This window comes from Podarcis vaucheri, assembly GCF_965113315.1.
Source record: "Podarcis vaucheri genome assembly, chromosome: 11".
NCBI classification, from domain to species: domain Eukaryota; kingdom Metazoa; phylum Chordata; class Lepidosauria; order Squamata; family Lacertidae; genus Podarcis; species Podarcis vaucheri.
This window is the reverse complement of record NC_138749.1, coordinates 43,166,527-43,310,705: the sequence shown is the minus strand read 5'-3', so window position 1 is coordinate 43,310,705 and position 144,179 is coordinate 43,166,527. Positions and strand designations below refer to the sequence as shown.

The 144,179-nt window shown below is 43.0% G+C and overlaps 1 protein-coding gene across 1 annotated transcript; it reads right to left on the bottom strand.

The window, feature by feature from the left end:
• Window positions 1–86,254: 86,254 nt before the first annotated feature.
• Window positions 86,255–142,551, bottom strand: MAN2A1 (mannosidase alpha class 2A member 1). The gene is made up of 22 exons (XM_082191413.1): window positions 142,371–142,551; window positions 132,037–132,297; window positions 128,587–128,731; window positions 126,884–127,055; window positions 122,853–122,980; window positions 121,395–121,568; window positions 118,013–118,199; window positions 115,619–115,796; window positions 114,743–114,945; window positions 113,515–113,700; window positions 113,169–113,283; window positions 111,478–111,545; window positions 99,468–99,633; window positions 97,887–98,120; window positions 97,657–97,779; window positions 96,029–96,143; window positions 94,687–94,820; window positions 93,450–93,591; window positions 92,927–93,060; window positions 91,401–91,595; window positions 89,513–89,623; window positions 86,255–88,366 (listed from the first exon to the last, which is right to left on the bottom strand). Exons 1-22 carry the CDS (start codon window positions 142,503–142,505, stop codon window positions 88,214–88,216), a joined length of 3,459 nt encoding a protein of 1,152 aa, XP_082047539.1. The 5' UTR covers window positions 142,506–142,551; the 3' UTR covers window positions 86,255–88,213.
• Between the last annotated feature and the right edge of the window lie 1,628 nt (window positions 142,552–144,179).

The window sequence follows — 144,179 nt, the reverse complement described above, 5'->3', positions numbered from 1 at the left end:
GCCCCAAATACAGATCAATACATATAGTAAACCAGAAGCGACTCAACATAATGCCAACCTCTCCTTGAAAAAAAATCAATTAAAACAAAGCCAGTGCTCAAGCCACAGATCCATGAAGGGGAGACATACTCATTGTTCATTACCTTGTAGAGAAAGATCTGACGTGAACGGCATTAACAAAAAAACAAAAGAAGGGGGGGAGGGAACATAGGCAGAAGTTGCTGGACTCCAAGTTCCACAATTCCTGACCATTGGCTACACTTCCTGAGGCTGATGGGAGCTGGAGTCTAACAACATTTAAAGGTAAAGGGACCCCTGACCATTAGGTCCAGTCATGGCCGACTCTGGGGTTGCGGCGCTCATCTCGCTTTATTGGCCGAGGGAGCTGGCGTACAGCTTCCGGGTCATGTGGCCAGCATGGCTTTGCCACTTCTGGCGAACCAGAGCTGCGCACAGAAATGCCGTTTACCTTCCCGCTGGAGTGGTACCTATTTATCTACTTGCACTTTGACGTCCTTTCGAACTGCTAGGTTGGCAGGAGCAGGGACCGAGCAACGGGAGCTCACCCCGTCGCGGGGATTCGAACCGCCAACCTTCTGATCGGCAAGTCCTAGGCTCTTTAGTTTAACCCACAGCGCCACCCGCATCCCTAACAACAGTTGGAGGGCACCATAATGGCTGCTTACCGTCTTGCTGGTGAGTGGTGGTTGCAGCCCAACGCAGCACCTCCTCTCTTGCCCAGACACAGGGCACCATTTTAAGATGTTTTCCCTCTCCCTCTGGCCACCACAGAGGCTCATGGGTTCCCTCCAAACCTGTCCTTCGAATGAGCCAATCCACGGTGGCCCTGGGGGCAGGGCATGGCCATGTACTTAGCCTGGCCGGCTACTCTGCACAGCATAATAACTATCCCTACTCTAAATTCTGGTGCTATTTCATGAGAATGAGAGCAACTGATGCTCAGACACATCTGTGTGACCACAAAAACCATAAATGTATTCCTTTTTCTGTTTCTGGACATACTTCTGAATAGCTGCTGCTTGATGATTCGGTGGTATAAATGTAAATCCAGTTAGTTAAATAGCCCACCCACTTGTTTTTCTTAGTTGCAGCAAATTTAGCAAATGCAGAATGGTTACAGATCTGAATATGTTTTGTTTTGTGTAGCTGCCCCTATCTACTGAGCACTGTCAAGAGAATAACCCAAAATGAGATGTTGGACGATACTCGGTACATTACACATATGTATAGGTTTATGCTTTATTTAGAAAGCTACACCTGACATTTAATGAGCGTTCTGTTTGCAAATATGAATTCCAGCAGAATCTGATTTATCTAGATTTTTGATGCCACTTGCCTTCCCTTGATGCCTACCTGGAGCGTAACAGAAATGTCAACAGACACTGCTCAACTTAAAGGGGGATTCGGGAAAGAACAGCGTCTGCATAAGAAATCAAGCAACAATAAAAGTCTGTGAATCCCCACCCACACTGCAAATGCCCACACTTGCTGCACAACAGCTATAGAAAGCTTTTCAGTAGATGTAAGAAGTTATTATATTTTGAGCCTCTATGTTGCACTCCTTGTATCAGATCTACCTCCCACCAAATAGCCTCTGCTTTGCACTTTCCCCAAAAACCTTCACTAAGATGCTCCTTAGATTTTTTAAAAAATCTTTCCTGCACGCAGTTTAATATATAATTTTTCCTTATAATAAACCTACAAAACAACAGCAACAACACAAAACTCTCCCTCCAAAATGGTGGGACAATGACTGCTAGTTGATTTCTCCATTTCCTTGGAGTCTACTGCGGAGGAGGAGAAAATGGAGGTGGCTGGGAGCTTGCAAGAGGTACTGCTAATCAATCTTTCTACTTCCTGGGTGCTGGCTGTGGGAAAAGAGGTGTGGGAGGAGAAGGGCTGGCTAGCCGAGCTGCTTCTGATTGACCCCTGGAAGCCTACTGTGGAAGAGGAGGAAATGGAGGTGCCTGAGAACCTGCCAGAGGAACCACCTCTTTCTGGAGGTGCCAGAAGGAAGGGAGCAGATGGGTCCTTCTGATTTGGAAACTGTTCCTGAGGAGCTGGGGGAGCAGTTTCCTGTTCGAGCCCCACGTTGGGCAAAAGATTCCTGTGTTGCATCTAGACTAGATGACCCTCCTGTTTCCTTCCAACTTTACAATCCTATAATTCCACTATGATTCTATGTGTCATAAAAAATTGATGGGCTGTAGGTAACTGGTTGCTGAGTGCCGAAGAATTGATGCTTTTGAATTATGGTGCTGGAGGAGACTCTTGAGAGTCCCATGGACTGCAAGAAGATCAAACCGATCAATTCTGAAGGAAATCAGTCCTGAGTGCTCACTGGAAGGACAGATCGTGAAGCTGAGACTCCAATACTTTGGCCATCTCATGAGAAGAGAAGACTCCCTGGAAAAGACCCTGATGTTGGGAAAGATGGAGGGCACAAGGAGAAGGGGATGACAGAGGACGAGATGGTTAGACAGTGTTCTCGAAGCTACAAACATGAGTCTCGCCAAACTGTGGGAGGCAGCGGAAGACAGGAGTGCCTGGCGTGCTCTGGTCCATGGGGTCACGAAGAGTCGGACACGACTAAACGACTAAACAACAACAACAAGGTAACTGGTTGACCCAGTGCTGATTGTGGCTCATTTCTGTTTGCCCCCACATCATTCTTGACCCTTTGACCCAAGGCCTGTTGAGCATGGCTGGCTTTGCATCCTTCATTAGTCTGAGCAGCATCAGTTGCTAGATATGCACCTGAGTGCCATCCCAGGGTGGGAATTAGAAGAATGCTGATGTCACAAAGGTAGTGATATTTTTTTAAAACAGCCTTCCCAACCTGTTGTCCACCATATGTTGTTTCACTGTGATTCCCATAAGACCCAGGCAGCACTGGCTTCCGTCATGGTGTTCGGTTGCGGCAGAAGTGGTTTAGTCATGCTGACCACATGACCTGCAAAGCTATCTGCGGACAAATGCTGGCTCCCTTGGCCTGAAAGCAAGATGAGCACCACAACCCCATAGTCACCTTTGACTGGACTTAACTTTTAGCCAGTGGCCAGGGGTAAAATGCTTCTGTTCCTCAGTGCAGTTTCCTTGGAGGCAATGGAGTGGGGAAGCACAGGAAGGCCTCTCTCCCAAATAAAAGGTTGCAAAATGTAAAGAAAAAGAAGGTACCTTTTATCATATCACATTACATATGTAATGTGATTACGTATCACATTACACATCACATACACCTTGGGACTTGCCCCAAGGTGAAAGACTTCTAGGAGAAGATTTATAATGAATTGGAAAGAAATGTTGAAATATACATTTATTAAGAAACCAGAGGCCTTTCTTCTTGGAATTGCCCAAGAAAGATGTTAAATTATTTTTGTATGCCACAACTGCTGTTCGAATTTTATTAGCTAAGAACTGGAAAACACAAGAAATACCAACAGTGGAAGACTGGCAGATGAAAATGATGGACTTCTCGGAGCTAGCCGACCTGACTGGAAGAGTCTGTGATCAGAAGGAGGAGGACTACCAGGAAGAATGGACGAAAATTGATGAATATCTAGTTAAATATGTTAAGTTAAATTAATTGGAAAAGCTTGCAAATAGGCTTAGGATTTAAATATGTAATGTGATAAATTAATATGATGAAATTGAGATTAGGAAAAAAAAGAAAGATGTTAAGTGACCAAGTTAATTTTATGAGAATATAGGTTTTGGAAAACTGGTAAAATGATATGCATTGAAATTCAACCAAGGGGATACGAGGAAGTTGCTTAACAATGTTAATAAGATTGGTTTTAATAAGGTTAGGAGTTATGTGTGTTTGTTTATTTGTTTGTGTGTTTAAAATTTGTGAAACTAATAAAAAATGGGGGGGGAGGTTGCAAAGGTTGCAATCCATCCTCCCTTCTCCACCACCAGCTTTGGTGTGGAATATTTCTTGCCAACACTGGCAAAAAGCACTTCAGCCGAAGATGATGCAGGCAGAACTGCAAAGTTACAGAACAATGTTTGCTTTTTTAAAAAAGCACATCAGTGGAGAATTTCTCTTAATCACAGAAACAAAAATCAACTCAAAATGTAACTCTTTTTGTCGATAGCATGTAACTGATTGTAATCACATAATCAAAAGTGTTGTGACTCTGGCTGGCTAAATCACTGAGAATGAGCAATCCAGGCCGTAACAAAAAGATATTAGTATTTCTTAATGAGTGTGGAATATCGCCTGAATGGCCATTGCATCTACACAGCTAGGGTGTGAAAGAAAATGTATTCTCTGAGTTGTGTTGTCTGTTTTAATGCTGTACATGACCCTAATTTGATACTGCAGAAATGCTTTTTGAAATAAAGAAATAGGATGTACCTTACGCAGCCAAGGACCCTTCGAATGAATAGCATGTGGTGTTAGGTCACCACAGATAGGCAGTTTGTGGATGAGAGCCCCTTAGCGATCGAAGTCAAGTGAATGTCTGTGGCAGGCTAGAGGGGGGCATCATTTCCTACTCCCACCCCATGTATCTTCCTTAGGATATCTGTTGAGAGCCCCTGCGCATAGAGCTGTGCGCCTGGGCAGTGCTCAGTAAGAGCAGAGTTGCCAGTGTGGAGAGCTCCATAGATACATACAAGCACATGCAACGTCTTTAGAGATCGCACACGCGTACTGTCAGGGACTGGGCAGAGGAGGAATGGTGGAGACCTCCTCCCCAGCCTGACCCTTCCAGAGAAGAGGAAGATGGTATAGATTTGCAACAGGGGTTTGTGGGAGGTCACAGCTCAGAGGCAGATGAGGAGAGAAGTTGGGAAATATTGGGAGAGGAGGAGGAGGAAGAGGCAGAGCCGGAGCAGCTGAGTGACACGTTATCACAGAAAGCATTCCAGACCCACCATCTCCCAGAACCCGGCGAGCATTGAAAGTAAGAGAGCAAAGGGCTCAAAGACAAATGGCCCTAAGTGGCCACGGTAAGGTGGATGGTGCTGTTGACGAATGAGGAAATGGGAGAAAAGGGGGGGTGGAGATTTACTTGGAGCAATGCTCCCAGAGGCTGCATATCGAAGCCTCTCTCTGTGAATATTGAATAAACAACACTGGTAAGAACTTTCCTTGTCTTATCCATTCCTGTCAACCTACCAGTGGGGCTTGTTGGATCCCCTGGTGCCTGACACGTACACGATTACCTAGATCCATTTCAGTCTGATTTCAGGCCTGGTTTTGGCACCAAAACAGCCTTGGTTGCCCTGATTGATGCCCTCTGTTTGAGAGAGACATGTTTTTAAACCGCTTTTAGTTGTTATCGTTTTTTTAAAAAGTTTTTATCATTGCTGTGCCTGCTGCCCTGGGCTCTTGCAGGAGGAAGGTTGGGATATAAATCAAAGAAACAAACAACATTTTTAAAATTAAATTGTTTTTACTTGTTCTTTTTTTTAAAAAAAAAGTTTTATCATTGTTGTGTCGGGCCCCCTGGGTTCTTTCAAGAGGAATAAAGTGAAATCATCATCATCCCCCCAAGTTTACAAGGGGGGTGGGGATACAAGATTACTAGGGGTCCTGCATGGGAATAGCTAAATGCATGGAGACTCTTTCCCATTGTTATAATGGGTATGTGGCAGAGTCTGTCACTGATGACTCTACCCCCCCCCACATGCAGTCATTTTATCACTTTTCAATGAAGAGCTTACAGAGATGAAATGTATTATTATTATTAAGGTATTTGTAATTAAAGATTTCTTGGTTTACAAAAGTATGTGCAATCTCTCTTTTTTCAAGTTACATTGGGAAGAAAAGGGGGAAAGAGGTGGAGGGGGCATGTTGGGTGGGGGTGGAGTCAGGTGATGATGTTTCTATTTTACTTAATGTATGTAAGTAACATACTTAGTTACATACATTATTGTGTCAGCATCGTTTGTGCGGGCTCTCTTTATGATTCGCTTGTGTTCCTTTGGTGGTGAGAGAGGTTGGGGTTGGCTTAGGGTGCGGTTGTTTGTTTGTGATTGACTGTGGTGAACTTTGTTTCCATGTGTGAGTGGGGTGGGTATTATTTTAAAAAGCTGGTTTAGAAGAGTGGCAACAAAGCTGAGCTATGAATCAAGAAGTCCCTAGTTTGAATCCCACCCCTGCCACAAACTCATGTGGTGGTCTTAAAGGTAAAGGTAAAGGGACCCCTGACCATTAGGTCCAGTCGTGACCGACTCTGGGGTTGCAGCACTCATCTCGCTTTATTGGCCGAGGGAGCCAGCGTACAGCTTCCGGGTCATGTGGCCAGCATGACTAAGCCACTTCTGGCGAACCAGAGCAGTGCACAGAAATGCTGTTTACCTTCGCACCGGAGCGGTACCTATTTATCTACTTGCACTTTGACATGGTTTCGATCTGCTAAGTTGGCAGGAGCTGGGACTGAGCAATGGGAGCTCACCCCGTTGCGGGGATTCGAACTGCTGACTTTCTGATCAGCAACTCCTAGGCTCTGTGGTTTAACCCACAGCGCCATCCGCGTCCCTTAGGAACCCATTATTTCTCTGTCTCCATCTGCTATATGGAAGACAATAGTACTGTCTTGGTTTCCAGAGTTGTTGTAAGTGAACACTTTAAAGTGTTCATGCTAAGTATTCTTATAGATTTTCTCATAGTAATGCTACATAGCCAAAAACACTAGGTACAAAGGTCGAAAATGATGCTATGACTGCAATTGCAGAGCTCTTATTTTAAAACAAATTCTGGTTTCACTTCAGAAACTGTGAAGATGGCACACGAATGAAGATAGTGCGATTATTTAGGGACTGCATATTATTTTGTTCCTTTTGCTACCAATTCCACCCACTCGTCAGATCCCTAATTGTTATTTGCCGTACACTGTAACAGGTAACAATTGCTAAACAAGATAATGTTAGTGAAGTGGAATTGATTAAGTATTTAAACAGAGACACTTTAATGAGTTGGTGGATTTGCATCAGAGTCACATTTCAAGAGAAAGAAGAGAAAAACACAAAGGCCATCTATATGTAGCAGGACGGCTGGGATAGATTTGAGATTTTGGACGATTGCATCACGCGAAAGAAGAGCCGAAAGCACTATCCACAGAACTCTGTGAGGAGAGTCCCAAATGCAGTCCTCTCACAGTATGTTCTAACCTACATTCAGTTTCTCTTCCAGGTTTTCTTTACACATATATACAACCTGAGTCTATGATGGAAAGGTTCAAAGCACTACACTCCAAGAGGGTCCTGCCTTTCCCATTGCTGCAGCCTCAGATTCAAAGCAGGCAGCCCACATTGTGCTCTGGTTTCCCTCTCCAGCTTGCTTCATTTAACAGACTGGCCTTTCTTTCAAAAAAAAATTAACATGATGCAGTAACCTTGGAGAGCAGCAGATCTGGGTTTCATCAGTGCTTGTCCCAGTGCCTGGGACATGGGTTAAATCCCATGATGGAAGAAAATCAGATGATAAACAAACAAATTAATTAATTACTTAATAATAATAATAATAATATTTTTTATACTCCACCCTTCCCGGTTCAAAAACTGGGCTCAGGGCAGCTAACAACAAATTTAAAACACTTAATTATAAAAGCAGCATAAAATACAGTATAAAAACATTAATAACAATAAAATTCAAAAATCAGTTTAGGAGAAATAAGCATTAGATAATCCCCAGGGCTAGCTGGCTGAATTGGTCCTACTTGGGCCCGCGTGGAGGCCAGGGGAGAATTAGCTGTGGGGTCTCAGAGCGGGTGATCTTCATAAAAGGGGAGGGAAAGGGAAGGGAAGGGAAGGGGAAATTAAAGACCAGGCTGAATTCAAATTAAAGGCCAGGCGGAATAGCTCTGTCTTACAGGCCCGACGGAAGGAGGTTAAATCCTGAAGGGCCCTAGTCTCATGGGACAGAGCATTCCACCAGGAATAACCCTACCCCACCCCCACCCCTATTTTATCTTCACAACAACTCCATGAAATAGGTTTCACTAGGGGAGATTGGCTGCTCCAAACTCACCCAGTAAATTTCATAGCTGAACAGGAATTTCGAGTCTGGGATCTCTTAACCTGAGGCTGCACATACACACCATATCTCTAAAGCACATTATCCCCCCCCCCAAAAAAAAGAAAAGAAACCTGGGCACTGTAGTTTGTTAAGGGTGCTAGGAATTGTAGCTCTGCACAGGATAAACGACAGTGCCCAAGAGTATTGGGGATAAATCATGTGCTTTAAATGTCCTGTGTGTAGAAAGCCTTAATCTAGCTCTCCAACCAATCCACCACACTGTCTCTCTCAGATAAATTCTCATGCACCCGTCGCGTGGGCCACACTATGCCTTAGCTATTGCTGTGCCATACACATCAATATGTTTTCCTATCTCATCAGCCCCAACACAGAGAGACTTATAGATCAGGAACGTTTCAATTTGATTTGGGAATGATTTATGCTTTAGAAGCCTTTTCTGTTTCTATCATTCTTGGAAGCATAGAGTGTTTGGATTATCTGTGTTTACTGGGCTGCAGGTGACTGAGTGGGACAAATAGATGTTTGCACGGCAGTGCGATAAGAGAAGGAAGGAAGAAATAAAAGGACGGATAAGAATGGGAATAAAACAAAATGTTCCAGCTGCACTGGGAATGGGAGCACACACACACACACATGCACTCAATCTTCATTTTTATCAAGTGTTACTCAGGTGCCCTTGCTCCTGTATGCAGTCTGCTCAACCATACTCATTATATGATACACATCTACCAGATAAGGATGTGTATTAGAATAATATGAAAAAGGAATACCAGGGGCTCTCATTGTCCTAAGCCAAGGGCAAGCAACATGGTGCTTGCCGAACTACAACTCCCATCATCCCTGTCCGTTGGCCATGCTGGCTGGTGCTGATGGGAGTTTCAGTCCAACATCTGAAGGGCATGGCATGAGCTGCCCTGTCCTAAACTCAGTGTGGTGTAGTGGTTAAGAGCGATAGACTCGTAATCTGGGGAACTGGGTTCGCGTCTCCGCTCCTCCACATGCAGCTGCTGGGTGACCTTGGGCCAGTCACACTTCTCTGAAGTCTCTCAGCCCCACTCACCTCACAGAGTGTTTGTTGTGGGGGAGGAAGGGAAAGGAGAATGTTAGCCGCTTTGAGACTCCTTAAGGAGAGTGATAAAGCGGGATATCAAATCCAAACTCTTCTTATTATTATTCATAGCACAAAATAAAAGGACTCCCAAAAGGAACTAAAATAAAGGAGAGAGAGTCTTTCTCTCTGAAAATCCTACCACAGTGTCAGGGACTGGACTGAGGAGGAATGGAGGAGACAGCCCTCCCCCTTCCTCCTGAACCTTCCTGAGAAGAGAAGGACAGTATAGATTTACAACAGTGGTTTGCAGAAGGTCATAGTTCAGAAGCTGCAGAGGAGAGAAGCTGGGGAATATTGGGGCAGGAGGAAGAATAAGCACTGGGGGAGAGACAGCTGACAGACTCAGTGTCTTTAGAGAGCATTCCTGACCCCCTCTCTCCCAGGACCAGGCGGGCATTGAGAGGAGTAGAACAGAAAGCTCAGAGGCAGAAAGCACAGATAAGCTGACACAGGGATGACATATGATAGGAGAGATGGAGAGGGTGGGACTTTACTCGGAGCAACGCCATTATCCGAAAGGCGGCATCATATGTCTTGAGAGCCAGCGTGGTGTAGTGGTTAAGAGCGGTGGACTCGTAATCTGGAGAACCGGGTTCGCTTCCCTGCTCCTCCACTTGCAGCTGCTGGGTGACCTTGGGCTAGTCACACTTCTCTGAAGTCTCTCAGCCTCACTCACCTCACAGACTGTTTGTTGTGAGGGAGAAAGGGAAAGGAGAATGTTAGGTGCTTTGAGACTTCTTAGCGTCTTATAAAGCAGGATATCAAATCCAAACTCCTCCTCCTCCTCCTCTTCTTCTTCTTCTTCTTCTTCTTCTTCTTCTTCTTCTTCTCCTCCTCCTCCTCCTCCTCCTCTGTGAATATTGAATAAAATATCATGGTAAGAACTTCTTCTTTTCCACTTTCTGGCTGCCGGCCGTGAGGGAGGGTGATCAGATTCCTTGAGCCTGACACAGACGGGTAGGATTTAGAACTTTGTGGTAGAACATCTTCTCTAATAACCACTGCAATCCGACGTATGCTTCTTAGGTGTAAGCCCCATTAAACTCAAAGGGATTTATTTCTCAGTAAATATGACTGGGATTGCTTCACAAACATGTATGGATGAGTTGTTGGTGACAGAGGCGCCATCTTGCGAGGGTGATTGGGGAGAGCCAATGTCGTGTATGTGACATCACAGTGTCACGTGTGTGATGTCAAGACATTGGGAGGAGTCAGGGGCAGAGCTGAACCTGGTGGCCATGTGATGTCAATGGCTGGTGGCTCCTCCTCTGTCTCCTCTTGGCAGCAGTGGTGGCAAGTGGCTGTTTTGATCTTCCACAGCAGCAGCAGGAGAAGAAGGAGCCGGCCACTGAAGCCACACTGCGGACAGTTCCACACTTCACCTCTGCACTTTTTGGACATGGGGGTGACCCCTACCCCCCAAATACAGGGGGCCCCCAAAAGGGCTCGGTCCCCAGGAACTGTCGCCGCTGGTTGGTGTCCATAATAGTTGCATTCAAGGCTTTCAATTTTGTAGTTATGTGAACATATTTTTAAAATATAGATCAACTACTGGTTTAAGAAATTATTTTTTCCTCAAATATTAATTTCTAGATAAAATCTGAAAGGGGAGAGATAGAAAGACCAATTGTAAACTGAGAGTAAAGCCCTGAAGAGGAAGAAAATGTAGTAATAGAAAGAGGATAGCAAAAACAGATAAAGAAACGAGAATGATGGTTAACGGTATTACGAAAACGACATTTGAGGCCAAGGCGAGTTCTTGCAGCAGAGGATCTTTACTTCACATGAAAAGGGGTAGGAGCAATGCACAAATTAAAAACCTCAAACCAGAAAATATTCCAACACAGATAAGCATCCAGCACTCTTTGATGTGTTATTGCTAATCCAAGAACAGGCCTTGTTTGCGCAGCATAAATCCATCTATGCTCAGGAAGACTGACCATTTTCCCTGCACTGGAAACTAACTTACCCATGCATCCAGCAGTTCCAGATGTCATGAGAGCAACATCACATGCAATTGGATCTCAAACACAACAGGTATATTCTAGGGTCGCAAGAGGACTGCAGATCTTCACACTTGATTCTGAGATACCCTTGAGCTTTTCAGAAGCATCTCTGTCCTTCTCTTACCTGATCTTTCTTCCTGGCTCACCTCTCCTTCCTATTCCTGCTTCCTGCCTTGCCAGCTACTCCTCTAGGAGCAAACTGACAAAATCAGTGTCTCCAAAGCATCCTTTGATCATGAGCAGAATATAGAGATAATAGTGTTATACTCAAGTGCTATATGCATGCCTATTATTATTAAGTTTGTATTACGTATTAGGTTTTTTAAATTAATTCTATGCTGCTCTGGTCCTGTTTTATGCTACCTTCCATATCATTTACATTTCGTTTTTTTTAATTGTATTTGTGTATTCTGTTGATTTTTTTTTTTTTTTGTAACATGCCTGGAGGATTTTGGTAGATATGCTGTCAGGTAACGGAATGCATACAAATACATTAATAATAATATTAGTAACAGCAATAATAAATATGACGAAAGTGTCTCCCACTGTGAACTGTAAAAAAGTAGTTACAAATTGAAATTGGAGACAATAGATGTATCTTTCCCTCTTTGTCTGTTTGTTTTTTAACACAAAAAACTTTAATACAAACTAATTTTTAAAAAACAACAATAATAAATCATGATTACTGCAGGCATGTACTATTCCAGAGTCCTGGATTCTCAATCTCCCACCACATGCATTTGGTAACTACATCCAGAACCTGAGTGCAGCCTTAACATGCACAATGGCAGGTGTCATCATTGTAAAAGAGGGATAGCTAATGTGGTTCCTTCAGGATATTGCAGGACTACAACTCCCATATCCCTGACTATTAGTCATGTTGGCTGAGGCTGATAGAAGCAGGAGTACAACATCTGAAGGGCAACATGTTGGCTACCTTCACTATAAAACAAATACACTTTTAATTACAGAGAGTGATTAATTTTTTCCCCAGACTGAATTGACCTTCTGGTTGAAAACACAGCCAGCAAGAAAAAAATGCATAGTTCCTAGGGTGGAAGAGAAAGAAAACGAGCGCTGAAAATGGAGCGTTGCATGTTCGCAACCAAGGAGGTTTTCCTGCTTTCAGCAAAAGGAAAAACACACACACAAAATCGAGTAGGAGAGACAGAAATGATGGGGGAACGTTTCAGTGTCCTTCTGGGCTTGGTGGTGAACAGAGTCAGTTATATGAGGATGGACGGCAAGAATAGATCTGGATTCAAGCTTGCTCACTGGTGTGGACTGTTATCTGGCTATGATAGCATTTCTGATACAGTTCTGAGACTTTGTTTGCTTCATTTGTCTAGGATGGGCATTTCAGAGCACAGTTTGATTTTTTAAAATGAGAGAAGGGAAAGAACCAAGGAGGTCAACTAGTTACACATTATTGCAGGAAGCGCAGCATGAGTTTGGCATATTTTCTCTATGCAGTATAAAGTATAAAACCTGAGGGTGGAAGGAATCTTTTGCAGAGTCCTACCCTTCTCCATTTAGTGATATAATAATAGGTATTATTAAGCAGCTAGAATAACTGGGTTCTGTAAAAAGTACACACACACACACTATCAACAAACAAACAAATGCCCAGCCAAATCGGTTCCTACCTGCAAGCAAACGATCTAAAGCACACCATTTTTATCAGATGATGTTTATTTGCTTGTTTTAACTTGGGGAAGCTAAAGGGGAAAAGCTGGAAGGCGAAAATAGTAAAAGTCAGCTAGAAGTCCACCAAAGGCCATTGTTTTCAAAGAGCTGTGATGACATATAGCAGGGACTCTGTTAATGATTGCTCCCACCAATAAATCTCTGTTGCAGTGCCCATTTTTGTATATTTATTGCCTGTGCCAACATTTCCTTGGCCTTCAAAGTGTAGCCTTAACTCTCATTATAGGCCTGGGGCTAGGGAGAAAAACTGTTTCTTCTTTAAAATACAAAAGGTATTTGTCCACACAATCAACATTTGATCAAACAACATTTCTTTTTGCTCAGGGGTGAGAGCCGTAGCATGATGGATATAGATGGGTTGTTTAGTTGTAGACAATAAACAGCCCATTATAATATGAATGGTCCCGAGTTTAAACATTTGAAACTGAGCAATAACTGAATAAGTGACCTCACCCTTCTAGGCTTGTTTTAGAAATCCATTTACATATTCCACACATTTTGGAATCTTGACGAAATTGTTCCAAGCTTGTGTTACAGCTTCTTTCATGCAAGTGCATTCTCTCTCCAGCCCTTAATTTGAGAACTAACTGATCTGTGGAAGGTTTTGCACCTACCAAGGCAATGGCTATGTAAGGTAGCCTAGAACCTGGTCCCCAACATTCTACTTCATACAGAAAATGGCGGCACTCCTGGCCACTTAGACCACCTGAGCCTCAAGCAACAATATTTCCACCTCTCAGGCTCCAGAACATATAATACTTCTGTCTGATCAGAATTCAGCTTGATTTATTGGCCCACATCCAGCCCATCCATGCCTTTGAGCAGCAGTCTAGAACTTCAATCTCCTCTCCTGATTCAGATGGAACAGAGAGGCAGAGCTGGGTACCACCTGCATATCGGTGACATGTCACTCTAGATCTTCTGATGACCACTCCCAGCAGTTTCAGACAGATGTTAAATAGCACAAGGGGGACAAAATGCAACTATGCAGGATGCCATAGAACAACTCCCATGGCACCAAACAACGATCCCCCATAACTACTTTCTGGAAATAGCCCTAGAGGTAGGAGGGGAACTGCTGAAGAACAGTTCCCAACGCCCAGCAGCCAGAACGGCTTCCGAAGGATACTGTGATTAATGTTATCAAAGCCAAGTAGAGTGACCCATCCTTCTGATAAATGTCACCAACCAGGGCAATTGAGGCATTTTCAGTGCTGTAACTGGACCTGAAGCTGGACTGAAATGGAACCACATGCTCAATTTCCTCCAAACATGCCAGAAGCTGGGCTGCTACCACCTTCTCAAGCACTTTGCCCTCAGAAGGGATATTCTGCACTGGATGATATTTGTTAAGAGGATCTCTTTGGACACAGGATCACTTAAGGAGGGGATGTGTCACAACCTCCTTCAAGGCGAGTGGTACTTCTCACTCATCTAATGAAGCATTAATCACTCATTGGACCCACCCAATCAGACTCCTTTGGCTATTTCTAAGAAACCAAGATGGACAATGGTGAACAGGGCAAGGGGTGAGCATAGCTCATAATAAAATAACAACTAAAAATAACAACAGTAGCAGCAGATAAAAAGCAAACACAATCTGTTTAAAATGCCTGGGCGAAGAAGGCAATCTTAATCTTGAGCTCAAAAGATCTTACCCTCAAGCCAACTGTTGAAAACAGTTCACTTTTCTAGGAAAGGTATTCGAAAGTGGAGACAATACCACAGAAGAAAAAAACCTCTCCTCATGCTTGCCCTTTGAATGTTTTATTTGAATGCTCTGAACACCTCAAGTGAGAGTTTTGGAACAAATGCTTTTGAGTGTTAGAACAAAAGCTTGAGGAAGCACGATTCCCTCTATTGTCCGCTACCAAGAGAGCAGGCAATGGAGGCATCTTCCTGATAGATGGGGAAAGCTCACTTCACTTCTCTCTCTCGCGCGCGCGCCTTCTGAATGTCCACTGCATGCTTTCTGGGGCAGAGATCTTGTCATTTTGGTATTATACAGCTTCTAGCATTCTGTTAATACTATATAAATGTTCATATTAAATTTCTGAACAATCTAACAAGGAGTGATGTGAGTTTTGCTCCAATCGTTTTTATGTTGCATGGCTCCCTAACAGTAAAAGGTGGATGTGGGTGAAATGTTTTGGGAAGGCTCCATAATGTTTTGACGTCCTTCCATTACTTTCACTACCACTAACAAGCTTTTCTGAAGTTCCATATCCTCTGGAGAAGTTGTTTTGCTGCTGATGTTTGTTCACTCGGTACCTTATTTATTTAAGAAGCCACAACTTTATTGGCAAGACAGCTGGAACCTAGGACAGCGAGGGTTAAGCAAAGGGGCTGTCTAAACAAGGGTGCAGTCCTCGCTGAATTGGAGAAAAAGTTTCCTGACCACAGCTGACATGACACAAGCACAAACCTTGTCAAACGTGACAATAATTCACTTGTCACAGGAGAAAGAGCACGAAATGTTTAATGCAAGCGGAGGTGTCGGTGATTGATATGCAGCCCGGATTGCAGCCAAGAAATACAGTGAATAGGCAAACAATGCGAAGTTTGCTAACTCCGGCGGGGAGAATATGTCTCCTGCTACTATGAATGAGGCAATTTGACTATCTGTTGAGCACACATTGGTGAATAGTGTCCCTTTACATACCCGGGCAAAATTAATGTGGTCTTTAGAATAACAGAGCTATTCCCTCTTGTCAAAGCAGGACAGCCAGCATATTTTCAACATTAATTATTTGAACATTTACAGCTGCCTCTTATTTATTGTCAATTGCTTTTCTCTCCAGCTTATTCACAAACAAATAACAAAGAGAACCCCGGAAGATTTATTACGGAGCTGCTCAGCAATATAATGACAAGCAGGTCAAAGAAGCAAACAAAAGGAAAGTGTAGAATACCGGCGAACGGTTTTGCTTCTGGGCTCAGTTGGAAGTGCCAGCGTTGACCTTCAAAGCCTGAATCACATCCCTCTTATGAGCATCCCCAGGACCTTCCGTCAGCTACAGAGGTCCTTCTTCTGATGGGTGGGAAATGGACTTTTTAGCTATTCTATACTCTCCCTTATAACCCAGCACTCTAAGCTTACCTGTCTTGACTCATCAGTACACTGTCTCCCTCCGCATGTCTCTAACATGTCGTATCCTATAGCACAGGGACATCCATCTCCCAATAGACTGATCTACTCACAGTATTAAAAAACTGGCAGTGATCTACCCATTGTCGTTGAGTGGACCAAAGTTGTTGAGCTTTTTTAGGAAGCCAAAGAAGCCAAAGCTGTTGTTTTCCTCTTTTTTGGGTGGGGGAAGGAGATCACTGAGGGGCCATAGATCTACCAGAATCTACCAGGAACACCCTGCGATCTACCAGTAGATCGGGATCTACCTGTTGGACATGCCTGCTAGTACACTCATACCTCTGGTTGTGTTCGCTTCATGTTGCAGATTTTCGGGTTGCCAATGCAGCAAGCTGGAAGTGTTTTGCCATGCGTGCATGTGCAGAAACGATCTGCGCATTTCACGCATGCGCAGCAGCACTCTATCATGCTTCACGCACACTCAGTAGTGGCACTCTACTTACGGACTTTTCGGGGTGCAAACGGCACCCCGAAACGGATCAGGTTCCTAAGTAGCGGTAACACTCTATAGCACTTTGACATTTTGGGATTGCTGTTCTGTCCCTCTGCATTTTCACTGTGTGGTTCTACCCTTCTCTCATTAGAACAATTCTATTGAAACACAACCCTTGGGAATTATTTATCCTGAACTGGGAGATTCTCAGGTCCTGCAGGCTTTCTCCCAGAGTTGGAGAGAAAACCCTTCGCCCCCTTCTCACCACATATGACTATTTTGCAGCTGAGTGCACATCTTAGAGTAGGCTTCCCTCAACTGGTTGAGGAGCATAGGATAAGCCAAAAAAGATATTCCTCAGGCAACTTGGCACAGGTTCATAGGATGCTACCTTATACCATGCCAAACCATTCGTCCATCTAGCAGTGGCTCTCAGACAGGGGCCTCTGCAAAGCCCTACCAGGAAATATTGGGTACTGCACCTGGAACCATCTTCACACAAGGCAGATGCTCTAACACTGAGTGATGGCCCTTCCCCAACAGGCATAGGCTGATAGAAAATGAAACTGTTTCCTGTCTCTATATTCAAGAGAACTTGCTCAGCTGAAAGGTGAAGACCCTTTCCTCCCAACTGACCATTAAAGCTGGCAGAATATGGCAGAATACAGTAGGTCATTGTCTACTAAAATCTCATAGGATCCTTTGAGACATTTTAAAGGGTATGTTTGTTGTATATTTCCTACTTTAATTCTTTCAGTACCGGGTGTTGTTATTGTTATTTTCTTTTTAGGGAAGATGAGATTCTAAAGTTTTGGCTAATTTTCTAGACCAAATGGCCCGAATTCTGCAAACCATTATTCTTCAGCGTGAACTCAATGGTGCAGTTCCATAGACTGTCTAGTTCTACAGGCTGCCTGTACGGTTTCTTGCTTCTGTTCTTCCTTGTCTGCTTTGTTACAATAGTTTACAAATTCTTTGAGTCAGGGACAATGTGTCCTCGCCTGTCTGCAGAGAGCAAGCGCCTGAAATAAATAACATTAATGCCCTTGCCTATTTCATTGTCTTTACAAAAGTGATTAATTCCATTTCCAAAAGCCCAACAGATGCTATACATTAGTCTGGATGATCAATCTGGATGATTTTAGACTAGTAAAAGGATACCCTGCACCTGCCAGCAAACCTCTCAAATATCTCTCACTTTCGCTGGTCTGCATCTATTATTTAAGCTGTGCCCTCTGTTGCAAATTCCTACAAATGCTTACATCTTTCCTGTTTTAGATTTCTATGTAACTCTGGGTCATTTTGCAATTTATGAACACTACTAGATAGATAGAAGTATTTTTGGTGTTAATTTTTTTAACCCTATGCATACAAATGTAATATGTAAAGCGTATGTTATGAACTCTGTTTTCATACTAATGTCAATATCTAGCATAACAGTGATATAGTAACACTTTACAGCAAAACTGAAAACAGTGCATAATTAAAAGAAGGAATAGAGAGGGTTTGCCTTTCTTATGTCAGGCCTAGTATTTTAGGGCTGCCATACGTTCAGATTATCCTTGACATTAAGGTAAAGGTAAAGGTAAAGGTAAAGGGACCCCTGACCATTAGGTCCAGTCATGGCCGACTCTGGGGTTGCGATGCTCATCTTGCTTTATTGGCCGAGGGAGCCAGCATACAGCTTCCGGGTCATGTGGCCAGCATGACTAAGCCACTTCTGGCAAAACCAGAGCAGCGCACGGAAACACCGTTTACCTTCCCGCCGGAGCCGTACCTATTTATCTACTTGCACTTTGACGTGCTTTCGAACTGCTAGGTTGGCAGGAGCAGGGACCGAGCAACGGGAGCTCACCCCGTGGCGGGGATTCAAACTGCCGACCTTCTGATCGGCAAGTCCTAGGTTCTGTGGTTTAACCCACAGCGTCACCCATGTCCCATCCTGGACATTACTGGGATTTCAAAGGCAGAATTCATGTCGGAGCGGATTTTCTAAAGGCAGTGCTTTGTCCTAAATGTTCAACCTTATTGTACATAGCAGAGGAATATTCATTCACAATATACAGAGGTAAACTCCCTCAGAACCACATAGTCAAGCAGAGCACATGGTACCTCAAAGAAAATCATGCCACTCTTCTTGGTTGCTAACCTGTCCCTATCTTGGCTATTTGACATTAATCTACATACTGTTGCACACTGAGTGATCCCTGGGTGATTGACACACAGGTGTTGCTGTGGTCTAAGCCACCGAGTCTCTTGGGTTTGCCGATCGTAAGTTCAAATCTGCATGACGAGGTAAGCTCCCATTGCTCTGTCCCAGCTCCTGCCAACCTAGTAGTTTGAAAGCATACCCACACAAGTAGGAAAATAGGTACTGCTGTGATGGGAACATAAATGGCGTTTCCGTGAGCTCTCATCACGGTGTCCCATTGTGCCAGAAGTGGTTTAGTCATGTTGGCCACATAACCCAGAAAGCTGTCTGCGGACAAGCGCCAGCTCCCTCGGCCTGAAAGCAGAGATGAGCGCTGCACCCCATAATCTAATTTGACTGGAGTTAATGGTCCAGGGGTCCTTTCACTTTCAACACATGGAACAGGGCTGGTGGAGGTGTTACCTGGAGAGAGGATCATGGCCTGGGGAGAGTCTTAAGGGCCAGATAGAGACGTCTGGAGGACCACATGACTCCAGGACCTGAGGTTCCTCACTCCTCCATTAGCATTATGTAAATATCCCATCAAGAAGAGCCATGTGGGTTGAAATCTTTTCACAAAGTTGGATGGGTGTGAAAGGATGTGGAAGGGCAGCAGCAACCATGTCTATGGAAATATGCATGTGTAAGCGGGTCTCTCTCTTTTTAGTTGAAACCAGCATGCAACAACTACAATTAATTATATTTATCTGTATGAAAATACCTGCCTTCCCATAAAGTGATAGCAGCCTATTCCTGAGAGAACGTTATTTTCCCACCTTCAGCCTCTATCCATCATTAAAGAAATGGGCTCCATGGTAGAGTGAAGAGGCAATGCTTTTACTTTTTCAGGGGTAAAATTGTTAAGAGCCAAGCCTTGCCTGTGGCGTGCTGGCATTTTTATAGACAAATTCTTAAGAGCCATCTCTCTCTCTCTCTCTCTCTCTCTCTCTCTCTCTCTCACACACACACACACACACACAGGGGGGGGGGGGATAAAACATTTCTCTCCTTCATACTACTACAGAAACTTGGGGAGGAGGCCACAAGTTAGCTGAAATGTTGTTTGATGTCTAGAGACTGTCAATCCAGTCCATAATGAAACACTTTAGCAAGGTGTTACAAAGGTTTAAATTGCTGCTATTTGTGCTGTATTTCTTTGGGGGAAAGAGAGAGAGAGAATGCGTCTTTGGTCTTCAGTGGATCGAAGCTTTTTTTTTCCTTTTCTTTTTTACAAAAGGTACATTGATTTTTATTTTTTTAACTTGGCTGAGAGAGCTTGATCATGGAAGAAATCCCTGCAAGGCTAAGAAAATCAAGGAAGCACACAAAAATATAGACATAAAAATTAGATCCTAGCGTGCAATGCATTTTTCTGCCATTCAACAAAATGAGAACAAGTTTCGTGATATGCAAATATTCTGGTCAGTAGTGTGATTATATAAAGTGATATAATCTGAAACGAAGTAACAAATTCTGACCATTACAAGGGGCTGCCAGAGGAATCCAAACGAGGTGGACAATGATCCAAAACAGGATTATTATTCTTCCTAAAGTGGATTCGCCATGAGATGGCATTTTTCACTTATCTCATTATCTGATTTACAAATAATTAGATGAAGCTAAATGTCCTACAACTATTAGGCTTCTGAGTCACTGTGTATATCAGAGTACTTTAAAAATTGGATTTGCTAGCTGTGGTCTTCTGATGGAACACATGTTGCATCCTTTAAACAATTCACTTTCTTACAAGATCTGATTATGTGAATAGTAGGAATCACCTTGGAGAGAGAAGCAGTCCTATGAATTCCACTGCATGTGCCAAGAAACACTTTGTCTTAGCTCCATCAAATTACGGTGCTTGAGATAATCCACATCACACAGAGCATCAGCATGATCTCTCAAATTACCATTAAGATAAAATTCCAGATGTTGGCCATCTTCCTGATTCTTTAGATGACAAGGAAGTGGCCTGGCAGATGGGCAGAAGAAGGGGAAAAGACATAGATGGCCTGGGGAAAAAATAAATTTCATTTCCCCTTTCTGGTACATTCTCCGCATAATGTCAAAACTCTGAGAATGGCTAAACATAAACGATGCCTTCTCGCTCAATAGATTTCACCCCAGAGTACAGGTTAATTACTGCTTCCTAAAAACAGCACTTTTAAATCCCAGCTTCCATACAGACTGGAACAATGGATCTGATTCCATTCTGTGTTTCCTCTTTTGAAATGCCCACTCCAGAAAAGGCCACAGGTGTTACTGGGTCTGCATGAATGTCATTGAGCATAGTCCTGGTGGACAATGAGCTGCTGCGAATATAATTTGCCCTGTAAGATGTGTATATTGCTCGTGATAATGGGTAAGAAATCCATCCACAATTTCCAACACCAAGATGAATGTTCAGACTTGTCAGTAGGGGGAAAAGAGATATAATTTCGGTTTAGACATTACCGCAACACAAACATGAAGTCCTGCGGTGACATTTTTACAGTCACTTTTCAGCTCAGAACGACACTTCAATATATGAATTATGTATGCAATTTTACTACACAATCCTTGTGCCACCAACTTAAATTTCACATTATAAACTAGATCCTGTCCCCGTAAAACATGATGCCATATTAAATGTTATGCTCTCCACCTCTTGTAGAACTAAGAGCTGAATATTCATCATGTCAGACATTTCATGTATCGGGGGGAGGGGGCGGAAACACCTCAGCCTGTTGTTATTTCTGATGAGTGTGGCATCTCCCATCTGCTCTGTGCTGTTCCCTGCCCCCTCTTTTAATTTAGGTACTTGCTCTAAAGATGCAGAAGGTTTCAAAACAGGATGAACTTTTAAAGTGTGAGCACTAAATATCAAATCAGTCACCCTTTTCTGAATTACTGTATATGCCCTAGTTACTGAATCAAAGTTATCACCTTTTAAATCATATCAGTATCAAGTCAATGTCAGGTACAGAGCACGCTTGAATAGATATATCACCTGGTAAATTAAAAGACTGATACAGTACAGCTGCTAACATTTATAAAAGCAATTACACCCGGAACTAAACTCCATAGCACGACTTGAGATATTCTTGATATATTAACTTCATAAGAGGTCTTATGACCATAGAAGTGATGGTGAGAGTAGTCAGCTGTTCATGTATGCAGATAGATTTTTGCTTAGCTTTAAAAACAATTCTTGATAACTAAATCTGAGTGACTTTTGCTTCCTCAGTAAGTTTCTTCCCAGAAGCTGGCATTCAGTTGCTGTAGGTTATAACACTTAGGTTCCGAATGGCATGGGTTTTCTAGAATCATATCTCTCCAGTGTCGAATGGACTGCTGTAGCAACATAGGCACAGTTCTAGGCTGTAGCGACTGGCTGGTGTCAAAGCCGGTTGTGGGAAACCTGTGGCCCATCAGATCTTGTTGGACTCCAACACCCATCACCTGCAGTCAGTATGGCCTAATCAGGGACTTTGAAATAAATGGGTTGTTTAAAAAGAAATGGAAATCTAGGATATGGTTTGGCCTGGCAATAATGGGGTTAATTTGCTTGCTGGAGCCAACCCTTTCTCTCAGGTAAACACTTCAGTGGGTGCTATAAATGAATGTGGGTGGCGCTGCAGTCTAAACCACTGAGCCTCTTGGGCTTGCTGATCAAAAGGTCAGTGGTTCGAATCCCCGCAACGGGGTGAGCTCCCGTTGCTCTGTCCCAGCTCCTGCCAACCTAGCAGTATGAAAGGACACCTGTGCAAGTAGATAAACAGTTACCGCTGTGGCGGGAAGGTAAACAGCATTTCCGTGCACTCTGGTTTCCGTCACGGTGTCCCAATCCACCAGAAGCGGTTTAGTCTTGCTGGTCACATGACCCAGAAAGCTGTCTGTGGACAAACGCCAGCTCTCTTGGCTTGAAAGTGAGATGTGTGCTGCAACCCTATAGTCGCCTTTGACTAGACTTAACCATCCAGGGTCCTTTACCTTTTTACCTATAAATGAATGAGAAAAGACTGGGCTGGACAGAAAGTAATCTGCAGATGGGATCAAGGCGATAGATGGGCTGGTTTGTTTGTGGGTTGTTAATTATGATTGAAGGTAGCTAAAGGGTATAATTGGGCCACTACCAGCAATAGAAAGTCTTCTGAGGTCCAAGGGAAGAATTAAAGATGAAGATTCACTAGCCAGAGGAGCTGCTACCTAATAAAAGAGCTCAAGGATTTTGCCCATAAAACTTTTGCCCAACAGAATCTTAGGGTAAGAGACAGTTTAATTAGGGTTAGCTGGGTTCATTTATCCTGTTTTGTTTTATGAGCCCCATTGAATTGACCCTCAATCCAGTGATTTTGTGTGCGTTTCTTGTGGTTTTAATTCATAGTTTTAATGAACTGTATATTGTTTTAAATTGTGATGTTGTATGTAACCTGCCCTGGAAGCTTTCAGTAAAGAGTAGTCTCTAGGTAAAAAATAAATGAATTAACAAACAGGATAATCCAATGCATGTTTACTTTGAAGTAAGACCAGCTGGTATTCTTCTGTTGGGCTTAGTCCCTAGGAAATATACTTATAATTTTACCCCCAGATCAACCTAACAAGGTCCGTAGTTGAATGTTTTTTGGTTGTTGTTGTACAAAAAAGAAAGAAAGAAAATTAATGACAGGTGAAACTAGGTACTTAAATTACTCAACAGTATGTTAGTTGTATAAAATGTGGGGTAATTTGTTTATACTGTAGTTTATTTCTGGGATTTGGTGCATTTTTCGCTTAAATGGAATGATTAACTGTCTTTGTATTTTGTGTGTGTGCTTGATTACTTTTTGCTGTGAGCACTCTGGGTAAGTGCAGCAAAAGTTATTCTTTGCTAATAGCAATAAAGTTAAACAAATAGACTGATGTAAGAACTTCATGAGGACACAAAACGGAAATATTCTGTGTCCTATCATCCATTACCAGCAGTTAAGATTTATGAGTGATTCAAGCACAAAGTGTAATTTAAAGTTTTGAATATTCATATTAACAGCTCTTTATTAGTTACCATAACTAATAAAAGTCTCTTTTACCTATGATTGGTTCAGTGCACCTTTCATGGACGTGAGTAAGGATTATCAGAGTTTTCCAAGTAACAGAGCAACCAAAGGTGCCATAACTGATTTAATGAGCCATCTTCAGTTGCATTGTAATGCATGGCTGTGCATAGCCGTGCAGGGCTTAATCTCTGAGACAAGCATATGCTTCCAGATGCAGCTGCCTTGGGCAACGGAAACCCAGGAGTAGGCGCCGCCTGCCCTGCCACCTCCGCTTCACAAGACATCGCCAAAATCTCATGAGATCGCATGGAGCACACAAGTTCTCGTGAGATCTCACCAGAATGCATCGTCGCTTCACGGGCGCTGCCATGCAACCCAGGTAAAGGAGGCTTTCAGTAATGTGGCGCAGCAATGGTGCAGCACATTCTTATTATGCCTCAGACCGCAAGAAGAAGAAAAGAAAAAAAAGGATGTGTTGCACCTGCTGGCAGGATATGTCAGACAGCTGCGCCAAAGGTGAGGGGCAAGACCAGCATTGCTGGGCTCAGAATCCTGGCCTCAATTTCCATGGAGACAGAGTTGTCCCAACAGCTTAGGGAAGTTTTAGATGTTTGATGTTTTGCCGTGTTTTTAATACAGTGGTACCTTGGGTTAGGGACGCGGGTGGTGCTGTGAGTTAAACCACAGAGCCTAGGACTTGCCGGTCAGAAGGTTGGCAGTTTGAATCCTTGTGACGGAGTGAGCTCCCATTTCTCGGTCCCTGCTTCTGCCAACCTAGCAGTTTGAAAGCACAAAGTGCAAGTAGATAAATAGGTACCACTCCGGCAGGAAGGTAAACAGCATTTCCATGCGCTGCTCTGGTTCCCCAGAAGCGGCTTAGTCCTAGGTTTTGGAAAAAAAAAATATCAGTCATGGAAAAGGAAAGGTTCCAGAATGAAACAGGTTTGACGGTGGTTAAGAAGGTGAAATATTTAGGGGTTCATATGACATCTAAGAATTTGAATTTATTTAAAGACAATTATGAGAAATGTTGGTCAGAAGTTAAAAAGGATTTGGAAACATGGTCAAATTTGAAGCTTTCAACGTTGGGCCGAATTGCAGCTATAAAGATGAATGTATTGCCTAGAATGTTATTTTTATTTCAAACATTGCAAATTCTTGACAAGATGGACTGTTTCAAGAGGTGGCAGAAAGATATTTCGAAATTTGTCTGGCAGGGCAAAAAACCCAGAATAAAATTTAAGATATTAACAGATGCAAAGGAAAGAGGGGGATTTGCCCTGCCGGACTTAAAACTGTACTATGAAGCAGCAGCGTTTTGCTGGATGACAGAGTGGATGCTCCTCGAGAACACAGACATCTTGGATTTAGAAGGTTTTAATAATGCATTTGGATGGCATGTATATTTATGGTATGACAAAGTTAAAGTGCATAAGGCCTTTAAAAATCATATTGTCAGAAAAGCACTATATAATGTTTGGACTAGATATAAGGATTTGTTGGAAAACTCCTAGATGGTTGTCACCTTTGGAAGCTAAAGTGGTGAAAAAACTCAATATGGAGGCCAAGTGGCCAAAGTATTGGGAAATTTTGGAACAAGAAGGAGATAAACTGAAATTACAGAGTCATGGGAAACTAAAAACAAAAGTACGAGATTGGCTCCATTATTTCCAAATAATGGAGGTATATAAACAAGACAGGAAAATTGGCTTCCAGGTGGAGAAATCAAAATTAGAAACAGAACTGTTAGAACCCAATGTTAAGAATTTGTCAAGAATGTATAACTTGTTGCTGAAGTGGAATACACAAGACGAAACAGTTAAATCAGCTATGATTAAGTGGGCACAGGACATCGGTCATAACATTATGTTTGCTGACTGGGAATGGTTGTGGAACACCGGTATAAAATTTACGGCATGTAATGCCTTAAAGGAAAATATTATGAAAATGATGTATAGGTGGTACATGACCCCAGTCAAGTTTGCAAAAATCTATCATTTGCCCGACAATAAGTGCTGGAAGTGTAAAGAAACTGAAGGTACTTTCTACCACCTTTGGTGGACGTGCCCGAAGATCAAGGCTTTCTGGGAAATGATATATAATGAAATGAAAAAGGTACTAAAATGTACTTTCCCTAAGAAACCAGAGGCCTTCCTCTTGGGCATTGCTAACCAATTGGTGCCAAAGAAAGATAGAACTTTTTTTATGTACACTACTACAGCAGCAAGAATACTTATCGCAAAACATTGGAAGACTCAAGATCTACCCACTCTGGAAGAATGGCAGATGAAGGTGATGGACTATATGACATTGGCTGAAATGACCGACAGAATCCATGAACAGGGGAAAGAGACGGCGGATGAAGATTGGAAGAAATTTAAAACGTATCTTAAGAAATATTATAAAATTAATGAATGCTAAAATGTTGAGGTTTTTAGTAAGAAAAGGAGATTACAGCGACCAAAGATTAAGTAAAAGAAAAGAACAAATAAGGAACAAATTTGATAAAATTAAGTTTAGGATTTGCTGGAATAATTTTGGAAATTGGGATGTAGAAAGGGGAGGTTTGGGGGAGTCAGAGAAGTGAGGTTTATGAAAAAAAGGAGATGAAACTATACATGTTTGTTTTGTCTTTTTATTTGTTTGTATTGTTTATAAAAATGTTGTAAAATCAATAAAAAAATTTATAAAAAAAAACAGAAGCGGCTTAGTCCTGCTGGCCACATGACCCGGCAGCTGTACGCCGGCTCCCTCGGCCAATAAAGTGAGATGAGCGCCGCAACCCTAGAGTCAGCCACGACTGGACCTAATGGTCAGGGGTCCCTTTACCTTTTTACCTTGGGTTAAGAACTTAATTCGTTCTGGAGGTCCGTTTTTAACCTGAAACTGTTCTTTACCTGAAGCACCACTTTAGCTAATGGGGCCTCCCGCTGCTGCTGCACTGCCACCGCACGATTTCTGTTCTCAAAATGAAGCAAAGTTCTTAACCTGAGGTACTATTTTTGGGTTAGCGGAGTCTGTAACCTGAAGCATCTGTAACCTGAAGCGTCTGTAACCCGAGGCACCACTGTATTCTGTTGGGAGCCACCCAGAGTGGCTAAGGAAACCCAGCCAGATGGGCAGGGTATTAATATGTTGTTGTTGTTGTTGTTGTTGTTGTTGTTGTTGTTGTTGTTGTTGTTAATTATTATTATGCGCCAGAAGGGTGGGGCTCATGTTATAGCAGTGCTGGGCACTGGGCTGTTCCAGGTGAGAAGGAGCTCAAACTCAGAAGCTAAGAAGGAAGCACCCATGAACTACCCACATTCTGAGACAAGAATAATCTCTTTATGCCAAGGAAATACCCAACATGAAAGGCAGAAGCAGAACCTACGTTTCTTCTGAAATCTGTAGCCATTCACTCTAGGATTCAATTAAAATGCCCCTGCCCCGCAAAAACAATCAAACTATTTGTGAGTAGGTGGATATGGAGTCAAGAGGGTCATCTTCCTGGCTCAGATTATTAAATCTCCAAATAAACCTTTAGAATATTAAGTCCACATTTGTGCTTTAAAATGACCTAATGTAGACAGAGTATCTTTTCCCTCCAGGGAGAGTTTGTACATTAGTTTATACATTAGTACAAATTTTCTGGAAGTCTGTTCGTAAATTGAAATATTAAAGTTTAATAAGCTTTGAGAAACCTAGACTATTTTTATCTAAGGCCTGGATAAAACCAACCTTCTCCCTGCCCTGCCACCCTTAAAATTTGTTGTATAGCCCCTAAATGGAAAGGTGCAAACGTCTGGAAATTGAGTTTACTAACATACGTTGGTAACTTATTTTTCAACCCATCTGTTGAGAAAAGGCAGCAGGCACAGTAAAAACTATTTCTCTGGAAGTAATCCAAACATTAGTGTGGTGGGGCAGAGCCACAGAGCCACCCTCCTGGGAGGCACTACCTGGAGACATTTTCCATTAGTGCACAAAATACAGTGCCACAAATGACCATTATAGGGGGCCAGTTTGCACCTATTCCTAGACTCACTGTTGCATAAATGAAATTGCCTTTTAATTAAAATATTATTTTACAAAAGAGAAATGGAAGCATAATATGCCTTGATTATTTCCGTTTTTGTTTTTAAAAAGCAAAACAAATAGTAAACATATAAACATATGTTTGCATCTTAGTTTTTGTTCCATGAACAGAATTCATGGGATTTCTGGGAACAAGTTGTGTTGTTTTTTAATGGAACAAAATCTACACTAAGATGGAAAACATTGTTTCTTTTGGTATACTTCCACTTTATTTATATTGGGGGGGGGGGAATTCTCCTACTTTTTCTAATTGAAAAGTCTTTGATCAGATCGTCAAAACTAATATTTTAGTTACACATCTGATTCTTTTCCAAGTACGTTTCCGAACACAATTCAAAGTGTCTCCACCCCCATCATTCAGCCTGAGGTCCAGCTTCTGGCGGTTCCCTCACTGTGAGAAGTGAGGTTACAGGGAACCATGCAGAGAGCCTTCTTGGTAGTGGCGCCTGCCCTGTGGAACGCCCTCCCATCAGATGTCAAGGAAATAAACAACTATTGGACTTTTAGAAGACATCTGAAGGCAGCCCTGTTTAGGGAAGTTTTTAATGACTGATGTTTAATCTTTTGTTGGCAGCTGCCCAGAGTGGCTGGGGAAACCCAGTCAGATGGGCAGGGTATAAATATTATTATTATTATTATTATTATTATTATTATTATTATTATTATTATTATTATTTACTTAGTAGAGATAAGGCATCCAGCCTGCCTTGTTGCATAGTTGTTCTGTTGGGATTTTTTAATATACTTCAACTGAGAAAATGAATGCTCCGCTGAGGAATTTGTGACCACTAATGTTAAAAATCTGGCAATGGAAAATTTCCGTGGTGCCCCCCTTCCCTTGATGTCCTAAAGGTAAAGGTAAAGGACCCCTGACAGTTAAGTCCAGTCGCAGACGACTCTGGGGTTGTGGCGTTCATCTTGCTTTACAGTCCAAGGGAGCCGGCGTTTGTCTGCAGACAGTTTTTCCGGGTCAGTGGCCAGCATGACTAAACCGATTCTGGTGAAAGCAGAGCAGCACACGGAAACGCCGTTTACCTTCCCACTAGAGCGGTACCTATTTATCTACTTGCACTGGCATGCTTTCGAACTGTTAGGTTGGCAGGAACTGGGACTGAACAACGGGAGTTCACACCGTCGCGGGGATTTGAACCGCTTACCTTCTGATCGGCAAGCCCAAGGGGCTCAGTGGCACAGTGCCACCCATGTCCCATTGATGCCCTAGGAACATGCTTATTTTGCTTAATGGCTAATACAGCCCTGCTCAGCACTATCTATGTAGGTAAGCTGCAATGATGTCCCATCACACTGGCTGCAACAAATCAAAACCTTGTTTTTCAGGAATACTAAGTTTCTCAGTGTTCCCCGAGATAAATAAATGTGGTATAAGTGAGGGAATTATTTCTACATCAAAAGATGTAATGCACATGCTAAATGCACTGATCAAGAAATCTGTGAGAACCTATCTGTCGTTTTATGATGGTGCAAACTGACAGACCCGAAGCCACGAGAGCAGTAATATTCTGAGAACCGGCTGAGGAATCTTTTAGATCTGAAGCACCATTTATATGATTCAATAAAAAGGCTTTTTTTAAAAAAAGAAAGAAAGAAAAAGAATTCTGACGTGCTAATGTTGATAAAAGGGTTTTGGCAAACCAGGATCATAATTGTAGAATTAAGACAGAAATATTGAGCCAAGAAATGAGGCAGAACTTTTCAAACAAAAAGGCTGCAAGAAAAGGTTCCCTGTAATTGGATTTTAAGCTGCAACACTAAGCAATTTTGGAGCAAACAGTAATAAAGGGCAATATAGTGAGAAAGCGTGAAAGTAGGTTTGAGATCAATCACCCAGGATGGCATGCAGGCCCAAATTTCTTCCTCATGCATTTTTTATGCTCATATATATTATAAATACACAAGGATCACAGCCCATATGCTCCACATCATAAACAATACGAAAATAACATGGTTAGGTTTCTGTATATTTTCTGAACAATTTCATTTGGAGGAATGCGTTTAAGTGTACAATTCAGCACCTGTAAGATCCAGATGCTAAATTATTTATTTCAAGTCCAAGCAAGTTTGTGATTCTTTTTCGAAAGAAAAATAAGCTAAAAACAAGCATCTGACTCTTGAAATGAAATGAAATTTAGTATATAAATATCTATATCTGTGTTTGTTTGTTTGTTTGTTTGTTTGTGTCTGTGTGTGTGTGTTTGTGTGTAGAGGAGGGGAGTTTGAGAGGAGATGCAAGCAAGGAATTGCTTGCTGAATCAGACTGATATAATGACCAATTTGTTGCAAGCTATTAAGACCTGTTTCAGACTCTCCAAGTTCCCCTATTTTCCAGGAACAGTTGTGGATTTACAGAAGCTCTCCTGGTTTCCGATTTGATCGGTGCTCATCTCGCTTTATTGGCCAAGGGAGCCAGCGTACAGCTTCCGGGCCATGTGGTCAGCATGACTAAGCGGCTTCTAGCAAACCAGAGCAGCACACGGAAACACTGTTTACCTTCCCGCCAGAGCGGTACCTATTTATCTACTAGCACTTGACGTGCTTTCGAACTGCTAGGTTGGCAGGAGCAGGGACCGAGCAATGGGAGCTCACCCCATCACGGGGATTCGAACCGCCGACCTTCTGATCAGCAAGTCCTAGGCTCTGTGCTTTAACCCACAGTGCCACCTGCATCCCTTTTCCTTAGGACATCCTTATTTTCATCAGAGAATGTTGGATGGTATGATACAGTAAAAGGTAAAGGTAAAGGACCCCTGGACGGTTAAGTCCAGTCATAGAAAACTATGGGGTTATGACGCTCATCTCATTTGCACTGGCATGCTTTTGAACTGCTAGGTTGGCAGGAGCTGGGACACAGCAATGGGAACTTACCCTGTCACGGGGATTCGAACTGCCAACCTTCTGATCGGCCAGCCCACAAGGCTCAGTGGTTCAGACCACAGTGCCACCCGACCCTGAGCCAAGGAGATCCATGCTTTAGAAGACATCTGATTGGCAGTCCTGCAGTTTTATTATGTTCATATATATGTTGGAGGGGATGCAGGTGGCGCTGTGGGTAAAACCTCAGTGCCTAGGACTTGCCGATCGCATGGTCGGCGGTTCGAATCCCCGCGGCGGGGTGCGCTTCCGTCGTTCGGTCCCAGCGCCTGCCAACCTAGCAGTTCGAAAGCACCCCCGGGTGCAAGTAGATAAATAGGGACCGCTTACCAGCGGGAAGGTAAACGGCGTTCCGTGTGCTGCGCTGGCTTGCCAGATGCAGCTTGTCACGCTGGCCACGTGACCCGGAAGTGTCTGCGGACAGTGCTGGCTCCCGGCCTATAGAGTGAGATGAGCGCACAACCCTAGAGTCTGGCAAGACTGGCCCGTACGGGCAGGGGTACCTTTACCTTTACCTTATATATGTTGGAAGCCACCTAGAGTGTCTGGGCAAACCCAGTCAGATGGGCGGTGTATAAATAACAGAATAATAATAATAATAATAATAATAATAATAATAATAATAATTAATAATAATAAATAATCAAACAGGGTGTCCCTATTTTCATCAGAGAAATGTTGGAGGGTATGCTTTTTGGACAAACCCTGAAGACTTCAGAGAGAGATGCCTATGTCATACAAATATATGCATGTAGCATCATTTCAGATGTAGAAATAATGGAACACATGTAGGTTGGGTATGAAGTCTGCCGCTGCCCCCTTTCCCATACACTATTCTGCTGTAGAAGTAGCCAATGTGATGCCCACAGCTATTGAACTATGACTCCCATCATTCCTGACTACTGGCTACATCAGCTGGAACTGATGGACATTGTGGTCCCAAGAACATGTGGAGGTGACCCTGTTGGCTACCCCAGTCTATTGGATTAGTATTGTCATCGTTCAGTTCCCACCCCAGAGTCTCTAGTCTAGACAGTCATTTTTTGAGCATTTATCTCTTTTGCACATATACGCTGGCACATGAACACCACTGCACCATGCAATGCGCATTCTGCCATTTCACACACACTGCAGTTGAAAAATGTATAACCTTGCACTGTTGTCAATATATTAAATAAAAATTAGGTATGCTACTGCATCTTTAACCAAAAGAACAAAGAGCCTCTTGGTTTTTTAGTTCAATGAAAGAGAAAGAGGAGTAATTGTAGAGAAAATAAAGCACAGCATCAAGCAGTAGAACTTCTGTTTATGTGAAATTGTGTGCCTGCAATGGGGAACGTCTCCTTGGGATGAGAATTGAGGTATTATAAATGTGTCCCCATTTTTGTAAAAAAAGGTAAAGGTAAAGGTACCCCTGCCCGTACGGGCCAGTCTTGCCAGACTCTAGGGTTGTGCACTCATCTCACTCTATAGGCCGGGAGCCAGCGCTGTCTGCAGACACTTCCGGGTCACGTGGCCAGCGTGACAAGCTGCATCTGGCGAGCCAGCACAGCACACGGAATGCCGTTTACCTTCCCGCTGGTAAACGGTCACCGAACGACGGGAGCGCACCCCGCCGCGGGGATTCGAACCGCCGACCATGTGATCGGCAAGTCCTAGGCGCTGAGGTTTTACCCACAGCGCCACCCACGTCCCACCCCATTTTTGTATGGGAAATTAATTTTTTATAGTACCGTATTTTTTGCTCTATAAGACTCACTTTTTCTCTCCTAAAAAGTAAGGGGAAATGTTTGTGCGTCTTATGGAGTGAATGCAGGCTGCGCAGCTATCCCAGAAGCCAGAACAGCAAGGGGGATTGCTGCTTTCACTGCACAGCGATCCCTCTTGCTGTTCTGGCTTCTGAGATTTAGAATATTTTTTTCCTTGTTTTCCTCCTCCAAAAACTAGGTGCGTCTTGTGGTCTGGTGCGTCTTATAGAGCGAAAAATACGGTATTTGTACGCAGCCTGCTTAATGATATCTTCTGGGTGGTTAACGTATTAAAATTAATAAAATACAATTGACACTTAACTGAAACAATCAATATAGAAGCCACACAATCAATAGTGAAATGTTGTGACAAATCTTTCTCCTTTCAAATGGAAAGTACTTTCTACATCATTACTACTTTCCAGTACCTCATGGCAGAGGTGGGAGAAGGATAGGCTGAGTTAGGATACACCGATATCAATAGCAGCAATTTTCTTGGATGACTTTTTAATCAAGAAGAGTAAAATAGAACATAACAATGCTCCAAGGTGATTTGCTTTAAGGTCCTCTTCCTCTCCCCACCCCCACCCCAAAAACAGGAAATGGGTAAATGTCCAGGGAAATTTGGACATACAGTATGAGAGCCCATGGAGGCAGTGCCGTTTTTGCTGTTCTACCATAAAAATAACTCAAAAACTTTGCACAAAACTAAAAAGAGCTCAACAACTTTTCTGTCCAGATTTTCACTGTTTGAAGTATGGCAACCCTAATAGTACTAAAGTGTTATTATTAAGGATCTCAGTTCTTTGTTCATATCAAAGCAGAACAGCTGTTCTCTCACATCCAGTTTTGAATAGAATACTCCCTTGCTAAATTTCGGTGAATATATGGAATAGGAGATTTGTCTTTCACTAGCAAGTAGGCTCATTTGGCAATTAATTCAGTTCATTTCCCGGTATATTTGTTTCAGTAAATGTTATATTAACTATGACATGTGCACATTTGATCTATCAGGTGATAAAGTTGTTCTAATATCAATTTCATTTTATACTGAATATTGCTATGATTTAGTAGGCACTATTTTGTATTGGGGGAGCCACAAAAGTGTTCTTTGCAGACATAAAACGACTCTAATTTATTGCTTTTATACACTCTTATTTCACTATTGTGGGTTCTTTTTTCAACTTTTCTGCCATAAAGTTGGCAATTCACCACCAGCTTCTCAACTTAACTTCTTAGTACAGCTGGTCTGCACACATTTCTTTACCTATAAGAGAGAAGAGGAGAATCTAACTGCAGCTGTTCCACCTGTATTTTAGCAACATACTTTCTTTACTTGGGCAAAAATGTAAAAGTCCACAAACTAGCCATTTTTTCTGCTAAAGTGCAATCATAGGGACCAGGTCATAAAGGTTGGCATTGTTGCTTCTGCCCCCTATTTTATCACAGCCTGCCATGGCCAGGTTTCGTAACTAAACATTTTGGTGGTTCCTCCTCCTGCCCCACTCCCCAGAAAAAAAAACAAAGGAAGCTGTTTCAGTTGTTCCATGCAGAAACACACAAAATGGCAGCCATCGATAATAAAGAACTATGGCAAAGAACAACACAACACAGAGAATGAGCAGTTGGGGAACTTACGACGTGGGAGTGAAGAAAACACATGGCCTGATGGATGGAGGTGGCAAATGAGGCAGATTTGAGATGGAGAGAATGAAACAGAACCAGAATGGAAAGGAAGTGGACTGAAGTCTAAGAGAGAGGAATGAAGGAGGTGCAGGCACCAGCCCAGAGATGGAAAGAAGAAAGAGTCCCTACCAGAGAGGAATGGCAAACTAAGCTGTCAGAATATGCTGAAATAGCAAAACTGACTGGAAAACTCGGAGACCAAGAAGACAAGAAATTCAAGAAAGAATGGGAAAAGTTCATAATTTATTTAGGAGACCCCTGTAAGCAGTTTAAAACATTAGCAGGATTTTAATCTCACTTGTAATGTACAAATACTGTGGACAATATGGATAGATACAAAACATTGACTATGAAATAATATGCAGTTGGAAATGTTGACAATAGGATCCATGGAGGGAATGGGGGGCGGGGAGTCTCAAGATTCAGAGATATCTCATTTTATGGCTATGTATTTGGTATTGTGATTAATTTGCATTTGTAAAATCAAATAAAAAATATTATTTTTTAAAAAAAGGAGGAGGTACAGGCACTGATGTGGAGAGAGATGGACCACGCTCTGTGCAGGGGTACTCAAATTGGATGGAACACCCAAAAGAAATAGAAAGGACTGAGGGATGTGGTTCCAGGAGGGACACAGAGAGGAAGCCAACCATAGGTGCCAACTCTAAGGGGCCCAGGCCCCTTCATCCCCCTTCACGAAATATTTGGGGCAGCCAATATTGAGAACAATAAATTGTGGAGGAGGCTGATTGCAGAGCCGAGCGTGGCATGGTGTAGCTTCAGTGGCTGGCGGCTCCTTCTCCTGCTGCTGCTGCTGTGGACAGGAAGGAGGGAAGTAGCCCCCAGCCAGTGGAGGAGGAGGAAGAGGAGGAGGAGGAGGAGGAGGAGGAGAATTAGGAGACTGAACGCCAGAGAGGAGGAGCCATCAGCCATGAAGCTGCACTGCTGCTGCACATTCAGCTCCACCCCCTGGCTACTCCCACCATCCCGGCATCATGCACACCTAATGTGCACATCATTCCGCCCACCTTCTGCTCAAGTTGGTACCTCAGAATCCAACCCTCCATTGGGTATATAAATATCATTGGCTAGGCCCGCCAACCAAGAAGTCGGGATTAAAGGTCTCCCCCTGCCCCAAAGTAATAGGATTCCTCATGGGGTTCTAGATGCTGGGGGGGGGATGTGTTCTTGAATCAGGCCTCTGGACTAAATCTAACCTCCCAACGGAATTGGGAAAGAGTGGATACTTTATAGCCAATAGCAACCCAGTACAGTGGTACCTCGGGTTACATACGCTTCAGGTTACATATGCTTCAGGTTACAGACTCCGCTAACCCAGAAATAGTGCTTCAGGTTAAGAACTTTGCTTCAGGATAAGAACAGAAATCGTGTTCCGGCGGCGCAGCAGCAACGGGAGGCCCCATTAGCTAAAGTGGTGCTTCAGGTTAAGAACAGGTTCAGGTTAAGAACGGACCTCCGGAACGAATTAAGTACTTAACCCGAGGTACCACTGTATCTCAATTTGTTTTGTTTTGTTTAAAATTTATCTTCATAATTTTTAGAGTTATTTGAACATCTGTAAAAAGTGAATTGAAAGAATAAAATTATAAGATGTCTGTAAATTAAGCAGCTAATTAGAAAACAAAGCTAGTTGGAGATGTTAAATATAAATCAGCGTCCGTAGCCTTTTTTAAAAAACTGTCCTTTAGAAACATAATTTTACACTGAACAGCTCCAGCAACTGCCTGATTCTCGAAGGTGGTATACTAACTTTACCAGTCTCTGAAGTTAAGTATTGACAAAGCTTTTTATGGCCCATACTTAAGTGCCATGAGGCAGTGGGACTGCAGGCCGTCAAGGTGACACAGATATCTTTGAAAGCAGTCACAACGAAGCACATTTTTGTTAGTCTGAGGAGCTGATGTCATCTTTAGGAGGTGCTATGCTTGCAAATTCAGCTCTTTTGACACCTGCAGCAACATGATCCCAGCGCTGATGCCTGCTAATTTGAATAGCAGGCCAGAGACTTGCAATATTAGCCTCCATGGCCTATTCTAAAAGTGAGAATGCTGCAAAACTGCTCTTCTAGGTCCTTCTTCTTACATGTGTGAATATAGTGTTAAGCCAGCCATGGGGAAAACAGGTATATGGGCAAACGGGGAAAATGTTGCCGCAAGTGATAACACAAACACCTTCAAGTCTGAGATGTATAATTTCCATAGCTGATACAGTATAGAAAGCAGAAGGGAGAACATTTGGAATCAGTGTACATAAGAAATACAAGAATTAAAATTAAGGAGCACCTCACCTTTGTAATTCTTAGCAAAATATTGATCAAGTTTGTTTTAAAATGGAGAGGTCTCACATCATGGTGTTTCAATTTGAGTTTATAATCTCAGAATTCTCATGCTCACTTGATTTACTTCAACCTTCTTGGATCCTTTTCAAATCAAATTTTCAAATGTGAAAAAGAAGTTGGCTCACGCTCATGCCATACATTTAAAGTGCTATTATACCACTCCATGGGCTTCCCTCAAAGAATCCTGGGAACTGAAGTTTCTTGAGGTTACTAAGAATTGTTAGGAGACCACCATTCCCATAAGAGAGCTACAATTACCAGAATTCCATAGGAAGAAGGCTTGATTATTAAACTACTCTTTGAACTGTAGCCAGAGCTATTTTTCCAGAAAAAGAGGTGATGGAACTCACCATGAGTGCTCACTGGAAGGACAGATCGTGAAGCTGAGGCTCCAATACTTTGGCCACCTCATGAGAAGAGAAGACTCCCTGGAAAAGACCCTGATGTTGGGAAAGATGGAGGGCACAAGGAGAAGGGGACGACAGAGGACGAGATGGTTGGACAGTGTTTTCGAAGCTACCAGCATGAGTTTGACCAAAGTGCGGGAGGCAGTGGAAGACAGGAGTGCCTGATGTGCTCTGGTCCATGGGGTCACAAAGAGTCGGACACGACTAAATGACAACAACAAAAACTCTCAGCACCATTTCGGGATACTTGGAAGCAAACGATGAATGTTAAAGTACAATAATAGTGATTAAAATATAAGGTGTGGATGTGAACTTAGATTCAGATTTGGTGGGGTGGGCTGTCCCCAGATAGCATAAGTTGGGGGAGCACAGGACAGGGGGTGGCAAGAGTTCAGAACTATGTTTGCTGCACAACCTGCCCTACTAGAGCCTCTGGTGAAGGGAGCACGCAGATTTCAACTGCTAGTCTCGTCAGTTCCTGCACATGGAATTGTCCTTTGCCTCAGGCGGCAAAACCTCTGAGGCCACCTTGTTCTTACTGAGTATTTGGTTGAGGTGTATAAAGCATCTGACAGTAGTAAGTGAAGCAGAAATAGAACTTTAAATGGGCTGATGAGCCAAGGATATCTCAGTGAGCAAAAACAAAAATTAGAAGAAATGTTCATCAATCAAATGGACTATATTTACACATTGTTCACAAATTGGGGGAAAGCTCCTTGGTTTCACCCCTAATTAATCTAGCTACATTGAATAATGGGTACTGTCTTATAACCTTGTAGACTCTCTGTAATAAATACATGGAAGAATATATGGGCTCTGTCAGTGATTTCTCATCCAAATGCAAAAATCAACCTCCAATGCTCCATATTTTAGCTACTCAGCCAAATAATGGTGCTCTGTGCTCCTCCAAGTCATGGGGCCTCTAGGCAATGCTGTGCTGCAAATAAACAATAACAAAGAAGGTGACCTTAAACATTTGATCAAATAATCACTTGCTTGGGAAGAGGAATTAACTGTGCTGCCCCTTTAAAAGAGCCACACTTGAACTGCCAAAAAGGCAGGAACCCTAATTAATTCTTCTCTCCCTTGCCTGTGAATGACTGAAGTCAATTAAAATGTCTCTCAGGTGCATATATAACACAGATTTCTGAAAAGGCTGTCAACTTCTCTTTCTCAAAGCAAGAAGATGAAAGGGGCATCTGAAGGGTTTTGTGTGTTGAAAATCTCAGTTATTCAAGCTGTACCTATTTCATTTTGATATAACAGTCTTAATGGGAATTGTCTGAGGGAAGAGGTCTGTTTTCATTTTAAAAATCCATGAGGGGAAAAACAAATGCCGGCTCCCCCACCCCTTCTTTTGCCCTTCTTTGTAGCTTCAGATATGGTCTGCCTTATTCCAGAAGGAAACAAATTCACCTGAAAGCTCACCAAATTATCAAACTTTTAGGGAGAATTCTGTTCACAGATTCAGCTGCCCACCCAGAGATCAGGACAAGGTCACCAGACACAATCCTTTCCCCCTTCTACATATTTATTTGATATGTCATCTGAAAAATACTAATGATGTTCTGAAAACTGTATTTCTTACCACTCTCGGGTCACAGAGTTGCGTGAAATGGTGGCAGTTTATAATGATGACGATTCACATACTGGATAAATGAAGATGGTTACTGTGAAGGCCAAATCCCAGATCTCCGTTTGAGAGATCTGGCCACAACCAAATGCACCCCACTTCTCAGCCCACCTTTCCCCCTTAAACAATTTTTTGCCACCAGAAAAAGGAAGGGTTGTTAGAAATAAATCAAGGCTGCCCCGTGATCAATTATCCTAAATAATTCCTGGGGCCCCCATGAAGCCTTTTAAAGTAATATGACCTTCCAGGCATGAGGGTGTTAAAATAAGAAAGACCTTGCCAAGGTTTTGTGATGATTTCAAAAGTTTACTAAAATAGAGAGAGAAACAGAGTTTAAATGAAATAGGTGCACGAGTTACAGAAAATGAGTATAACCCCTTTGGAGCAACAGTGACAAAATAAAACAGATGAAAACACGTCCACAATCCTTGATCAACACCTTGGGTTACAAGTTTCAGGAAGTCTGGTGCTTTTTAATCTCCTGCCCTCAGACAAGGGATATGCAGTTCTGTGCATCAGCACTGGTGGATGCCTTTGGCTTGATGTTCAGAGCCTTGGGGCAAATTCCCTTCTAATTATTTTTTCCTAGAAATAGTGTGTTCTCTTGACTATCCTATTCAAAGCACATACGCATGTTATCTGAGACATGACATAATTATTTCCTGTGGCAGGTAGCCAACATTACATTCTCCAGGACCACAATTCCCATCGGCCACAGTCAACAGGGCCAACAGGTCAGGGATGGTGGAAGTTGTGGGCTACTTTGTATATATGGAGTTCACTGCCACAGGATGTGATGATGGCCACTTCCTGAGATGGACTGTTTTTATGAAAGCTTAGAGAAGTCATGGAGATTGGTCTATGGGTGGCTAGGATAGCTAGAGAGACTATGCCTCTACATACCACATGTTTGGGATAAAAAAATGGATAATAATAATAATAATAATAATAATAATAATAATAATAATTTGTTATTTATACCCCACCCATCTGGCTGGGTTTCCCCAGCCACTCTGGGCCGCTTCCAACAAAATATTAAAAATACAATAAAACATCAACATTAAAAACGCTGCCTTCAGATGCCTTCAATAAAACATAAAAAATACAATAAAACATCAACATAAAAAAGCTGCCTTCAGATGTCTTCTAAAAGTCAGATAGTTGTTTATTTCCTTGGCATCTGATGGGAGGGTGTTCCCCAAGGGCAGGCGCCACTACCGAGAAGGCCCTCTGCCTGGTTCTCTGTAGCTTAACTTGTCGCAAGGAGGGAACTGCCAGAAGGCCCTTGGAACTGGACCTCAGTGTCCGGAATGAACGGTGGGGGTGGAGACGCTCCTTCAGGTATACTGGGCCGAGGCCATCCATTTGCCACCATTGCTGAAAACAGGATGTTGGAATAAATCAGGGTGGAGAACCTATGAGCTTCCAGATTGACTTGGAGCCAGTGTGGTGCAGTGGTTAGGGTGTTGGACTAGGACCTAGGAGATCAGGGTTTAAATGCTCACTCAGTCATGAAGCTCACTGGGTGACCTTGGGCCAGTTGCTATCTCTTAGCCTACCCAATCTCACAGGGTTGTGAGAATGAAATAGGGAGGAAGAGAACTATGTACTGTACATCACCTTGAGTGTCTTGGAGGAAAGGTGGAATATAAATGTAATAAATAAATAAAATTGGCTGTGCAGGATGGGGCTGATGGGCATCACGTAGATGTTAAATAGCAGGGGAGACAATTTGGAGCTTACAGCACCTCATAGCTCAAGAGACTAGGGGCCAAGAGGCACTCATCCAATGCTATCTTCTGGAACTATCCCTGGAGATAATACATGAACACATTGTGTCCTGGTACCTATCTCCCATAAGATGGCTCAGGAGGATATTATGGTACCCTTGAGAGACCTAATAAGAGCAACAGGGTCCCCTTACTCTCATCCCTCCCCTGATAGAGGCCATCCATCAGGGTTAAGGCAGATTTAGCTCCAAATCTGTGTCTGAACCCAGATTGGAATAGGTCTATAACCAGTTTCTTCCAGGAACGCCTGCAGATGCACTGGTATGATCCTGTCAAGTACCTTGCCCCCAAAGGGTCCACAATGGGCTTTTTCAGGGCTGAGCTATCATCTCCTTCAAGGTGGTCTGCACCATACCCTGAACCCACCCAGTCACCTTTCCCCCACTAACTAGGTTTAATCAGCCATGAAGACCAAAAGTTATGCCAGCAGTATCCAGGGAAACATCCTATAAATTTCCTTGCTGTTTCTTTTTTTTAGTATATATTTAAAATATGTATTTGATTGCAAAGCTATTTTGATGAACAGCAACTGGATTTAAACAAATTAAAGAGTATTAAGTACTGCAGGAAAACCAAAAGGCCTCTCCTAATACCTCATTAGGTATTAGGCCAACCCCATAAACTATGACCAATTTAAAATATACTGGGAACTCATCAGTTTTTTGTTCTAAGATATCCTGTGCACAATCCAAGCTTAAAGCTCAAACACTCTGTTCTTTAACTGATTTAAAATCAACCACAGAACATGACTCAAAAAGGTGTAGGGAGGGCTTTGAGTATAGATACCTAAAAATATTGTATACAAAGCATCGCTTCTGTTGGGTTTTAAAACATTGTTTGCTTCTCAAGTGTCACTTTTGTCACAGTGCTTTCAAAACCACACACTCTGGAGCATTTATATTTTTTTAGGCTAAAAACTAGAGAGGTGAGGCATCTGAAATGATCGTGCGACGTTCCAGTTTAATTTCAGATTAAACTATATGTCACATCCTGATACGTGCTCTGCCAGAGGTGGGTCTGCTTCATTTATTTTTACAAGGGTGTTGTTTGATGCCCTCTCTGCATTCCTTGGTCACAGTGGCAGCTGTGATGTGTAGATAGCTGATATTTTTTAAGACACTAGCTGTGTGTTTCTCAGAGTACAAGTATGCCTCCTCAGTCAAGATTGTTTCACATGAATGAACAGCACATTGGGGAATATGCCATTACCCGTACACAAACACAGTCCAGAATCATCAATTATCTCTACTGCTGCACTTAAAGTCACATTTATCACAAAATGAATTACTTTTGCTTATTGTGGTTTATGAAATGAACCCACAAAGCACATGCATAAGAAAATGTATAGGGGAAGGCATCCTGCACTGTGACCAGCACCTTAGTTCTGATTCCATGTCATTTATACAATGGACCTCTGAAGGATCAAACTACATGTTATTTTAAGTGCATATTTTAAGTGAATGGTGATGCCTGCTTCTCGTTTTTTAAAAGCTTGAACTGGCAGCTTCATAGGAGGACACAGCCCCAGTTTAATTCCCCATTTCTCAAAGCTGCTGTTTAGTCTGGGAGAGAAGCTGCCATTGGCGCCAGATGAGGATGGTGCTAAAACGGGGAGTGAAATGTAAATAGGTTGCATCACTATCTACACTTGCGTGAAAAGCCAAGTCACAGGATGTATGACATTGAGCTTAAAACTTCACTGAAGGATGGAAGGTGGCAGAAATGGGCATGCCAAGCTCCGCAGAGAACACTACCATGGAAGTGATGAACCAGCCACATAAGGGAGCCAAAGGTAGTTCATATAATGCCAATTGGTTCTAACTTGCACACCTAGCTATTCATGCAAATAGTCTTTTGCACAAGCAGTGTGGTGTCAGAAGAGAAGGATGCTCATGAAAGGCCTTGTGGGTAAATCTCTGAGCAGAGTGCACTGGAAATGCAAGAAACCCCTTTTATAAGCCCATGATCTTCATGAATGCTGTCTCCAGTGCCCCAAGTGCTATCCGTGGGGGTTGTGTGCGTTGAACTTAGGAACAGAGAAACATAATCAAATACATGTTAAGGAGTATTATATATTAAATTTTAACTGACCCTCATGTGGTACTTTACTTCTGCCTCCAGCATAACAGGCAGTGCTGATGAAATAAATTAAAAAATTGTCCAGCCCAGAGTGGCTGAGGCAACCCATCCAGCATACCAGTACAAGTAGATAAATAGGTACCACTGCGGTGGGAGGGTAAAGAGCATTTTTGTGCACTTTGGTTTTCGTCATGGTGTTCCATTGTGCCAGAAGAGTTTAGTCATGCTGGCCACATGACCCAGAAAGCTGTCTGTGGACAAACACCGGCTCCATTGGCCTGAAGGCAAGATGAGTGCTGCAACCCTATAGTCACCTTTGACTGGACTTTACTGTCCAGGGGTCCTTTACCTTTTATGTAAATAATAACACCATCATTATTATTATTATTATTATTATTATTATTATTATTATTATTATTATTATTGTTATTATTAATTTTAGAAGGCTCAGCAGACAAGGGGCCCCTGATCCAGATTTAATCTCTTGTAGGGAGGGTTCAGTTATTTGACCTCTCTTGATCTGAATGGGACCAAGCCTTAATGGGAGCATTACACTGCCATGTCCTTCAGGAGGAAAGCTCTCATTGGCATTGATGGCTAATGGTATGAATGGTGTCATGACTAGTTTCACTTTGTGTCTTATTTAAATTAGAAATTGCGCACCTCTCCCTCCTGAGAAAGGGCGAAGCGAAGCATGCTCTTTAGATGGAGAACCTTGTTTTTTAAAAATAGTTAATATTTTTAGGGCTGCCATATTTCAAAAAGTAAGAACCAGGGTGCTATGTATTCAGTTGTCTGTGCTTGCCTGAGCTTGAGTCTGGACTAAGGATTCTGAGCCCCTTTTCTCTGATTCAATACATGATATGCAATCACAGAACATTTCAGGATTTGGGCCTCTGCCATTGGCCCTTAAACTCTGAGTCATGATTTGCAGCTTGGAAGTTTAGACAGCCAATCACGTTGGGAGTGGGAGTGGCCCAGGCCTTCAGAAATGTATATAAGCAGTTGCTTTGCAGCTGTTGTCCAGTTCTGTTATTTCAATAAAGGTTCTTACTGTTATCACTGTGCCTTGCCTCCTGGGAAGCCACCTACACTTTTTTCTTCCCAAAACCGTGATTTTTCAATTGATTTGTCTTGGATCCAGGACAAACCGCAGCCTTCCAGACCCCACCCCCGGGACGTGACTTCTACCTTTGAAATCCGGGTAATGTCCAGGAAAATCCAGACATATGGCAGCCCTAGACCACATTTCCTTAAAAAGGGGGGAACCACAATTATATTTTGGATGAGAGGGACAGCAGCTCTCTAACGTTCCAGACAGTGGTCTCTTCCAGCCTTACTGGGAGACAACAAGGAATGAACCTGGGACCTTCTGCAGGCAAGGCAAAATGCTCTGCCAATGCACTATGCCCACCCCCCTACTTCCTGTTCCCTCTGCATCCAGGTCACATTTGCAGCGACTCCCAGTCGACTGAAATAAAGCAGTTGCTGAGAAAACTCCCCCTCCCCAACTCCGCTTGCTTGTAAAGTGGTCACTGCTTATCTGCTTTCTGGCATACAATTCCACATGAAGGAAGAGGAGAACAAGGTCCTATAGAGAAGATAATCAAAATACAACCAGGAGAGAGCAGTTGAAAGTGAGCAATAGGGAATTCCGCTTTCGCGTGTGAGCTCATGCACACACCTGCCCGCACACCTGCTCCCCTTGGGTTTCCGTTATTGTTACTAACATCCTGCGTTTGATTTGCAATTTGTAAAGCTCCTTTGACATGCTGGATGTGAATGCTTGCTGTGACTGCCACAGCTGCGCTAAAGGCAGAAATTAGCACGCTCAAGGTCAGGCAGCTGGGATGCAATGCCTCATATTTCTATTACAATTTACCTGCTGCTCAGCAGCTCCAAAGAACTCGGGCCCTATAAGCAGGCATGTCATGTTCAATTCTCTTCCCATCAAGCATTTTTAATGCTACTTCCTACCTTAGACTGCCTCCTAAAATGCAGTCTCTCAAAAGAGAGAGAGAGAGAGACGTTCTCTCTCTCTTTCTCTTTTTCTTTCCCTCTCTCTTTCTCTCAGCTGCTCTGGCCACACTCGGAACAAAGTCTCAGGGCAGAACAGCTGCAGAACTTAATTTAGCTTTTCAGTAATGAATTCATTCAGCTCATTCATATGCGCGTCATGATTAAGTACCCACAACTTTCAAGTAAGATCCAAAAACCAATCTCTTTAAATGGAGTGAGTCTGCAGTAGATTTAGACCTGAGAGACCTGTGTGACATTTGGAAAGTATCCACTTCGGTGCAGGGAGATTTAGCTGCGAGTGCAGCCTGGCTACACACACACACACACACACACACACACACAGACCGCAGGAACACACACTGAAGTTGGACTGGTTTCAAACCTGTACAGGAGCAAATGCTTATTATCAGCTGCGTCTGCACTTTGGAAATAGGAAACGGAGGAAAGCTAGTGTCTGTTTTCCTGCCTTTCTTTCTTGATGAAGGTGGTCTCGGACTTGGGTTGTAGGGGTTTCCCCCTCCACAAGTTCAGCTTTGCAGTTGCCTCACAGAAGAGGGAAAGCAGATGCGATTGGTTTAAGAACTGTCCAATTTTTGAGCAGAAATATTCTGGACAGAATTCAAAGCAGTGGCGTAGCGTGGGTTGTCAGCACCCGGGGCAAGGCAAGTAATTTGCGCCCCCTAACCCGTGGATTTGCGCCCCCTAACCCTAACCCCCAGATGTTGCGCCCGGTGCGCCCAGCCCCCCTGCACCCCCCACGCTACGCCACTGATTCAAAGGCAAACGTGTTCAAAGGCATGTCGATGGAGGTTACCTTGGGCCAGTCACTGCCCCTCAGCTTAACTTTGCCTCACAGGTTTGTTGTGATGATTAAATGTGGAAGGGGAGAACCACGTGTGCCAGACCTGGAGCTCGTTGGAGAAAAAGGATGGGATGTAAATTCAATAAAATAATACTAGCGAGTGAATAAAATATGATTTCGTGAACTCAATACAATTCTAATGGAGAATAGGGTCACCTGCAATTTGCTGTTGACTTTAGCTTTCTTTGACTCTGCCCCCCGCCCAACGCATTTGAGTGAAAATGTGGCCAAGGGGCCAGGATTGTGCCTGCTGGTGACAGCCTTCTTCCCATCTCCGTGCCATCCAACTCCCCACCAGTGACTGTAGGTTTGGCGGCATGCATGTGTGAAAGAAGCGCCACAAAAGGCTCACACTTCTGAGAATGAGTGTGTGTACACGTAACATCACTAGGGTTACAGTGAGTGGCAGCTAGCAGGCATGATCCCACAATCCATGAATGCAAGGTTTGGGAGTCTAAAAACTCAGCATTTCTAAAGATTGTTGGAAAGAGACAGTTTTTGTTGGCAGACATTTTGTTGGCATCTTTATCTCATTCACCCTCACAAGTGGGGGGGAGGGGGGAATAGGGGAAAATTAAAAGACTAAGGGGGGTGGGAATGAAGGGTAAAAATTTTAGAAGGAGAGAGGGAAAATTAAAATAAAATTAATAATTATTACACAGAGAGGAAACTTAATCAAAGGACAAAATTAAGAATTAAATAGAGGTAACGAAATTAAAGCAGGCCAAAGACACAAGGATAATGGGTAATTAGTAGAAAAATACAACCGTCTCCCTTCGCTTGTGATCAATCTGATGCACGGGCGAAAAGAGGACGCCCTAGCCTCGTGCAAGGAGTTTTACTATTTCTGGCTGTCAATCAAAAAATGGCAACATTAACTTCTTCCCAACAACAAGGGAAGCCCCAATCGTATCAGTGGCCAATGATCAATTAGCCCGCCCCCCAACTTTGGAGTGTCCTGGCGGCCCCCACCGCAACATGTGCTCTCCATGAAGGAGAACACGCTATCTCATTCACCCTCACAAGATGGCAGGGAACCTGAGGCCCTCCAGATGTTGTTGAACTACAGCTCCAGTTATCCCTGATCTGATGGGAGCTGACATCCAGCTACATCTGGAGGGCCACAGGTTCCCCACATCCCTGGTGCAAGGCTACAAATTATTGCCGGCATTTTATTACTGATGAGATAAAAAGGGGTGCCGGTAAATGGGGAGATTTCATTAACATTTTGGGGTGCATCTCCCAGATGGTTTGTTTTTTGAAGGGCTTTGAAACTGTTTATATAAATAAATTAGTGTTAGAGAAAAATAGGAGCTATAGAGGGCCTTCTCAGTAGTGGCGCCCACCCTGTGGAACGCCCTCCCGTCAGAAGTCAAGGAGATAAGTAACTATACAGTCTTTAGAAGACATCTGAAGGCAACCCTGTATGGGGAAGTTTGTAATGCTTGATGTTTTATTATGTTTCTGTATATGCTGGAAGCCACCTAGAGCGGCTGGGGCAACCCAGTCATATGGGCAGGGTACAAATATTACTGGTACTACTACTACTACTACTACTGAATTGGGTGAATTCTCCCAGTTGAGCCAACTCTCCCCCAATTCACTTTCACACATGTTGTGGGTCAGTATGCATAATCAGATGGGCAGCCATTCTCCCCACATGAGCTTACGAGTCATGCAGAACCTTAAGATTTTTATTCATTTATTTCCTTACATTTATATGCAGAACTACCTTTCTTCCACCATGAAAACCAAGGCAGTGATGTGCATGTGGTTCCCAAGGGAGTCACCTATAATAATAATAATATAATAATAATTTATTATTTATACCCCGCCCATCTGGCTGGGCCTCCCCAGTCACTCTGGGCGGCTTCCATAAAAACCAAAAATACAATAAAATATCACACGTTAAAAACTTCCCTGAACAGGGCTGCCTTAAGATGTCTCCTGAATGTCAGGTAGTTGTTTATCGCCTTGACATCTGCTGGAAGGGTGTTCCACAGGGCGGGCGCCACTACCGAGAAGGCCCTCTGCCTGGTTCCCTGTAGCTTTGCTTCTCGCAGTGAGGGAACCGCCAGAAGGCCCTCGGCGCTGGACCTCAGCGTCCGGGCAGACTGATGGGGGTGGAGACGCTCCTTCAGGTATACTGGACCGAGGCCGTTTAGGGCTTTAAAGGTCAGCACCAACACTTTGAATTGTGCTCGGAAACGTACTGGGAGCCAATGCAGGTCTTTCAAGACCGGTGTTATATGGTCTCGGCGGCCGCTCCCAGTCACCAGTCTAGCTGCCGCATTCTGGATTAGTTGTAGTTTCCGAGTCACCTTCAAAGGTAGCCCCACGTAGAGTGCATTGCAGTAGTCCAAGCGGGAGATAACCAGAGCATGCACCACTCTGGCGAGACAGTCCGCAGGCAGATAGGGTCTCAGCCTACGTACCAGATGGAGCTGGTAAACAGCTGCCCTGGACACAGATTTGACCTGTGCCTCCATGGACAGCTGTGAGTCCAAAATGACTCCCAGGCTGCGCACCTGGTCCTTCAGGGGCACAGTTACCCCATTCAGGACCAGGGAATCCTCCACACCTGCCCGCCTCCTGTCCCCCAAAAACAGTACTTCTGTCTTGTCAGGATTCAACCTCAATCTGTTAGCCGCCATCCATCCTCCAACCGCCTCCAGACACTCACACAGGACCTTCACCGCCTTCACTGGTTCTGATTTAAAAGAGAGGTAGAGCTGGGTATCATCCGCATACTGATGAACACCCAGCCCAAACCTCCTGATGATCTCTCCCAGCGGCCGCATGTAGATGTTGAAAAGCATGGGGGAGAGGACAGAACCCTGAGGCACCCCACAAGTGAGAGCCCAGGGGTCTGAACACTCATCCCCCACCACCACTTTCTGAACACGGCCTAGGAGGAAGGAGCGGAACCACTGTATAACAGTGCCCCCAGCTCCCAGCCCCCCAAGACGGTCCAGAAGGATGCTATGGTCGATGGTATCGAACGCCGCTGAGAGATCCAGCAGAACTAGGAAACAGCTCTCACCTTTGTCCCTAGCCCGCCGGAGATCATCAACCAGTGCGACCAAGGCAGTTTCAGTCCCATGATGAGGCCTGAATCCCGACTGGAAGGGATCCAAATGGTCCGCTTCTTCCAGGCGTGCCTGGAGTTGTTCGGCAACCGCTCGCTCAATCACCTTGCCCAAGAATGGAAGATTTGATAGCAACCAGACCCAGGCACTCTCCACTTCAGTTTCAGTGAGCCAGTGTGGTGTAGTGGTTCAGAGTGGTGGACTCATAATCTGGTGAACCGGGTTCGATTCCCCGCTCCTCCACATGCAGCTGCTGGGTGACCTTGGGCCAGTCACACTTCTCTGAAGTCTCTCAGCCTCACTCACCTCACAGAGTGTTTGTTGTGGGGAAGGAAGGGAAAGGAGAATGTTAGCCGCTTTGAGACTCCTTATGGTAGTGATAAAGCGGGATATCAAATCCAAACTCCTCCTCCTCCTCCTCCTCTTCTTCTTCTTCTTCTTCTATGTGGTCACCTATCAGATCATATCGTGAACTTGGCTAGGTTCAGAGGTGGGGGGGGGGGGAATCCTAATGCTGGAATACCAAAACCTGAAAAAGTCTTCTGTGCAATACTGTGCACTATCTCACTTCCAGTTCTGAGAAGGCAAAGCTGGACCAGTAAATGGCAATGTCTGTCTGCTATGTTATGTTGATCTGTAAGACCACAGCTCAACTATATCATATTCACATCCTCTTCAGACAGCAGAAACAAATCATTATGGCTAGCAGTAAAACTTAACCCACTCCTTCCTTTGAATCATAGAGCTGAGGCCCTGGAGTGCATTTTTCTGATGATTCATCAGACTGCCCTAAGATTAATAATAAAGCCCCTCTTATCTTTTTGCCTGGTCAACAGCACGCTGAACTTAAGGGAAAGCCTTGCATTGAATTTAGTAGCTCCTGCTTGGGCCCTTTGTTTTGCACCAATGTTTATTGCTCTGGAATGAAAAATGCTCTTCCACATGTAAAAGTAGCAGATACTGTAAGATTTATAAAGATTTAACGGGTCATATTCATTCCAGCATTTATTTCATAAAGGGGAAGAACAGCACAGTGTGTGTGTTTTCTGGGGGTAATCAAGGGTACGCAATATCATTTTTGCAAGAAAGAAAACACTGGAGACAACTGCTCCTCTTACAAAAATTGGTCAGGTGAGTATCTTGCAGAAGAAAGGGGCAGGTCAAAACAGCGGATGATGAGGTCCTTTGAATTGCATTGCTGCTTTTCAAACACCTGTAGCATCACAATGTGAAACGGACAACTCTGTGTTGTGCAAGTCAAACAGAGCCAGTTCCACCATTAGGCAGAATGAGGCAACTGCCTCAGATGGCAGGTGTTCAGGTGCAACAGCAGGCAGCCCCTGGCTATTCCTCCACAGCCTGCATCTGTTTCCGTCTGTTGCCACATGGCATCTCCTGGGCCTCATAATGCGACCTGCTGCCTCAGCCTCCAGTGCGGTGAAGGATGCTATCTCATCAGCAGTGTTGAGGTCAGGTTCAAATGCCTGTCCAGTCAGCTTCTGCATGTGGAATTGGGAGGTGTGAGATCTCAGCCTTTTCTTCAGGCAGCAAAATGTTTGGGGCTTTCTGAAGCCATGTTTGTTTGTTTAAAGCAAGGGTAGCTAATGTGGTCCCTTCACTACAGTCCCCATCATCTTCAGCCAACATGTCCAACAGCCAGAGGTGAAGAGAAATATAGCAACTTCTGAGGCCACCAGGTTGGGGTGGCTAACTCTGATTCTAAAATAATCTAACCCAGAGGATTGCACTTTCATTCCAAAGTGAATGGAAACAAAGTTTCCTATCATTCCCCCCAACAGTCATTTGTGACCCCTGAAAAGTCTCTCTCCAGGGTTGAAAGGATTGAGTGTCCTCCTGAACAATATGGGCTGGGCTGAAACTTAGGGAGCTGGTATAAGGAACCTTGACAGTTAAGTCCAGTCAAAGGCAACTATGGGGTGCAGCGCTCATCTCACTTTTCAGGCCAAGGGAGCCAGCGTTTGTCCACAGACAGCTTTCCAGGTCATGTGGCCAGCATGACTAAACCACTTCTGGCACAACAGTACACTGGTGAGTGCCAGAGCACATGGAAACACCGTTTACCTTAGTTGATGTAAGAAGAATGGGATGGGGAAACGTTTCTTCCATGAAGAATATCTTAGGTCCCAATTTCCCTTCCTCTGCAAAGCCCTTATTGCCCCTTCCCCACCTACATATTTCTGGGTTGTTCTAGAATAGGACATCCAGGGTCACAGGTGGCTTTGGGTGGAAGGGAGGAACGGGAAAACATCTATTCCTTGAACTTCTGTAAGTTCTTAGGATACAAGCTAATGAAGAACACTTCACATGTGCGCTAACTAGCCTTTACACAAACACAAGACGGTCTTTTCTAGGTTGAGCAGATCCTCTGCAGTTGGCACCAACCTCCAAAGGGAGAGAGGGAGGATGAGTCCCTTTTGCAACCCAAATGGTTGTTATCCACCATAGCAGCAAAATCCCAGGGAGGTATTGCAAAAGAGATCTGCAATAACTCTCTCTCTCTCTCTCTCTCTCTCTCTCTCTCTCTCTCTCTCTCTCTGTGTGTGTGTGTGTGTTGGACTCTGTTGCTGTTTCCAGAAGAGCCATCCACAAGGATGGCTCATATAAGCAGAATCTTCCTTCCTTTCCCCCCTCTATTAGCATAAGGAGACAATGTATAAGCCATTTATAAGACTTGGGCTAATAACTAATGTATGCACAATAAAGTGGGACTGTCAACTGATTATAGCGTTTTGGTTTATTAATGATCCTGCTTAACTCAATTAAGCAATCAATTAATTGATTAAAAATGCAGTATTATGGAATTAGAATAGACCTCAGGGGCCAGCAAGTGGGCTGCCATAACATAGCAACAGCTCCCTTTTTAACCTGCTTGGAATTCTTATTACATCCAGCGTATCTCAGCCCAACTCAAGGGCCTTTGCCTCTTTAACCTCCCCTATGCAAATGAAGGAAGCCAGGCGAAATCAGATTGTAGACAGGAATCTTTGTTCCTTCTCTCTGTATCAAATCCTGCCATCTGTCTATTTACACCAGGGATGGCAAACCACCTTCTTTTTGCTTGGCAGCCACATTTTCCCTTAGCCAGCCTCCACAAGCTACATGCCTAGCGGTCAGTGTGGCCATCCCACAGGCACACACACTGGCCACAAATGCATAAATGCACATAGCCCACTGTCAGAGCTGCTACCAGGTCCCAGCTCACATAGGACCACGCCACACAGCGTCCACTTTAAAAGAGTCTTTATTGAGTTACAGGTTTCATTTCCGAACTGCAGCGTGCAGCTCTACACCTTCTGCTCTAGGTCGGCGAAGACCCGTCTGAGTCCCCGCCTCTTGCACACCAGCTTAATACCCTAGCCTTGCTCCACCTCCTTCGCCTCTCCCTACGTCTCTGGGTCCTTCTGCCCCCCTGGGCCTCCTCCCTTCTACTCTCCTCTGACGCTGACCCCCCTGATCCTTCTGCCTCCTTGCGGCGGGCTTTAGGACCTGGCTCACTCTCCGGGCTGCTTACTGCTCCAGCTTCCGCTGCATTTGAACTTGGCGCGCGCGCCCAACTCTCTACTTTCCTCTTAACCGTTGCCTCGCTCTCTGAGGAGGGCGTGACCACCCCTGACTCGTGCCCTCCCTCCTGCTGACAGCCTCCGGAACCCGATGCCTGGCTACCTTCCTCCCTGCTGCTCTCAGTCTTGAGCGTGGGTCCCGACTTCCAGCTGCTGCCGCCCTCAGTTATGAGCGTGGGTCCCGACTTCCAGCTGCTGCTCTCTGAATCTCCTCTGTTCCCTTCCTCCTGGGGTGTCCCCCCGGATCCCCCCCTTGCTCTGCTCACTGGGGCTCCCTTTTGGGAGTCCTCTGACTCACTGCTTAGGCTTGGAGATCTCGGGTCGTCATCATCACTCATTCTCCCTTCGGCTTCCTCCCCCTCGCTCTCTGTTTCCACCCTTCTCTGCGTCTCTGCTTCTGAACCCCTGACATCCATCCCCCCCTCGAAGCCCCCCCTTCCCCCCTCCCCGCTGTCAGGTGTGGGTGCTGGGCGCTCCATCATCATGGGAGGGAATGCTGGATACAGGTCGCTCCCCGTGGGTGGCCGCCAACTGAAGACCTCCGAGTCTTCCCCCTCGCGGTCGTCGACGTTGACTTGTTGCTCTTCCATCTCTGTACCGCCGTGCTCGAACCCGAGGTCCTCCCCGAACACGTCCATGTCAGTCTCTGCGTCGGTCGCTCGACCTGGCATCTCCAGCCACTTCCTGCGCCATCGCTCCTCTGGTCGATCGTCCCACCAATACGAGTTGCCTGATGCCGAACCTGCCGGTGAACCTTCTGGGGAACGGGTGCTCCGTGCGGGTTCCCCTTCGGAGTCGAATCCATGGAACGTGCTGGAAGAAAGTGTGGGTGTGAACAACCAGTCGTCGAAGAAGCTCGCTGGCATGGGTTTGTGTGGGAAGAGGGCATGAAACTCGTCCTTGAGCAGGGGTTCCTCCAAAGCGTAGTCTGGTACCCAGCTATTGGCGCTGGCCCGGGTGCCCTCTCTGGCTAAGAGGTATTCGACTCCCTCTTCCCCCCATCTGGAGTCCAAAATCTCCGTGACCTCGTTGATGTGGTCCTGGTGCTTCACCTCCCGCGTCTCCGTCCGTTCCCGGAGCGGACTTGGCGCCGTCCCTGGCTCCTGGAACCTGTGAGGTGCCTTGTAGGGAGTGAGCACCGACCTGTGGAACACCGGATGCATTCTGGAACCCTCCGGCAGCGCCAGTCGGAAGGCTACCGGGTTGATCTGCGCTTCGACTTGGTACGGACCGATCTGCTTGTGCCCCAACTTCTTCTTGGCAAGCGACCTGGTCGGCACTGCGTGGGCTGCCAACCAGACCCAGTCTCCCACTTGGATCACTTCGCCAACCCGCCTGTGCTTGTCAGCTTGCACCTTGTAGGCGTGCTTAGCTAGCTCCAGCTGCCGTCTGAGTTGATCGTGGACCGCCTGCAGCTCTGACGCGAACGCGTCCGCCGTCTGTGGTTCTCCTTCCCCCACTCTCTCCAGTCCCGGGAAGGTTCTGGGATTCCTCCCATTGTTGGCAAAGAACGGCGTCACTCCTGTGGACACGTGCTTCGTGTTGTTGTAAGCGAACTCGGCTAGCGGCAGGTAATCCACCCACGTCGCAGGCTGTTGATTGGCATAGCATCTCAGGTACTGCTGCATGATGGCATTGACCCTCTCTGCTTGCCCGTTGGTCTGCGGGTGTCTTGCTGATGCCAGATTGACCTTGACATTTAGAAAACCCATCAGCTTCTGCCAGAAAGACGAGATGAACTGGCGTCCGCGGTCGGACAGGATAGACCGTGGCAGGCCATGCACTTTGAACACGTGATCTATGAACAGTTTGGCGGTTTGTTCCGCCGTGGCCACCTTCGCACACGGAATGAAACGTGCCATCTTGGTGAACAAGTCCACCACCACTAGCACAGCTGTCTTGCCTCTCGAGTTGGGTAAATCCGTCACAAAGTCCAGGGCCACCCTCTCCCACGGTTCAAACGGTGTTTGCAGCGGTTCTAACAGTCCCGCCGGTGGTCTGTGTACCGGCTTGGCCCTCTGGCAGGTGTCGCACCTCGCGACGTAGTCCGCGACCTCTCCTCTCAGCCTGGGCCACCAGAAGTCTCTCGCGACTAATTCCATCGTTTTCTCTGTGCCAAAGTGACCGGCCGTGGGTGCGTCGTGCAACTGTTGCAGTACCTTGGCGCGAAGGTCGTCTCCTGGTACATAGACAGCCCCTTTGCGTAGGAGCAAGCCGTCCCGCACCTGGAACTCGTCCGTGGTAGCCGTGCCTCTGAGCAGTTCCGCCATCTTGTCTTGCGCGAATGAGTCGTCCCGCAATGCACGTCGCACCGCATCCAGGTCTACTGTAGCTGAGGCACACGCCCACGCCGTCGGTGCGAAGATGTGCATGGCCGCCGCTGGCGTCACCTCTTCAAGGTATTGCGGTTTTCGGGACAGTGCATCCGCCATGATGTTGGTGTCGCCTGGGACGTACTCTATTCGGAAATTGAAGTCAGCAAAGAACTCCGCCCAACGTATCTGCCTCTGGTTCAGGAACTGAGCCGTGCGCCAGTGCTCCAGATTCTTGTGGTCCGTGCAGACCTGCACCGTGTGCTTGGCGCCGATTAGGAAGTGCCTCCACGCCTTGAAAGCTGCATGAATGGCCAGCAACTCCCTGTCCCAGATGGTGTAGTTCTGCTCCGACTTGCTGAGCTTTCTGGAGTAGAACGCTCCCGGCCGCCACACCCCCTGCGGGTCTCGCTGCAGCAGGACAGCTCCCACGGCTCTGTCTGACGCGTCTGTCTCTACCCTCAACGGTTTACTGGGGTCGATATGCAGCAGTTGCTTCTCCGATGCGAAGAGATGCTTGAGCGCTTGAAAGGACTGTTCCGCCTGCTCCGTCCAGATGAATTTCTTCTTTTTGGAGCTGAGCGTGTCCGTAATTGCTGCCGTCTGCATCGCGAACCCCTTGATAAACTTGCGATAGAAGTTGGCGAAGCCGACAAACCGCTGGACCTCCTTCCGGTTGCGCGGGCTTTTCCAATCCAATACCGCACGAACCTTGGTGCTGTCCATGGCTATCCCCTTGTCCGACAACTTGTATCCCAGGAAATCCACCTCCGTCGTGTCGAACTGGCACTTCTCCAGCTTGGCGTACAGTCTATGTTGTTGCAACCTGCTGAGCACCTCCCTCACGTCTCGGTCGTGAGCTTGCTGCGAGTCAGAGAAAATCAGGATGTCATCCAGGAAGCAGACGCATGTCTTGTAGAGGAGTCCCTCCAACACGTGATGCATAAAAGCTTGAAAACAGTGAGAGCCATTTTGTAATCCAAAGGGCATAACTCTGTATTCGTAGGTGCCCAGCGGTGTGAACATGGCCGTCTTCCACTCATCGCTCTCCCGCATGCGGATGAGATTGTACGCCCCTCGCAGGTCCAACTTGGTGAACACGCGTCCCTTGCGCACCGTCGCGAGGAGGTCGTCAATCCTGGGCATGGGGTAATCAGACGGTTTGGTCATCTGGTTCAAAAGGCGGTAGTCCACAACTAGTCTTTTTTGGGGCGTGTCTTTCTTTTTCACGAAGAAAACGGGACTGCCCCCCACTGCCTTGGACTCTCTGATGAAGCCACGCTCCAGATTATGCTCGATGAACTGTTTGAGTTCCTGCATTTCATCTTCAGACATGGAGTATAGCCGCCCCTTCGGCAGCGTCGCCCCCGGTAGGAGGTCAATCTTGCAGTCATATGGCCGGTGAGGGGGTAGCTTGTCCGCCTCCTTCTCGCAGAAGACCTCCAAAAAGCTCGCGTATTTGTGGGGGACCGCTTGCAACGTTCCCAACTGCAGTTGTGATTCCTCCTCCTCTCCCTCCCGTCGGGGCAGGATGCAGTGTTCTGCGCAATAAGAGGAGCCGAAGATCAGTTGTCTCTGGTACCAAGCCAGTGTCGGACTGTGCCTGTCCAGCCAACTCATGCCCAACACAATGGGCGTGTCCGACAGTTGGGTGACATTAAAACTGATGACTTCCCTGTGGTTGCCAAGGCGCATCACCATCGGTGGCGTCTGCTTCACCACCTGCCCCCCTAGCAACTCTCTGCCATCCACTGTGACGACTTGCAGGGGCAGAGTGGCAGGCAATAGCTGTATAGCGTGCTGCTCCACAAAGCTCTGCGCTATAAAGTCTGCGTTGCTTCCAGAATCCACAGAAAGCGGCACTTCGATAGTGACGCCGTCGGGTAGCTGGAGAGATGCTGTGAGCTGCACTACTGGTTTGGGTGGGAGGGGATCCGTGGGTTGCAAGATTGCTGGGGACTGCTTCACAGATGCGTCTGGCTGGGCCCCAGTGCCTCCGTCTCCAGCCAGACATTGTCGTTTCCCTGCTGTGGTTCTCCTTGCTGCGTTGCTGCAGTCACCATTGCTGAGGCTGCAGTGTGCTTGTGGAGCCTCCGGGGACACTCCTTCGCCAAATGGCCTGGATCCTCGCAGATGTAACACTTCCTGTTCCCTCTAGGAGGCTTCGCTTTCACTGCTGCCGGTGCTAGGGCTCTGGCTGCTGACTGAGCCCTTGCACCTCCAACCTCCATCGGTTCCCCTCCCCCTCCTGGCGGAGGTGTGGATTGCGCACGCGTTGCTTCCCTCGGAACGAAAGAGAAACTTCTCGCTGCTTCGCGCCCTCCACGTCCTTCATCTCTGCACCATGGACGTTCTTCCAGCCTCACCCCCACAGTCAGCGCCCTTTGGACCACCTCCTGCGTGCTTCGGGGCCTCTCCCCCCTTGCAATTTCATCCTTAACCGCTGAACTTAGACCCTCCCAGAAGAGGTCTCTGACAGGGGGCGAATCCCGATCCCATTCTAAAGCACTGACCAGCGCAAAAAATCGGGCGTGATACTGCCGGACGCTCGCCCTCCCTTGTTTTAGTCCATGAATCTCCCGTCTGGCAAGATCCACATCAATAGTAGACAAAAAACACGCATCCATCGCTTTGATAAAGGCATCTGCATTCTGAAGCGCCGGATCTTTATCCCTCCACAAATTGCGCAGCCAGGCTTTGGCATCCCCATGCAAATGGGACAATATGAACCCCACCTTCTCTTCCTCATCTCTAAAGTCTTTTGCCAGCAGTTGCAGTGCGCACATTACGTCTGCTCTAAAATTAGGGTATTGTTGCAAAGTCCCATCGAAGTGAGCCACAAGCCCTCCTGCTCTCCGTGCCAATCCCACGCCCTCCGGTCTGGGTCCCGGTTGCCCTTGCTTAACAAGCATTTCAAACCTGGCGTGTAGGTCTCTGTAGGCGGCTGTAGTCTCCTCCTCCCGTTTCTTGGAAGCCAATACCTCTGAGGACAACTGGGTCACTGCCTCTTGCAGCGCGGAGATCCTCTGTTCTTCCGTCATCTTGCTAACCTTTGTGAGCTCGCTTACAGACACCCCTCTTCCTCCCCTAGCGGCTTCTGCTCCCGCTGCGAGGTTTCAGGTTTCTGAAGCTTTGAAGAGACGGGTCTTACTGTCAGAGCTGCTACCAGGTCCCAGCTCACATAGGACCACGCCACACAGCGTCCACTTTAAAAGAGTCTTTATTGAGTTACAGGTTTCATTTCCGAACTGCAGCGTGCAGCTCTACACCTTCTGCTCTAGGTCGGCGAAGACCCGTCTGAGTCCCCGCCTCTTGCACACCAGCTTAATACCCTAGCCTTGCTCCACCTCCTTCGCCTCTCCCTACGTCTCTGGGTCCTTCTGCCCCCCTGGGCCTCCTCCCTTCTACTCTCCTCTGACGCTGACCCCCCTGATCCTTCTGCCTCCTTGCGGCGGGCTTTAGGACCTGGCTCACTCTCCGGGCTGCTTACTGCTCCAGCTTCCGCTGCATTTGAACTTGGCGCGCGCGCCCAACTCTCTACTTTCCTCTTAACCGTTGCCTCGCTCTCTGAGGAGGGCGTGACCACCCCTGACTCGTGCCCTCCCTCCTGCTGACAGCCTCCGGAACCCGATGCCTGGCTACCTTCCTCCCTGCTGCTCTCAGTCTTGAGCGTGGGTCCCGACTTCCAGCTGCTGCCGCCCTCAGTTATGAGCGTGGGTCCCGACTTCCAGCTGCTGCTCTCTGAATCTCCTCTGTTCCCTTCCTCCTGGGGTGTCCCCCCGGATCCCCCCCTTGCTCTGCTCACTGGGGCTCCCTTTTGGGAGTCCTCTGACTCACTGCTTAGGCTTGGAGATCTCGGGTCGTCATCATCACTCATTCTCCCTTCGGCTTCCTCCCCCTCGCTCTCTGTTTCCACCCTTCTCTGCGTCTCTGCTTCTGAACCCCTGACACCCACCATCAGCTGATCTATGCAAACCATCTGAGAGGGAGGAGTTGTGCCCACTGCACTCATCAAATGGTGACTGGGGAGGGTCCCATTTACAGTTTCACTTTGGGCACTGGGCTGGGTGGGGAAGTTTAAAATCTCTCCACCAACCCCAGCACTGGGTTGATGTCAGCTGGCAGCCAATAAAAGTTGAGGCAGCTGCCTTTAATAAACATAGTAAAAAACAAGTATAATCACATCATTCTTCGTCTAACCCCAAAAGTTAATTATACGATGTTGCACTGCATGCATGGGCAACAGTTCAGAAAATCTTGCTGCAGCAACAGTTAGTTTCTTAAACAGTGATCTCCCCACTGTGCAACATATTGTCTTATTCACACCATTGCTGTGTGGCTTGAATGTTATTGTTGGCAGTGCCAGAAAACTGTCCGGAAGGGCAAGGAGCAGGTCTGTGGCAATGCTGGGGAAGCTGTCCAGCTAAAGATTCCAAACTACCCCACAGAGCTAGGAACTGAACACAATGCGGAGTTGCCACAGCAACAGCTAGGCAGCAAGCAAAGGGTTTCAGAGCTGGACTTGTTGTGCCATTCCTTTCTAGAGAACCGATGGCCCACAGAACTTCTTGGTTTATGGTTCTTCTCCTAAGCATGGCTCAGAGATAGAAGGCCTCATTCTCCCAGATGCTTACTGCGTCTTCTGGTCTGGGTTTCAGTTTCTAGCAGCATAGGAGATTGACTTATACCATTGTTCCATCCAGTCCGGTGCTGTCAACACTGATTAGCTGTTGAGGGTTTCAGGTAGGGGTTTTCTCCAGCTCAGTGCTGGAGACTGAAGCTAGGGCTCATAATGAAGAACCAGGAGCAATTGGTTTTACTCTGTAAACCAGGGTTTCCCAAACTTGGGTCTCCAGCTGTTTCTGGCCTACAACTCCTATCATCCCTAGCTAGCAGGACCAGTGGTCAGGGGTGATGGGAAATGTATTCCAAAAACAGCTGAAGACCTAGATTGGGAAATCCTGCTGTAAATTATGGGACGCCTCACCAGATGGGATGTTGGGGTCTGTTGCCTCCTCTGTATCTGCTGAGACTGGCGGTGTTCTTCTCCAATAAGGAGGTTTTGCCCTTTTTGAATTTTGGCTAGTTCTAATGGGGAAGTAGGTGTCACAGTCTGGTTTATGAGCAGTCGAAATCCTGGCGGAGGACATCAGGACCGGGGCAAGACGTGTTGACATTTCCATTCCACCTTAAGGAGCAGACATGTGGAATTGTTGCGTGTCACATGTCTGTTTACATTCCAGCACAGCTTGCTGGGAACTTCTGTTGTGTATAGCTTTTGCTTTTCCTGTTCTCTCTGAGACGACGTGAGAGAGAGATGACATGTTTCTTTGTCCTGATTTATGATTAATAAATCTGTAGTATGCTTCTACAAGCCTCACACCTATTCTGTGTGCACAGTTCGATCTGCTGATAGTGTGCCCTGGCTCAGAAGCCCAGGCCGCTGATTTACATCAGAGCAGAGGTGATGGTCTTCGCAGAGGGAGGGCTGGAAGGAGACGGCCCAGCCGAGGCTAGCCAGCTGGCCTCCCAGCCCTCTGCATGCCAACAAGATGGCAGGGTGGGAGCAGGAACGGGAGTCCGGAAGCCAGGAGTCCGGAAGCCAAGGGTCCAAGGGTCAGGAAACCAGAAGTCAAGGGTCCAAGGAACAGGAAGCAAGGAGTCAAGAAGCCAAGGGTCCAATGATCAAGAAACAAGGAGTCAAGAAGCCAAGGGTCCGAGGATCAGGAAGCAAGGAGTCAAGAAGCCAAATGCAGCAAGCCAGGAAGTGTGTTGCTGTGGCAAAGAGCCAAAGGGAAATGCTGACCTTATATCCCTTCCCAGCTCTTGCCACCAGGTGCTGTGAGTTACCAATCAGCCTCACCTGTGCGGCCACGCCTTGCCTCTTCAGAACAAACTTAGGAAAGCCCCAGTCCTGGCAGCCCTACTGGTCACAGGGCCTGGCTCCTGCACGCACTCCTGACAGTATGGGTATGTGACATACAGCAAATCAGTCTTGAATTTTGGGGAAAACATACTGTTGGAGGAGGAAAATAACTAAACATTCCTATGAGAAATCCATAATGACCCCTGGATTTTACTCATAGCAGTGATTCCCCACCACCACTACCACCAACAGTGTTGTTCGCCAAGCAGACTCTGCCTGGAGAATTAGCCATATTGTACTGTTCCTTCTAGACATTTTGTCTCCTGAAATGCACCAGCTGTTCTCCAGGAAAAGCACTGCAAGCAATGATAGATTGAAGCAGGAAGAACAGCACAAATGAATATGCATAAAGGCACCTAGACTCTGAGAGGGTGGAGTTGTTGACCTTTCTTGATACTCTTGAGGCTGAAGAAGCTTTACATCGTCCACATCTTCCTTATTAATTTGCTCTTCCCCAATTTGCGGAGGCCTCATAAACTTCATCCTCCCTTATTTGACTCCTACCAGAATGTTTTATCTCATCATGAAGGACTGATGCCTCCCCCCCCCCCTTTGCTCAAACTATTTCTCCTAGCAATGGGGGCGGAATGAGGAGGGCAAATCTTTTGATGGTCAACAGTTTCTTTTTAGAAGCTGAAGACATAACATCTAAGTCTCTTGTGAGAGCTAGCCTACCGACAGCCCTGCACTAATTATTAAGACAGTGAAATACCTTGTTATATTTATAGCAAGTTTACTGCACAGTCAATTGATTATGATGCTCCGTGGCAAATGATGAATGGGATACGACTGCAACTGCAACAGTAAAATACACACACAAACAAACATGGAAACATGGGCACAATTAGCAGAACAGAAGGTACATTTTGATGCAATTCTAACTCATTAAAAAAGAAAGGGGGGAGAGCTTGCTGATCAATTGCCCAATGGCATATTTTGATTTGCAAGGGATAGGGATTTGCTTGTTTGGAAAGGAACAGTTTCAGAGTTTCTAGTCTTTCCAAACTGTAGCTTTATCATTCATCTCCCACCCACAGCAGCCGGAGTGGGTTGCAAGTGCATGTGAATGAGTAACAACAGTTCTATGGAGGATTGCCTAGCTGTCATTCACATTTATGCTGTAAGGTTGTTGTTTTTCAAGAGGACTCACAAGGATTGGGAATTATTTCTTGTACATCAAACTGCAGTGTCCATCCCTCCAATACAACTGTTGCGACCTCTTTGGCATCCCCAAATGACAAAGGAAATAGTTGGTTGCTTATGCTAAGAAACGAGAAGTCTGTTCCCTTCTCTCCCTCCAGAACCATGTATATATTACAACCATAGGGAGTTTCGTGTCTTTGAAAGTTAAGATGGAAATAGATGGGTAGGCATATGAGAAGCTTTGAGCATAGGGTAATGTGGGATTGCCTGATCCATTCTACAATTTTATTTTGTGTTGCACATAGGAAAATAGAAATCCGCCCGATAATAGAGAGCTCTAGCAAACTCAAACACAAGATACATTTGCCTTCTCTTGTGCAAGTTAGCAAGTGCAAAAGGTTCTGAAATGTTGCCAGTAAAAGCATGATCAGTTCCACTGTTTGGGGACAACTCACCAAGTCTGCATTCTCTTCCATGCACCATCCAAAAAGGGTCTCTAAACTAGCTGTAAAGACAAAAGGAAGTTTGCTGATATGCAAATGTACTTGGCATAAAAAGAGGTAACAATTAAACTGCCTATTGGGGGTGTTTGGGGGTTTGGTGCCACCTGCGAAGCAAAAGCCAAGGCAGGAGGAAGGGGGAGGGGAGGAAGAGGCAGGGCAGAGAAGCAAGACGTGTCAGAAACACCAAGGAGGACAAAGAGATGATAGCTACTTCTCTATTGACAAAAGCATGCACTTAGCAGTTCATAAGTTGCATCAAACACACACACACTTTTCTAGTGACTATGTAGCAAAGGAGCCCTCTTTGTGGAACACACTTCCATCAGATGTCAGGAAGATAAAGAATTACACCTGAATAATAAAGATAATAAAGGTGTTCTTGAAGCTACTAGCATGAGTTTGATCAAACTGCGGGAGGCAGTGGAGGACAGAAGTGCCTGGCGTGCTCTGGTCCATGGGGTCACGAAGAGTCGGACAGGACTAAACGACTAAACAACAACAACAATAAAGATAAAGAAAACATCTGAAGAGAAGTTTTTAATGTCTGACATTTTATTATTTTTTATATTTTGCTGGAAGCCACCCAGAGTAGCTGTGGAAACCCAGCCAGATGGATGGGGTATGAAACAATAAAATTATTATTATTATTATTATTATTATTATTATTATTATTAGCTGGCATTAACTTTCTCAGGTCCATGCCCAGTGGAGCAGTTGAAGCAACAGTAGAACCACACCTGTCCACTGAGTTTCTGTACTCTCAGCTGACCAAGTACCGGTATGTGCACACAACTTCAGCTGCATGGACGTTGCTGCTGTGCTTCCTTCTTCAAACACCTCCTGGTTCTAGAAGACAGTGGGGCAGGGGACAGCAGGGATTCAGCCAGCCCACCCCTCCCCTGAACAGCCTCTCCCTCTACTTCTGACACGTCTTGCTCCCCTCCCCTGCCTCTTCCTCCCCTTCCCCTTTCTCCTGCCTTGGCTTTTGCCTCGCAGGTGGCACCAAACCCCCAAAATCACTGGCCGCCTCTCAGGATCACCCACCAGAAACACACTCTGCCAGTTCCTGACACCTATGCAGTTTTAAACAAGTGTTTATAAATACAAAGGAAGCATCCTGTTTCTAATTATACTTTCTCTTGCACTTAATAAGAATCATTCTTGTTTAATTTGGGGTTTTGGGGTTTTTTGCCGAAGTTCTAGAGTTTGTCTCGCATGTGCAGCATAGAAATGTACATAGCAGGGCAGTTAATAAATTCACAAGGTATGAATGAAAGCTCATTAATGGTTGTTGAATGATTTGTTGACAATTCACAGAGCTTCTAAATCACGAGATAAATATATTCTGAACTTGGTTATCCCAGTAGAGTACATGGATCATTTTTCTTTCATTAACAATGGAGCAGAAACAACAATTTAATTTTATATGCGTGCCCACTTCCGTGCCTAAAAGCTTGTCCCTCAAAAATTGCCAGCGCTAAATCCTGCTTGGCTTCTGATGAAGGAAGAATTATGGAACAGCAGCACCCCAGCCTATTAGCAACTTTGTCCACTGCATATTAAAAAATAACTTTAAAGTCTAGGTCTACCACAATGTTTCAGCTTTTTCTCCAAGAGGATGGCATGGCAAAATCAATAATTTAAAACACTGCAATATTAATTCAGTGTAAGTACACCGATTACATCTCTTAACCCATGGGTCATTTATATATTTATTTTAGGCATTCTTTTTAGCCTGCCCCATCACCCACAGATCTCAGGGTGGGTTACAACTGGTTTAAACAATAATCCGCCCACTTTAAATATATAAGGAGAGGTAAAATTGCAGAGTTACAACTGCAATATAAACCGTAGCAGCAGAATTAATACAGACCCTCCAAGTGTCCCTGTTTTCCAAGGACAGTACTGGATTTACAGAAGCTGTCCCGGTTTCTGATTTGATCCTGAAATGTCCCACTTTTCCTTTTGGACGCCCCTATTTTCATTGGAGAAATGATGAAGTGTATGTGTGAAGAAGTACTGACTTTTGTCTTTCCTGATGTTTATTAAACATCCCCAAGTATTATGAGAAAGGGAGAAAAACCTTTCTCTATTTGCATAGAGCATAATTTTATTTCTTAAAATGCTGAATTGTGTTATGCCTGTGTTGGACGTTGCAAGCAGCAGAAAAACAATTCAGTCTTCCGGCGGAAAAAATATATGTGAATTTAAGGAATCACGAAATCGATTAGGGGTTAACAATGAAAAAATAAGGGAATCTTGCACACCCCTGGCATGTGGTATGTCCAGTGCCTTTTTTGGGGGGGGTATTCAAAGGTATGTAGTGCCAGCGCCATTTTGCTAGAAGAAAAGCACTGGTAAGAAGAAGGTTTTATTTATAGCCCACCCTCCCCAGTCAGAGCCAGTCTCAGGGCAGCTAACACTAAAAACATAATGGGAGGGGGGAACCAATTTAAAATACAGGTTAAAATACAATTTAAAATGCAGCCTCATTTTAAAAGTAGCCCATAGATCAAAACCATAAGGGGAGGGAACATAAGAATCAGACTGAGTCCAAACCAAAGGCCAGGCAGAACAGCTCTGTCTTGCAGGCCCTGCAGAAAGATGTCAAGTCCCGCAGGGCCCTAGTGTCTTATTACAGAGCATTCCACCAAGTCGGGGCCAGTACTGGAAAGGCCCTGGCCCTAGTTGAGACCAATCTAACCACCTTGTGACTTGGGACACCCAAAATGTTTTCATTTGTGGACCTTAAGGTCTTCCGCAGGGCATACCAGGAGAGGCGGTCCCGTGGGTAAAAGTATGGCATAACTGTAACAACTTAATGGAGACTACTAGCACTGGGTATGTCTATACCAATACCACTTGCTGCCCAGGTGTACAGCTCTGGCATGGAGACATTGCACATGCTTTGGTCAACAAAGTTCCACAACTATATAGAAGCACCTTTCAACATGTTCTGCATAAAGCTGTAACGTTTAAATTGGCCCATGGTGACAGGTGCGAAAGAGAAGAAAATCCCACGACGACAAGGTTTGTCTAGTGTGCCTCTGCAGAGAAATCAAGAAAAAGAAGATGTGTGAAGGAAGCCCGGCAAGGCTTGGACAAGTCACAGGTTCAGACAGGAAAGAAGAAAAGAGTCACCCTGTGCAACGAAACTGGAAGACAGGCACGATTTCGAAATTATATTTAAGCAAGCTAAATGTCAAAGGAAGCTTAGCTCTTTAAACTACAAATCGGTTCCAAGTGTCCAGGAATTTGCAGTCAGTTCATGAATTATCAATTCAAAGAGCGTGTTAGAATGACAGAGCCTAGAAGCTGTAGAAATTGGCTGGAATACTTTGAGTGGTCGACGCTGGATTCACTTCCTTTGAAGTGTCCAGATCTGGCTGATGTGGCAGACTGTGTATTGGGTTGAGTGGGCTACTAATCCATTCTAAGGATCCACGGAAGGTTCTTAGATATTTATTGTGTTTTTTGCATTTAATCAATTAATAATCCAATTAAAATACACAAGCAAAGAAGTAGGTCAGAGTCAGCCAGAATTTAAATAGAGATGAAATAGCTGTTAACTTTTATTTGTGGTCCTGTGATAACAAATTATTTATTCTCCCTTTTTTCCCCTCCAATTCAAACTGCCTTGACTTTAAAGAATAACTCAAACTTGAAAGGAGCAATAGGGATGTTGATGCAAAAGTTCACGTTCCTACTCAACCATTAAGCAAAACTGCTATTTCTGTAACAGGCCTCAATTGGCTGTTAGCGGCGCTGGGTCTCCAAACGCCGTTATGCTCAAGAGCTCCAGTCCCACACTTAACAGGAGGATAAGTAGGCTTTCTTAGAGGCTTGCGGCATTTTATTCTGGTAGCTTTAAATGAGTCAAAATTCCAGATTCTCGTTTAAAGCTCTAATCATGGACTAATTTCTCCGATAAAGCCACTCCAACTTCGTGTTCTGCCTAAAGAGTTGGCAGAAAGCCCTGCATTTTTGCTCCTCAGTCTTGGCCGCCAGAAAGTCTCTGGTGATTGAAGACAGATCGTTGTCTTCAGTGTTCTCCTTTTAACCTTTTTAACCTCTTCTTTGGGACTTGGCTAGATATTAAGAGCTAACGTTTCACTGAAAACTATAACAGAACCGTAAAGCTGGAAGGGCCCACAATGGTCAACCAGGCCAATCCTCTGCACTGCAGGAATCTTTTGCCCCATGTGGGGCTTGAACCCATGACCTTGATATTAAAAGTCTCCATCCTTTTTAGATATGCAGAGTGCTGAATCAGATCACCTGTCTGGGTTGAGATAGGCCTTTGTTGTAATGGAGTATGCAAGCCATTTTTGCATTTTATTTATTTATTTTGCAGCGACCATTTTACATGTGTCTGATGGACGTGCAACCACACACATGTCGCTGGCCTGGAAGTGCCCCCTTAAAGCAGCGAAACAGGGGCCAGGACCACAACCCCACCCCACACAGAAAGAGGGGGTTGCCTGTATATTCCAGCTAAGTGCATACTTATGGAAGGCGTTTCTTTATATCTGTTTCATTGCAAGTTCTCTCTTGCCCTTTAGCATCATGCATAATAGTTACAGTGACTTTTTTGTTCTTACTCCTGAACTGATAATATTGCACTGGTTGTCAAGGACAGGCCCTAAGCTGCTTTTTACCGTCAGGATGTAAGCAGGATAGTCAGAGGGACTATAAAACCAGCTCTGGAAGGGGTGAAGTGGGGAGTTCGTTGGGAGTTGTGTGGTTGGTTGGAGTGGGGGTGAATTGGGATAGAGTCTGTGGGTAGGTTGAGTTAGTGTAGCGAAATAAGCCGAGTCAGGAACAGTTAGGAACTAGGAAGACAAGGAAATATCTGAGAGGTGGTTTAGTGAGGGAGAGCAGGTAGCGGAAGTTATAGGTCTGGATAGGCACCCCATGATTGTAATGGACCGATACCGTTTATGAAACCACACGCTTGTTAAACTGCAATAAATAAACAGAAGTTTATGTTCCCATTTAACCCTGACTGGACTCAGTATTGTCCCAGGTAGGGCCTGCGTGGCGGCAGAGAGAAATAAAGTGGTGGCACAGGGATCAATAGATGGTGAAACGTCTGGAGACCCTGTGTGATCACCACAGTGCCCCCTTAAAGCAGTGAAACAGGGGCCAGGACCACAACCCCACCCCACACAGAAAGAGGGGGTTGCCTGTATATTCCAGCTAAGTGCATACTTATGGAAGGCATTTCTTTATATCTGTTTCATTGCAAGTTCTCTCCTGCCCTGATCATCATGGATAATAGTTACAGTGACTTTTTTGTTCTTACTCCTGAACTGATAATATTGCAGTGGTTGTCAAGGACAGGCCCTAAGCTGCTTTTATCGTCTGGTGTTTAGGGAACAGGATATACAGTAAACACACACCATGTAAGTAGCCTAGTGCAAGCTTGAATGACAGACAGTTTCCGGGAAGGCTGTTTCAGCCTCACACATTCTATGCTATTGCAGGTTTTAGTTTTAAATATTTAAGCTGAAATCCTATACACATTTACCTAGGAATAAGCTCCATTGATTCTAGTGGGACCTGCTTCTGAGTAGACGTGAATAGGATTGCACTGTTAATTAACTAACTAGATAACATTGTGTCCTACATTTATATCCATCATTACCGAAAGTTCAGATCCAGCAAAAGAAGCTGCATGTCCTTGGAGCCCAAGCTAGTGTTAATATTCACTCTTAGGAAAAAGGATATAGACACTGGGAATATGCAGAATACCACAGAGATTATAGTCCTGTGAAATATTAAATCAGAACAGAGTTTCATATGCTGCTTTTCAAAGCTCTCTCAAGAGAGAAGGGGCAATTTGCATGTATAGGTCTGATTTTGTTCTTTTTCTCTCTCTCTCTCTCTTCAAAATGCACTGTGAAGATTCAGAATATGTATTAAATGGAGTGAAAAGGAGAAATATTTGTTCTTAACTTGCTTTTAAGCATCTGTCCTTTTTCTGACCTTCAGTGTCAAGCTGAAAGGAAGTAACTTGAACCGATGTTTCTCTGTCCCATTTATGTTCTTTAGCCATAACTTCAAAGGGTTTGCTTTCAAGCTGCCTAAGGTTGAAGTGATCTGCTTAATGTCATGGTAATGTTGCGTTCTAAGGGCAACCTTTACTGCTTTAGCTTCACAAGCTGGTACCTCTTTAGAAGCTCTTCAAAATGGCACCCAGCTTGGTCTTTCCTTCTCATGCAACCAGTTTGCGGTCAGGAGCTGCTGCAGTGTAGTCAGGACCGACTCCATATTTATGTTTCTGAGCAGAATTCAAAGTGTTGGTGCTGGCCTTTAAAGCCCTAAATGGCCTTGGAGTGTCTCCTCCCCCATCATCCAGGCCAGACCCTGAAATCCATCTCCGAGGTCCTTCTGGCGGTTCCCTCACTGCGAGAAGTGAAGCTACAGGGAACCAGGCAGAGGGCCTTTTAGGCAGTGGTGTCCTCCCTGTGGAATGCCCTCCCACCAGATGTCAAGGAGACGAGTAACAATAAAACCTTTAGAAGACCTCTGAAGATAGCCCTGCATAGGGAAGCTTATTAATGTTTAGTTTTTTATTTTGTTTTTGTATATGCTGGAAGCTGCCCAGAGTGGCTGGGGCAACCCAGTCAGATGGGCAGGGTACAATTGTTGTTGTTGTTGTTGTTGTTGTTGTTGTTGTTACGGGGGCTCATGCAGGGGGCTCATCGGGTCCCATTCTCACCTCTCCCATCTTCTTCAGTGATCAAGCCAGCATTCATAAAAGCAGCAATGATGATGGCAGCTGTGGCTTGCAGGCCAACACCATATCTGATGCTCTGCATAGCAACATTATATATTTCTAATGTGTTGTACTCTGTCTGTTTTTATCAGAAGTGGAGGGCATACTTGGTTTTCCTAATGTGAGTTCATAACTTCCAACTTCTCTGCTTATATCCAGCAAGCCTTCCTCTCTCGTCTTTTTGCCAGTTACACTTTTTGACTTTCCTGTTATGCTCAGGGAGACCTGGCAAGCCAGTTTGATGTGGTCCAATAGAACCAATCTACTTTCATTTTTACACTCATTTTTCACACAAAAAGTCAGTAAGACAAGTTTAAAATTATTAGATTAAAAAAAATGTAAAATAGTCAATATTTTCATGTAGTTATTTACCAAGCTAAACTAAATTATATCCATTTAACCAAAGTACCACCCAAAAAAAAAAAAGCACTGGTTGGATGAAAATGGAGTCGCCTCCAAATATGAAAAGGGAAATACATATGTTGAAATATGAGTTATTGAGCACCATTCTTGAATAGTCACAAATAATACTGTCATTCAGCTAATTTTTGAATTTTCACTTGGGAATCAGTTGAAGCTGAAAGGCGAAGGGGTTAATAAAAATCCCTGCTTGCTCTGGATTTCCAGACTCTCCCATCTGCAGGAATTCCAGATTTCCTAAAGGCCAAGTGCCAATTGAACTGCCAAAGATCACATAAACAACACAGCCCTTACAAATCAGATCAAAGCGGTCATATTTTTCCTGCATCAATTCACTGAGTTAAGAGTTCATCCAGTAATATTGACAAAGAGCACTTCATTTGCTCAGAACGAGCTATTTTTAACTGGGTAAATGTTACCATGCAATAAGGAGTCACATGCATACTTATATTCCAAAATGAGGACTTTAGATGCTTGGAAGCTACAGTGATGGCTAATGAAGTTTCTTTAATGTAGAAGTTGTATCTAAAGCTAAATTTGTACTGAAGATGTTTAATTTGCAGCCATTACTGGGACTATATTAACAATGGAGCATGTCGTTGTGGCTCCTCAGAATTCCTGGCAAAATAGTTTCCTGTTCTCATAACTACAAAGCACAAACCTGAGAGGACTGAACGAGTCCCTTTGAAGCCAGAACTCTGTGCAGCTACTTACACCTCACTCATTCCTATTCTACTTAGCACTGCACTGAATTATCTTGTCGCTTGAAGTTCAAGACAAAAAAAGAGGAAGGATGGAGGCATTCACTCCCCACAACCCCTGCCTTCTACTCTTTTATGTATTTTTTCATGTCTGTTGTACCCTTTAGTCCTTTAATCTGATGCTTTGGCAGCTTTTATAAACAAAACAAAACACAAACACACAAATTTGAAAGGCTCCTTCAAATATTTCCTCAGCCAATTTGAGATTATGTAAAGAACATTACAGTACTATACAGTGGTACCTTGGGTTACATACGCTTCAGGTTACAGACTCGGCTAACCCAGAAATAGTGCTTCAGGTTAAGAACTTTGCTTCAGGGTGAGAACAGAAATCGTGCTCCAGCGGCGCGGCAACAGCAGGAGGCCCCATTAGCTAAAGTGTTGCTTCAGGTTAAGAACAGTTTCAGGTTAAGAACGGACCTCCAGAACGAATTAAATACTTAACCCGAGGTTCCACTGTATTCCCAATCAGATATGGTTATGCGATGTTGTCACTGATAGCAAAGAAACCTTTTGTGCAACCCTCCTCACTCTGTACAAGGAAGGGAGAAGGAGTATATAATTTTTGCACCTGTTTTTGGAAACCCTGTGTGCTGCTGTCTTTTTGGCATCTAAAGGGAATGCATCCCTGTTGCCAGGCCAACTGACCAACACACTCTCTCTTTTCAAACTGTGTGGGCTTATTGTCCATCAGTGCTACATGGCATGACTTTTGTCCCAGCCACGCATACATGATTTGGGCAGATCATGAATGCAGATTGGCATCTGATTGAACATAGCGCACTGTATCTGATGGGAATGAAGATCCCACTGAAAATAATGCTGTGTATTTCCACTGTCATCATAGTATACATCCAATAGAAAATAATGTGATATATCGGTACAAAATACATATCTGATCCACAACCGAATCTGAACGTTAATTAATATGCTGCATTACTTTCAGTGAGGTGTGCATTAGGCATTGTGGACAGCAATAAATTCCACTGCTTTCAGTGTGATGTGCAAACTCATCTATATTCTGCTGCAGCCAGTTTGGTACGTGTGACTGGATTGGAGTGAAGGATCATTGATCTGATTGCCTTGGCACCAGGAACCCATTTCTCTCTTCCTTTCCGATTTGCACAACCCTTTACAAAAGGCTGCAACATTCAGAAGAAATGGGGGCATATTTTACAGAGGTGGAAACATTTGCCAAAAATATATATATAAATTCCCCCTTCCCATTGTTGCTCAGCACTAATTATTTCCCTGTCTTATATTGATGTGGGAGTCACTTCCTGTCCTAGGCATCCCAGCCAAGAAAGGTACACACATGGGCGTGGCCAAGGGGGGGCTGAGGGCAGCTCCCCCCCATCAAGTAAAACAGTAGAAATAACTAACTGACCAATCACGGCAGTCCTGCCCCCCTCCCAACAAAAATCCTGGCTATGCCCATGGGTACACATATGATAGTTTCTTTATTAACAAAAGTATGTACTTACAGCAACTCCCATGGCGCTCCAGATATATACACACAACTTCTAGCCTCTAGGCAGCTGTACCCAGATCTGTGCCCTGCAGAGGAGCTGCAGCAACAGAGAAACCACACTTCCTCCCGCCAGCTTATGTACCCTCATCTGATGAGGTGCACACAGTCAACCTGAGGGCTTCTCCTTCACAGAGGCCTTTGCTGCTCTTCCCTCTTCAGGATAGGAGACAGGGTGGAAGGGGATGGTGGGGAGTCAACTGGCCAATCCCTCACCTCTTCCTCTGCCACTGAGACATCCTTAGTTCTTCCCTCCATCTCAGATGGCTCTGACCCTTCTTCTTCCTCCTCCCTGCCCTGACTCCTGCCATGCAGGTGGTGCCAAACCCCATAAATCACTGGTCCCCTCTCCTGGGTCAATCCCCTGGCCCTCTGCCCTTGCCAGTCCCTGACACTGTCCCATGGTACACCAATATATGATTGAAACAATTGGGTATTAAAAATCTATGTGATGGTCACCTCGCTCCTTTATTCACATACAGTTGTACAGTTGGAACCACGATGTTTGATGGACATGGAAATGGGGCCTGACTCACCTGACATCCCTGATCATTGGCCCTTCTGGCTGGGGGCCACCTGGGGGGAGGAAGGAAGCAAGTAGTTTGTATCTGGCAGACTCCACAGTACTTGCTGTCTCATCCTCTCCATTTCAAGCCACTTCTTGAAAGGCTGCCAGAGGTTGCCCACAACAGTGGCACCTCGGGTTACAAACACCTCAGGTTACAAACACTTTGGGTTGCAGACTCCGCTAACCTGGAAGTAGTACCTCAGGTTAAGAACTTTACCTCAGGATGAGAGCAGAAATGGCAGAGCGGCAGCAGGAGGCCCTATTAGCTAAAGTGGTACCTCAGGTTAAGAATGGTTTCAGGTTAAGAACTGACCTCCGGAATGAATTAAGTTTGTAACCAGAGGTACCACACTGTACTTGAATTCCAAGTCACACTCCACAATTTGCTTTGAATGCCTATTGCAACAAGAAAGGCATTATCCCGTGCTCATCATCCCTAAAAACAGAGATAGGGAACCTGTCCCCTTCCTGATGTTGGGTTACAACTTCCATCACCCGTGATCATTGACCACACTGACTGTTGCGTAGTCAGGAGTCTTTGTGAAAGGCTTCACAACAGTCTTTAATGATGACAATGATTTATGGCTTTGAGACAAGATCTTTCGCTAGTAACTGCCACTTTCCCACTTCATTAAATACATCTATTTAGTTATTTGGTATTCTTCTATTTTACACAAATCTGATATCTCTGGTGATTGTTAATGTATCATCCTCATCCTCTAATTTATTACTATAGACCTGTTGTGTTAGGGGTGGAGTAAATGGCAATCTGTTTATTAAAATCACAGGACTGGTTTAAAGAATACAAAGACACCCTGAAATCAATGTCTTGAGCAATGATTAAGATGGGATATCAACACCAGCAAAGGCCCAGATATGACTGACAAGGCTAGTTTGCACATGCCATTTTGTGCTCGCAGGTGATCTGTTCTGCTGTGTGTAGCATGTTTTCCGGTTTGTAATCACAGCTTTTCAATGCCTGCTGCTGTATTTACACATTTCATTGTGTAGTGTCCCCCCTGGGCTCTTCCCCAGCCTCCAGTATGACTTCATTGACAATAATGGAACTAGCTAAACATTCTGTGCCTTTTCCCCACAGGGTAATTTGAGTGTTAGCAAAGAATGATTTCTCAGAATAGCTTTTGGAGACTTTGAAGGCAACCTGCTTTTGTGTTGCATGTGTGTATTTGTTTTTTGACACAAAAGAATTACTCTTGCAATGACTGACTAGAAAAATATTTCACATTTGCCTCTCTGCAGCTGCAGGAGGTAGGAAGTCAATTGTAGAATTGTACATTTTCATGACTCTTTTCAGGGAGCCAAGTGCATTTATCATCAACAAACAATGTGGCTATCAAATGTTAATAGGAAAGAGTAGAGTGGGGTCACAAAGGTTGGGTGCCACGCCCACTCTCTGCAATATTCCCGGGGGTTCCATGCACTCACTCAGGGTCTGTGTTCCTTTGGAGAATTGAGACACAGCAGAGACTGTCACAACTTTAGGAAATATGGTTTATTTACCTATTTACACCTTCAGTCTGCATGAGGGAGTCCAGGTCTTACAGCACGGTCATTTCAAGAGGGGCTTGTCCCCCACAGCAGTGCAGCTGCTCTGGTTATCTCCCGCTTGGACTACTGCAATGCGCTCTACTTGGGGCTACCTTTGAAGGTGACCTGGAAACTACAACTAATCCAGAATGCAGCAGCCAGACTGGTGACTGGGAGCGGCCGCCGAGACCATATAACACCAGTCTTGAAAGACCTAGATTGGCTCCTAGTACATTTCTGGGCACAATTCAAAGTGTTTGTGCTGACCTTTAAAGCCCTAAACAGCCTCGGCCCAGTATACCTGAAGGAGCGTCTCCACCCCCATCCTTCTGCCTGGACACTGAGGTCCAGCTTCGAGGGCCTTCTGGCGGTTCCCTCTCTGCGAGAAGAGAGGTTACAGGGAACCAGGCAGAGGGCCTTCTCGCCCGCCCTGTGGAACGGCCTCCCATCAGATGTCAAAGAAATAAACAACTATCTGACTTTTAGAAGACATCTGAAGGCAGCCCTGTTTAGGGAAGCTTTTAATATTTGATGAACCATTGTATTTTAATATTTTGCTGGAAGACGCCTAGAGTGGTTGGGGAACCCAGCCAGATGGGTGGGGTATAAATAAATTATTATTATTATTATTATTATTATTATTATTATTATTATTATTATCTCTCCCTGCCAGCCATTAGCCAGCCTACCCAAGATGGATCCCAACTTTTTTCTCCATTCTTCTTCCCAGAACACCTTGCTCAGAACTTTCTTTTCTTGTCACTTCAAACACACAATGTATCACCTTGGCAACATCTGTCTCCCCAGGCCAAAGGATTCCTCGCAGATGGCCCATCAACCCCTTTTGTCATGTTGACAGATTTGCTCTTCACTCGGCCTTGTGGGCTTGCTGCCCAGAAGGTTGATGGTTCAAATCCCCACAAAGGGGTGAGCTCCTGTTGCTCAGCCCCAGCTCCTGTCAACCTAGTAGTTCAAAAGCATGCCAAAAAGTGCAAGTAGACTAATAGGTACCACTATGGCAGGAAGGAGTGCTCTGGTTTCAGTGTTCTGCTGCGCCAGAAGCGGCTTTGTCATTCTGGCCACATGACCCGGAAAAACTGTCTGTGGACAAACGCCAACTCCCTCGGCCTGTGAAGCAAGATGAGCGCCACAACCCCAGAGTTGTCTGCGACTGGACTTAACTGTCAGGGGTCCTTTACCTTTACCTTTTTAGGTCAGCGAAGCTGGTTTGCGTAAGGCAGCCCAGGGATTCCTTTCTGGCACATTTCTGCAGCTTGTACTTTCATCCATATCCCAATTAATCAAAATCTACAATTTATTAATTTCTAGGGTTTGGGGGAGGTCCCCTCCCAAATCTATAACACCGGGCATCAAACAACCCATGTTGTTTGTATCTCTCTCTGTTCCTGTCAATGTCCTCATAATGACTATGGTTTAAACCAGGGATGAGCAGCCTGATTTCAATCGGGAGGAGGAAGCCTGGAAGGGGAGAAGAAATATGGGAGGGGCTGAAAGGAAACACTGGGAGGAGGGAGGAGGAAATCCATCTGCAAGTGATGGCTTCAGACCTCTGGCAAAAATGACCTGCCCATCCCCTGGCAGCCCACTGTGTGGAGAAGGAGGGATAGAGAAAAGGGCTGGCAGTGGGGTGGCTCTGAACTAGCCCAGTTTCAGCCCTTCCCACCAGTCACAGGTGACCCATCCTGAGATTACAGACCTTTATTGTAAAAAAAGGTTTCCTGCTTTTGTTTTAGATTAGATGAACTACTCTAGCACTGAATGCGATGTAGGGAGAGAATTCCTGCAAGGAAGAATCTGTCCAAGAAGCTATGATTCAATGATATATTAAATACTGGATATGCTCATTGAAAGTTCAGTGTGACCAACAGATGGAAGCAGGAAACTGATGCTTTAATATAAATTAAATTGTCCATAGGAATGGAAGAGTCTTGGACCGAAGCCGCCATTAAGATGCTGAGTTTTGCTGATTAGCTCATCTGCTTTATCTATGTGAATATTATGCTATAAAAATATTCCTTTATGATAGTATCTTAAGGGCACATGGATGGGGGGGATGTTGAATATATTTACATTATTTAAAGTAGATTGCTACTATGCGGTCTATGCACTTGCCGAAGTTTAATTCGATAGGAGTTTTGCAGAAGTTCCTAATAGATTATGCCCAGTGCACAAATATTCTCACGTCAAGTGCCTGTTGCTCTAGAACTTATAAGAAGCTCAGTTTTAACTTGCCTATAGCCTTCTAGTGCTTAATAGTTTTTTTGCTTGACTACACCATAGTAATTTCTTTAAAATGCAGGCTTAACTGCTATGGTTAGCTGCTTAGGCTGGGCAAATTAAATTAAGCCTCTGGCATATGATTTAAGCTTTGTTTCAGCTAATTGAGCATCTAATGGGTGAGGATGAATATGAGCTATACAGAGAAATATTGTTTTTCAAAGTTTTTCCGATTAACAACCATTCAGATGAGTTAACAGGAGCATTTAAGCAGACACTTTCGCAAGCAAGTTTAAAATGAATCGTTGAGCCTTGCAGAATACTGTCATTGTATGAAGTGTACTCTGAGATATTCTCCCTGTCTCACTTCCCCTTTTCATTCCTCTGTTTGATACGTTAGTAGTGAATAGCCTGTTGGTTTTTATTGGCCATAAGCATGGTCAAACTTTCTTCCTAACCTCACTTCTCTTGCTGCAATTGGCCGATCTGTTGTGATGTCACAGAAGCTTTTGTTGTTCTTGGATGTTTAGACAGCTGCCTTACCCTAGATTTGCAAGAGCTGTAGTGACATCAATGGAGCTGATGCAGCTCATGGTTCTTTTGTTATTTGCCATTGGTCAGCTGCTGTGACCACACAGAGGACATTGCAAGCCTGTTTAGGGCAACAGGTAATGCTACTAGGGCGTGTGAGGAAAGGGAAGAAACTTTACCGTATAGTTAAAGCTATGGTTTTCCCAGTAGTGATGTATGGAAGTGAGAGCTGGACCATAAAGAAGATGATCGCTGAAGAATTGATGCTTTTGAATTATGGTGCTGGAGGAGACTCTAGAGAGTCCCATGGATTGCAAGAAGATCAAACCTTGCCATTCTTAAGGAAATCAGCCCTGAGTGCTCACTGGAAGGACAGATCATGAAGCTGAGGCTCCAATACTTTGGCCACCACATGAGAAGAGAAGATTCCCTAGAAAAGACCCTGATGCTGGGAAATATTGAGGGCACAAGGAGAAGGGGACGACAGAGGATGAGATGGTTGGATAGTGTTTTCGAAGCTACCAACATGAGTTTGACTAAACTGCGGAAGACAGTGGAGGACAGAAGTGCCTGACGTGCTCTGGTCCATGGGGTCACGAAGAGTCGCACATGACTAAACGACTAAACAACAACAGCACAGTGGTACCTCGGGTTACATACGCTTCAGGTTACATACGCTTCAGGTTACAGACTCCGCTAACCCAGAAATATTACCTCAGGTTAAGAACTTTGCTTCAGGATGAGAACAGAAATCGCTCAGTGGCGGCGCAGCAACAGCAGGAGGCCCCATTAGTTAAAGTGGTGCTTCAAGTTAAGGACAGTTTCAGGTTAAGTACAGAGCTCTGGAACGAATTAAGTACTTAACCTGAGGTACCACTGTAGACTAAAGAGTCAAGACAGAAACAAATATACAATAGGAAAAGCAGAGAAAAAGATGTACGGTGAAAGGGGTTGGATTTTAGGACAAAGTTGGTCTGGAATAAGGAAGGAACTGAAAGAAACTTAAGTCACACAACCACACCAGCCACACTCTGCAAAGAGCAGAAAAAATAACTCAAACAATTTCTGGTGTGTTCCATTTGCATCCTTTCTGCATCTCTTGAAAGAAAAAACATCCTCAGTTGGTGCAAATAAAAGGAGTACTCTAGTAAAGTCATTCCCAGATGGAAATTTAGAACTGTCTGTCACAGACTCACATCCCATTCCTGTGTCTCCCTTTCCTCTCCCTGATATTTTCCAGTCATGGACAGCTTGGGGAAAGTTTCACAACTGTGTCAAATGGGCCAGAGAAACAGCATGAGTTTTCTAAGGCTCAGAAGCTGTTCTGAAACTTTAGGACTTGCCTGCTCTGGACCTAGGTCATTACAAGTCCAAATATGTTGAAAGCAGGTCACTTTGACTTGAACCTACTTCATCCAAAATCAAATGCACAGTCCTAATTGTTATAAGAATTCTAAGGTCCCAAATATAAAATAAATGTTCATAAATGTACAAGGCAAACACATATATAAGTATATAAACCAAGCGTCTGAAATAGTACAGGAGAGCAATCCTGAAGCCATTTTGACTCTCCCAAATCATTTTGACTCTCCCAAATTGACCTCAAATATTTCTCTGCAAGGAGGGAGGAAATGGGAAAATCTCTCCATTGTCTTTTGCTTACCTGTCTTATGGGTGTATTTGTGTAGGAATAGGGTGAGCCTGTGACCTGGTTTCAAGAACTAAAAGTGTTTACCATCACAAAAGAGTGGCCAGGCTGCCCAGGTAAAGCAACCAGTGACCATTAACAGATATCCTGGCAAACCGAATTTCTTCTGTAGACTGCCTCCTGTGATATATTTCTGCTGTAGACCCACCTCCTTCTGTGATGTATGTATGATGTTTTGGGGGGGGGTGGTCTTGAGCTACAGGGTGGGCAATTTCAAAAGTCTATATAAGGACTTTCACACCATTGTTCAGGGTTCCTCCTCCCTCCCACGTGTGGTGAGTGAGGACCCTGTTGCAATAGTTTAATAAAGTCCATGCTTACCTGTATACCTGAAGGAGTGTCTCCACCCCCATCGTTTAGCCCGTACACTGAGATCCAGTGCTGAGGGCCTTCTGGCGGTTCCCTCATTGCGAGAAGTGAGGTTACAGGGAACCAGGCAGAGGGCCTTCTCGGTAGTGGCGCCCACCCTGTGGAACACCCTCCCTTCAGATGTGAAGGAAATAAGCAGCTATCCTATCTTTAGAAGACATCTGAAGGCAGCCCTGTTTAGGAAAGTTTTTAATATTTAATGCTGAATTGTTTTTGTTTTTAACACTCGATTGGGAGCCGCCCAGAGTGGCTGGGGAAACTCAGGGTATAAATATATTATTATTATTATTATTATTATTATTATTATTATTATTATTATTATTATTATTATTTTCTCTGTTTGGCCTCTGTTATTTTCTCCTACCAATAGGGAGCCCACTTAAGGACTCTATACAGGCTCTTGAATACCCCATAAGGGAAAAGGAGCAGTTTTTTCTTATAACATAATTTAAAAGGATTTCTAGCCCATTAGCCCTGCACACATTGGCCCATCAGTTAATGACCCTGATGCTAGAACCAACATGCTATAACAGAGAGGAAAAATACTAAGTTCCATTTTAAAACAGCAAAAGATGCCATCTACATTTTGAAAAAAATAATCTAACCAACCCTCCTCCTGAATTTGGAAACTATTGCTAAGATACAGTGGTGCCTCTAGTTACATACTTAATTCGTTCCGGAGGTCTGTTCTCAACCTGAAACTGTTCTTAACCTGAAGTACCACTTTAGCTAATGGAGCCTCCCGCTGCTACCGTGCTGCCAGAGCTTGATTTCTGTTCTCATCCTGAAGCAAAGTTCTTAACCTGAGGTAATATTTCTGGGTTAGCAGAGTTTGTAACCTGAAGCGTATGTAACCTGAGGTACCACTGCACTGTGCCGCTCTTTTGCATTGTTTGTTGCCTCTGTATAAAGATGACTAGAGCAACTTCTACTTTGCAGCAAAGGTGATGTGAACACACATATAAAGGAACACAGGAGAACAGAAATGGATTGCTGGACATACATGCTGTATCTGGAAAGCTGGACTTATTCCAAAGCTTACAAATCTGCACACATGCAAAACTGAGGACCATTCATTTCAGTGAGAGAAGTATACTGGACACATATCTGAAATTTAAGAATTTCTAAAAGAAAACACGCACCCTTTGGCTAGTATATGCTTCCCCTGGCCTTAACTCTGAATTTCTAATTTGTGTCTTTAAAACATATTTTTAATTACCCAGTCTTTCCTCTAAAAAAACCCCAAAAACCTTCAACATGGGTTTCATCACCAATGAGAATGTGACATAATGAAATTAAAGCATAAACAATACGAACAACAGTATAACTACTTATAGAAACAGTCTCAGACACTTGCTCTTAAAAGATCATCAGGTTGAAAAGTACAGAATGAGGTAGCATCTCAAAGACAGCAAAGTGAATGCCCGGCAGATTTGTGCAGGGAAGACTTCCAAAGGCTGGAGCGATACCTTATCTCCGTGGAGCTATTATTTAAATTATGTCTTAAATAAACCCACATTTAGATACTGTATGGTATGTTGGATATTTTAGTAACCTTTCAGATAGTTTCATAATTTGTCAGCTTTGGGCCTTCATGTAGAACATACAGCTTTCTTGTAATAACGTGTCCTCGGCCCTTGACCAAGAATCTATTTTACTTTAACTACAAATATAAACATTTCCTATTAAAACAATAAAGGGGGGGGGAATCAGTGATGGGTTCCCCCACCCTCACTGATGCACAACCATTTAACCAGATGCCATTTTTAACACAGTGCCGTCATTTTAATAGAAGTTGTGAGATTATGCAATCAACGGATTGGACAATGGACACCCATATATGATTCCCCCCCAATGGCTGATGCGTCATCAAGTGATGATTTCCATTAGTGTAAACAGATCAAATACCCGAAACAGACCTTTTATATTTGTGGATACAACTAGAAAACTATGAATCAGTTGATTTACATCCATAAGTAAATCAGGCATTATAAACTTCCATCTGCAATAAATGGTCACCAATCTTCGTCTTGTAACATGCACAGTAACACTGGAAAGCCACTGCCTTTGTTATTCATTATTCTTCCATTTTTAAATTTTAGAAGCACCAGATCCTAGTTTAACCTAGGTACTACCATAGTTAGGGGACGCGGGTGGTGCTGTGGGCTAAACCACAGAGCCTAGGGCTTGCCGATCAGGTGTTCGGTGGTTCGAATCCCCGCGACAGGGTGAGCTCCCGTTGCTTGGTCCCAGCTCCTGCCCAACCTAGCAGTTTGAAGGCATGTCAAAGTGCAAGTAGATAAATAGGTACTGCTCCGGCGGGAAGGTAAACGGCATTTCTGGTTCGCCAGAAGCGGCTTAGTCATGCTGGCCACATGACCCGGAAGCTGTATGCCGCCTCCCTCAGCCAGTAAAGTGAGATGAGCGCTGCAACCCCAGAGTTGTTGGCGACTGGACCTAATGGTCAGGGGTCCCTTTACCCTTTACCATAGTTTAATCTAGACCGACCCTCCAGCTTCTCTCTCTCTCTTTTTTACACCTATGAAAGAGGTGTCTGTTTTTGCTTGGATGGAGGGGGAATATGGGTGTGCGATGGAGATGGAGGGGAAGGGGGGAGGGGGAGGAGAGAATAAACCTTGGTCTATGTGTGGCTGGAATATAGCCTACTGCACAGTGACATCCATTGCTCCACCCATCAGTGGCATGTAGCCCATGGATGGTTGCTGATAAGGTAATGTGGTCTTTGGGCTGAACATGTCCTCACCTCTGCTATATACTGAGTCTTCCTTATGTGCTTCCTTATGTATCAGTGTGGTTAGGGGAACCCCAAGAACTGTCAAAGTACAGAGAAAAATCTTTGGAGAGAGGACCCTGAAAGGGAGACATCTGTCCAAAATACCACAGTGAAGACTGAACACACTCTGTAAGCATGGAATGCAGATTATTGGAGCAGGAAAAACAGAAAACTGTGAGGTGGAGGTTAAGGAATGGAGTATTCTGGAAAATTAGCCATATCCAATGAGCCATAGTTTGAACACTTGTTCCAATTCAGTGCTGCATTTTGTAACTTGATAGGCTAAAGTTTGTATGATCTTTCATACAAATACAAATGCAGTTGTGTAATATTATAAATATTATTCAATTATATTATTCAAACTCTGTGTTCCTATCTGTACACTTTTATACTGAAAGCTTTCCCAGAAGGCCTCCTTTGCCGTTCTTTCTTTTTTTGTATGGTTAACGAACAGTCTACCTACCAACTTTGATAAAATGAATGACAAATGTGGTAGAAAAGCTAGTCTAATCAAGTTTCTTTTTAAAAATTGACTTCTATTTCAAGGTCTTCCTTTTTCCAATTAGTGTCCCTAAATTGATTGTTTAATGCATAACTAATCTCAAAACTTGCACTTCCTTGCTGATGGGGAAAGTTACTGCTCATTCTGTGGAAGCCACGGTACTTATGGCTCACATTTATCAAGAGGTGGCATTTTAGAAGTCATTATGGCTGCTGCTCTGCTTTTGCGGAAAGCAGACTTAAAATGAACCGATACAAAACATACTTCTGAGTGAGTTGTAAACACTTGTGTGTTCAAAGTGCTGCTCCTGCTGTGTTTAGAATTTAATCCTGAACTTGTAAACTAGTGTCAGGACTGTACTGTTTCCGGTGGGGCTTAATATGACTGAATGTTCCTCGTTAAAAATAAAAAAATAGAACCTACCCATGTGGAAAACTGGCTTGACATAGAAACTCGGCTAGAAACCTCTCTGACAATCCTACTTACAAGTGAAGAAACTCACACACGTGTGTGTGTGTGTGTGTTTGTGTGGTATACAAAAGTGTCAGAATCTTTCGGTCCCTAGGATCCTGCAAACTCCAGGTGACCCCTTAGCCTCAGAGAATGCTGGATGGGACCCTTTCCCTCAAAGGCCTGGCAATTTCTTTCTCATCACATGACCCCTTTTCTGTTATTTCCAAGGTGTAGGACTTTCCTACCTATACCCCTAAATGTCTACAGTGTAGTGATTCCATTCACCTGCCCATGCTATTCTGGCTTTCCACTGGAGGTTACCCCCAGACTTAATCTCTTGCCTTTCTGGCTCTAACCTGTCCAGATTTCTTCCTCCCTTGCTTGTCTTGCCCTTGTCCCTCTTCCAACACCTGCTTCTTCCACTCATCAATGTCTTAGATCCTCATCCTCCAACACTCCCTTTTATGCAGCCGCCCTGCATGTCTGCTTAATGCTCTAAGCTGCTTCCATCCAGCTGTCCCTTTCTTGGCTCACCTGTGTTTTCATTTGAGTGAGCTGGGAATGTCATGGGAGGCAGCTGGAGCATTGTCATGCAACCACCACGATCTTTTCTGAAGTGGTACCTCCCTCGTCTGGCAAAAGGGAGCCCAGTGGAGTTGAACCCAAAATCCCACTAAGGATACTCTAGTAGAAAATGGCTGCTTGGTTGCCCATGCAATCCAGATTTCAAGGCGTTTTGTATTCAGAGTACACAACATCCTTTTTATTTGAAGACAATTTACCACCCGACATGTTTTTCTTATCATGTTTGCTGTTAATCTTCTATTAGCTTTATCTTATCTACTCCTTTTGTAAGAAAATTTGGAGAAGAAAACACAAGCTAAGCATGGTATGCTGAGAGCCAGAACAAATGCCGAGAAGGGCAGACCAGGCCCATTGTCATGGCAACTACTATCCGATACAAATCGTTGGCGGGTGAGTGAAATTTCTTTCAGTGGGACAGTATTAAGATTTGTTGCAATGTTTCTATAAAATGTGGCTGTAATATTGTAATAACAACTCATTCTATGCAATTATGCTCAGGAAACAGTAAGAGCATACTAGGCCAGCAGAAAATTCGGATGAGAATTTTTCAGCAAACAACTGCTCTTCTTATTTTATTTCTATACTGCTCTTCTCCTAGCGGGAAACTGTGGCGCTGAACACAAAAATTGCAATCAGAAAATTAAAAACATCTTAAAATAAAGCTCTTACCAAATATAGAAGAAAAAAGAACAACAGCTGCTCAAATTCCAATTGGAGTTCATGCTTCAAAAACCCAAGGTAAGCAGCTAAGTCTTCAATTTGCATCAGGGAGAAAATTCCTTGTATGATGTTGCCATTTGAAAATTGTAAAAACTTTTCAAGCAGACCTGAGCCACTTCATACTCTATGTATTCCACAATTATGGGGGTCAATTCTCCGCTCCGGGGCATTTAAACAGGTCGGTGCTGCTCTCAGCAGCTCAGTTGGCCCAGCACATCACCCACCCAGCCCAACCCACCCTCTAATCATGCCTCTTTTGCAACCTTTTTCTTTCCAGGTCAGCAGCCTTGCTATCGTTTTTTTAACGGTTTCGGTTTTTTGCAGAGCCAGGAAGGAATTTTCCCTGCATATCAGGTTTCTACCTTCCTCAGAGCAACAACTTTGGCAGTTGGCGATAACAAGGTATCCCGTTAGAGGGGTACTGAGGAAAGTCTCTGTCCATAAAGCCAGAAGCGTGTGGCTGGAGGGCCGTAAGAGATTCCCTCAGCGCCTGGGGAGGGGGGGACCATTTGTGTAAACACATATTTTGTCATGGTCCCATTTCCCCCCAACTGACCCTGTCATGCCTCAGACCCCCGGGCTGGGAGTTGAGAGGGATACACATCCAATGCTTATGCCAAGGTTTACCTACAACTGAAAACAAAGTTGTGGCCATTTTTCAATCCCAAAATGTTGTTGCATCCTTTCATTCGCTCATGGTGGCCTGGCTCCCTGGCTGCTGCGACAGGGTAGGCAATATCCTTTTATTTACTTTAAGCCCAGAATACTGATTTATTTGCAATGCCATTTTGAAGAAAATATCCTTTTATTATTAACTTTAAAACATAGAAACTTTTAAGATGTATTGATTTGCTCTCTCTTCTGTTATGAGCCCAATATTTTACCTATGCCAATTTTCTGTCGCCGTCCCCACCCGCCCGCATAGAATTCCTGCTACCCCAAGCAAAGAATTTAGGTTAACATTCTGAAATCTAAGGTACACTATTAGCTGTTGTATTAAGACTAGATTGGCACACCACTTTACTTGCACTATTTGCACAGGGGTTGTGTCCTTGGTCATCGCGTGCAACAGCAAAGCTTGTATAAACCCCTTACGCCCTTTTCCTGCCACTTCCAGGTTTGTGGCGATGTGTGAGTGCATGGTCACGAATGCTTTGATCACGTGAAAAATGGTCATTGCCTGTATCTGAATGATCTGCAGTAATTTTGAAATCAACCAACTATACTTCCAACTAAGCCTTTAAGTTGATACAGCCCCCCGGCCCCCGGCCATAAATGGTGTCCAACAGTTAGGATGTATATGGTTTTGTAAGTTATTTTGGCATTTGCCTCATGCTTTCACTCATTAGTAGTCTATACAGCAAAGAGAATTAGATGAGGTACTCCAGGTTCTCTGGTTACTGCGAAGATCTTGCACATAGTCCATAATCTAAGGATCATGTCTTCCTAACGGTAAGCCCTGATGTTACACTCTTATTGGCAGAGACAGAAGAGCAACACAAACTGATGCTTTGGCAACAGGGAAATCTTTGGATTATATTGAATACTATTGCAACTGAAGGGACGCGGGTGGCGCTGTGGGTTAAACCACAGAGCCTAGGGCTTGCCGAACAGAAGGTCGGCGGTTCGAATCCCTGCAACAGGGTGAGATCCCATTGCTTGGTCCCTACTCCTGCCAACCTAGCAGTTCAAAAGCACGTCAAAGTGCAAGTAGATCAACAGGTACCGCTCCGGTGGGAAGGTAAACGGCGTTTCCGTGTGCTGCTCTGGTTCGCCAGAAGCAGCTTAGTCATGCTGGCCACATGACCCAGAAACTGTACGCCGGCTCCCTCGGCCAGTAAAGCGAGATAAGCGCCGCAACCCCAGAGTCGGTTATGACTGGACCTAATGGTCAGGGGTCCCTTTACCTTTTTTTACTGCAACAGAGAAAGCCAGAGCTGAACATTTTATCTCTAAAATAGTGATCAAAGCAGCTCGACAAAAAAGTTATCACATTTTTTTTTATTAGCAATCTTGCATCACACACCCCGCCCCCAAAGATATAAAATCTTCCTAGGGAAATATATATATATGAAAACCTTCCAATTAAATCAGCTGGCTTCAAGGGACAGTATGAAAAAAAATTAGACACAATGTAAAGGAATGTTAAAAATCCTTAGCATGGTGGAACTCCTGCAACAAGAAATTTAGATTCAGCTTTACATGATTGCTTTAAATGCACTGATTTTTTTAAAAATTGAATGTATGATAAATTGCTCTTAACATATATGGGCATCAAAACTGACATTAAAAATGTGTACAAGTTTGGAAAATGTTCACAGGAAATGCAAGGAATAAAAACAGTAAATCCTGATTTTTTTTATCTTTCCTTAGATTAGTATGAACTGGACTGCAATTTTGACAACTTTATATTTTGTATTGAATTAACTGCCATTGCCTCAGAAGGCATTAGCTTTCAGACAAGAATTATTTTGACTTAATACAAACGTCTGCTGGTTAAGGAACATTCAGGCATGATTGTACAGCCGATGAAAAATAAATGAGTAGAAGAAGAAGAAGAAGAGTTTGGATTTGATATCCTGCCTTTCACTCCCCTTCAGGAGTTTCAAAGCAGCTAACATTCTCCTTTCCCTTCCTCCCCCACAACAAACACTCTGTGAGGTTAGTGGGGCTGAGAGACTTCAGAGAAGTGTGACTGGCCCAAGGTCACCCAGCAGCTGCATGTGGAGGAGCGGAGACGCGAACCTGGTTCCCCAGATTACGAGACTACCGCTCTTAACCACTACACCACACTAAAAAAATAGGCTGCAATCCTATGCTTGCTAACTAAGTAGTTTAGGCTGCAATCCTGAACACACTTACAAGGAAGTAAGTCCCATTTAACGCAACTTCCAAGTAGACATGCATTTTAATGTAGACTTACGCAATAGGATTTCTGAGGGAACATGTTGTAAGATTGGGCTGTAGGTTTAGTCACATGAAACATTATTTGGAAGCGTGTTTTACAAGTAAACAGACTACAATTCATTGCATCTTTTTATTTTTCTGAATTTTAACCTTTTGAATAATTTTTACTCCCTTAAGAACAATCAGAGGCTTCCAGTAAATATTTCCCACTTATGGACATCATAAAACTGAAGTAGTAGTTACAGGAATGTTCTGCTGGCATTTAAGGATTTCATCTAAAGAAAAAGTATTCATTTTTTATGTTTATTGCATAAAATAATTCATTTATAGCTTCTTAATACTCTTCCACTGTACTATTTTTTCCCAACAGTTCACATGAAATTGTGTGAATACAAAAAATGAAACTAGGGAATCTATATAGTGTCCTCTGAAGAATGCCTTCAAAACATGAAAATTATAAAAGAATTTAATGTCATTAAGATGGGAAATGTGCCTGGATATCAACATGGCATAGATCAGATTACTACAGTACAAAAATGTGAGACTATAAAAGCCATTCCCCCATTAAAATATTAGTTTCAGAGGAAATTATGTATCAGCAAAACTTTAAAAAAGGTGAAGGTTAAAGGAACTGGAATCATACAGAATTGCAATTTACAGTGCATTCCTACATATGTCTACACAGGAGCAAGTCCCATTGGGTTCAATGGAACATGCCCCTAGGTGTTTATAGGATTGCAGCCTTTACTGGTTGCTAATAGTAAACAGTAACTTTATTTAGGGAAGTGGAACTTCTAAATCCCCATGGCTTCAAGAACTCAGTGTAAAATACTGGAGGCAGAAATACTGAGGAATAGCATCTTCAGAAATCTGTAACAAACATTAGCAAAATAAGCATGGACATTTAAGTTTGTACAGTGACATTTTAAAAATATAGGCACATGATTCTCAATGCACTGTTTGCTACAATATACATGGCAAGGCAGCTTTTGCACACCTTTAAATTTATGTGTATGTTGCAGTTTAACTGATAGATGAATTTTACAGTAGTATTTATTCTTCCATTGTTTTAAATCATTACATCATTTTCTACATTCAATTAGAGCATTCAGACCACCACCACCAGTACAAATTTGGTGCAGGAGAACGGAATGTAACCACCACTGTCAAATAAAAAATATGTGTTTTAATGTCCTTCCCCCCTTCCCCCCAAAAAACACTACATGGACACCAAAAGAGTAACAAGATGTATCAAAAAATAAGGCACATTTATTTTGATATTGAAATATTGAAATAGAAAAAGGCTTTCAGAGAGCATTAGTATCCAAATGTTCTGTAAAAAAATCTTGTATTCATGAAATTATAGACTTAACTTTCTTTACTCTTCATAATGGAGTAATTGCACATATCCCAATGTGTCAAGTAATGAAACAGAAGTTTGTTTGACATTTCCAAGAAAGATGAATCTAAAATTCCAGAATTTTAACTTCTGCCACTTCAAGATGGTAGGACAAGTGATTATAATTTTCCACACTTCTCAAAGGCTCTTGGATTTCACTCTACGGCTAGAGTGGGATAAATGCAGACTCCATGTGGAACAAAATTGTAACTGTCGCTTATAGAAGTCTTTACAAGTATTTGGACAATAGCTTTGCCAGAGCATATTCAGGGTTTTAATTCCAGACTGTACTATCTGGGATTTCAACAATATGTAATTATTTAAGACCCAATTACAGATCAGAAAACCATTTAAAAATCAACAGTCCCAACCTTTCAAACACAAAAATCATAAACTTAGAAGCCATAAACTAACATTTAACCTGAGATTCACTATGTCGATGAAAATATCCTTTGTTTTTCTTCCACTTCTTATACTGATGTTGGCATTTTGTTAATGGTAAAGTTGCTTGCTTGCATCATGGCTTTTTACTGTGCTGGAGATCAAATAAATTCTAGAGTGAATGTACTGTCACAGTATCCAAGAAGCTGGAATAGAAATGTGCTTCTTATTGCACACCAATGTTTGAGAAAAGTTGCAGATTCTTCTTTAGCATTTGAGTTCTAAAGGTCAAGTTTCATCTCAGCTGAATTCTGTATGTGTTTATCTCCATAGGACTCATACTGATTTCACTAATGTTTCTGGCATCTGGAGGTGAATGCATCAAAGATAAGGATGTAGGTATAAGACTTCCCACATGGAACTTGTTAAAGAGTCTGTGCACCTTTAGCTGGAGAAGTAAAAAAAAGATCATTATTTGTAACACAGAATTGGACATGAATTTTAACTTCACTCTTTAATGATTTTCCAACTGAGTTCCTCGTAAGTAGATTCTAACTAGGGCTGGGCGAAATATGGATATATCGTCCAAAACCGGCTTGAAGTTCACATCGTCAAAACCGTTTCATAATATTTATAACCTGGCAATATATCACAAATCACAATGTGTGTGAGGGCTGGGCAATATCTGGCTTTCAAAACCGTGATATATCACCAGCAAAACATCACGATATACCATGATATCTGAAATAAGCATGGAACTATGCAGAGGTGAGCAGGGCACTACAATTCTGCTCACTTAAGTGAACTGCAGGCTTGTGTTTCTCAAGCAGCAGTCCCTTGTCAGGCAACATGGGAGACGTCTCTTAAATTGAAGAGACTTTCAGGACTGATTTGTGGTATACTATAAGAGCCTGCTACTCCAAGGAAAGAAGGTAGAAAATCCAATTGAGCAGGTCCAAGCCAAGCAGGTCCACTGTATTCTGCTCTAGTCAGACCTCACCTGGAGTACTGTGTGCAGTTCTGGACACCACAGTTCAAGAAGGACACTGACAAACTGGAACGTGTCAAGAGGAGGGCAACCAAAATGGTCAAAGGCCTGGAAACGATGCCTTATGAGGAACGGCTAAGGGAGCTGGGCATGTTTAGCCTGGAGAAGAGGAGGTTAAGGGGTGATATGATAGCCATGTTCAAATATATAAAAGGATGTCACATAGTGGAGGGAGAAAAGTTGTTTTCTGCTGCTCCAGAGAAGCGGACACGGAGCAATGGTTCCAAACTACAAGAAAGAAGATTCCACCTAAACATTAGGAAGAACTTCCTGACAGTAAGAGCTGTTCGACAGTGGAATTTGCTGCCAAGGAGTGTGGTGGAGTCTCCTTCTTTGGAGGTCTTTAAGCAGAGGCTTGACAACCATATGTCAGGAGTGCTCTGATGGTGTTTCCTGCTTGGCAGGGGGTTGGACTCAATGGCCCTTGTGGTCTCTTCCAACTCTATGATTCTATGATTCTAAGCCATTATCAAAAGCAGCTGACTCAATCTCTGCCATCTTGTTTCTCTACAACCGTATGAATACATCTAAAATATTGTAGAATACCTTTCCCTGAGTTGTAGAGCAGAGGAGGCCCAGGTCTGTGCTTGTGAACCTACAATCAAATCCCTTCCTGTGAACGATCAGGGCTGCTTCCTCAGATGGCCCAGAATCTGCCTGCAAAACAAAACGAGAAATTGTGGGCAAAGGGGGTGAGGAGAGGAGAAAAGAACTGTAGAGTCTGGGCAGAGGCACAAACTTTTGAATCGTGACTGAAACTGCTAGGAAATTGACAAGTTACTCTGGCGCCCAACATTGCCTAACTTCACTGATTATTGCTATGATTTTAGACCTCAGTTATATGGCCTTAACAGGTTCAGTCACATACATAATTTTAATTACTATACTAAAACTTAGAAGATTTTGGCATACATAGCAGTTATATCCCAAAATGCATGTGTGCAGGAATACAGATGTTATCTGAAGCAGGTTATGGGCTAATAAACAGCTCAGTAAGATGAACAAAGCACCTGTTACTTTATATACCATTAGATTCACTTGGCAGTGGCACTAAAAACTAAGCCAGAAATTCAGGCAAAATAACCTCCCACATAACTAAAACAGTGCATACGATTGTACAAAAAGTAAGTGTCTAAGCTTTCTTTTAAAAGGATTCAGGAGCCTACAATGTTAGCAGGCACATACAATAGCTCTTCTAAAAGGCAGAAGATGGGAATACATGATAGGTGTGCAAAATATGTACATTTTTTTGAAGCAGAACTCTCAAAACCCATGCTGTCAGCTACTAAACGATATGGAAAACACCATTAGAGAAATTTACACAAAGAGCCATCCATGACTAGTAGCCTACATGAAGCTGTCTAATTAAAGCCAATTAAAACTAGTGGCCACCATCATATCTTATGGCAATAGTATGTTGTGCCCTGCACTGAAGTACATTTCTGGCGTATCATCTATCCCTTTAATGATATCAAAACAAATACGGCAGCGAATTTCAGCATGCCTACCTGTTGCCCATTAAGCAATATTGTCTGCTCTTTTGTTAGGCTTTTGCTTTAAAATATTTGTTTTTCTAAAGGCTGCCCACTATCCACCCCGTGTGTAAGAACACTTCTCCCTTTATTTATTTAACGCTGTGAACAGGAGCATGGCTATTTTATGACAAGGCTTCATCACACCTTCCCTATTTTTGCAGGGGGGGAGGAAAGATGCTACTGCCGAGAGAGAGAGAACAGAGGCAAATGTTATCTGGAAAAGTCTTTTGGTTCTTCTTGATTACCAAAATTCATCTTATTCTCTGTCTAGTTTAAATCTGAGTATTTTAATGCTACTAATGAAAGATTGCAACATTTCGTAATTTCACATTGTCTTAAATACGTTGACGTTTATCATTCCAATAATATGCATCATTAGGCAGAGAAATCTTCAAGTTTATTGTTCCTTGTACAAAAATGATGGTTTGTGGTCTAAAAGGAAGCAGACATTTATCACTCTCTACTTCAGTAGGCTCACATAACGAAAGCCCATACGTAGCATACACAGAGTTATTGCCCATAGAAATTAATTCTGTTTGTGGTGTAGAAAAGAAGTGACTGCATCTGTAAATCTACATTCATGGAAGTACATGTCACAAGCTAGGTTGCAAAGCAAAAGTAGGTAAGGAATTGTGCATCTCAAATAAATCATCCTAGTAATCAGACTCAAGCCCTTGCTCACTTCTCAAAGTTACTTCTGCACTGCTCTTTGACACCAGAGAGTATCATTAACAGTGTCAATAATGCCAGGCACATTTTATAGTGTTTAGGAGTAAAAGATGCTAAGACTGTACTAATTTCTTCAGAGACCCATTTCAGAAGTCTTGTAAAGGGGCTTTCTAGAAAGCAATAGTTTTGAGTATACTGAAATAACTATTTCAAACTTATTTCAAGCTTACCTTTGATTGTATGGTTCTTAAGTTAACTATATTCATATCACAGGGCATGGATGACATTAATGGAGAAAAGGTATTCAACAGCGATGGGATGCCGATGTCTGCATAGGTAATCATTGGAATCAAAGGATGATTTATGAAAGATGATGTTATATGACTAAGGAGAGAAGGAAAGCTGACTGTCGATTTTTCTTCTTTCTATTAAAAAAAGAAGATAGTAGTAAGCTATTTTCAGTTGTGGTACATTGAACATATATACATGCATCCATTAAAGCTGATAAATGAACCCATGAATAAAACTAAATGGCATTTGGGACATAGGTAGCCAACAGTGTTTTAAAGTCAACAGTGCCCCCCCCCCCAAAAAAAAATTACCATAAACAGGCATACACTCTAGCGGTCAAAAGAAGCCACAGCACTGTTAGGGCACATACTTTAACCTATGGCATAGTGTGTGAATTGTGTAGTTTCTCTTTCTCTCATACAGAAGTGATTGTGCAGCATTTGGAAGTGCCTAGCTGATCTATTGGGGGTCGTCTATATGCATATCCCAAAGGAACTGGTTCTTCATCATTCATACTCTCTGTGGGGGTCTTTTGCATCCATCTGTCATGCTGGTTCCTGACCAATGACTGAACAGTGTGTTCTTTTAATCCTGAAGGAAACAGAGGTAGCCTTTTCTTGGTTTACTGGGCTGTTTCTCTGTGTGTCTCATTTAACTAGGTAACCTGTTATACTCTGCCTATATCCAACATTAGCAGCACCATTTATGGCTTTTCAGGCAGCGTTAATAAAGATTTTAAATTTAACTGCTACAACAAGACTTCCCTGGGGTCACAGTATAATGATCTGTGACTACACCATAGACTGGAATGGTGTTTATCTTTGTCAAATCTGTACCACTTAAGACTGTGATAAATAAATACTTTTAATTTAAAGCAGCTTGGCTTGTACACTCAGGATGTTCTTTATGCACCCCTGTGAAAATTTGCTAAGTTGTGCATCTGTATGACTTTACTCTATAGATAAAGTCAAATGACGCAAAGTGTGAAGGACCAAATATTCAACTATTATCACTGCTATCCCACTCCCAACAATGAGCCTCCACCACAATCACTGTTTCTTTCCCTATCCCTATTCCCTCCTTCTGCATGTAGAAGGCCCCATGTGCTCCCCTGCAAACCACAGGAGTCTTACAGTGATGCCTGATGTCTACAGTTCTACAGATGGAAGAATCACCTTTCGCCCAACCCCCTTCCACCAGAATTTATTTGGACTTAGTGAGTGACATTATAGCAACATATTCTTTCATATGAACTCCCTAAAACAGGGAAGAACAGAAAAACTTTATGACACACCCTGGTCAGGTTCAGTAACATAAGTGAATCCATATTTGGAAGATTAATGTACTAATTAGAGATATGGAGAATCCCTTGGTAAAATGTTCTTATGATACATATACATGTACATATATTTGGAAGCTAATGTTTAAGAAACTGAAATCAAGTTATTTTTAACACTTCTCCTACCATATCTACTCCATTTCTTTTCTCCAACAGAATTCGAAATAGATTAGCTGTGATTTTGTTATCTTGTACACCTTGTCCTAAACCTCGATTGTCGTCCTGCATAAGTCGGCGATCCATGATGACCTCTAATTGGCCTAAAAACAAACATTCGTCTTATTTTGGATCCATCACTCAGCACTCTGTTAAAGTAACTAAAAATCATACTGCTACGAAAAGACAGACTACCCATTATTCTACATATACATAAAGGCTAGAAATATTAACAGGTATACAAAATTGGGAGTCTTAAAGCTCTCCTAATCCAAGATCTTTTGTCCAAAATATTCATAAACATTGCTCTACTTATATTACTTTTTCCTCCAATGTTTTAGCAAGCACCTACATATCTTATCAACTATTCATAGAGCCTTGATTAGCCTTGGAAAATTCCATGGAACCTGCAGGGCCTTTGAGCTATGTTATGACCACAACATGGTTTACTTTCCAGCATAGTCAGTCTTTAAAACCTTCTAGTGTTACTTACCACTTTTTAAACTTGCAACGCCAAGAGACTGAGCAGAAAGAAGAGACAAGCGTATCTTGCTATCCTGGACATAAGCCATTGTTGCCATTGGATAAATATTTGCTTGAAGAGGCAATTTGCTCATTGTCTGTCTAGGCTGAATCTAAATTAACAAATGTGACTTCAGTAAATTTCATTGATAATTTACATAAGACAAATAGAAAAAAACCTTTTGCTAAATGGTAATTGAATACAGTCGTACCTTGGAAGCTGAATAGAATCTGTTCCAGAAGTCTGTTCGACTTCCGAAATATTTGACTTCCAATACGTGGCTTATGATTGGCTGCAGGAGCATCCTGCAGCCAACTGGAAGCTGTGGAAGCCCCATTGGATATTCGGCTTCCGAAAGAACGTTTGAAAACCGGAACACTCACTTCCGGTTTGGAATTTGGAGCCGGTTTGGTTTGGAGCCAAAAATGACTGTACTATACTTTCAGGCTTGCCCAATTTCTGTTTCTTTCCCTACAACCAAGTTATTGATGACAGCCTATAAACAAGTTATCTTTCTAACTAATATTTTAACAAACAAACATCTGTATGCAACACAGCTAAATCTGTGGCAGCTCCCAGAGGAAAGTCACAGATTATAATCTCAGTGAAAGGGTGAACTGGTATAAGAGAAGGTGGTTAACAACTGGGTTTTTATTTCTCTTCATCATTTCTGAGATTCCCTTGCTTTTCTGTGTGCCTGCTAATCTTCTAATTTACCATGTGCAAGAGCTTGCATACATGTTGCTAAAAATACAGGGAGCTTGCCTGAGTGAGGTCTGCTGCATTCCACCACGGCTGTGGGTTCATCAGCAAACATACTGATTGCACCAACCTCAGGTTATGCTAGTTGACAACTCCCTTTTAAAGGGAATGGAAGCACCTCTCTGCTGTCCTGACTTGGGAATCCAGGTAAGTGAGAGAGACAAAACATGGGGACAGACATGGTATCATTAGTGGGAGATAAAAGGTGGCATTTCTTCATTAATGAAAATTGAGTGGAATTTTTAAAAAATAGGGGATGAGGAGGATGGGAAGATAACATAAATATTTTAAGATTTTCATCCAGTTTATAGAATTTTTTTTTTAATTGTTACTAATTTTTTTAAAAAACACCACTCCAATAAAAGATGGGAGTAAATGTTAACAAAAAGGCTAATCTAAAACATAGAACATAATCCCTGTGTTTAAATTAACACATGGCGTTTACCTGGTATCCATTGAGGTCAGTGTAAAATTTGTTATGGCTTTCTATGTCAGATGAAATCCGCATTGCAATCTCACGATTGTATTCTCCTCTAATGTCCACAATGTTGGATACCTCAAGGGACTGACCTTCAAGCCCTAAATATAAAATGAGATTCAGTAACTTCCAAATACTAGTCAAACCCATGATCCTAAGCAGTAAGGAACCAGTCAAGTGCAACATATATTTCCAGCTCAATAGGAGCCTCATAAAGAGGGGTTTCATAGATGCTTCTATTGGTTAAATCTCTAGAGCTGCATATCCTGCTTTAGAAGAGGACTGCAACCAAAGGAAAGATGTCAGAAAACGCCATCTTTTGCACATGATATATTTATTAATTCAACTGATTCCACCTTTGTTGCTCTCCTTTGATTTTCAAAAGTAGTGTGAATTAAAGAATGAGTTGGGAAATTATTTATGATGAGTTTGGGGGGGGGGGTGTTTAGATCTACCTTCCACCAAAAAACCAGAGCCCTTTTGTTGGGAATAACCCAGACAGAAATTCCCAGGTGCCAGAAAAGTTTTGTTTATGTATGCAACATGTTAGCCCCCAAATGGAAATTGAGCAAAGGTCCCTTGTAAAGAGCACTGGCAACTTTAGATGTTAGAATATGAAGAAAAACTTGCAGGTTTAACCCACAGAATAAGAGAGCAAGAAGAACGTATATTTAAAGAAGAATGGAAAATATTTATTGAATATATGGAGAATAATTGTACACAGCTGAAAACACTGGCAGCATTAAGATAAATTCAAAAGAGTAAACAATATTTGATTGATGTAAAAGTGGAAAATTGATTTGAATTGTTATAGTAAAATATGCAGGAAAGTATGATTTGTAATATGAACTATGGAAGGAGAAGAAGGGAAGCCATTGGATATTTTAAAGGTTGTATAATGTTTACCGTATATACTCAAGTATATGCCGACTTTTTCAGCAATTTTTTTATGCTGAACCCCCCCCCCCCCCATGGCTTTTACTTGAGTGAGGGTCCCTGGCAGAGGCTGTTGTCTATATCTATAGATATATAGATATATAAGGCTGTTAGTTGAAACCGGTTGACGTTCCCAAACACTTTTCAAAGGCACCACCACAAACAATGGATTACATTAATCTAAAGTAGGCTGAATAAATGTAGCAGATCAAAGAGTTCATTTCTGAACAACTCTCACTGCAGTTAACAAGTTTCTAAAATGGCAAACTGTAGGAAAGTCAACTGTATTCACATGCACCGAAACAAGACAATATTAAACCCTAAAAGAACTGGAACATAATTGCACAGCTAGATTATGCTAACAATACATTACCATGAACTTTGTAAAGTCGTATTGTGTGTGTCAAATGATGGAAAAAAGTAGTAACTTCAGAAAAGATCCTCCCATGTGTCACTCGTATGATAGGTGGATCAGAGAAAACATAGGGCTGCAAAAAGACAAAAGCAAAATTATGTTAGTACTTTGAATCTTCACATTTCATTGTCTTGCTTAAGGGGGGGGGCACTGTTGTTGCGACCCTTCAGAGGAGCTCCAAAAAGTAGGAAGAAGCATGTCCCTCACACATCCTCTTTCACCACATCCGTGGAATGCCTTGAAAGAGCTCCAAGTTAAAATCGTACTTTGTATGAGAGAGATGGATTTTGGGCCACATTTATCTTGTAAAAGATCCCTCAAGCTTCAACCAAGAGCTATATGAACAAAGGACAATTGTTATTCAACGACATCTGATCGCTAATTAAATAGTTTCCCTCTTTCTGGCACAGCTTTTCATAAAACTGGAATATTTATTTTTGGAAATCCCAAGAAAACCGGGAGATGGCCTTCTCAGTCATTGGCAGCGACAGCAAGCCCCCTCCCCTTATAAATGCACAACCAGGAGCACATTTCAAAGGTCCTGATCATTCACTGGCTGCCACATCTCCACCTGCCCCTCTTCTGATGGAGGCCTGGGACAGGTGGTTGTGGTTTGGGGGAGGGGGTAATGAGAGCCAGTGTGGCGTAGTGGTTAAGAGCGGTAGACTCCTAATCTGGGGAACCGGGTTCGCGTCTCCGCTCCTCCACATGCAGCTGCTAGGTGACCTTGGGCCAGTCACACTTCTCTGAAGTCTCTCAGCCCCACTCACCTCACAGAGTGTTTGTTGTGGGGGAGGAAGGGAAAGGAGAATGTTAGCCGCTTTGAGACTCCTTAGGGTAGTGATAAAGCGGGATATCAAATCCAAACTCCTCTTCTTCTTCTTCTTCTTCATGAGTCAAGCAGCGACCCCTCCCAGACCTAATTAGGTCTGTGGGTTGGATGCTCCTCAATGCTGCTGTAGATCCCCGTTTCCAAAATGTTTTGTATCTGCAGTTTATCTTCAGTTAAAAATGAAGGCCCATTTCACTATCTACTTCAATATTTTAGGTTGGCTGTGCAGTTGCCCTTCCACAAATGGAAAGCTTCCTTCCATTGATGGAAGAAGCTGTGGAGTACAAGACAATTCACCCTGATTTCCTCACTTCATCTCTTACAACCTAGTTCTCCCAATCCTTAAGGGTATTGTTTTCAAGAAACACAAAGGGGCTGCAGCAGGAGGGAGTAACCAGCAAAAATCACCCTGCCTCTGTTTCTTCCAATAAGAGCATATCTGGATTAAGTCCATATATATATTTTTAGTGATACCTATATAACACGACAAGTGATAAAAATGTTCTTGATCAGATCCCAGTTTACCACTAATGGATAGCTAAATGAGCACTGACTCTCAAGAGATTCATCCTCCTTTCTTCCCAGTCCGTCATGACTCGCTTTTCTCAATCCAGTGCTTTTCTGGGAGGTCACAACATCTATTTCAAAAGTGGGGGAAGTTTTCCACTAGCAAAATGGTACCTCTGGATCAAAGCCAGTATATACACTCTTCCCTGCTTTCCTCAATATAGTCCAAACACAAGCCTATTATTACCTTGGCGTCTCCATCTGGTAAGAAGAGATAAGCCCCACTCTTATCTCTGTTACTTGTAGTCCCATACCAAACAAATTCCATCTTGACACGGTGATTTTTATTATTTTCTTTTGTATTTACTTTCTAAAGGAATAATAATAATAATAATAATAATAATAATAATAATAATAATACTGTTATTCCACATTATTTCAATCTCAAAATATTTTCAAATAGTTAAATATACATACCTCAAGAAGCCCAGAATTCCCAGAGAACCAGACTTTCATGTAAGAGTTCTCTAGCATGATCTCATCCAGAGCATTCTGTATCTCTTTAACGTTGAAAACTCTATAGGGCTTGACTAGCTTAGCTTTGTCGTTATGATAGAGATTATAGTCTGCCAATGCAGCTTCAGAACTCAGACCCTCCAGCAGCTGGTAAACTCCAAAACCCAAGGGTGGTATACGAACCAAGAAAGAAATCTGTTAAGTGAAGGCAAAGAAAGGTTATTTTTTCCAATATCAAGAGCAGACATCCAAGTGTAAACAAAATTATTTGGTCCCCAAAGGATGACTTATACCAAGATCCTAAACTCACAACAGTGCTAGGAACTATTTTCTAATCAAAGCCAACATCCTTGTTATGAACAGACATGTGAAAATAATGGTACTCAAGAGAGCTAGATCTCATTTAGCAGGATTCTTTTCAGTTTATTAAATCCATGCTTTCCCTACAATAAAGCAGAACCTAGGACACAATATTAGCTACAATAGCTGCCTTTCAAATAAACTGTGTTCAGTCAAAGATTCCACTACATCAATTTATCCTCATTTTCTTCTATTCTAAGAAATTCAAAGGTAATGATGCAATCAAATTCTTCTACGTTTGAGAAACTTGAGGAGCAATGAATCAACAAAAAAATATTTTGGAGCAACAAACTATCCTTGTTTTAATCACTGCATGTACTCTTACTTGACTATATGAAGAATTGCAATGCTTTTCCTTAAAGCGGTTTCACACAAGTAAAGACGCTTACTTATATTTCAAGCAAGAGACAGAAAGGGAAATCAAGAACAGTTATTTTCTGCATGCTTAAACACTACAGCTGCATCCCCTCAGTAGGTTTCTTGTACTTCAGAAGTTGCAGGGGGGGGGGAAATGTTTTCATTTTTCATTTTTAGGAAACTCTAACAAAAAGCATAAGGATTATAACAGGGAAAAAATGTTGATGGAAATTCCACAGAATTTTATGAAATTGGAGAGCCAAGAGAATTTGAAAGGAAACGTAACCTGGATTCTCCTTTTCCAGAGTGACAAACAAAATAACTTATTTTATGTTCAGAGAATTGTTAACTTCAAACTTACACATTCTGCTCTGACTTCTCACCATCAGGAAAAACATAATTAAACTAAATATTTGAAATGAAAAATTGATATTTTTTTGTCACTTTGGAACTATAACCTGGATTAAAAGAAAGCTTTAGTAGGACTACAATCCTATACCCAAAAATTTCTTAGGAGCAACCTCCAAGAAATTAAAGTGAGCTTACTTCCAAGTAAACACACATGATGTAGTAATTTTATGCACCTTCCAAGTCTCAAATGCATAGGCATCTCATTACTATTTATAAAGGGGGAGACAATAATCAAATCCCAAAGTTAAAATTATTACTTGTATGGTTTTAAAAAATTCCCAAATACATTATCTAGCAACAGTTGTAGATGACTGAATTCCTTTTTTGTTTGTCATTTGTACTACTGCTTCCCACATACAAAATATTCCCATGCTTGTTCAATACAAGTTCATAGAGGTATTACAAATAGCTTGCCTGGTATGCATCATATGTTATTTTAGCAGCTCCATCCCATACTGCGGTAAGCTGGACCACAACTGGTCTTCCAGAAGGAGACAATACTTTAACTCGAGGTGTATTCACGTAGACTGAAACCACTGATGAGCGTTCTTGTTCTGTAGGATTATAAATCAAAAGGTACCTGCAAGAAATGTTGCCAGATCTTTACAAAAACAAAGTTATTTGATCAAAGACTTCTTTTTTCACCTGAATAACCAAGCTAGGAAATTATACCAAGAAAACATTAAAACAAAAAGAATACATGGGCACAATGCATCTAGATGCACAATGCATCTAATATGCTAGCTAGATATTAAGAGTTTTTCTTTTAAGAACACTTTTGAAGAGAAAATACTGAAAAGTTCTTGGCAAATCTTTTTCAGATAAATCTATTCATTTACCAGTCACCTGAAGTGTTTCATGTCTAGAGCCTCAAAATACAGTTTAATATGGTGTGTATATTCTCTTAAAGCATATACAACTTGTTGAAATTACTTTATATCATTGGGTTGGGTTCAGATGAGCTTCCTCTGTTGGAGGAAACATTTTCCTCCTTCAGAAAGGTGCTTTTGAGATCTATCTGCAAAACACTGAATATCACCCAACAAACGAAGCCAGGTATTGTAGCTGAATCAAAGAACATCTGGACAGTTGCTATTTCTTAGCCCAAACCACAAGCAATTAGTATAGAAAGAAACGATGCAGCTATATCTTAAAATATGCATTCACATGAATTAAAAAGGGGAAAAAACTGTTGGAATATAATGAAAGCACTGGTATACATTTTATCAATTTCTGTTCTTACACTTTCCATCACACTACTTTGTCTCAGTTACTTAACTTCCTAGGTGATTTCCTGCAAGAGTGCATTTGTAAGCTGCACTGGTCAATGTGAATATACTGACATGACCTCTGTTTAAAAGGTTGATATTTAAAGAATCCAAAAAGTTAAAATCAACTGAATCACCCTTTCCCAATAAAATTCATCCAAAATTAACCTGAGAACAATGGCAAAGACGAGTATTTATACTGCTAAACATCCAGATAACCCTTGTTTGAGTTACTCCCCATGTTCACTGGCATCTAAGAGACATGCAACTCACATGTGACCGCGTATACATGCAGTGACGGGAAATAAATAATTCGATTCAAACCAGAAAGGAGTTCTTGTGGCTCACGAAAAGACTAGCCCCAGAGCCGGAAGAGGGTATCAGTGGAGGTGGAGGAAGCCCTGAAGAGACTGGACTTGGTTTATGCTGCTCAGCCTCCCCGCCTAACAGTTGATGTGTGTGGTAGCGCAGCCGCCGCTGCCACCACTTTCCCACACATCCCTCCTGCCAGCTCCACAATTCTAGTTGTGGATATTTTTGGATAAAGCATTCCCCCCCCCCCGTATGGATTGAGGAGAGTGGCAGAGATGGCATTTAAAGGGTGCTCCCCACGTCACACAACTTCACTTATGCACACGCGGGCCTGCAAGGTAACCCCCACGTAAGTGGGGGGGTGCCTGTACTAGTGAAACTCATCACGACGACGTGGTTATATATATGCACCACCCAGTTTTTCATCTCACCACTAGGAAGTACCAGCATGCCTTAAGCCTTCTCAAGATTTATTCTGTTCTCTGTACAAGAGAACATATCTTACTCATTCAAATGTAGAACTACAGTTGTCTCTAACTTTACATGAGCTGCAACAAATTATGAGACACACCGCTTGCACTTCAACAGTTCAATCTAAGACACAAATATTAAAAATTATGACATAAAATTTTCTATGGAAAAAAAATGACAGGAAATGTGTTGGGGCTTTTTTGCATATTATTTTTATGTAGTGTAAATTCAATGTCCTTCATAAACATAGCCAGTCGAGGCTTGCATAGACTATGTAGATGCTTGATTCTGAGATATATTATTATTAATTATGTGGTGTCATCTATGTACATGGTGCTTTCCAAGGAATGGGAGAACAGATCCCTACCTCAAAGTTCTGAATTTTAATGCCTGTGAATAATAATAATAATAATAATAATAATAATAATAATAATAATAATAATAATTTTATTTTTACCCCACCCTTCTGGCTGGTTTCTAGGCATCTTACAACATCAACTTATCTAAAACATAATAAAAACATCAATCCTTATAAACCTCCCTATACAGGGCTGCCTTCAGATGTCTTCTAAAAGTCAGATAGTTGCTTATTTCCTTGACATCTGAAGGGAGGGCATTCCACAGGGAAGGTGCCACTACTGAGAATAATTTCACAACAGAAATTCAGGCCATATAAGAACTTAATTCTGTCTGTCTGTCTGTCTGTCTGTCTGTCTACCTATCTTCTTCAGCATAGTGTCTTTAAGAGATAGTGATACAAAAGGAAAACCAAGTGACAACTTCTTCTTGTTTCCACCTCATCTGAACAGCAATTTAAAAATAACTGCTGCTTGAAACTGTCCTTGAATCTCCAAGCAGTGCAGATGTGGAAGTCCTATGTCAGATTAAAAACAAAGATGCATATGAACAGGAAGTTGCAATGCAGAGATATTATCCAAAGCCACTCTCTGGTGGGGGAAGGTCAGAGAATAATTTAATGATAAATGTACCTAGAACCCCCAAAAGTTGAGGTCAACCAAACTCAACCATGTATTAAAATGTAACTGGGGAACAAACAGAAGGGAAGGTGAAAGAGGAAATTAGGAGTCCAATAAGAAGAGAAAACCTATATTGTGATTTTGGTCAAGCCCGCAATTTGGGAAATGAAAACACCATGCAAACAACAGGGCGCATCCTGTCAATTTCAGGTACACAATTGTGTGTTTTACATTTATGACTAATACAGCTCTGCGATGCTATTTTTAAAGCTTTGCATCAGGTCCATCACTTAAAACATCATGTCACCTGTAACAAGATAGAAATCTACAATAAAAATCAAGACACCACACTCACAAAAGACTCTACTTCACTCATACTATGTGGCACAGCACAACATCCACCCATGTGGAAAGACAAATGCTAGATGTAACCCACCCACAAAAAAAAACCAAGCATGGAGGCAGGTTTACTGAAGGAGGCTTTTCGTACCATCTAAAAAGGTCCCGTTAAAACTGGACTTAAGACAAGAACTCGGAGAAACTGAACATCTACCTCTGTTTCAGAGGCAATAGGCAGCTGTGCTGCTCTCACCATTCAGAGCACTTCTTTGTGGCACTGCCTCAGGGTCTATTGCTGGAATTGATTTCTTCCTTCAAAAATTTAAAATTGCTCTCCTGTTTCCATCAGCCAGAAAGACCCTGAAGAAAAAAATTTCCAGTCAGAACATTTTACCCCAGATTCAGTAGTGAGGCTTGGCCTAGTCCATCATTAAAGTGCTCTCCAAAATGCCAATTTCTCCTCACACCACTAAGTTTTGTCTGACTCTTAACTGCCACATTCCACGGAAATAACTCTATTCTGGAAGGTACCTGAGCTTTGGGCTCATGCACTAAAACTGATGGTAGCCACCATTAGAGATTTCACGAACAAGAAAATGCCCCTTATGAAGTCCTAGGGACATTAGCAGTACAAGCAAATAGCAAATTATGAGGTCATCAAGATCTGATTGCCCACACACAATAGTAACAGAACAGATGTTATCAAAAAGATTCCCGAAGAACATTTTCCAGAGACAGACGCCACCACCTGCTGCTCTTAACCTTTTTCAAGAAAAACACTTACCTCTATTAGTGCCAGAGATACTTTCAAGCAGAATTCATACATAAACATATGCCCGGACATGGCATCATATAAATTGCAACTAGGATTAAATTTCATCAAATCTGCTCTGAAGCAGGAAAATTTAATGAAACCCCTTCAATGATATAGTACTATATCTTCCAGTGTTTTGATTATGCAACAGCCAAATAGTTTATTGTGATGATGATTCTAATAGTAGTAGCAGCAGTAATTATTATTATTATTTCTTCAGTGGCCACAAGATATAGAAATAAAGTGCAAGGTTGAGAAAAAGGCAAATGTCTGCTTCTGAGAAAGCAAAGATGCTCTACTGTTAGGTGACCATGAATATTAATGTAAGGTAATATGCAACCTCACACCCAAAATCTCATCTTTCAAAGCCTCAGCATATAAGTCAAAAGCCATCAATATAAATGTTTTTAATATCTCTGCCAAAAGTAGAAAAAAGAGCTGAATAAGAGCTGATGTATTTAAACTCGAAAATGATGCCCACAGAGAAAGAAAGAATAAAGTCCAAACTTGAGCAGGTTTCTCAAGCAAATTGTACAAGGGAAAATGAAGCAACATTACAAAATCTGTTGCGTGGCAATACTCCCCCCCCCCCAATGTGAAATGAAGACACGGGACACGATATTTTAGGTTAATGGGCATAAAAAGGCCACAACTTTATTGATTACAGAATTGAAAGGTATTGGCTTTAGGCATTGGCTCCTATCGACTACCCGGCATGGTGACCGGGAGGGTTGTCCACAAACCGTGGGGGGTCCTGTTGGAGTACGCCCACTAGGATCCCACGGGTGTCACCGCTTGGGGGCGTGCCGGCGGCCCTTACCTCCGTAGGTCTCGGACAAGGCAACGCCCCCCAGAGTCCTCTACCGGACTACCCCTTTATTTGGGGGAAGGTGATGGCGCTTCCTTCCCCCCCTCTCATTTGCGTATCATTTCCCCCTGCCAATGCCTAACCGCCACTCGAGAAAGAGGGCGATCCCCGGGCGTGCCTGGCCTTAAATAGGCCAGGTCCCGCCTCCCCGGCCAGCCAATTAGGCTGGCCGGTTCAGTGACACGCCCGGGGATTCCCTGTTCTCGCGCGGGGGAAAAGCCAGCCCCCGCGCGGGAGTGGGGTGGAGCAAGCCCGCAACCCCATCTCCTTGGAGGCGGAAATGGCTTTCTACTACATGTATTTCCTTACATCAACATGTATGCAAAACAAGAGACTAATGGCCAAAAAAAGAACCGCCATGACAACACTCCTTCATGGAACTGATCCGAGGCCTTAAAGGCTTTCATATGCACACCCCACACTATTTTGCCCAATCACATTACAAATATGATACACAATTCAGATGATGAGATTGGGCTTTTGAGTATTGACAGCAATATTATAACCAATATTCATATACTACTTACATTCATATAATATATGAATTTAAGTCCTAAATGGCATAGGATCTAAATATTTGATGGGCTGTCTGCTCCCATATAAGAGACGTGGGTGGCGCTGTGGTCTAAACCACAGAACCTAGGGCTTGCTGATCAGAAGGTCAGTGGTTCAAATCCCTGCGACGGGGTGAGCTCCCGTTGCTCGGTCCCTGCTCCTGCCAACCTAGCAGTTCGAAAGCACCTCAAAATGCAAGTAGATAAATAGGTACCGCTCCAGCGGGAAGGTAAATGGCATTTCCGTGCACTGCTCTGGTTCGCCAGAAGCGGCTTAGTCATGCTGGCCACATGATCTGGAAAAACTGTCTGCAGACCAATGTCGGCTCCCTCGGCCAGTAAAGCGAAATGAGCGCCGCAACCCCAGAGTCGTCTGCGACTGGACCTAATGGTCAGGGGTCCCTTTACCTTTACCTGCTCCCATATAAGATTTCCTGAAAATGACAATCAGGTGAGTATGCCCTCTTAATGATGCTAAATTTGCATTATGAACTAAGAGTGTGAGTGTGTGTTCTCAGCACCTTTTGGGGGAATGTTCTCTCCTCACAGATCTGGCAGGCGTCAACCCTGATGGGTTTTTGGTGCCAGTTAAAAACCATTTTTATCCACTCAGGCTTTGGGCAGAACTGGTTGTGGGGGTAGGCAGCTTGTCCCTGCTGGAATCACTGGTATGTGATATGTGATTATGGGTTTATGTCAGGCATAGACAAACTTGGCCCTCCAGATGTTTTGAGACTACAACTCCCATCATCCCTAGCTAACAGGACCAGTGGGCAGGAATGATGGGAATTGTAGTTTCAAAACATCTGGAGGGCAGAGTTTGCCTATGCCTGGTTTATGTTATTTATTCTTGCCCTACTTTGGGATGGTTTTAATAAACAGTGGGCTAAATTGCCAAGACAAACCATTTAAATATTTCATATATCTCATCAATCACTTTATATTCCTGTGCATACCATCTTCATGTTTTATGATATAGCAGTATATACTTTTATATTTAAAAAAAACATTCTCAATTTAATCCTTTATGTCCAACCATTTTCTATAATCCCAGTAGAAGCAGAAGCACTTTGCACTCAAAACTCTAAATTCACATCTACTTCATAACTTACTCCAAAAGCCATCCTGCATCTCTGCCAGTTCCACAAATACTTCAAGATCCATAGTGCTGTATCCATTGATGACAAAAGTGCATGCAAATCTGCCAATTTTTTTAACTCCACAGAAAAATTTATACCATAATGCTACATGCTCTGGTGGATTTTACAAGGGAAAATGTAGCAGCACTAAAAATGCCGCTCCATTATATGAAGCAATCACAATAATTATTTAAATGAAAGCATCCATTTAAAGGTGACAATATTGCACAGCGTAGGTACACTTCAATAGTTTTATTTAAGTTTGTTTCTTCAAACAAATTTTAATTAGGCAAAGGTTACCTTTATTTTTTTACATCTGTTTGTATTTACTGCTCATAACTATTCTAAATAAGATTTGGTGTCCAACCTTACCACTACACTCACAAGCAATAAATACTTTCAGCTCAATTTAATCTCTCAACTACCAACTGAGTCACTGAGACAGAGACAGAACAAGCAATTATGAGTCCGTGGCGCCAGCGCTCTAGACCCCAATCCTGTTAAATTCACCTTTTCCTTTGTTGCTCTCATTTTTCTCAAACATCCTCCCCTCCCTGCTAACAATCTTAAGAGCAACTCTGTTCTGATCAGATCCCTAAATTCTGAAGTCACTGGGTTTTTGTTTTCCTCTATGTAGCCACAAACTGATTTTGTGACCCCCCACACTCTCAACATGTTCCTGAACTGACTTCATCACTCACTTCTCTCAGGTACACACACACACACGTACGTGTTCGAAACTCCCATTGTTCTAGGCGCATTTTGCAACAGGGAACTTCATTAGGGTGAGCAGTTTTTGAGTTCTGGGTGCAGTACTGCGACTAATTCAGATTAAAATTGCAGAGTGGAAGGAAAAGTGGGCCTTTTTCTGCCTCCCCACTTCCAGCTGCTCTCTGAAGACTGGGGAAGAGACCCTCTTAAGAATATTAGAGGGGTGGGCAGGGGAAGGACTAGACCATGTGAAAAATGATTGTAATATTTTAGCAGCAATTCATTCATTTTCAGCTTTGTATTCTTGTTATTAAAAAAAAAATGCACCTGGACATTCTGTTGTTGTACCCATAACCTAGATTTAAGGAGCCATTTAGCTCCTAGCTTTCATATCTCTGTTTCTAATACTGCACAAACACTCATGGTTGGTGAACATATGCTGCTGTCCCTATTCTTTCAACTATTTTTCTTACTAGGCAGTATAAAATAAAGCATAGTATTTTTCATAGCACAGGTGGTTCTGTTAAACTAGTATATTGTCTTGCTGCTGACCTAATGCCATAAAACACAAGGTGAGGACTCCGAGCAAACCCAATGAAATCAGTTCATTTAACTATACCGATTTCAATGTGACTACACAAAGTACGTAGGTTAGATATCATATCACAGCTTGGGTGATAACCTATGGGGGGGGGGAAAACTACTAATAGCAGCAAATGGCAATACATTAAAGTCCGGTTGATTTTCAAAGTTATGTAAGGACTCTCTTGCAACCTGAAGAGGCAGAACACACACCCCAAAATGGCAAGATCTATAGGTAACCTGTAAGAAACTGATTATGTCACAAGCTGTATGTCATCTACCACAACCACCATGTATAAATATCAGCTAAATAAACAAGCATGAGCCTGAAAAAGATTTATTTATCAGCTGAATTCAACAGTAAAAATATTTCCTGAAAAATCACAACAAAAAGCCTACAAACAGTATCTGACTACACACAAGTCTGGAAGGGGTAAAGCAAAGAGAGGCACTAGAAGAAATCTGATTAAAATTAAAGATAGCACAGACCTCTGCCTGCTCTCTCCTGACGAGTTATGACAATTTCTAGACTTTTGGACCTTTGCTGCATTTATTTATTGTAGTACAGTGGCCAAGAGCATAAATTATGAAATGAAGGTTCTTGATTTCAAGCTCAAGTTTTTAGTACGGAATAATAAAGTTGTGCAAGCTTAAAAGACCATTGTAAGAAATGGTGAAAAATGATATTGGAAGTACTTTCAGCACACTGAGTAAAAGTTAGTTGAATACAATCCAGTCTACACCCACTGAAATTAATGGACCTAAGTTAGTCATGGTCATTAATTTCAATGGGTGTACTCTGGGTAAAAGTTAACTTAATATAACTTTTTATATTTCTATAGTACACTGCAGTAAATTTTACCCTTCTTAAGAAGTCAGAAACATGTACCAAATTTTAAGCCAAACCTTTACAGAATCTTGAAGCCTATATTTTCCAACGTCTTTTTAAAATGTCCTAAGCACTTTTCTTCAAATGTATCAAGGATTTCCGCAAATATTACAATTGTGGTAGAAGAATCAATAGGTGACATTCAAAGGTGTTTCCCACTTGTGGAATTAATATCCACTCACCTAATGGGACTTCTTTCCCCTGCAGCCCCAAAATTTGGTCTTGCCCTGGCTCCCACTCTCAGACTAGAGACTCAGAGGACTTTCAGCTCAGGAAATCCCAAAGGATTTATTGATAATTCAGCAGACAGTCTCAGTATCAGCTCAAGTACAGAATACATCGTTCATGAGAGTTCTAGGATCATGGCTAGACATAAGCAGGCACCATCACAGGACCGGTCGGTTATGTGGATCTCATCCCTAGTGAAAAGACTGTGCTTGCAAGGGAGCACTCCTAAAAGAGGAGCTGCTGAGTCTGTTCAGATGGTGGCATGTCTTTTGTGATGGGTACAAAGTCCAACCCCCTACCTCTTACTCAGCTGGCTTGGCCGAATGGCTACCTGCCTCCTTGGCTACCCTGGAAACTTTGTGCTCAGGAGACTGAATAGGAACTGACCCAACAGACTCCTGCTCCCTTACAGAAGAATTCAGCAGCAGTGCCACACGACCCTCTTCTCCATCACTACTGGAAACTTCCCCACCCCCAATTGAGGCTCTTGTCCTCTGACAGATCCTGCCATGCCTACCCTTGTCCTGGCTGTGGCCCATGACAGCTCCGAAGGTTGAGTTGAAAGACCCACGGCTGCAGATAAAGAAAGCCCTGCTGAATGCACTTGTGGCACTGGATAATCACCTAGTACCTACACCAGGTAATCAGACCATGGGTTTTTATCTAGCACAGGTATGCAAAGAAAGATATACAGTGGGACCTCGGGTTACATACGCTTAAGGTTACATACGCTTCAGGTTACAGACTCCGCTAACCCAGAAATAGTGCTTCAGGTTAAGAACTTTGCTTCAAGGTGAGAACAGAAATCGTGCTCTGGCGGCGCGGCGGCAGCAGGTGGCCCCATTAGCTAAAGTGGTGCTTCAGGTTAAGAACCGTTTCAGGTTAAGAATGGACCTCCGGAACGAATTAAGTACTTAACCCGAGATACCACTGTAACTGCATTGTCTGTTCCACAATTAAGTTTACAGTCATACCTCGGGTTGAAGTTTCTTCAGGTTGAGCGCTTTCGGGTTGCGCTCCATGGCGACCCGGAAGTAACGGAACATATTTCTTCCAGGTTTCACCGCTCGTGCATACGCAGACGGTCAAAATGACGTCACGTGCATGCGCGAAAGTGGCGAATCGCGACTCGCGCACACGGGTTGCGTTTACTTCAGGATGCGAACGGGGCTCCAGAACGGATCCTGTTCGTATCCAGAGGTACCACTGTACATGCATTTTTAACACCACCCATAGCCTCCTCATCAACATTATATCCAAGAAGACAGTTCTGATGTTTATACAAACAATTCTGCAAGACAGGCAACACCTAAATTGCAACCTTTGCAAACTAACCAGACGTTCTATGGTGACAACCCATAACCTTCTGAAATGCTCTACATCAGCCTCAACGTAGGGCCCTCCTGATGGTTTGGATACAACTCCCTTTGGCTCCAGCCATCCTATTTAGGACTAATGGGGTTGTGCTTCAAATATCTGGAGTGCATAAAGTTGGCATGCAACCCTCTTGAGACCTATCAAAAATTACTTCGGATGTTCGTAAGCTGAAGGTAAGGCGGCTGTACAATCTTTGCTGAGCCTCAAAGTATTTATTGCTGAGCAATAAATACTTAAGCCGTACTTGGGCTAGACCACTCATTGCCTCTTCTCCCCCACTCAAGTATTATTGGTTACGGCTGCCATACCGAATGAGACTATCAAAAATGCTGATCTCATGGCAAAACAAAGCATGTGAAGAACTTCCATAGTCTAGAAAAGAGCAATTCAGAGTCTCCATGACACTGTTTGCAAACTATTGGTATTATTGTTAGAAGCTGCACAAACACCACTTCCGATTCCATTTCCTTCCAATTCCTCAGGGTAGAAAAGAGAAAGGGGTCATGACCACAGGTTTCATAGCCCTGCTTTGCTGAACACAGGGCAGTACTATGAGGGCTACCCCTACGGCTGCAATCCCAGTACTACGGGCCCTTATGACAGCAACGGAGGTATCTGCTGTAACTATTACCACAGACAACTAGGCAATTACAAAGTTTCAGTGTTATTCACTTCTGTACAAACTTGCACACAACATACTAATTTAAAACACCACATTTCTGAACTAGATAAGATACCTATAATATTAATAAAGAGGTATTCCTAGTGTCTCTTCTTGAAATGAGCTAGAGTTCAACCCAAAAAAAGCATCAAACTGCAAATTCTGAAACACTACAGTAATCAATTCTTTCACCTAGATTATTTGCTACCAATATTGTTGTTCAATATTGAGAAATACTGAAGTATATCAAGACATTATGCTACACAGATACTATGCAATAGTATAATACACAGTACACAGTATAGTATAGTACACAGATACTATGCAATACTAAGACATTTCCAACCATAAGCAGTGTCAGCTTTTTTAAAAAAAGAGAGAGAGAGAATAAATTATGTTTTGCTTAACCCTACTGCTCAGTGCTTCTGTGACTATTTCACAGCAGATTAAAAAGGCATTGTCATGGTTACCTTTCTTAGCTAGAGGTGTATCTATCACCTTCATTGTAGAGCTTTCAGCAGATGCTGAAGACACACCTCTTTACTTTGGTCTTTGACATCCTTTATTTATTTATTTAAACTGTGTTGGTTCATTATTTTAATGATTTTGTCTGATATGAAATTGTATGACTATATTGTTGTAACTCGCCATGAGACGTTATGGTGAGGGCTACGTAAGTAATCCTATAAATAAATAAATATGTATTTAAGTGTCTGGTTATTAGAGCAGTTTTTCAAGCAAAGCATAAGCTTTGAGATGAGATATAGATGGTACTTTGTTTTCTCAATGTCGCCCTATTGCTAAATCCTCAAATGTATTTCTTTTTAAAAAACAAACTATGGCTTTAGACTTGGCATATCAAAAAATGCAAACATAAATGAAATGACACTGCTTTGGGGGTTATCTATAACTTTTCTTCCTCCCACCCAAGCTTCCTATTCTAATTTCTTCATAAATCATGAACTATCCTATTTTTATGGGTTAAATTTGCTTTATTTTTATTTCATAAAATGTATACACTGTAAATAAGAAAACCTCATCTCTATTTACAAAAAAGGATAAAACATTAACTAAAAATTCATTTACTGCAACTATACCACCTTGATTTTGTAATTTTAGCAAGTCCTGTAATATCTCCCTGAAACGGAATAGTTTAGTTTTTTAAAAAATCAAAACAATAGTAGAACTTTTAACATTCTGCGTATTCTCATGCATTAAGAAAGAAAGCATTTACCTTGGCTGTTTACTCAGTTCTATGACAGTCTTGTGTGGCAAAGAGTCCTGTGTAGACTGCGCATCATCCTTCCAATGGGAAAAATGCTGAGGTTACTTGCAGATACAACACAGAGCATAAGAAGAAAAGTCTATTTGAAAATTCACCAAGGCTGCAACCCTGTACCCACTTATCTGGCAGCAAGTCTCATGGAACTCAGTGGATAGGACTGTGCTGCTGAACAGAGTTGAGTCTACCATGCCACAGAACTCATGGAGTCATTCGAATCCCATTCACTTTATTTTTAAGGAAGTATACTGATCCCTCTTTAATTTTAAATGTTTTGAGGGTGGCTTATAAAATTTAGTAATAAAATCAAATCCACCAATAAAATGGCTTGGGATCCAAATATATGAATGAGTGCCTCTTTCCATACTAATTCTCCTATGCTTTGAGACCTTCAGGGACCTCCTTATTTCAGAAGGCATCAGTCAATATGGAAGGCTACTTCAGTGGCAACGTCCTGGGCCTTTGGAACATCCTCCCCAATATTGCAAATCTTCTGGTGCCATGTAAAATCCTTGTTTACTGACCCAGGTGTTTCAAATCCATTGCAAATTAATTTTATGCACTGCACTTTATACTTTCGTTTTTTTATTACCATGACTGATGGTCCACTGCCCTCAAATTCTAAGGGTGCGGAAAAAATGTTTAAGCCACCACCACAAGATAAAGCAGATAAAAGGAAGCACTGAAGTGATCTCATCAAGAATTAACAGGTAGCAAGCCACACACCACTGAGAGAGCCTCTCCCCATCGCTATCTGCCTCAACCTCAGATGACGAAGACACCTGGAAGAAGGGACCTGAAGTAGGTATCAGTGCACAAATAGTTCAAGTTGAAGTAAATGATTGCTCTAGGCAACTCAGCTCCCCAGTCTGGGAATTTGGAACTCTTTAATCATGCAAATTATACAAGATGTGATTTGTCATGCTTTCATGCTACAGTTTCATACAGTCAAGCTATTTTAAACTCAAATAAGAAATAACCATAACATAACCATAACTGGGGGGGGGGTGGTGGTGGTTCATTTTTGTTCACTATTTAACTATTTGAGAAGCCAACTGGCAATTGTTATAACCAGTCACAGTACCTACCATGTTGCAAGCACAGTCAGTTTAGGTGTAACATTCACTGTACTACTGTACTACAACTTAACTTGGTCACCCAGTATAATTGTATTATACAGTACCTTGTAAACAATGTAGGCATCTAACAGTGTCCGCTCACTCAAAGAATGAATTTGTCAATGAAACAGGATGGGGAGGGATGCCATTTTCAGCAATTTTCCCTCCCCCTGCAACTCCCCTAAATCTGCTCAGGGGGTTTGAAAGGAACACTGAAAATTACCTCCCTTCTCCCATGCCACTGACATTCTTTTCATCAAGAGGACACCACTGAACACCGCGTGAAGTAAATGGCTAATAAGTTCACCAGCAAAATTTAGCACATTCCTTCTCCCAAACTTTTTCTTTATGGTATGATTACAAAAAAATGTTGTCCAGGCTGTATTAGGTGCCAGGTGAGGTGCATAATGCAGCCAACCATCTCATGCTAAGAACCTAAAACAAGACTGGCCTATTCACCAACACAACTGTGGCCTCCTGCAAAGAATTTCTTCATGATTATAAGGATTATTGCCATAAACTCACCATTGTAAGAAATGGGGTTGATGGGTTGTAACGATACGTTTCTTGGTCCTTTAGAATAAGAACGTGAGCAGAATCAGTGATAATTTTCTTCACGTTTATTAACGAATGGAATAGCCTGTGAACAAAATAAATACTGCAGCTGTGGGAGGTTGGATTCAAGCATTCTTTATGTTAAAGGGCTACAAAAAAAGCAACAATTACTAAGTGTTGACTAACACAAAGCTATTAATATGTTTACTTAAATATAAAATCAAGAGAAGTTTGTCCAAAACAGGAGACCAAATAATCAGATCTCCCCTCAAGCCAAGAAATACACCAGAGGCAGTATGAAATGCGTGACACTTACCTAGTGCCATAATCCACAACAACCCAGTCTTTAGCTGTTCCTGTGATAGCATCATGATGTTGAAAAAGTCCCAAGTTTCTTCTCGCCTCTGTTAGTAATTTGTAGTGGTCCACCGAAGGAAATACTTTCATTTTCTCGGTTTTTTTAGACTGTACCAGAGCCAAGGAGTAAAGAATTTCAGCAGCCCTGAAACAAAAAAAAAGATAATTTTTTAAAAAAATGTTTACAATATTTGTATACCAACCTTTCAACATGAAGGTTCCCCGAGAGGTTTCCATAATACAACTGAACAAGACTTACAACATCCTATTATTCACTTCAGCATTAGGTCAATGAGAAGCTACTTTCTTTCAAGGGTCTGAAACACAAGGCTAACAAAGCCTTAAGTATAAAAACTTGTTTATGTTTAGAACTAATTAAAATACACCTAGCATCTATTGCAAGTTCTGGTTCTGTTTTCCTCAAGCACATTTTATAAGTTGTCAAGTGATCAAGTCTTCACTAACTTTCTCTTAAGTTACTTTCTGCTATACGAAAAGCCATTAGAGCAGACCATTTTGGGAAAGGGATTAAACTGCACCCAGTGGTATGTACAAAGACACACACCTGACCATTCAATACCGTCTTCATCAGTAGTATGTCATGCAAACTAACAAATCCCTAGCTAGCTCTCGGGGGTAAAGCAAGAAGAAAGCAACCTAACTCGCTTCTAACATCAAATTATCTTTGCACAATAGGGAGCACCGTTGACTACAGAGCTAAGTATTCATACAAGCTGTTTTTAACTATTTGAAAGAACCCTCTTTGGTGTGGTGTGCCATTTTCCCACTCCACCTAAATTTCCTTTCCCAAGAAGAACTCAAAGTACAGGAAATGCTGGAAAACGCCAAACTAAAAACGTATCAAACACATTTGCTGAAATATGGCAGGATATAAACAGGAGATGTGTAACTCCCCAAACACACAAACACCAGTGTTCACAGGCAAATGGAAGCACCAAGCTTTCTTTCCAACCACCCTAGCACTTCCTTTCAAAAAAAGGGTTGCAAGACCCATCGTGCCTGTCAATCTGGCCCTTTAGCTAGAGGACTAACCCAGCACACCTAGTCCCACAATAGATTGTTCAGGAAAACAGGCACAAGATCAGTACAACTGGAAGTAACCCCACGTTTGAAGCAGTGCAAACTAATTCAACCCCCTGCCCAAAAAAGCCAGTGACCCTACTTACCTTAAATATGACTCTAGAATCCTATCTAGGCGTTTGTAGAAGGGGCGTGAAGTAAAATATCCACTCCAGTAATGATTATCTCTGTCTGCATATGTGAAGAAATCGCCACTCAGAACAGGAAACACTGAATTACTGTTCTTTTCATCCAAATTACTAGCTTTACGGAGAGCCTCAAAATAATCTGACAAAGTCCCAAACTGAGCCTGAAGCAAATTAAAATATGGTATATAAGTTCTTTACACTGCGTTCAGTCGAAGCACATTCTGTTCTTAGAGACCGACGTTTTTGGCAGGCATCTGCTGTTCTGTTTCAGTACTGAAGCTCACGTTGCTTCCGTTAGCTCTGGAATGGAACCTACCCTCATCCTTTCTCCACCCCACCCCACCTTCTCTGAATACATAAATCATGAATCTTCAAGTTTGAGAAGTTATAGAGAGAGTCTTAAGAATTCAGTGTTCATGTGTACAGTAAGCCAGCAAATTACATGGGAGTTACGTCCCAGGGTTCACCACTGAAGTCAAAAATGTGTATAGTCAAAACATGCTGAGTGCCATGCTGGGTGGGACAGCCAAATACTCCCCCCCACACACACCTGCCCCCCCCCCCCCGTTTTACATGTGAAGCATGTAAAGTCACCTGAATACGACTTAGTTGTATATCACCCACATATTCTTAAAACATGTGTAGGAATATGTTTGCTATGAAGTATATTCCTCTGTGTTCAAGGTGGCTTACTGCACCTGGATTCATTCTAGAGTTCTTTCTATCACTGAGAATGCATAACCAACCAGCAAAGAAGCAAAACTGAAGTTTAAATGAACCATGAAGGCAATGAAATCCATTTAACAACTGACTTATAATAGGACTGTACCTTACCTTAACATGGAACTCTGGGTGAGAATTCATGTAATCAAAAAGCTTCTGATAATTTTGATACTGCTGATCCCATTCTGAACTCTCAGTGTAGCGGAAATCATCTCCCAGTGGAGCCAACAAAACTTTGGTGCGGAAAAGCTTCGATTTCTTTCTGTACTGATCTAAAATCATCCATGCCCTTGGGGGACAAAATAAAATTTGAGGGGGAAAGATATAATAAGTGGATAAACCAACATTAACAGATATTTTGCAACAATACTCATTCTTACTAAGTCTGCAAAATTTCACCCAAATGGGGTGAATTAAAGTTTTCTAAAAGAGTTATGGCAGCCAAGTTGATTTGATTCCAATAGTTCTGACCTACAGTTCTGACATCAGAAGTGACGAGGAAGAGCAGCTGGACTGATTTTTTTTAAATAATGATTGCAAGTTGCAGCACAACTCTTCAAAATAAATAAATAAACTGGTGCAACCCAGTCCTATGTGTGCTTCTTGAAAACAAAGTTCCACCAAGTTCAATGTGACAATATTGCAAAGTATATATAAGGCTGCAGCCTTAGATGATTTGTGTTTAGTCAGTACAAGGAGACAAATACAATGCTTCTAAGAGTAACTTGATGATAAAAGAATCAATGCATCTACAAAACACATATCAATGAAATTTCAACATTTAATATTGTTTCTCAACCTATTTAGGTTTTATAGTTTAAATTCCATGCAAATCACATGGAATTTAATTCCATGTAATTTCCTCTGCTCTCAAGTTCATCTAATCTTTGCAGTTCACTGTCCATAAGTACAGTGATACCTTGGGTTACAGACGCTTCAGGTTACAGACTCCACTAACCCAGAAATGGTACCTTGGGTTAAGAACTTTGCTTTAGGATGAGAACAGAAATCATGCGGCGGCAGCGGGTGGCCCCATTAGTGGTACCTCAGGTTAAGAATGGACCTCCAGAACGAATTAAGTTCTTAACCCGAGGTGCCACTGTAACATATTTCCCCCCACATCCACTAAAATCAACAGATTCTTTTTTTAAAGGATTCGTTTTTTAAAACAGTGATGGATGACAGCAGACTTAGGTGTCTGTACTATAAAAACTGTCTACATCCCAGTCCACCGAGAACACCCTTTGAAGAAATTGAGAGCTTCTGTCGTACAACAGAAAGGATATTCAGCTCAAGGAATGCTTCCAGGAGCTTTAGTTTAAGAAAATCCCAGGACAGTTGCAACAATCATAAAACACACTTAGTCAAAAACATAGGGTAAAAATAGTAAAGTTAAAACAAACTCAGTTTGCCCACAGGGAGATCTGCATAAGCAAAAAGATAATTTACCCAGCTTAGAAAAGAAATAAAATTGGGTGCCAGATAAGACCGATGGGGTGGGGTTGTCAATGCAGGGGATTCTCTCCTGTTATCACTTGTCTCTCTTCAAAATAGGAGGAGGGAAGAGACCTCTGGTATTAGTATTCATCCAGGATCATGTGGGGCATTAATGGTCCTTATAATATTTAGCTAGTAAAGAATTCTCAACTAGGTTTATTATCATTTCCTAGTTTTGTATATATGTCCAAATTCTTCAGAACTGCCACAAGATATGAAACACTTCAGAAGAAAACAATAAGGATCAAAGGACATCAAAAGCAATAGAGTTTTACAAACTTCCGGAAGTCCATTCTTAAACCAAAGCATTATTAAACCAAGGCACGCTTTCCCTAATGAGGCCTCCCACTGCCGGTGCCCTTCCACGGTTCGGCTTCCGTTCTTAGACCGAGGTAAAGTTCTTAGACCGAGGTAAACCGGGACACTACTTCTGGTTTTGCGGAGTTCGTAAACTGAGTAGTTCGTAAACAGGGCTGTTCGTAGACTGAGGTACCACTGTACAGTTGTACCTTGGATCCCAAACACCTTGCGAGTCAAACGTTTTGGCTCCCGAACGCCGCAAACCCGGAAGTGGGTGTTGCGGTTTGCAAACGTTCTTTGGAACCCGAACATCCGACGGGGCTTCTGCTGCTTCCTGCAGCAAATCAGAAGCTGTGCTTTGGTTTCTGAATGTTTTGGAAGTCAAACAGTCTTCTGGAACGTATTCCGTTCGACTTCCAAGGTACGACTGTATTGTAAAGCCTATTCCAAATTAATGATTGTTCAAAGACAAGGTGCAGCTCCCTGCACAAAGTGAGATTTCATCCCAAGGGATTCAGGGCCATCGGCACCGTATGAGACAAGCCACCTGCAGGGTCAGTAAGATCACCCATACCTCTTGACAAAGCCAACTTTTATTCATATTAAAATTATTTAATTTCCACATCCTACATACTTTGAATTTAGATGGTTGACATTGTTCCAAGATATGACTGGCCATGAAATTAATGGGCAGCACTGTGTACTTACCTGTGCTGAATGTTTCCAGAATGAATGGCTTCAGGAGGAACTCTCCAGGGACAACTGACTCTTCCTCCAGGAAGGCGCTTAAAATCAAATTGGCAGCAAATTTTAGGATCTGGTCCACAAGTGTGAGGAATATCATAGCTATAAAAAGGCATCATGTGGCAGAGAATATCCGTATTAGATCCCAAATCTAGAATTAAAATAGGCAAGATAAAGATAAAAGGAATACTCTGTCCTTTCTCATTCATATCTCATTCAAGCCCATTACATGACATGCCTTTTCTCTAACCAGAACAACATTTCAGATAATTTTTATTTCCACCAGTAAAACATGGTAAAGGTAAAGAACCCCTGGATGGTTAAGTCCAGTCAAAGGGCGACTATGGGATTGTGGCGCTCATCTCACTTTCAGGCCGAGGGAGCCGGCGTTTGTCCACAGACAGCTTTTCGGGTGATGTGGCCAGCATGACTAAACTGCTTCTGGCACAACGGAACACTGTGACGGAAACCAGAACACAGGGAAAGGCCGTTTACCTTCCCGCTGCAGTGGTACCTATTTATCTACTTGCACTGTCATGCTTTCAAACTGCTAGGTTGGCAGGAGCTAGGACAGAGCAACAGGAGCACACCCCACCACGGGGATTCGAACCGCTGACCTTCTGATCGGCAAGCCCAAGAGGCTCAGTGGTTTAGACCACAGCGCCATCTGCATCCCATTTCCACCAGTAATTAGCTCCAGGTATGCTCTTTGGCCTGTACTTTTTTTGACAAGTCTACTGACGTAATACGGAAGTCCATGTGTGGTATCTATGTCACTTTAGGCCATGTCTCCCTAGGTCTGTTATTTAGTGCGCCCATTTAGAAGGACCCATCATGAGCCAAAAAACTGTCATTCCATCTTATCAGCTGACAGAATTAGTACTTTAATAATTTCCCATTCTATAATCTGAAATTGCAGTTGGAAGGCCTTTGGAAGACTGTTGGATCACAGCCAACCGTAACAAGTTTTGCAGCTATAAATGGTCTTATGACATAAGCTACCTCCCATACCTATGGGCCTGGTAAGCTTTGCAAACCTGGCAATGATACCCAAACTGCCAATAATTCGCCACACAGCAAAAATAATTCACTGTATATTCAATCCAGTAAGCTTCTGTTATTCGAGTTAACATGGTGACCAGATTTATTGCTCACAAATATTTCAATAACTCAGTGACTTAAAGATAAATATAACAGTGTTAAGTAAAGGATAGTGCAGAGAAACCCAACGAAATACAATGCCAGGTAACCCTGAAATGCCAAATTCAATACGGAAGAGATTGAAACAGCTTCAGAAGCAACAGGTCTAAGCCCCGGCTCAAAAACATAGAAACGCCATCTTAATAAAGCAGTCTATCATTAGAGACTTACAAACATTGTGTTTCTAAAAAGGAGACTTTGAAAGTTGATCATCTTCATCAGTGCATTTAAGCTAACCCGGGGGGGGGGGAGGGGAATGGTTCCAATCCTTAGACCCAACCCATCTACTCCAAGCTTTCCTCAATTTTTATTTTATAAAATTCCTTTATTATCTTTGTTAGCACTGTCTACTCTGCAGAGGCAAAGAAGGAAGGGAAACCAAGCAGCCCCCAAAATAGGGTAAACTAAATTTTGATCAATTCCACCATCCAGTTTTACTCAATGGATTTTTTTCAAAGCAATGTCAAAAAATTTGCCTGCTGAACACAAAACAAGAATACTGGCAAATAATCTGTTTAGAGCCATAACCACACTTTCTTGAGCCACAGATACAATCGTAATCTCACTTGTTGCATAATTTTAAATCCCTTAATTATATATTGTACATTGGCCTTGGGGTTCTTTGTAGTATTGCTTAACAATATGTTGTGTGCTTTGCTTATTAGTTCTTGTTGTGTATGCCAAACTTTGAAATTGGCAAGTGTGCTGTACAAAGAATTCGGGACACTACATTTCCTTGCATAAATTTAACATGCCAAATATAGTTGAGACAACTTCCTACAGCAATGGAGGATTAAGTTTAATAAGACAGTTTTCTGGTGCCAAATAGTTTCCAGGCTAGGTCTGCCATATGTCCGGATTTTTCTGGACATTACCAGGATTTTCAAAGGTGGAATTGACATCCAGAGGAATTTTTGAAAAGCAGCGCTTTGTCCTGGATCTTAGACAAGTCAACCTTTGGGGTGCCCTGATTTTTACTTTTTGAAATATGGCAACTTTAGCCCAGGCACTTTCCAACATTTGTTTCCCTCTGTAAGTATAACCTTTGCCTCTGTCTCAAATAGAAAGAATTGCTTGAAACACTTTCCATCTTCAGTTTTCCAAAGCAAACTCCAATTATTCCTCAATCACTAAGGACAAAGAAAGAATCTCTTTGTTTGCCAGCATGAGCTTTAAATAGCCATATTACATAGTCACTCCCGGCTTTTCAAACTTTAAGGTGCTGCTTTCAGTACTTTATGTGATATGACATAGGTGAGCTCCACATGCAATTTCTTGAAGGTCACTGAGCATTTTCAGAGTTCTGTAAAAGTAACACTCATTTAACACCTTAACATCCTTGTGACCTGCAATCTGGAAATAGCTAAAAGGAGTATAAAGAAATGTCAAAAATAATCCTATTTTCCACTGCTGATCCCTTCCCCATGACATGGCTTCAATGAACACTGACCAACCTGATTACAATTATTGTATATTTTAACCTACTATCCACCACAGTTTTCAAGAAAAAATCTGTTATGAAGACCTGTTTTGACAATTCCAGTGCAAGATTAACGCTGGGCAAGTGTGAACGCTGTACTAAACCATGGTTTAATTCTAAATGGTGGCGCCTCAGCATGCCTGAGAGAAGCAGATTCACATATTTCCCTCTACCCCGTGCTAAATGTTAACCAACCACTGTTGTAAGTCAGAATTCCTGACTTATCCATAGAACTAAGTCAAGGTTATTTGAAACTGAAAGCAAACATGACAGAAGGTCTCCTGACTGCAAGAGACTTAGGCTCCATCACATAGCGCTAAACCATGGTTTAGCATTATGTGCAAACCAGCCCACTATCTTTTCATTTCTGAATAGCTATATTTTTGTGTTTCAGCAAAACCGAGCAAGACTCCTGCAGCACCTTACAAACTGAAATTTATTATAGTATGAGCTTTCGTTAGACTAAAGTCTAGTGCATCGGATGAATAGTGTATTGCATGCAGTTCTATAAATCATTTTGAAGTTACAAATTAGTTCTGAAGATAGCAACATAGAAAACTGTATTATCTATTAAATGTTCCGGGTCAAAGCAAGACCTTTCAGTTTCAAAGTATTTGTTGCTATGACAGTTCTTGGCATAAGGTCATGCAAAAAAGGAATACATACCCCAATTCTGTCTCCAGAAAAATTCTAGTGTCTTCTGGGCTGCATGATACTTTTTAATTGAATAATGAACTCTCTGTATAAGCATATTGGAAAATCCAGTGCGTTTCAAAAGATAAGCCATGGTTGGCGAATGTCCAAAGGGATCAACTGCCCAACCAGATTTTGGTTTCACTCCTAATAACAAAAGAATACATGTTGAAAATGCACGCCATAGTGGAATAAAAATGAAAGTGCACCTTGTCTTGCACAGTTAAGATCTCATCCTATAGAAACTCAAATCCTTACCACTTAACTACGTTAAAAGAAGGGGGGGCAGAAATTTAATTTACTTATCAGGGAAGAGCTTTTATAATTTGGCTAGTGTTTGTTTATGCACCTGCGGATTCACAGAAAATAAATATTTTTTTTCTCGTATCAAAAATGTCTGGCTCGCACCCCTAACCAATTATGCAAGAATGAAAACAAAACAGTATGGCTAAAAATGACATTCCACTTGTCTACAGGACTGCAGTTATACTTTACTAATTGAAGTTGTTGTTTTTCAAGTGGCATTTATTTTAAGGATTCTTTCTATGCAATTTTTAATTGCTTAAGTTTCAAATTACACATTGGGAATGTTAAGACTGCAATCTCTTAATAATTAAGAGACTAGCATGCTCATCCTCCCACATGTAAAGTCACCCTCCTTTTTTTAAAAGAAACTAACCACTGTGCACTATTATGTCGGCACCAATTTTAACCATTAGTAGCTCAATCATGTTTTTTTTCTTCAAAGCAGGGCACTTTGAAGCTAGCTATGATTAGGATTACACTACAATAGATTATGACCAGGAAAGCATTTAAAAATGATTACTATGGCAAACCACTGCAGTCTATGGATAAAAATAATCAATAGCAATAAGTAACTGAATTATTTATTTTGATCTGTAGGTGGTAAAAATCTGCTGCATTAACAGTGTTAGGCTTAACTGAGTTCTCTTACGTGTTTTCACAATGACATCTGCTTCCTCTATAACTCTGGTATGGTAAAGCGAGTTTCACCATATAAAACTCAAACATAAACTAACAACAGTTATTTATAACTTTCCTGCAACTAATGTACAGTGGTACCTTGGTTTAAGAACAGCTTAGTTTATGAACAACTTGGATTGAGAACGCTGCAAACCCAGAAGTAGGTGTTTTGGTGTGTGAACTTTGGCGTGGAATAAGAACATGTTTCGCTTCCTGTTGAGTGTGTTCCATTTGTAAACTGAGTCCCACTGAGTCCCCCGCTGCTATGGGAAAGCATGCCTTCGTTTAAGAACGGACTTCCGGAATGGATTAAGTTTGTATACCAAAGTTGTCAATATTGAAAACGCAATCATTTAATTAACGGAAAACAGTTTTTCTAAAATACTGTTAATGAAATAAAGTACCTTGTCACAATGAAATCACAAGGCAAAAGTTATATGAACCCACCTAGTGCCTTCTCGAGCCATTGATGCCCTTCTATCAGCTGGTCAATTATAGCAAAATAATGAGCAGACGCTTCGTCAGGCATGACCCATCCCCCTGTTACAATTTCAAACTGTCCATCTTCAATTAACCTGAAAAACATATTTACTGAACTTTTATTCATGCATGTAACTATTTCCAATCAATATGTTATCTGGAGTAGCAACATACAGTGGTGGCAGCAATGATACTTAAATATTAACAATACTTCACCATGCCATAGATGTTGGGGTGAAAGAAGAAGAATGGCAACTTAAATTGACAGAATACGCACAGCTTGCAGACTTAACATACAGAATAAGAGAACAATGAGAACATACGTTTAGAGAAGATTGGAAAACATTAATTGAATATATGAGAAATAATTGTGTACAGCTGAAAACGCTGGCAGCATTAAGATAAACTCAACAGTGTTAATAAGCTTTGATGGATGCAATAATGGAATACTGAATAGTATAGTTTTTGTAAAATATGCAGGGGGTTATGATATGTAACACGAACCATGGAAAGAGAAGTCATTTATATCTTAAGGATGTAAAAATGAGTATTTTAAATTGTAAAACAGAAAATTTAATAAAAATTATATACAAACAACAATACTTTCACCATGCAACAAGACCATTCTTAGCCCTCTGTAAAATGTTAAGAAACAGGTTCTATTAGGAATCATATACACAATTAACCATCTTTCTTGGTATGGAACATCTTCTAACGATAAAATCATTTTCAAGGTGACTGGTCCGAAACTCAGCAGCATTGAACCCCGCACCCTCAGCCCATCAACTGACGTCACCCAGTGACATCAGCTGATGGACAGGTGGCTGTGGTTTGGGGTGATTGGCCTGTGAAACAGAGTCTTCACCCCTTGTCTAAAACCTGCTTTACTCAAGCTTTGGAAGAGCTGCACTCTCAATTCTATAGAAACCGAAATGCTCTAAAAGCTTCAGCTTTGACTGCTCTGAACAGCACCCTCTTGAAATAAGAATGGCCACAGGCAGTATCTTAAATCAAACTTAAGCACTTTTTGACTCCTAACATATTTACATTGTGTAGCTGGCATGTTCAGTGGGATTAAGACAGTGTGACTTACATCAGTGGGTTCAATAAAGTGCAACTGTTGACAGACTGTGCTTATATTTTAAACACGGGTGGATTGTCTGTCCTCCCCCCACCTATTATAAAAAGATGTTTCATTCTCAAGTTGCTGTCCTAACCTGAGTTAGCAATAGTTTACCCTCGTTTGTTTAGAAAAGGTTGGCAGGTAATCTATCTCTAGAAAGCAGCTATTTATATGACACAGGCAATTCACCTGGAATACCCATCCCTCTGCCCATGTCCAGATTTTAAAAGCCATATCCCTTGGACTAAACTAAGAAAAACAGGAAGATTGAGACGGAATTAATTTCCTTTGGGCCCTTTTCCACTTCCTTCTCCCTCAAACCCATAGGCAGCTGCCAGTTCTAGTTTTTATTCATGAGAATAAATAAACTCTTTGCTCAAGCTTCCTCATCATTCCCTTCAATACTTGTTCCTCAGAGAAGATGACCACTAAAAGTAGCTCACATAGTGCGGACAGCAGAATTTGTAGACGAAAAGCCAATGGAAAAGTGTGTCCAAAAATGGGCTCCAAGGGGAACACACTGCAGATTTTATCAACTTCTGCCCTAATAACGTATATGCAGACAAATCTGAAACAAATGTTGAACATTCCAATTTGTGTGGCTGTGAAAAATGAAAGTATATGTATTTACACTGTTATTCCTAAAGCGTGAAATCCACGCACGGAAATTCACTTTGATCTAGCTTCTGTGTCTTAATGCAAGTCAAAAGTGTCTAATTGCCAATTACCAAGTCATTATAAATTAGCAGCAGTATCAAAGAGGACTTTCTTACAATCAATAAATAATTTGTTGATTAGCACCTCTTCTTCTTTTTAAATTGAGACTAACAGGATTTTAAACAGAATGTGAGGATCCCACAAATTATGTTCTAGCTCAGTAGCCCAAGAGGTTCCCTCATTGCTGCACAAAACTTTTGGAGCAGGCAGGCTGAGAGTCCCGGACATTAAAGAGATCCAGAGACACCCCAGTAATAGAATTTACATTGCCATATACAGTACCCGGTCCTTCTTCCAATCTAAGGCTTCTCTTCCTCAGCACAGATCAAGCATCTTAGCTAGGCCCTGCAAGCATTTCCCTTCTTTACTGTTTATGCTGGATTTTGGTGGAAGGTACTGTGCTCCTAGCTCAAGTTGGTAGAGCACAAGACTCTTACTCTCAGGGTTGTGGGTTCAAGCCCCACGTTGGGAAAAGGATCCCTGCGTTGCAAGGGGTTGGGCTAGATGACTCTCATGGTCCCTTCCAACTCTTTAATTCTATGATTCCTTGACACAAAATGGCAAACACAGAGGAGTCAAGTTTGCGGCAAGAAAAAGGCACACCACAATTTGCCATGACAGCTAAATGAATCTCCCTCCCTGTTGCTGTATCACAAATTCAGCATCTGAGTACAGTGGTACCTCGGGTTACATACGCTTCAGGTTACAGACGCTTCAGCTTACAGACTCCACTAACCCAGAAATAGTGCTTCAGGTTAAGAACTTTGCTTCAGGATGAGAACAGAAATTGTGCAGCAGCAGAGCGGCGGCCCCATTAGCTAAAGTGGTAGCTCAGGTTAAGAACAGTTTCAGGTTAAGAACGGACCTCCAGAACGAATTAAGTTCTTAACCCGAGGTACCACTGTACTACCAAATGTTGGGGAGCCAAACAACAAAGGATAATGATCACCGCCATCACCCTGCTTGTGACGGGCAAGTATCTGAAACAGAACACTGGACTAGACAGGCAGTTCGTATAAATAAAAATGCTGAGCATTAAAAAAAATAATACACTCTCTCTCCAGCATCAACTTTTTAAAGCACTAATTGGAAAGGCTCTCACTGACTTGAACTACATTGCTTCTGGATATCAACCTAGAGGTGTTATCAAGCAGGTTGTAATGAACACTCAGAATACCAATATGCTTGTTTTGCATGCAAAATATACTAAGCCATAAAGCTCACTATTGAAAAATTATGCATCATGACAACACTATTTGGGACAATACCGTAGCAATGAATGCTGCAAGCCAAATCTCTTTCAAAGGGTTTCAAGAAAAATGAATGTTGATCCGTATGCTTTGTGTCAGCAACACAAAGTTAATTTGCATCTCTCTGTGGAGTTAAGAGCACCAGATCTGATGCAGTAATTTCATTTTCACTTGTCATTCTATTTTCACTTTCCAGTCCTGTGATTTAGTCACACTCGTCAATCAGCCTCGAGAACTGTCCCCACTTGACTTGTACGCAGTGCTAATAAAGCTACGCTGCCCTGCCCTTTGGTCCGTGGCATGCACTTGAATACTTATTGGGAAGGCTCCTGCCAACAACTTGCCACATTCGCTACAGCATTGTTAATGCTTCCGGTTTCAGAAACAGAAAATTCAACTGAAGCTACAACAAATGAGTGACAACCACATGAAAGAAAACAGCAAAGAAACAGTAAATCCATTGGGAGAAAAATGCCTAATTCAACAACTTTCCAGAGTAGCTGAATACTGGCATTTCTGTACCTTAAAAGCCAGCCAAATAACCACCTTATTGCAGGTTTGGTTGTGTGTGTGTGTGTTTTTTTGTTTTTTTGTTTTTGTTTGTTTAAGTGGTAACCCATGACACTGTTTGCACTGAAGAATTAAGAATTGCTTGTGCCACCACTTAAGATTTCTGCTCCGAAGTGTTCATCTTATGGCGCTTGGTAATTTAACTGTTAAGGAATTCCACTAAATTGTATATCGGGGGGGGGGGTCCCAGATACAGCAACATGTTAGAACTCTACAATTTATGAACCTGTGAATAACGAAAACAACTATAGTTAATATTGATGTGCCTTTAGGGCCTCTGACAGAATGGGAGGCATATACATATACATACAATAAATAAATAAATAAAATATACAGACCTTTTCACAGCATCCTTCTTCTGACTATCTATTCCATCCCACCACTTGGAAAAATAAGAGATTTCAGACCATATAAATTTCCTCCCTTTGTCTTCTTGCAGCTTTAGAACCATGTTATTGAGAATATGCTGCGTCTGATCTCTAAAGTAGTCATCGAATGTCTTCAGCCAGCCTTTTAATCATAAAAAGATCACACAGTGACTAAATTAAGTAGAATACAAGATTTACCAGAAACAATAGTCAAAGAGTCATTTACCTGACTAAGGTTACACTGGAAGCATTTTGCAGACTGGCAGTGACACATACAGAGACACTGAAAAATTAAGTGCATCTTATATCTTGTTGCTTTTTAGCACTTCAAAAACAAAAGTTATGGTGGTAATACTGCATCTTGGTGAATGATCTGAGCATCTAATGCTGTAAGACAGGGCTAACCAACATAATGCTAAACATAATGCAAACTCAGCCCTCTAGATGTTTCTGAGACTACAATTCCCATCATCCCTGACCCCTGGTCCTGTTAGCTAGGGATGGTGGGTGTTGTAGTCCCAAAACATCTGGAGGAACGAGTTTGCCTATGCCTGTGCTAAACAATGGTGTATCCATCTACAACTCCCACCATTGGCTATGGTGGCAGAGGCTGATGGGAGCAGCTTCTGGAGGTCACCAAATTAGCTACTCATGGGGAACGGCACATGTTTTGAAATAATAAAAAATGAACCAACAAAAGTCAGTTCAGTTGCATGGCCATCCCCTTTGTAAAGAAATACCATGAACAGCAAACACATTGGGTTAGGAAGTTCTCCCTAACATGTACTCTGAATCCTTTGTCTTACAACTTGAACCCATTTGTTCAGGTCCTACCCTCTGGAGTAACAAAAAATACATTTTGTCTATCACCTATGTGGCAGCCCTTCAAATATTTGAATATGTCTATCGTATTGCCTTTTTAATCATCTCTTCTCCAGGCTAAGTATACCCAAGTCCTTCAACCTCTCCTCAAAGGACTTGTTCTCCAGGCCCCTCACCATCTTTGTTTCCCTCCTCTCTCAACAAATTCCAGTTTGTCAATATCTGTCTTAAACTGCAATGCCCACAACTCACCACAGTACTCCAGGTGATATCTGACCAAAGCAGAATAGAGCAGTACGATTACTTCTTGCAAACTGGCCTCATATTTCTATTGACGCAACCTAGAACTGCATTAGCCTTTTTCAATCTCGCATCGAGCTGCAGACCTACGTGCCATTAATACTTCTACCTGCTTTTCATATATACTGCTGCCAAACCAAGAATCACCTATCCTGTATTTCTGCATCTTCTGTTCCAAGGTAAATGCAGAACTTTAGTTATCCATTGGAATATGTTATTAGCTTTAGTCCTTTTCTGTTTTATGTAAATAATAATAATAATAATGGCATGTTTCCCATGCAAGCTTTGGGCTCTCAGCATTTCTCAATCTGTCTGTTCCTTAAATAAGCTTACTGGTCTTATCCAAAGAATCAAATGGCTCTGGATTTCAGAGTGTTAAGACTCTTACTCGCCAGATATGCCTTGTGCTACTGCCCTTCAAGGGATAAAACCTGTCCTACACAAAAAGAATGTCAAGGACCACATTTCAGCCACATCTGAGGCCCAGCAGATAGAGATGGCAACTGCCATGCAAAAATAAATCTCCAAATCCTTTTAGAACTTTGTATTACCTGGGTCATTATGCGAATGAGGCACAACAAAAACTTGAAGGGGTTCACTGTCCCACTCGTGTTCATCATACGTGATATCAAATCCTTGTTTCCAAACTCCACCATCTGGATTATCAAAAGGAAGAATGTCATAGACATCTAGCATCTAAAATGGATGAAGAAAAAAGGTTACATGAGAACACATTCAGTGGTTGAAGTACACAGTTCTGCACTTACAAAGGCAAGGCTGTAGTCAGTTGCAATTTAAAAAAAAAATAGTAAGGGGAAAAAACTCACACTGAAAATTTGTCTATGTTCTTTATTCAAATGAAAATTTACATGGAATACTTTGAGCAAAGTATCTGATTAAGTTATTTAAATGAAACTTTGCACCTACTGAATGTGATCAATAATCACCACAACCCCACTTTCTGCATGCCTAGAGAGTTAACTCCTTTCTGAACAAGAACAAGGCATCAAATACGACTACAGTCGTACCTTGGCTCTCGAACGCCCTGGAACACAGACGTTTTGGCTCCTGAACGCCGCAAACCTGAAAGTGAGTGTTCCGGTTTGCGAATGTTCTTTTGGAACCCAAATGTCTGACAGGGCTTCCGCAGCTTCTGATTGGCTGCAGGACCTTCCTGCAGCCAGTCGAAAGCTGCGCTTTGGTTTCCGAACATTTTGGAAGTCGAACGGACTTCCGGAACGGAATCCATTCGACTTCCAAGCTACAAATGTATGAGAAAAGCCAACGAAACAACAGACACCAGCACATACCAGCAGTTCCCAATTATGCTCAAAAAAATAATAATAATAATAATAATAAATTTTATTTATATCCCGCCCTCCCCAGCCGAAGCCGGGCTCAGGGCGGCTAACAACAATAAAACAGTACAAAGGTACAACATAAACAACATTCTAAAATCATTCATTATAAAAATTAATTAATTCAAGCCACTAGCAACCATTGGGCCAGAGCTCTGCGAAGATTGCCGAGGGAGGGAGTCAGGCTGTGCCCTGGCCAAAGGCCTGGTGGAACAGCTCTGTCTTGCAGGCCCTGCGGAAGGATGTCAAGTCCCGCAGGGCCCTGGTCTCTTGTGACAGAGTGTTCCACCAGATCGGAGCCACAGCCGAAAAAGCCTTTTATATCTTTTATATGTCTAATATTTACTGAAAACGTCTTGAAAACATTTTCAAGGTGAGTTGCAGCATGGAAGTCCCGTCCGTCCACCCCCACCCCACCCCGTCTCAAGGAGTATAAATATTTTCTGTCTTAAAGACATGTTTAGTTGCTGTCGTTTCCTTGAGCTCCCTTTGTCCCATGAAAGAAAGTATTCTAGCAATAGTAATACTATTTATGCTGGGATTTGTTTTTCAAGTGTGCCATCACATGAGTCTTAATAACCCACTATAATTACAAGCACAAGGCTGATGGAATCAGCATTAAATCAAGTATTAACACAGTGAGCTGATATGTGTGTGCTTTTTTCTTGATTTGTTCAAAGTACAAGACATAAACAGGGAAGCTTGAGCGTGACTACTCTCCATGACACATTTGATTCTGCAATTACGGCTTACCTTTCCCACAAAACCTGCTCAAAGGTAACCAAGCAACTATTACACCTTACAGTAAGTGAACACGATGGGACATGATGCATTCTACACTCTTTTTAATAAAGATGCTGCAACATAGGCATCAATCTTCAGTCCTACAAACTAAAATCCTATCTAAACCTTGCAAAGCACGCAGTTGCATGTCAGTGTTCTGTTGCAGAATAAAGTCTTTCGGATCAAAATCAGGGTTTGCATAACTGATATTAACTGCAACTGCTGAGATGCTGACCAGGTATCAATGAATTCCGTTCATTGCAACTAGAATTATCTTCTCCTTTGGGGGACTTGTATGACGATGATCTTACCACAGTGGCTTTCATCTATACAGTAATGCAGTAATATTTTTGTATTTATGACACAGAAGCCTCCGTAAACAATCACCTAAACTTTCTTAATGTTGGAAGGGGTTAGAAAAGTCACTTGGCTGTCACTGACTGGAGGCAGAAAGGGTCTAAACAAAGAAACCTAATAAGATGCTGTGGCCCAGGAAAAGCAGCAGAGATACCTGGGCAGTTAATGGACCACAGTAAAAAGGGGGGAAGGAGTGTTGAATATGATGGATGGGAAAGAAAACTGTCCAGAGGGGGAAAAAAGAGGTCAGAGAAAGAAAAGAAGCTGAGAAAGAATACCAGGCACATTCACATGGCCAAGAGCTAAAATGCCAACGAAAGCCGACATTTACATAATGACCTGGGGGAAACAGTCAAATCTCTGGCTGTTGGACTCAAGCAGTGCTTTATTTACAAAAGCCTCATAACACAAAACAAGGCTAATTCCATACCAGCAACCTGGCTCAATCTTTTGAGCTTGCAGACCTCCCGTTATTCAGTATCTTCATATCTTGAAACATTTTAACATCCATGTTATAGCTTTTCAGATTTAAGTTTAGTTTTTAAACGTAATTTGCATCATAAAGATGTATCTTTTAACATGCCAATAGAAAAATACTCTCTGCGGGCATAATCATTCCAAAGCACAACGAGAATGCTGCAACTATATAATGCCACACCATGGCATGACCTCTCATTTCTTAGATGAGCCAAGAGTACCCACCAGTTATCCACTCATATTCCACCTGGAAAAAATGAGGCAATTCCTTAAAACCAAAGAACTGAGCAAAAAACATCCCTCAGGCTGCAACACAGCCGCCTTTTCTTGTAAGTCCCACTGACTTAAGTATAACTTACACTCAAGTGTTATTTGATTAACCTGCAAGTCAACTAAGTTGTTTGGGAAACTCGCTCAAGGACCCACTTTAAAAAGCTTAGTATTGGTTAGGAGAGTAATTAGTCTAGTCTGTTTTCCTGACTTTGGCTGAGGTTTGAAAAAAAAAAAGCTTGCAGTTGCATTTCACCATGGGTAGGCAAACTAAGGCCTGGGGGCTGGATCCGGCCCAATCGCCTTCTAAATCCGGCCCGCGGACGGTCTGGGAATCAGCGTGTGTTTACATGAGTAGAATGTGTCCTTTTATTTAAAATGCATCTCTGGGTTATTTGTGGGGCATAGGAATTCATTCATTTTTTTCTTCTTCAAAATACAGTCCGGCCCACCACAAGGTCTGAGGGACAGTGGACCGGCCCCCTGCTGAAAAAGTTTGCTGACCCCTGCATTGCACACTTCGTTTTGGTATGCAAAAGATCTGCACAAAATGAATATTTTATGGATGGGTGTATTTTATGTAAAAGGTATATACAAGAATTGTAGTTTAAATGTGGACTTCCTGTGCATTCTTAAAGAAGAAAAAGAAAAACCTGCACAAACAGGATTAACCTACGACTGAGCACTCAGTGAGACTGAAAGGAATGGAATTAAATACACAGCTCATCCCTAGCAATAAATTCACTATATTCTTACCTGTACATCTGAGGCTTGACTTCCACTTTTTGATGCAAACTGACAATCTTCAGGGTCAACTGAGAGGTACATAGTGGCAAGAGGTGACAGCTCAGAGAAGTTTCCTTGACTGAAGTTTATAGCCTCTGGAGTACGTTGTCCATCTTTGACAGATTCACTCAAATTGATCACAGAATCTCTTATGTTTGAAATTATTTCATTATTTTCTGCCAATAAGCGCTCCAGGTGGTCTATTTTCTCTTGCAGTATTGAAAGCTGACCCTGTGGAGAGGCACAACATTAGTCCTTCAAATGTGCAAGCTACTGTATTTCACATCCCACTTGTACTGAACGAAACTCACAACTCTACTAAACAGGCCTTGAGAGTCCAAAGGAAAAGAAATGGAAAAGAAAAGCCCCTGATGACCAAAGAAAACTTTCTCAGAAAAAGATTAAAATAATGAAGACTGTTTTCTTCAGTAATCAAAAGTCTTAATAAAAAAATAACAGTATGAAAGCACATTGCACAAATCCGTTACAAAGCAAGTGAAGAGACAGACATTTTCAAATTTTAACTTTTCAATTCTTTTCAGCCATGTTTTCAACTAAAAGCACATCTGAGAACTTGTCTTCCTATTAAGGCAAGACCTGACTGAAAGGTTTTGTAACCTGCTGCAAAAGGTAATAAAAGATGGTCTAATATTTTCATTAATATGCAGACATTTCCTTTATGACATATGATTTTAGTAGCCTGTTTTCAAGAGGAACTGGAAAAAGTTTCAGGAGAGCAAAAGAACAAGTTCGACCAGCTGAAGCTTGTCCACACCATCAATGTTCTGGGAAGCAGGTGTTATTTCCTCCCTGGTTTATTGGGAGTTTTTCCACACATCTTCCCTTGTGCTATTGCTTGTGTCATGTGAGCTGCCTTTCCCAGGCACAAAAAAGGCACTAATCTGTGCAGAGAAGTGTAACTTCTCCAGTGCATTCCTTGCTAATGGCAACTGTTGTTCAACGTCCAACAGCTGCTGTCAAGCGGATTGCCACCAACATATTGGTTACAAACTGGTCTAGACTAGGATCATTTAACCAACTACCAAATGCACTTGAGGAAAAATGCAGAGCCATGACAGGTGCTAGCTACCTATTTTATGTAAATGTAAAACAATCGTTTATATGCCAGTTTTAACATTGCCACAACAATCTAAAACAGCAACTTTTAATCCACTGATGACCGAAAGTTTAAAGGCAGTGCCAACAAAAGAAGAGTGGCAGATCAAACTGATGGACTATGCCGAGTTTGCGAAATTAACTGGGAAAATTCGGAAGCAGCAAGACCAGACTTTCCTGAAAGATTGGAAGAAATTTATGATATATTTGAAAGACAACTGTAATCAACTGACATCGCTTGTAGGGTTGCGAGAAGTTTTGTAAGGAGAACTATGTGAATTATTGCAAAAAAAGGACTAAGGAGGAGTTTTTAGGATTTAGGATCTGGATTTTAGAGCAATAACTATTAAAATAAAATGTAAAATCAGAAAGAAAGCTAGAAAACCATTAGTCAAGGTTGACGGAAGTCCTACGCTGTGGTAGCCAAAGGTTTGTTATACTGTATGAGATGGGATGTTGTGTTATGTTTGGAAAACATGTGTAAAAACCAACAAAAATTATTTTTTAAAAAATAAAGTTTAAAGACAGTGATCTGCCCAAAGTCCACAAGAGAAAATGCACAGGAACACACGTTGAACCAGCTAAAACTGAAATTCTATCTACTGAAGGGCAATGCATCCTGTTTTATACCTGGTACAATAACGCTAATCCATTTAACAGCATATAAATTCTCCTTCGGGGCATTTCTGTTTCTTATTAGTATTTCTGCAGGAATTCTGGGGGTTGTTGTCTTTCCCCCAGTCTAGATCCTTTGCAGCTAGCTCCTTTATTTTCTGTCTTAATACACAGTTGCATTTTTTAAGCTTCTGTCTGAATGAGCTGCTTTCTAAAAGGAATGTTCATTAATACCTTTCCATTCAAATGTTACAGTTTTTATCAGGTTTACAAGCCACACTAGTTGCTTAGTTGCTGATTGGATCATTCCTTTGATGTAACAGATTTTTTTTGGGGGGGGGGGATACAAAGGTTCGCAGTATTCTTTCTGGCATCTGCAAAGCTGAACATCTGAAAGCAATTTATAAATATTATGGCAGCACTGAGAAAGTTTTTTTTTTAAAAAAGAGCTAAAGCACTGAAGTGTTACTTCATGCCCCCTGGTGGTACATTAACCAAATGTCTAAGGCCAAAATTATCTGAAACATTCTAATCATAGCAGTCCTTGAGAATTATACAACAACAAAATCACTTCCAGTTAAGACAATGAGCGAGCGGTGTGCATTTCAAATCTATTACCTTATTACCATAGTTTTGGAACACCTGAACTAATGATTCCAGGGAACACAGATATGCTATTTGGCTAGAGAAGTAATGTTTTGCAACCACATGCGTTGGTTCCTGCTTTTCTTCAAGGAGGAGGATGAGGTATAAAATTTACTTAGTATTTTTTGAAACCTCACAACCTCATTTAATTCACCGTTGCATCTCGAACAATACAAAACTTGAATTCTTTGTATTCGCAATTATGGATTCTCACAGGGCTGAAGGCTTTCATTCTTTAGTAGCATTCTGGAATATCAAAAATACTTTAAGAATATAACAGCTTTTGAAGAAAAATGAAAGACTCTACCAGCACCTAATGATAATACACTTATTTTGGCGAATGTAACCTTTCATGGACTACAGTCCACTTCCTTGAAATCTTATGCCATAATAAAAAGCTTTGGCTTTGTGATGCAAAAGTGTTGTTTTTGCTGCAACAGATAAAAGTAGCTTTAGAAGAGGAATTGCTTCATTCATAATTATACTTTACTCATGGGCTTCCCGCCCCCTCCCAGCTGTGGGGAGCACTGAAGCAATGCAGAGTCTGGGTGTCCAAAACTCGGTAATCAGAGTCAATTTAGCTGATAAAAGTGATTTGCACAATACTACCAAGCGAGCTTAGGGACGCGGGTGGCGCTGTGGGTAAAACCTCAGTGTCTAGGACTTGCCGATCCCATGGTCGGCGGTTCGAATCCCCGTGGCAGGGTGAGCTCCCGTCTTTCGGTCCCAGCTCCTGCCCACCTAGCAGTTCGAAAGCACCCCTAAGTGCAAGTAGATAAAATTGGTACTGCTTTACAGCAGGAAGGTAAACAGCGTTTCCGTGTGCTGCGCTGGTGCTGACTCGCCAGCTGCAGCTTCGTCACACTGGCCACGTGACCCGGAAGTGTCTCCGGACAGCGCTGGCCACCGGCCTCTTAAGTGAGATGGGCGCACAACCCTAGAGTCAGACACGACTGGCCCGTACGGGCAGGGGTACCTTTACCTTTGCCTTACCAAGCGAGCTTAATGGCTGAGCAGACAATTCAATGTTAAAAATTGCCCAGGCACTAGGCGTATTATGTGACTTGCGCAGGTCCAACTGCGAACACGTGGAGATCACTGGATGCCAAGCTGGCGACTGACATCTCCATCTGGCTGGCCCCTCCAGCTTTCTTAAGATGGTAAGCAGAAGAGCTTATCTATTGCACTTATATCCCATCTTTTACTCCAAGGAGTACTCCCCTCCTCAGTTAATCCCTGCAGCAACTGGCCCAAAGTAACCTGTGAGCTTCATGACTGAGTAGGGATTTGAACCCTGATCTCCCAGTCCAACACTAACCACTACACTATACTGGCTTCCTAGAGTACTTCTGCTTTGGGGCAGCTATATAAATTATGTAGGTAATATGGGGAAAGCAAAATGTCACTTAGGGAATGATCTGAAATATTTTTATTGAAGCTTGTATTTGTTTCATACTGAATTGTTTTATTTAATGTGTTGTAAATGGCTATGAGATTTTTTTTCTTTAAAAGATAGAAAGGTATAGAAATGAAATGAATCATCATAATCATAAACTTCACTGTTTTTTTAAAAAGGTGTCTAGACCAGGCATCCCCAACCTTCGGCCCTCCAGATGTTTTGGACTACAATTCCCATCGTCCCTGACCACTGGTCCTGTTAGCTAGGGATTATGGGAGTTGTAGGCTGAAACATTTGGAGGGCCACAGGCTGGGGGTGCCTGGTCTAGACATTCCATTGTGGCGGCTGCAACCTAGGTTTTAGGTGCCGTTTGGCAATTAGCTCATATATCTGAGTGTCTAACACTGGCAGACATATAAATTCAGATCTCCCAAGTCTTCCCCTCTAGGGACGGGGAAGTTTGCATGGGAAATGACAGATCAGACAAAAGGAGGAATGAGACCTCAAAACATGCTCCCAAGCTCCAACTAAGGTTAGGAGATGGTTACACTGTTCTTTGGGAGATTTTGCCACGTTGGGCAAAAGATTCAAAAGAGTCGGACTAGATGATCCTCATGGTCCCATCTAACTCTACAATTCTATGAACACTACAACAGATTATGTTGTTACTGCATTGTTATTAATATTTACAGCCTGAACTTCACCAGGAAGTCACAAGATGGGTCACAACAATCTAAAAATCAAAAGCTGTTTGAACAAAGGACAGCCATAGGAATAGGGTAGGTCCTGAAAACACATTATCTCAAGTATCAAAGGTCAGGGCAAAGAGGTGCATCTTTATCATATGACAAAAGCTGCATAATGAAGATGCCAGACACATCTGCCACACATAATACCTTTTTCCGCCCAACATCTGAGGGAGGTGGAACTACCAAGAGGGCTCCCACTGCTGGTCTTAATACTCAAGAGGGACTCTAGAGGAGGAGGTGGTTTTTCAGATATTTGGCGCCCAAGTCATTTAGGGTTTCAAACACTAATGTGAGCACCTTGAATTGGGCCCAGACTGGTAATCAATGCAGCTGTTTTAAAGCAGGCATTATATGCATTCTGAAGGGAACCCCAGCCAGTAACTAGCAGTTGAATTTTGGACTACTTGGAACAGGCTTCTTCAACCTTGGCCCTCCAGATGTTTTTGGCCTACAACTCCCATGATCTTTAGCTAGCAGGATCAGTGGTCAGGGATGATGGGAATTGTAGTCTCAAAACATCTGGAGGGCCGAGGTTGAGGAAGCCTGACTTGGAAGTTTCCATTCAGACAGTAATGACAAACCTGTTTATATTTTTTAAACTTTAGCTACACTCTTTAGAAAACCAAAGAGTCACTTTGTTTAAATGAAGAAGTTTAGATTTAAGGAAAGCCACACTTAACTGATTATTTTATGGCATTTATGCCAAGTGTCACATCGTTCAATAAATCTAAAAAGGGCACAAAACTTTCCAGGGAGGATCATATTCAAACAGAGCTAGGCATTTTGTGCCATGTACACTTTAAGGCCAAAATGCCTTGAGGTTATCTTTTGAGCTGTTAGCGAGTGCTGTGTTATAGAAACATTGATCTGTTTTCCCACTAACAGATCTAGCAAGATTCAGCTTGCAGCCCGTAAATGAATTGGTAATCTCTTGTTTTGGTATAGAAAGTCAGAGCTGACTCCTTTTGCAAACACAAGTCGTACTTTTCATTGTTCTTCTAACAACTTTCAGCTGCATGCTTGGATGGACTAATTAAAAAATGTACGGCAAAAGAATCTTACCCTTTGGAATAACTTTGCTCAGCTAGGAAACCACTGAACACCCAGATAGTCTTATTCTTTGATATTTCAACTATAAAAAGAGAGAGAGAGAGACAGAGAGATCTGCTCTGCATGTGACAGAACAAGTCTGTGCAATACCACGCTGGGTCAATTGTGCCTGTTCTGTAAAGTTTGCAAAACGTTTGCACGTTTGAGAACAGGTAGTAGAAGACTGATAACACAGGGAGGAAAGTTTAAAAGGGCTTTTTTGCTTCTTCCTGCTTATGTGCAGATGAAGCAAACCTTGACCCCTGGATTACTGTTACATCCAACTTTGGAAGGCTCAAAACAAATGTTCGACATAGATACCAAGAGAATAAAAACAATGTTGTGCTGCAGGCTGATTTTGAGGTACTTAGCTTTGAGGAACTAGGTGCTGCTGTTTTATTTTAAGAACCTGAGCTACAATAAAGAGCTCTGCATCACTGAACACCAGAACAATTTTGTCGGTTTTGTTTGTTTTGTTGACAGCGACACTACAGATGTAACACAGAGCCAGTGCTGGCAGGGAGGGAGCAAGACAGACCACAAATATGTGTTCAAACTAAACCCACTGACTATGGCTTACTGTGAAGGTGCAAACCAGGCCCCTATGCTAAATGCTCTTCAGCCGTTACAGGAAAAGTGCATTTGATCTGCCTTGCCTCGTGTGGACTGTGTGTTCAAGTGTATTTCAATCATGCCAAAATGTTGATGTTTACCCATGGCAGTGAGACACACGGACCAATCTTACTCTGTAATGTGTGGAGCTGCCTTGCCATCTCCACAGATTCAGTTTGCTGAGGAGCACTTCACTGAACTCTACCCCCAAAGCCAAAGTACATATTGATTTTTAAACTGAAGCGACTTCAAGTCAAGTTTCTCACTTTAAAAAATCAAGTATTGTGTAATGACTGGTGCCTGATCTTGCTTATCCCCTCCCCCAATGTCCTTATCCTCTCCTCTTCTGAATTGTGTACAGTACTATGTTGTAAACCTGTAGCAGGTCTTCTGCTGTTTTGGGTTTTTATTTCATTTTGTCCACACTTAAAAACTTCAGGAGCTTTAGAATTAGTTTCTTAAACATTAGTTTCCTTTCTTTAGGGGAAAGGGCCACAGCAAAGCACCACTAGAGTCTTCCATGGGTGTACCAGGAAGTCTCCTATGTCTATGACATGCGTGCCGTCTGACTCATGACCCTCAGTCTCTGGATATTTGTGTATTGTGGGCACAAGATCACACACAATTGGCTGTGCATGGAAATGATGTGTATAAGTCCCTTTGGGTTGGGAAGGCTTTAATCCCTAGTCTGAAAGAAGTGACAAACTGATGTAGCAAGAGACAAACTCATTCCAGTCAGAAAACTGCACAGCTACCAGGACTGTGTTCTTTCAGCACTTGCATATTAACAGCCCAATCCTATGAAGAATTAGGTTTACTTAAATCCACTGGTCTCACTGAATATTTTAAAATATGCCTGACTCTGCCTACTAACAGGCCTTAAATCTAGGGCTTTTTTTTTCTTCCGGAACTCAGTCCCAGCATCTCTCAGGTGGGCACCATGGACCTTCTAAGAGAATGAGGGAGAAGTTCATGTTGAGTTCTGGCACCTCTTTTTCTAGAAAAACAGCACTGCGTAAATCCTATTATTTAGATTTCAACCAACACATACTGGAGAACCACATGTCAACACACTGAATTTAACTTCCAATTAAAATGTCCAGAATCTACATAGAATAGAACCAAAGCTATACTTGTTATTTAGTCTATTTTGGTCTGGACAGTGCCTGGGTGGGAGACCACCTGGGAACCCAAAGTACACCACCTTGTACACATGTTGAGTTTCATGACGGAAGCAAGGCTAGATATAAATGCACTAAACAATGTCCTTTTGTTTGACACTTACGCATGCAAATGGTAAGAAGGAACTACTTCACATGCCTTATCACACATTTCCTCCCTTCAAAAAAACTTTGGGATACTGAAGAAACAAGCGCTCAAGGCAATTAAGTTATCCGTAGTGTTAGGAATATATGACGCCATCTGAGTTAAATATGATCGCTTTGAGTCTGCATCTGCTGAGGCCAGCCTGCCTATTTTTCAAAGGGCGAACTGTGTGTGTGTGTGTGTGTGTGTTTCTTAAGCTGACACTCTAGACAGTATCAGAACACTCCAGATGCCACACTGTCTGTGAAGACAAGCTGGAACTTGCCCTGGTCTGCCATTCAAGATCAGATCGTGCCCTGGGGCTAGTTCACAGCCAAGTATACAACCAGGAATATTGTAGGAGGCTTAATGGTGAACTAATGAATACTACACAGTACCCTTCTGCCAAGTAGAAAGGTCCTGAATTTGAGTAAGAATTACTGCCTTTTCCTCTGGATCTGTAACCAGGCAAGCATAAACATCTGTCTGACACATTTATTGAGAGGCACGTTTTAAACCAGAAATTGCATTTTACCTTTATTTCTGCAAGTGCATTTTTAATGTTTTGTTTTAAACAATAAAGTGATCTTCTTGGCTAAGGAAACTTGATCTGAACAGATTTCTAAACTAGGCTCTTGTCACCTCACATGAGTGCTTTATCTGTTCAGCAAAGACTGATCATTATCCCTTTAGGGAGGGAAGATGGCTGCTGAGAGTGTCCAAAGGTGGAATACTTGCAACTCAGTACCCTAACTGGATCTTTTAACTGAAGTAGTAAGAATCCATACTCCTCCCTCAGTAAGTGGCAGCAACTATTGATTTGAGTGTGTTTTGTGGTGAGATAATCACACCACAAAAGTTACCAGGAGTAACTAGAAAACCCTCTATTTTCAAGCCGCTGCTGAGCTAAGGCTCTCTCAAACACAAAACCAGGAATGTCACAACTCTTTCCAACAGCTTCCAAAGGCCTTCTTCCTATGCAACCTAGCGTGCTGGCGTACTGTTGCACAGGAAAACTTTCTAAGCAGCTTTTTAAAAAAAAAATCCAAGCACTAAACACTTTAGAAACCTATCATTTCCATAATATCTGTGCTCCATAAAGGCAAGGATACCACTTTCTAGAATGTGCATATTAAAGCACGGGTTATGCAAGAGATGAGAGATTTACTAGCAGTCTTTGGTAACTATACTTTACTTAATAGCATAGGAATTTGGAAATTTTAGAACCACAGAGCTGGAATAGTGCAAGAGTCCCCCACCCCAGCCCTGTACTAAATGTTGAAATACACTTACTTTGTTACACAACCCACGTTAAGTTTTACAGTTCTGAGCATTAGGCCAAGATCTGCAGGAAAAGCTGGTTTAAATAAAATAAGCTCTTTCCTACTGATATAAGATACTAATTTCAATTCTTTTCCATCAGTATATTCTAACCTGTTAAGCAGCTGAAAAGCCTCATTTATCCAATTCAAATGCACACCTCTCTGTGCCAAAGTTACCTGTCTCAGAACAAGCACACCCTCTTATATATCCCGGGGAAATTATTTAGCCTGACATAACTCTTCTATGTGACTTGATCCTAGCCAGGAACGTCTTAGATTACTTGATTTGTACTTGTCATATAAAATCAGGAAAAGTACAAATCATAAAACAAGGTGTGTTTATGTGTAGAAAATAAGCGCTATGCTTTCACACTGTATTAACTTTCTAGCAACAAGCAAGTAACTTGATAATGTAATGTAACTACAATGGACTTCAAACATGGAAACCTAGCTCAATGCTAACTTGGCAGCCTCAGTCCAGCCTCACACACAGGGCCTGAAGTATGCCAAATAGTTTTTGTTTAGAAAACAAAATAAAACACGGCAACTCCCATGTATTTTGCCTTGAGTTCTTTGGGGAATAAGGGGGAATATAGAGGGTGAGAAAAATAAGACTTTGCAAATAAAAAAAACAGTTGTGCCTTGGGACCAGTAGAGCACCCATTTAACAGGCACACAGGAAAAACTTGCTTTTTCCAGTCTCCAAATGAGTTTCCCTCCCACATTCACGCAGCTCCTATCAAGCAGTTAACAGCCACCCCCACCCCCCTTCGCTTCACAGGTCTCCTTTAGGGCAGCAGAGTATTGTAGTCCTTTTCTGAGAGCCACGCCACCTGTCTGAAGCCTTGCACCCCACTCCCTGGCTGTGACTCCTCTGGAGTAAGTATAGGACAGATAGTAGCAGGCACTTTTTATTACTACAGTACGTCGTCCAAGGCTGTGCCGAGCGTGACATTCAAATCTGGCTCCGGGACTGGCCTGCGGCTCGAAATAAGCCTACCCAACATAGAAAGTAGGGCACTAAGGCGCTGAGCTCCCATTCGAAGTCGGTCAGGATGCGACTTTTCCCCAGGGGAAGGCTACAATCCCACGTGCAGTTTCCACCCGGGAATTCGTCCCATCGAATCAGACTGATAAGAGGGCGCTGAAAGGGGGCAGATAGGAGTCTCCTAGTGCCCCCCCCCACTCTCCATCGAACAAGGGGGAAGTATGAGCAACTTCCCCTTTCCTTTCCGGAGGCACCCCAACCCCTAACCCCACTTGACTCAGATCCTATCTACGGGGAAGGGCGCTGATCCGGAATCGGTTTATGGTCGCCCAAACGAGCTTTCTGCATTTCCTTCTCTCCTGGCAACTGCTCACAGTTGCGACACAACCCTGTATGATACACAAATACACACACAAACACGCGCACCCACGATCCATCTGCCCCTTAACCCCGCACCAACTCACCTGGGGGAAGGAGCCTTCGCGGCGGTGGTTCTTGGGGTGGTCCAGGTGGCCCCGATCCAGCATCAAGTAGAGCGAGAAGATCACCACGCAGAAGATCGCGCTGCCAAACACCGTGAACTGCCGACTCAGCTTCATCGCCGCGCCGAGCAAAGGCGGAGAAGCCCAAAAAAGAGCCCCGAGCGCAGCTACCCAAATGCGCCCCGCGCCCTACCCCGCCCAGTAGCAGCTCCGGCTCCAACTAAACTTCTGAGCGCGATCTCCAACAATCCCGGCCCCGCCGCCGGGCCGGAGAGCTCGGCAGGAAGGACAAAAGTTCCCTCCCGGGCCCGGGCGGGCGCCAGCCAGCGGGGCCGGGGCGAAGCCAAGCCTCCAGCCGCTTCTCCAAGTCCCTCGGGGCAAGTTCTCCCCTCCCGTCGGGGCCCCTCGACAAATCCACCAAGATACGCCCGGGAGTTTCGGGGAAAGGCGAGAGGGCTCCCCCGCTCGAGCTCCTGCGGCGCGAAGGGGAGCGAGGAAGCCGCGCGGGGCCGGCGAAGGGCAGCCAGCCGCCCGGGCGCCTCGACGCAGCCGGAGCTCCGGATGCGCTGCTTCCTGATCGCCTCCGCCAGAAGCGGGACTTGGAACCGGCGGCGGCGGGCGAGGAGGGCTCGGCGCTCCCACGCTCGGCGCGGCTGATAAGGAAGCGGGGAGGAGCCGCGGCCGCCTGGCCCGCCAGTCCAGCAGCAACAGCGCCTGCTGCCGCCGCCGGAGAGCGACGCGCTCCGCCCCCAGACACGCACCGGGGAGGAGAGGCGAGGCGGAGCCTGGCCCACCACCAGCCACACAGCGCCACGACCACGCTGGGCGGCGAGGCAGGCGGGCGGGCGGCGAGGCGTTCGGCGATCGCGCCTCGTTCTGCCGCCGTTATTACGTTTCCGAGGCGGCTCGCGGCTGTTCTGCGCGCCCCGGACTCTTCCCGCCCGCCCCGGTGGTTTCGCTTGCACCGTAGCGATCGCGCTTCCCGCGGAAAGGCGGCACTTGGGGGATCTCGGCGCAGAGATCAGTTCCCCTTTTCCCCCAAAAAAAGATGCTTGCACAAACCAAGAGCCCTAGGAAGGGATTCCACCCCCCTCAAGCCGAGGGGTTGCATAGGATCCTGCATAGGATCGCAGCTGCGCGTCAATGGGAGGAAGCGAGCTTGGCATGCCCGGCCGGCAGGAGAATGTGCCTTTTGTGTTTTGCGGCGCGGGGAGCGGAGCAGCAGCTGCTGCGCCCGCTTCCCTGGAGCCTTCGGAGGCTTCCAGCTGTTGCTGCCTTAGAGACGGCGGGCAGGTGCGAGGCGGGACACAGGCACTTGCCTGGCGCTCCTCTTCCGCGAGAGAGACGGAGCGAGGGCCCTCGATACCCGCCTGGGTGGGGCGGCCTCCCTCCCCGGCACGAGTTAGAAAGTTGTCCCGCTCTTGCCGGGGGCGGAGCGGAAGGCGCGGCTCGCTCCCACGTACGTCGGGGGGTAATTGCAGGGCTCGGCAATGGAGGCCGGAAGAGCGCGCGCCTGCTTAGCTTGCAGCGCCTTGGCATCGCGTGCTTGCTCGGAAGTCTTCAGTCACGCTAAGAAGCGAGGGGAGATGGGTTCGGAAATAGCTGAAAAACCGCATCCTTCCCGCGTGGGGCTGGAGATCGGCAGGGGGAGCCTCTCGGGAATTCCCCCACACTTGGGAGTTGGCGCCCCCCCAAAAAAATGACGTTTTAATGTGTTTTTATATGTGTTGCAAGCCACCCAGAATGGCTGGGACAACCCAGCCAAATAAACGGGGTATTGTTATTAATAAT

Excerpts from the sequence above, each read along its gene's own strand:
- MAN2A1 (XM_082191413.1), bottom strand. The coding sequence starts at position 142,505 with ATGAAGCTGAGTCGGCAGTTCACGGTGTTTGGCAGCGCGATCTTCTGC. Across the intron at positions 113,701-114,742 it reads ATTCTAGAGTCATATTTAAG|GGCTGCTGAAATTCTTTACT; the intron begins GTAAGTAGGGTC and ends TTTTTGTTTCAG. Across the intron at positions 113,284-113,514 it reads GTTGTGGATTATGGCACTAG|GCTATTCCATTCGTTAATAA; the intron begins GTAAGTGTCACG and ends TTTTGTTCACAG.